This window comes from Mirounga angustirostris, unplaced genomic scaffold, assembly GCF_029215605.1.
Source record: "Mirounga angustirostris isolate CCGP_5_RB_7025 unplaced genomic scaffold, mMirAng1.0.hap1 SCAF_3, whole genome shotgun sequence".
NCBI classification, from domain to species: domain Eukaryota; kingdom Metazoa; phylum Chordata; class Mammalia; order Carnivora; family Phocidae; genus Mirounga; species Mirounga angustirostris.
The window spans coordinates 76,965,176-77,109,354 of record NW_026991711.1 but is presented as its reverse complement, the minus strand read 5'-3'; positions in this window follow the sequence as shown (position 1 = coordinate 77,109,354).

Here is a 144,179-nt window from a genome sequence, read left to right as displayed (position 1 = left end):
AAGTGAATTTTCTAATCTTTACTTGTACTTGAAGGCAGAGAAAGAACAAGGGAAATTATAAATCATGAATATTTACAAGGTAGTCCTCTGAGTGTTGGGAGGCATCCTCCCAAGGAGCCACCATCAGGTAAAGAAGTTCAGGTCCTTCAGCAGGTGTAACTGTGATCGTCAGAGATAGCGTCTTCTTGTCTGCGTTCACCTAAGAAGCAGCATGTGGCTGGGTTTGAAGGTGCACAGCCAATGCCCCAGCTTGGCATTCCCTGTAATGGGCATCTCCGGGGCCAGCAGCCTAGGAAGTGAGGACATAGAAGCAGTGAGTTACTGTTTCTGGAGTGAGCTGACATGTCCTGAGGACACAGGCACAGTGCAGACTCAGACACAGGCGTCCCCAGCCACGACAGATTTGAGGGACTGGCAGTCGTCCTGGGGTTCTGTTCTTACCCTTCTCCCATCTGCAGTACAAAAGAACACCCGGATGCTTTTCTTCTGTTGAGCTGTGTGCTCAAAAATCTGTGCTCCTCCCAAGCTGCGCTGCATGGACCAGCCCACTGAAACACGCCACCAGCCTAACTTACTATTCTCTCACCTCCTGAATGAGCACATCTTAAACCTTGCACGAGGGGTTCAAGATGTGAGCTTGAGACAAGAGGCACCCTGCATTCATCACCCCCTGGTTACCAGTGACTGAGGTTTGATAGGCTGTTGGGTGGTTGTCACTCTTCTACCTCGTGCCCTACGTTAACCATGTGGAGCTGGCTTCCTAACTGCAGCCTCAGCAACTCGTGTGGCCCGGGCATGCAGTCTCTGTAAATCCTTCTTTAATGCAGCAGGGCCAAATTGGGAGTCTCGGGGAATAGGCCAAGATGGTTTATCTGAGCGCCTCCCTCTGTTATTCCGGGTCTATTTGCATGGCAGTATGTTTGTCCCAGACATGAAACTATCTTCATTTATAGGGGAACAAAACAAAAGAGGAAAACAACACAAAACTTTGAAAATACGTAAAAGCCAGGCACCTGGGTGGCTCAGTTGGTTAAGCAGCTTCCTTTGGCTCAGGTCATGATCCCAGGGTCCTGGGATGGAGCCCCACATCAGGCTCCCTGCTCAGTGGGGAGTCTGCTTCTCCCTCTGCCTCTGCCTGCTGCTCTGCCTACTTGTGCTTTCTCTGTCTCTCTGTCAAATAAATAAATAAAATCTTAAAAAAAAAGAAAATACGTAAAAGCCCAACTGAGCACGAAATTGTTGGGAAACACCTCAATAATTGTGATAAATATTCCAAGTGATCCAGAATTGACACGTGGATTAACCCAAACAAAATCAGTTTTCATTGTGAAATAGCATCATTCCATTTAAGACTTCATTCAAATGATCCTTAAGCAGGAAAACCTGCAGCTTGAGCTCGCCTGAAATCTACACCACAGGCCTGCAGGCGGTGGGAGGATTCCTGGCGTGCTGGCCCTCTGCACTTGGGTTTCAGAGCAGGAATGCATACACCCCGCATCCCTGCAGGAAGCAGGGGATCTGCAGGAACAGGAATCAAAAGACAACTACCTGGCACCAGGCTGGTACAATCTGTTCAAGGGACTTGTCTGCCGGCATGGGGTCAGCATGAGAGAGAAGGACCTGGTAACAGATCTCTCCTCCAGCCATGGAGTTTCCCAGAAATGATGAGTGATTCGTGCCAGGTCTTATGGCCAGAAGGAAAGCGGAGGGCTGCATCTTTCAATCTTTATTATCTATGCAGAAGATTTTTTATGTCCCAGAAATTGAGGTCCTAGCATGTTTGGGGGATGTTTACAATAGGACTTTCCCTCTTTGCCTTCTCTCTGATAAGTTATATCAGACAAGTAATTATTGGATTGGCCAGAGTCAAGGCAAGAGAGAAGAAAGAGCAAAACATACCAAAACAAGGTATCAGTTAAAGAGCAAATAAAAGCCTAGGTAGGTAGCAATGTAGTTAGATTTTGTTTTGGAAATTCAACTACTTCTACATCTATTTTGGAAATCCAACTAACCTTTTAAAAAAGGACATATGTGATTCTTAGTGTAGTTTTACTTTGTTATTTTGGCTAAAAACTCAGAAAATACCTTAAAACCATGACTCTAGAAATGATAACAAGGGATGTACTGGGCAATCACGGAATCTTCCAGCCCTGCTGCCTTAGGTGTTTCTGAAATGATACTGAGACTAGGGCTTTACTCAGCTTGTGTCTCCTGTAGAAATAAAGCCTCTTGACCTCTCTTTGGGAAAAGAGCTGGTATGTAATTTTACAACAAATATACAATTTCTACATACATTTATTTACACATAGCTGGACAAATGGAAGACAAAGATGCAATGACTCAAAGACTGGTTTCTATAGATCCTTTTCATGGAAAACAAGCTGTACCTACTTTGTGCAAAATGTATTATGATCCCATAAACAAGCAATAGCATATATTGAAACAAGTAATGGCTATTACATCTGGATTTTACTATTTTCCCCCATAATAATAATGAACGTACTTATGAGTTTGAGAGCTTACTATATACTAGGTATAATGCACTCAGCAATTATGTATCTTAAAAGAAAATTTAGAGAGCTTTACCTGATATGAATGCTTTATGGAGTGAGAAATAAGACTGTTTGTGAACAGGGAGACTTCTAAGGGGAAAGTGGTATGAAAGTCAGAGTCATGACATTACGGGAAGGCTTAGAAAGTGAAAATGAGGAAGTGGTTTCACTTCTTACTCATTGGTTAATCCAGTAGGAGTTTCCAGGAAGCAGAGGATTGATTAAAAGTGATTATCTTATATCATTTTACGAAAATGACTTAGGTTTTATTTATGATTTTCAGAGGCATTTCCAAGAAATAAGTTGTTTCGCATATGTTTATGAAATAAGCTTGGTGACTTAACTGGTATTGTCTGTTTGGGGGATTTGCAAACCTGGGTTCCAGTTTATTTCATTTCATCCAACAATAGATAAAGTTCCCATTTTCTAGATGAGCAAGTTGAAGCTTTATATTCATTTAACCTAAATAATCCTACCTGGAAAGATGTCAAAGATGTCAACTTGGTAAAAAAAAAAAAAAAAAAAAAAGTAGATATAGTATGGTCTTGTTCTATAAAATAGATGGCATGTTAGCACACGTATTAAAAATGTGACCTTTTACTTGGGTGGTTTATATGCACACTTGGAAACAAGGTGAAAGAGACTTTTTTAATCTTTTGAATTATATTTTTCTCTCTCATTTATTTACTATAGCATTATCAAAAATAAAGGTAGGGCGCCTGGGTGGCTCAGTTGGTTAAGCGACTGCCTTCGGCTCAGGTCATGATCCTGGAGTCCCTGGATCGGGTCCCGCATCGGGCTCCCTGCTCGGCGGGGAGTCTGCTTCTCCCTCTGACCCTCCTCCCTCTCATGCTCTCTGTCTCTCATTCTCTCTGTCTCAAATAAATAAAAAAATAAAAAAATAAAAATAAAAATAAATAAAAATAAAGGTAGATTAAAAACAAATATAACAAGCCTAAAGGACAGTGTTCACCAAGAGGTTACTATTATAAACAATGAACAGATGCTGAATGAAAGAGGTAGGTGACCACTAAATTTTAGAGAAAAATGAGACTTTTTGTACTGCTGAAGTCAAACCAAATAGGACCATAGGGAAATGCTTCCATACTTTCCTTGTTGTTGTTTGTGTTCATCTTTTGTTTTGTTTTTTAAAGCTTTATCAAAGTTGAGCCTTTAATCTCTGATAGTTCTGGAACAAGAAAGAGAATTGAGGACACCTGGGTCGCTCAGTCAGTTAAGCGTCTGCCTTCAGCTCAGGTCGTGATCTCCAGGTCCTGGGATTGAGCCCCACGTCGGGCTCCCTGCTCAGCAGGAAGTCTGATTCTCCTTCTCCCTCTGCTTGCTGCTCCCCCTGCTTGTGCTCTCTCTCTTTCTCTCTCTCTCTCAAATAAATAAATAAATAAATAAATAATAAATAAATAAATAAAATCTTTTATAAAAGAGAGAATTGAAACTTTTGACTTTTTAAAAAAATGTTTAAAGATTTCACTTATTTATTTGACAGAGAGAGACACAGCGGGAGAGGGAACACAAGCAGGGGGAGTGGGAGAGGGAGAAGCAGGCTTCCTGCAGAGTAGGAAGCCACCCAGGTGCCCCAAAACTTTTGACATCTAAGTGAAAGTGATCGGTTTTAGACACTGTCTGGTGAACTTGAGTTCATGAGGAGTGGCCAGTCCAGACCAGGTCATGAGCAGGTACAAATAACAACATGTCTGCACATCTGTCTGCCAGACAGGTTTTAGAGTTTTAAAGGCCATGATCCTTCTGAAGTATCTCCAGGATGACAGCTTTTATCAGAGTACTGAATTCGTCATGATCACTTTCAGAGTGAAAGAACTGCTCTCCAACACAAAGTTTGGACAGTAAATAATCTCCTAGTTTCCCCCTTGATGTTTTGCGAGATTGTGACTGGTATAAGTACATTCCAAGTTACCAAAGCAAAGGGCAAAAATAGACGAGATGTTTTCAAGGATTCCAAAATTGGGGATGGAAATTCTTACTGCAAATGCCTTTGAAGATAACAGTAGATAGAAGCCAAAATTCCTGACAACTCAGAGTCAAAATACTTTTGGAGATACCCCTGAAAGTTTGGACAACTTCAACCACGGCCACGGCCACAGCTGCAGAGAATCCAAAGCTGTCTGAAGAGTAAATGTCAACCTTCCGAGAGAGAATTCACCTTTCCTTGATCTCTTTACATTGATTTCACACTGTTCAACTTTTGCTCTTATCCTTTTATTACTTTTTTTTAGTATAGTTGACACCCAACATTACATTACTTTCAGGTGTTCAACATAGTGACTCAATAAGTTTATGTCCTTTGATTTTAATCCATCAGTACATAGATCCAGCCCACTAACAAGAGTTTAAAAAATAAGACAAACTTCCTATGAAGCATCAAGAAAAGATCACTCCCTATGTCAAGGAACTCAAGCTCTGTTTTTCCAAGTAAAATACTGAGTGTATAGAAATTTGAATTAATGGTGCCTTGAACCAACCTTGTCCACAATGTGCACTTAATGTAAAAGGCATTGGGAGAATGTGCTCTCTCTCCATCCTGGATTAAGGATGTTGGTGAGCTAGAGCAGATCAGAGTTTACTTTTGGCTCAAGAGCTAACTGGGTAACCCTCATCTCTCCAACACTGTTTTCTGACTGTGAAATCAAGGGGATAGACTGGATCGGCAATAGACAAACTTCTTTTTTTTTTCAGTTTAGGAAATGCCTTACAGAAGAAAATTGTATTTTTTAGAAAAGCAAAAGGGATTTGGGGGAAAGCAACCTGCAAGGGCTTAGTAGAAAGGCTAGAATGAAAACCGGAAGGTTCTTCCAAAGCTCATGATGTGTGCTCCTCAAGCCCATTGTGTTCCATTCAAACTTGGCTCATATTTAAAATAGTTTAGAGGTTTTTTTACTTAATAACTGAAAAAGTTTTTTTTTTTTAATTTTAAGATTTGCTCTACATATTCAATGTATTTTTCTAGCATTTTATCCATTATATACTCAACTTGATACAAGTATCTAGTAGAATGCCCAAATACATTAATTCCAATGAATAATACACATGGAAAAAAATATATGGTTTGAGAATTTTGGTTTCAGACATAAGAGAGAAATAAAGTCATATTCATCAGTAAATCATCTGGGCAGCAACTCTTCATTCTAAACCCCACCTGAATTGTGGAACTGATTACTGGTGAGAAGCTTAGCAGCCCATGATGCCAAGAGTTCACCGTCATAATTGGCAGAAATTCAAGCTGTTTGAGACTTATATAAGATCTCATATTTATTTGACACCTTAAAGACTGTATTGCAAGGTTTAACATTTCTTTCATTTGCTGGAGCAGATAATATAGTACTCACTTCATGGATAAAAAAATTTACAAGAACTAGCAGGAAGGGAAGAATGAAGGGGGGGATCTCGGAGGGGGAGACGAACCATGAAAGACGATGGACTCTGAGAAACAAACTGAGGGTTCTAGAGGGGAGGGGGGTGGGGGGATGGGTTAGCCTGGTGATGGGTATTAAAGAGGGCACGTTCTGCATGGAGCACTGGGTGTTATACGCAAGCAGTGAATCATGGAACACTACATCAAAAACTAATGATGTAATGTATCGGTGATTAACATAACATAATAATAATAAAAAATTTTACAAGAACAAAAGATTAATTGATCTGCCTCCATTCTTTCACTCAGTTTGTTATTGGTACTAATGATGAAAATTAGGAGTCTTTTGAAAATAGGTTTTGTTGTGCTTTTTTCTAGACCAGTGTTTTCCAAATAATTTGACTGGGATCTATATTAAAAAGTACTTCCCATTCATGACCCAATAAAGGTATACACCGACCAAAACTAAGAAAGAAAAGAACTTCATGAAACAAAAATAATCCTTTCTTTTTTCTTTTTCTTTTTTCTTCTCTCTCTCTCTCTTTCACGGTTGCCATTCTAGTCACTTAGTCTATTTCTTTTCTTTAAAACCAAACATGCTGCTTTTCCAACTCTTTAATGGGTCCAGATATGCAGATTGAAATACACTGCTTTAAGTTTTACATCCTCACATGTTTTTTCTGTTGTACTTTTTTCTATTATTAAGTTTTAGAAAAATAAAGCAATAAGAAAGGCACTGTCAATATGAGTTTTCCAGCAGACCTTTCCAGAGAAGAACCACCCTTTTGCTGACTACTAATTCTTACCACTATTTGGGACTACAATCCCATCCCACTTGTACCCCATCACCCTTTGCTTTTTAAAATAATGATGATATTGTGCGCCTGGGTGGCTCAGATGGTTAAGCTTCTGCCTTCGGCTCAGGTCACGATCCCAGGGTCCTGGGATCGAGTCCTGCATCGGGCTGCCTACTCAGTGGGGAGCCTGCTTCTCCCTCTGCCTCTCTCTCTCTCTAAAATAACAGAATGATGATATTATCTCAACAATTATCTTTGTTTTTAACATCTTGGAAATAATTAAATAGTTGTCAATTTGTTATAAGTCCTCTAAATTATATTTGTTGTTGTTAAAAGTTTTGGTTAGTGTTGAAATGTTTATGTCTGTTAATATTTTTAGGAACTTGATATCAAATGTCTGAGAGCTATGAAAATTGACCCTATTATCTGTCTACTGCTGGCTCTGGGGCCTTATGTATTGCTATATATGTAAGTATTCTCTAAAAAGCTGACTTTGCCAAAAGAATATAGCTGTTCTTTCAATAAGAAACAATTATTTCACAATTTGGAAAAGCAAACTTGTCTGAGAAATATTCAGTATGATGAGGCTTACGTTGTGCAGTGTATTTTTTGGAGGGAAGGTGTTACCCATCTCTTTAAATCTGTTGAAAGCGACCGAAGTGCACTCTCCAAAAAGGTAGCTAGTAGCCACATGTGCCCACAGAGCACTGAAATGTAGATAGCATGGCTGAGGAACTAAATTTTTAATTCATTTAATAACAATTAATTTACATTTAATGTAAAAAATAATACTTAACTAGTTAGTGAAAAAAATTTTAACTCTGGAATAACTGGAGTATGTGAATCCATTTTTCATAAAATCTAATTATAGGCCAAGTATTTCCAGTGAAGATATAGCACAACTGAGATATGCTGTAAGTATAGAATATACTCCAGATTTCAAAGACTTAAACAAAGAAAAAAAAAAGAATGTAAAATCTGTTGGGGCACCTATGTGGTTCAGTTGGTTAAGGGTCTGTCTTCAGCTCAGGTTATGATCTCAGGGTCCTGGAATCGAGCCCTGCGTTGGGCTCCCTGCTAAGCGGGGAGTCTGCTTCTCCCTCTCCTCCCCGCTCATACTTTCTCTCACTATCTCTGTCTCTCTCTCTCTCAAATAAATAAAATCTTTAAAAAATAAATAAAAATAAGAATATAAAATCTGTAGTTAATAATTATGTCAATTTCATGTTGAAAAAATCATATTTTTGATATATTGAGTTAAATAAAGTATATATAAAGTAAATGTTACAGTTTCTCTTTACTTTTCCAGATCTACAAGCAAAAAATTGCATATGTGGCTATATCTATTGATATATCTATTGGATAGCACTCCTATAGACCTTTCCCCTTCCCCATTTTACACACATGCCCAAACATCAAAATACTACATATAATTCAGGATTAATAGACTCTTTGAAGCCTAGTCATAAGCTCCTGTCCAGGTAGCCCAGTCATAAGCTCCTGTCCAGGTAGCCCAAAGAAAAAGCCATGTTTCATCACTATCTGCATTGTGCAGAAATGGAAACTGGATCTGCAGGAAGTTTAGTGACTAGATGTGGGTCAGCTAGTAAATGCCAAAGCTGGAGTAAAACCAGGTTTGATTGCTTTCATTATTTTCTTAGTTTGTACTTAAGTATATAAATTCTAATCTCACTTGCATGGACTCATTATTAATTTTTGAAATGATTTTTGTATGAGAAAGATAAACACATATCAGACCCAATAAAACTTTAAAATGTTCTAGAGGGGAGGGGGGTGGGAGGATGGGTTAGCCTGGTGATGGGTATTAAAGAGGACACGTTCTTCATGGAGCACTGGGTGTTATACACAAACAATGAATCATGGAACACTACATCTAAAACTAATGATGTAATGTATGGTGATTAACATGAAAATAAAAAATAAATAAAAATAAATAAACTAAACAATGTGAGGACTTTGAAAACAATGATCCGTGTTTGGAACATACCATCACAAAGACCGCAACTAGAAAACTGAAAATATATAGAAGTAAATCAAGCACATACTTTATTTATCAAAGGATAGCATGTTTCCTACCTGTAATCTTAATTTATTTATAAAAATGCTAGTACTAATAGTACTAAGTACCATATAATTGGTACTGAATCTGTGTTAGGAATTTTTCTTGATGCTTTAAATATATTATCTCATTTAATCTTCAGAATAATCACTCAGTAATAATTCTATCTAATGACTCAATAATATCATTTGTCAGGTCATTCAGAATTTTACAAATGACACATAAGATGGAAAACCTCATGGCACTTAGGAACCTTCCAGATCACAGAACCAGGGAGGGAAGAGACAAGTTTTAACCCAGGCTTGTCCAACCCCAAGCCCAGAGCACTATGTTATCTTGTTAAAAATCTCTTGACAATTGGGCTCTGTTTCTGTGCCCATATTATTTGTCCTAAAACCAGTGGGAGAGAGGGGATGTAGAAAAGAAACTAAATGGGATGTTTTTTAACCTATCATGCATGACAGAAAGCTTATAATAAAAGACATAAACAAACTTAATCAAAAGGAAATTGGTTTGTCTCCTGTGGAGAAAGAAAGGGCTGGCCATAATCAATTCAGAACATTTATTTATTTCACGAAGTTGTGTTTTAATTTTAAGAAGGTGAAGGAAAATAATTATTATGTAAGTTTCTGGTTCCTGGTCTGCATGATGGAAAAAGCAAGGTAATTAGCAGTACACTCAAGAAGATGGCAGGTTAGAGAGAAAAACAATGCAATTAAAAAAAAAAGTTATGGTAAGATTTAAAAAGAATCAAAATACCAGCATGAGACTCTGGATAGTCACTGAGCATATGTGATTGTCAGTTTTCTACTTTGTGTAATGGGTATTTAATATATCAGGCCCATGCCCACTCTACTCAATATCAGCTTTTAGCTGACACTGTAGTACTCACATGGCCATGTGCCCATGTGGCCTAGTGGGGGGGGAGGGGACTCTAGCTCAACAGGGACATAGGTGATAAACTATGCATTTGGCCTGACTCCATCCAGAATTTTGTTCAGAGGGTATGGTGAGGATTTGCCAATCAGAAAAGAGATAGGAAGCTGGAGGAGAAATACGGAGGGAAGTGACTGTGAGCCTTGGAAAGACGGCTTGTGTCGAGAGTAGCCTTTGCTTCTGGCAGATGTCTGGTTCCCCTGAAAATCCAAATATGTCCAAGAAGTAACCATCTCATGTCACTCTGTAAACAGACTTCCTGGATATGAAAGCTAGCTTTCCATTTATTAGCTGCGTAACCTTAAGCAAGTTACAAACCCCTCCAGGCCTTGGTGTTCTCATCTGTGAATGGGATCAATAATGAGGCAGTGGCATTGAGCCTACCCCTAAGGATGGTGGGCACTAGACAGATGGGTGGGCAGTACATGGCATGGTCCAAGGAGAGGGAACAGCATGTATGAAGTCATGAGGTGGACAAAGTGGGAAGCATCCAAGGCACTGAAAGGCCAGTGTGGCTGGAGTATAGGGTACAGTGGAGGGATAACACCTGCTGAGGCTGGAGAGGTAGACAAAGTCAAATCATATGTGGGCTGTCATAGGAATTTTGTCCCAAACCCAAGAAAAAGCCAAGAAACACACTTCTGGGTTAAGACCCCCTTAGTTCTCGCAAGAAAAATGCAGTGGCCCCCAGACTAGCCCCCAAGCCTTTAAACTTGCCCTGTACTCATTTTAGAGATTACTGCAAGATTAATCTTCCCAGAGCAGTGGTCTGACTAAAACCTTTCTCTGCTTAGTGCTGCCTACAGAATGTAATCCCAATGCCTTAGGCAGACATTCAGTGTCCAGTTGACTCCACCAAACATTTCCTGATTGATTTCTCAGCATTTTTCATCAACCTCACTGCATTCTACTACTCACTATTATGGACGCATGTGCCATGCTTTTTGTGCGCTTCTGTCTTTACTTACACTGTTGTGTCCACCTGGAATGCCTGCCCTTCTATGTCTGTATACCCTAAATGCTATCTTTTGAGGGCTTATGCCACTTCTCATGGAGACCTCTGACCTCACAGATGGCAATAATTGTGTCATTTTCTGATTTCATAGAAAGTTTTGCCTTTACTTCTCTTATAATGCTTATCATATTCTCACTTGGACCAATGTTTTCAAGTTGTGAATAGTAACCCATTCATAACTCACATAAACCTTGTGTAGTGGGACATTAAAAAATGTAGCAGAATAGAATAGAATGCAATGAAATTTAAAATATCAGAGTGCATTTTTATAATGGTTTATGTATATTATTTTATGAAAGTACAGTATTTTATACAGTGTTCCATTTGAAAAAAATTAAGAAACACTTAACTAGAATGCATTTTTCTTGAGGACATGTGCTGGATCCTATTCATCTATCTGTACAAAATGTTGAGCACAGTACTAAGCATTGAAAGATGTTTGTTCAACATATGCATCATAGTTTTCCATGTTCCTATTATCTCCCTTATTAGACTGAATTAAGTCTAAATGCATTAATCATCACCAAAAAATGTGAATGTGGTAAATCACTTATTAAAAAAGTAGAAACAGGGGTGCCTGGGTGTCTCAGTCATTTAAGCATCTGACTCTTGATTTTGGCTCAGGTCATAATCTCAGGGTCGTGAGACTAAGATCCACATCAGTCTCGGGCTCAGTGCACAGTCTATTTGTCCCTCTCCCTCTGCTCATTCTCTTTCTCTTAAATAAATAAATAAATAAATAAATAAATAAATAAATAAATAAATAAATAAAATCTTTAAAAAAATAGAAACAAATGAATAACAAACATTTCTGTGCATTTCTAAAGAGGAACCAACATTTATCGACTACTATTGACTAGATATTATTCTAACTTCAATTATCTATTATGTAATTGTGTTCTAATTAAATATCTGCCTAATTCTGATTGTCCCCACTTTACAAATGAAGAAATAGACCATGCCAAATATCTTAGGTTGGTCTCCCCAGGAAATAGATTCTTGTCTTAATGCAGGCTCCTATAGCAAAATATCGTAGACTGTGTAGCTTCTAAGCAGCAACAATATATTCCTCACAGTTCTGGAGAATGAGAAGTCCAAGATCAACTGATTCTACTGCTCTGTGCCTGGCAAGGGGCTACTGATTCTGTGTCTGGCAGGGGCCTGCTTCCTTGTTGGTGGTCATCTGTCTTCTCCCTGACTCCTCACATGCTGAAAGGAGGGAGCACTCTGGGATCTCTTTTATAAGGGCACTAATCCTATTTATGGGGGCTCCACCCTCATTCTCTAATCACTTCCCAAAGGTCCACCACCAAATACCATCACATTGGGGTTTAGGCTTCAACACATGGATTTAGTGAGGGGGAATACAAACATTCAGTCTGTAGAACTCTGAGGCAGTGATTGGCATCTAGGAGGTTTATTGGCCAAGATCCTGTGGGCAGAAAGAGAAAATCCACACCTATGGTATGTTTTGATTTGGGGCAGGGTGAATCACTTCCCATCACAGTGGGAGGTATTCAACGTAACCAAATTGCACAACTGGTTTTTAGTTTCCTTAAAGGATGGTGCTATACTGGGTGCTTCGTTTTTGTTTCTGTTGTTAGCAGGTTGGCCATTTGGTAACAATAATAATAGATCAGCCTTGGAGAGTGGGAACCAATGCTTGGTTTTAGGCATGACCTCCATTCCTGAAAACATGACTAATTATCTCCTAAATTCATTGTGCCAACACTGGAGTGGGCAATGGTAAATGCTAACAACACTGGCTGAGTCATTTTGTCTACTTCCTTGTTTAGTGCTTCTTCCATGGTGGGTGCTCACTAATTGGTGCTGACATATGATGCAAAAATCTTTACACTTCCAGCCTACTTCCATAGGTCTGTATACATGCTGCTTCTCCAGAACACCTTGTGCTCTAGCTTTTAGGTCCCTGGCTGAAAAGCCAAGACATGGAGCATTTCCCATGAGTCCATGTATATTCTTACCTCAAACCAATTTCTCTTTCCACACAAAGCAGTGTGACCAAGTGTAGTGTCCAAAAGTTTGTCCATTTGAGGATTTCCCCTGAGCACTGTCTTTCAGCTTACACTTACATACTTAGCTAGCCCATTCATGAATAAATCTTGATCTTTTCCCTCTTTGTCAAGCAAGTCAAAAGAGACCACTCATATAGCTAGTGGTGCTAGCCAAAGCAGTGGTGGATACATGGGGAACTGGTTTCTTTGTTCATGCAGTTTATTTGTTATCCCTGCTTGTATACAATCTTGCATGTACTATGCCATCTTGTTGCTGTTGGGCCTCATGACCCAACTCATTTTGAACATCCATCACTGGCTGCATGATCACTTGATGTTCTAAGGTAAGATGCTTCATTTCTACCAGTGTAATAGGATGCCAGGAACTGTTTTTCAAAGGATATTTAATTCTCTGTGTTATTTGGCATTATCTTGTCTTGCTCCAAACCCCCAAAGATCTACATTATAAATCTCTTATTGCTGTTTGCCATAAACTCCACATGGCATCTTCTCCTACCATAATACCTCTAGCACTGTAGAGTCTGCTAAGTCATATGGGCCAAGGAGTGGGGCTGTTTCACTGCAACCAGAACCTACTACAGAGCTCTTTACTCTTCTAAGCTTCTTTCAAAAATGGCAATCTTTCGTTATTCTTGGTATGTGTTGGGACAGTATTCCCACTACACCTAGCTAATATAACCATTAATTACAAAAATGAAGATTTGGAGTCAGCTAGTGTGGTTCAACATCCCACAGTTTTTTTTCTTGTTTTTTTTTTTATTTTATTCTTATGTTAATCCCCATACATTACATCATTAGTTTTAGATGTAGTGTTCCATGATTCATTGTTTGTGCATAACACCCAGTGCTCCATGCAGAATGTGCCCTCCTCAATACCCACCACCAGGCTAACCCATCCTCCCACCCCCCTCCCCTCTAGAACCCTCAGTTTGTTTTTCAGAGTCCATCGTGTCTCATGGTTCATCTACCCCTCCGATTTCCCCCGCTTCATTCTTCCCCTCCTGCTACCTTCTTCTTCTTCTTCTTGATTTTTTTTTTAACATATATTGCATTATTTGTTTCAGAGGTACCGATCTGAGATTCAACAGTCTTGCACAATTCACAGCGCTTACCAGAGCACATTCCCTCCCCAGTGTCTATCACCCAGTCACCCCATCCCTCCTACCCCACCCCCCACTCCAGCAACCCTCAGTTTGTTTCCTGCGATTAAGAATTCCTCATATCAGTGAGATCATATGATACATGTCTTTCTCTGTTTGACTTATTTTGCTCAGCATAATACCCTCCAGTTCCATCCACGTTGCTGCAAATGGAAAGATCTCATTCCTTTTGATGGCTGCATAATATTCCATTGTATATATATACCACCTCTTCTTTATCCATTCATCTGTCAATGGACATCTTGGCTCTCTCCACAGTTTGGCTATTGTGGACATTGCTGCTATAAATATCGAGGTGCATGTACCCTTTCGGATCCCTACTTTTGTATCTTTGGGGTAAATACCCAGTAGTGCAATTGCTGGATCATATGGTAGCTCTATTTTTAACTTTTTGAGGAACCTCCATACTGTTTTCCAGAGTGGCTGCACCAGCTTGCATTCCCACCAACAGTGTACGAGAGTTCCGCTTTCTCCGCATCCCCGCCAACATCTGTCGTTTCCTGACTTGTTAATTTTAGCCATTCTGACTGGTGGGAGGTGGTATCTCATTGAGGTTTTGATCTGGATTTCCCTGATGCCGAGCGATATTGAGCACTTTTTCATGTGTCTGTTGGCCATTTGGATGTCTTTGGAAAAATGTCTGTTCATGTCTTCTGCCCATTTCTTGATTGGATTCTTTGTTCTTTGGGTGTTGAGTTTGATGAGTTCTTTATAGATTTTGGATACTAGCCCTTTATCTGATGTCATTTGCAAATATCTTCTCCCATTCTGTCGCTTGTCTTTTGGTTTTGTTGACTGTTTCCTTTGCTTTGCAAAAGCTTTTTATCTTGATGAAGTCCCAATAGTTCATTTTTGCCCTTGCTTTCCTTGCCTTTGGCAATGTTTCTAGGAAGAAGTTGCTTCGGTTGAGGTCGAAGAGGTTGCTGCCTGTGTTCTCCTTTAGGATTTTGATGGACGCCTGTCTCACATTGAGGTCTTTCAACCATTTGGAGTCTATTTTTGTGTGTGGTGTAAGGAACTGGTCCAGTTTCATTCTTCTGCATGTGGCTATCCAATTTTCCCAACACCATTTGTTGAAGAGACTGTCTTTGTTCCATTGGACATTCTTTCCTGCTTTGTCAAAGATGAGTTGACCATAGAGTTGAGGGTCCATTTCTGGGCTCTCTATTCTGTTCCATTGATCTATGTATCTGTTTTTGTGCCAGTACCATGCTGTCTTGATGATGACAGCTTTGTAATAGAGCTGGAAGTCCGGGATTGTGATGCCGCCAGCTTTGCTTTTCTTTTTCAACATTCCTCTGGCTATGCGGGGTCTTTTCTGGTTCCATACAAATTTTAGGATGATTTGTTCCATTTCTTTGAAAAAAGTGGATGGTATTTTGATGGGGATTGCATTGAATGTGTAGATTGCTCTAGGTAGCATTGACATCTTCACAATATTTGTTCTTCCAATCCATGAGCATGGAACGTTTTTCCATTTCTTTGTGTCTTCCTCAATTTCTGTCATGAGTATTTTATAGGTTTCTGAGTACAGATCCTTTGTCTCTTTGGTTAGATTTATTCTAGGTATCTTATGGTTTTGGGTGCAATTGTAAATGGGATCGACTCCTTAATTTCCCTTTCCTCTGTCTTGTTGTTGGTGTATAGGAATGCCACTGACTTCTGTGCATTGATTTTATATCCTGCCACTTTACTGAATTCCTGTATGAGTTCTAGCAGTTTTGGGGTGGAGTCTTTGGGGTTTTCCACATAAAGTATCATATCATCTGCAAAGAGTGAGAGTTTGACTTCTTCGTTACCAATTTGGACGCCTTCGATTTCTTTTTGTTTTCTGATTGCTGTGGCTAGGACTTCTAATACTATGTTGAATAGCAGTGGTGATAGTGGACATCCCTGCCGTGTTCCTGACCTTAGGGGGAAAGCTCCCAGTTTTTCCCCATTGAGAATGATATTCGCTGTAGGTTTTTCATAGATGGCTTTTATGATATTGAGGTATGTACCCTCTATGCCTATACTCTGAAGAGTTTTGACCAAGAAAGGATGCTGTGCTTTGTCAAAAGCTTTATCTGCATCTATTGAGAGGATCATATGATTCTTGTTCTTTCTTTTGTTAATGTATTGTATCACATTGATTGATTTGCGGATGTTGAACCAACCTTGCAGCCCAGGGATAAATCCCACTTGGTTGTGGTGAATAATCCTTTTAATGTACTGTTGGATCCTATTGGCTAGTATTTTGGTGAGAATTTTTGCCTCCACGTTCATCAGGGATATTGGTCTGTAATTCTCCTTTTTGATGGGGTCTTTGTCTGGTTTGGGGATCAAGGTAATGCTGGCCTTGTAAAACGAGTTTGGAAGTTTTCCTTCCATTTCTATTTTTTGGAACAGTTTCAGAAGAAGAGGTATTAATTCTTCTTGAAATGTTTGCTAGAATTCCCCTGGAAAGCCATCTGGCCCTGGGCTTTTGTTTGTTGGGAGATTTTGGATGACTGCTTCAATTTCCTTAGTGGTTATAGGTCTGTTCAGGTTTTCTATTTCTTCCTGGTTCAGTTTTGGTAGTTGATACATCTCTAGGAATGCATCCATTTCTTCCAAGTTATCTGATTTGCTGGCATAGAGTTGCTCATAATATGTTCTTATAATTGTTTGTATTTCTTTGGTGTTGGTTGTGATCTCTCCTCTTTTATTCATGATTTTGTTGATTTGGGTCATTTCTCTTCTGTTTTTGATAAGTCTGGCCAGGGGTTTATCAATCTTGTTAATTCTTTCAAAGAACCAGCTCCTAGTTTCGTTGATCTGTTCTACTGTTCTTTTAGTTTCTATTTCATTGATTTCTGCTCTGATCCTTATTATCTCTCTTCTCCTGCTGGGTTTAGGCTTTATTTGCTGTTCTTTCTCCAGCTCTTTTAGGTGTAGGGTTAGGTTGTGTACTTGAGACCTTTCTTGTTTCTTGAGAAAGGCTTGTATTGCTATGTACTTTCCTCTTAGGACTGCCTTTGCTGCATCCCAAAGATTTTGAATAGTTGTGTTTTCATTTTCATTTGTTTCCATGTATTTTTTAAATTCTTCTTTAATTTCCTAGTTGACCCATTCATTCTTCAGTAGGATGCTCTTTAGCTTCCATGTATTTGAGTTCTTTCCGACTTTCCTCTTGTGATTGAGTTCTAGTTTCAAAGCATTGTGGTCTGAAAATAGGCAGGGAATGATCCCAATCTTTTGGTACTGGTTGAGACCTGATTTATGACCTAGGATGTGATTGATTCTGGAGAATGTTCCATGGGCACTAGAGAAGAATGTGTATTCCGCTGCTTTGGGATGGAATGTTCTGAATAGGTCTGTGAAGTCCATTTGGTCCAGTGTGTCATTTAAAGTCTTTATTTCCTTGTTGATCTTTTGCTTAGACGATCTGTCCATTTCAGTGAGGGGGGTGTTAAAGTCCCCCACTATTATTGTATTGTTGTCGATGTGTTTCTTTGCTTTTGTGATTAATTGCCTTATATAATTGGCTGCTCCCATGTTAGGGGCATAGATATTTACAATTGTTAGATCTTCTTGTTGGATAGACCCTTTAAGTAGGATATAATGTCTTTCCTCATCTCTTATTACAGTCTTTGGTTTAACATCTAATTTGTCTGATAGAAGGATTGCCACCCCAGCTTTCTTTTGGTGTCCATTAGCATGGTAAACTGTTTTCCACCCCCTCACTTTCAATCTGGGGGTGTTTTTGGGTCTAAAATGAGTCTCTTGCAGACAGCATATTGATAGGTCTTGTTTTTTAATCCAATCTGATAGCCTGTGTCTTTTGATTGGGTCATTTAGCCCATTTACATTCAGGGTAACTATTGAAAGATAGGAATTTAGTGCCATTGTATTGCCTGTAAGGTGAGTGTTACTGCATATTGTCTGTGTTCCTTTCTGGTCTATGTTGCTTTTAGGCTCTCTCTTTGCTTAGAGGACCCCTTTCAAGATTTCTTGTAGGCCTGGTTTTGTGTTTGCAAATTCCTTTAGTTTTTGTTTGTCCTGGAAGCTTTTGATCTCTCCTTCTATTTTCAATGACAGCCTAGCTGGATATAGTATTCTTGGCTGCATATTTTTCTCGTTTAGTGCTCTGAATATATCCTGCCAGTCCTTTCTGGCCTGCCAGGTCTCTGTGGATAGGTCTGTTGCCAATCTAATGTTTCTACCATTATAGGTTACAGATCTCTTCTCCCGAGCTGCTTTCAGGATTTTCTCTTTGTCTATGAGACTCGTAAGTTTTACTATTAGATGTCGGGGTTTTGACCTATTTTTATTGATTTTGAGAGGGGTTCTCTGTGCTTCCTGGATTTTGATGCCTGTTTCCTTCCCTAAATTAGGGAAGTTCTCTGCTATAATTTGCTCCATTACACCTTCTGCCCCTCTCTCTCTTTCTTCTTCTTCTGGGATCCCAATTATTCTAATGTTGTTTTGTCTTATGGTATCGCTTATCTCTCAAATTCTGCCCTCGTGATCCAGTAGTTGTTTATCTCTCTTTTACTCAGTTTCTTTATTTTCCATCATTTCGTCTTCTATATTACTGATTCTCTCTTCTGCCTCATTTATTCTAGCAGTTAGCGCCCCCATTTTTGATTGCACCTCATTAATAGCCTTTTTGATTTCTACTTGGTTGGATTTTAGTTCTTTTACTTCTCCAGAAAGGGTTTCTCTAATAACTTCCATATTTTTTTCAAGCCCAGCTAGTATCTTTAAAGTGATGATTCTGAACTCTAGATCTGACATCGTACTAATGTCCGTATTGAGTAGGTCCCTGGCAGTCGGTACTACCTCTTGTTCTTTTTGTTCAGGTGATTTTTTCCATCTTGTCATTTTGTGCAGAGGAGAATAGATTAATGAGAGAACAGAATGCTAGCAGAGTAACAACACCCCCAGAAAATATACTCTAAGCCAATCAGAAAAGACCTGAAGCAGTGGAAAAAGAAACGGAAAGAGAGAAAAAAGAAAAAGAAAAAAAAGAAAAAGATAAAGATAAAAACAAACAAAACAAAACAACAACAAAAACCAGAATGTGACCGAATATGATCAGGCTGGTATATAGATCAGTGCCACACACTAGATTTGGGGTGTATTTTGGTCTTTTAGAAGAAAGTGCCTCCCAAAATTTTAAAGAAAGAAAACTTATATATGTACAAAAATAAGGGTTGATATGATGAAGGGATGGAATATGACTATAAAGATGGAAATTATAAAAAATTTTATAAAAGGAATTGATAAGAAGTTGTTTGAAAAAAGAAAGAAGAGGATTTAAAAAAAGAGAAAAAAGAAAAAGAAAAAAAAAAGGGAGAGAATGTGATCAGGCAGGGGAGTAGAAAACACCATATACTAGAGATTTAGGGTTTATTTTAATATGTTAGAATAAACTATCTCAAAATTTTAAAGAGAGAACAACTTATATATATATATATGCCAAAAATACCGGTAACTACTATGAAGGGATGGAATATGACTCTAAAAATGAAAAATAAAAATGTTTTTTAATAAAAGGGATTGATAAGATGTTGGTTGAAAAAGGGAAAAAGAAAAATTCAAAAAAAAGAAAAAAAGACAGTTAAAAAAATTAACTTTGAAAGACTAAAGAATCATGGTAAAAAAGCCTTGAATTCTATGTGCAGTATTCCCCTAGCGCTGGAGTTCTGCCGTTCTCATTGATCGGTAAACTTGGTCTTGGCTGGCTGTTCTCGCTGATCTTCTGGGGAGGGGCCTGTTGCTGTGGTTCCCAAATGCCTCTGCCGGAGGCAGAATCGCCCCGCCCTTGCCACCTCCTGGCTAAGTAATCTGCTTGGGTTTGCTCTCCCGAGCTTTTGTTCCCTGCGAGCTTTCCCTACAGCTTTGGAGGCGGAGTGAAAATGGCGGCCTCCCAATCTCCGCCCCGGAGGAGCTGAGAACTCGGGGCCCTGCTCCCCAGTGAGCCCCCAGAGAAAAGCCGTCAGTCACTCCCGTCTCCCCGGTCTCTGGCCGCACTCCGTGCTCACCCGGCCTGCGACCGCGCGCCTCTATCTCTGGCACCCGACCCCGGGTGGAGTCTCCAAACCCAGCAGATCCCTCCGGTGCGCTTCCGCGTGGCTCCTCCCGGGGGAGGAAGGTGAGTCTCCCCGGATCTGCCGCTTGTTGGGTCCCTGCTGGAGGAGCAGTGGCCCAACTGTGCCACGGATCACAGTTTATGTCAACCCCGAGCTGAGAGCCCGCGCCTCAGCTCTGTCTCTGCAGCCGGCTTCCCTGCTTCATTACCTGGGAGCTCTGCTGCACTCAGGCACCCCTGGGCTTTCTGTGACCCTGAGGGTCCTGAGACCCCACTGTCCTGGAGGGTTCCACCCCCCGCTTAGCCACCAGCGTGACGTCCCTCAGCGGAGCAGACTTTTAAAAGTTCCGATTTTGTGCTCCGTGGTTCTATCACTTGCCAGAATTGGCGGACAGAGGCCCCTCCCCCGCCGTCTATCCTCCTGAATATCACCTCGGATTCATTTCTCCACACGTCCTTCCTTCCAGAAAGTGGTTGCTTTTCTGATGAGAGAGTTGTTCCTATTCTTTTCTTCGATCTCCTGTTGAGTTTGTAGGTGTTCAGAATGGTTTGATCCCTATCCAGCTGAATTCCTGAGAGGAGACGAAATCCAGGTCTCCTACTCCTCTGCCATCTTGCTCCGCCCCCCAACATCCCACAGTTTTAACTTATGCACTCACCACCTCTGTAAGACTGATGAATCACAGACCTGTACCCCTAAAATAAATAATACATTATATGTTAATAAAAAAATTTAAAAAAGAACTAATAAGATGACTTACTAAATAGAAGGATATAAGAAAACAAAATATGAAAATACAGACATAGCACTCTTAATGTTAAGGTAAAATTTAAGACAAAGCATATTAAAAGGGACAAAGAGGGATTAATAATATTGTTAACATGAAACACCCACTAAGATAACAGACAGACATGAGTCTTTAGATGCTAAATAATATAACTTATAAAGCAAATTGGGAGATACTGTGCATCCAGTCTTGGATGTAAGGTGCTTAGAAGCCTCCATTTCATCCTGACAATAAGTAAAAAGTTGAACACACTGAAAACTCAACTCATTTTAGATCCAGAGGAGAAATGAAGTCACAGGGCAAACTGCCCCCATTGTTAGAGAGACAGGTAGACAAAACACAGAGACAGATAGACACAACTTAAATGGAGCAAAAATCCCTAAGCCGAAATCTCTGTAGGAACTAGTACCAAGGTAGGAAAACCTGAATTATAATTGATAAATTGCCAGAGACTCAGTCAGGAAAAATCTGTGCATTAAAAATTCCAGGGATGGGGGCACACTTGTGAGTTTTATCTCCTGGAGCTCTACCAGGTTTGAAGAGTGAAGATAAGGAAGGATCCCTCTTGCTTCCAGTAGGGGAAGGGGAAAAGGAATAATTTGTAAACATCCCTGAGGATTCTGTTCTTCTTAAAGAGGCCTACCCTCCAGGGAAATTATTTAGCTAAAGCCTAATGCCCTAAGGTTTTATCAGGGCCTAACTGACCTGGGGGAAGGAAAGTACTCAACTCCACCTGCATCCAGCCATCCTGTCCCACCTAAGAAGCACTTGTGAATTTCACAGCCAAGAGGCACAGTTTACTAAGAGACTTGAACCTAATCATAGAACTCTAGCACATTTCCCCTCCCCCACACTTACCACCTTATTACTAAAGACATATTTTTTGAAGTTTCTTTCACCCAGGGAGTGGAAGTACCTCATCTCTGGCTTTCATCAAAAAATTACAAGGCATACTACACGGAAAAACACAGTTTGAAGACAGAGTAAGCATCAGAACCAGACTCAGATATGGCATGAATGAAGGATTCAGAACATGATTTAACTATGACTAATATGCTAAGGACTTTAATGGAAAAAATAGCATATAAGAATATATAAATGGAAAGATATTTCATGTTTATGAATAAGAAGATTCAATATTGTCAATATGTCAATTCTTCCTAACTTGAGCTATAAATTCAAACCAATCCCAATCAGAATCCCATTAAGTTTTTATTTTTTGGATATTGATAAACTGATTCCAAAGTTGATATGGAGAGGCACAGTACCTAGAATCTCCAGCTTGTATTGAATAAGAGCAACAATGTTGGAGGACTGACACTACCTGACTTACAGACTTCCTATGACTACAGTAATCAAGAGAGTGTGGAATTGGTGAAAGAAGAGACAAAGTGATTAGTGGAACATAACAGAGAGTCCAGAAATAGATCCACATTCATAGAGTCAACTGATTCTGAACAAAGGAGCAAAGGCAATACAATGGAGCAAAGATAGTCTTTTCAAAAATGGTCCTGGAACAACTGGACATCCATATGTCAAAAAAAAATCTAGACATAGATCTTACATCCTTCACAAGTCTTAACTCATGATAGATCATTGAACTATATATAAAAACAGTCAAAGAAACCTGAAAAATAGCGATACATCCAAGAAAGTAGAAAGATGTTATTAATAAAACATGAAAAAGAGAAGTCAATAACATTGATTTTTAGAAAATAAGTTTTTTTTGGATAACTTCAAAGACATCGAAATTAAACATTTTAAATGGAGCACTGGGTGTTATACACAAACAATGAATCATGGAACACTATATCAAAAACTAATGATGTAATGTATGGTGATTAACATAACATAATAATAAAAAAATCTAAATTAAAAAAACTAAACAGTTTGTGAAAAGGAATTTGTAACATAAAAAGAAAAAAATAATGCTTTATTTCCCACATTATGTATAGAACACCTATAACTCAGTAAGGAAAAATCAAACAACCAAATCAAAGGAGCAACAGTCTGGGAATGCATATTTGGCCATAGAGAAATACAAATAGTTGGTAAGCATTTTAAAGGATTCATGACTGGCAATCATATACCTATATATTTCAGCTTTGTTTATAGTGGAACAAAATAGAAAACAATCTAAATGTCTAATAGAAAAATTGGTAATTAAATTATTATATTGGAAATAGTGCAGTGGCACAATATCTAATGTTTAGAAAAGAATAAGTTAGATCTTTATGTATTGACTTAAACAAATCTCAATCCCTACTTGCATTAGAAAAAAATGGATATTGCAGAGCCAATCTGACATACAATATGCTAATCTTGTCAAAAATAGGTAAGAAAGTTATACAGTACTAAAGTGTGATGGTGGTCACCATTGACAGAACAGGGTGGGTGGTGGCCAAAAGACTGTATTTTATTTGTAATGTGTGGATTTTTTTCTTTTTTGAGAGAGAGGAAGAGAGGAGGTGGGGGGAAGGAGCAGAGAGAGAACCTTAAACTGGCTCCACACCCAAAACAGAGCCTGGCTGGGACTCGATCTCACATCCCTGAGATCATGATCTGAACCAAAATCAAGAGTCTGATGCTTAACTGACTGAGCCACCCAAGCGCCCCTGTAATGTGTGAATTTTTGACATCGAATATCTACTCATAACTTTCCAATATACTTAAAAATAAAATGTAATAAAATTCAAATGAAGGCGAAATGAAAAATAAAACAAATTAAAATTTTAATTTTGTTTATAGTAAAAAGTAAAATTTATAGAGTTTATATATTAACACATTTTTTGAAGTGTTTTTGCTGATATTAGCTTATTTAACAATCCTTAGAACAATTCTGTAGATCAGGTACTATTTTTATCCTCATTTTATAGATTAGGAGAATCACAGGGAATTTAAGTATATTTTGAAGGAAGAAATGAGATAGCAGCTTATGCTTTTAATACATTTAAGAGGAGAAAATTTAAGACGTAGGCAGAGTTAGAGTTATAAGTGGACAGGCTCTTATAAAGAAATATTTATTCAGTGCCATCCGTAAGAGATTTCTATAAACATTATAGGAGAGTATGTGGTACAAATGGAAAACTCTAAAATAGACCTGATGATATAAAACTTAAAGTTTGGCCCAGCTCTGGTGGTAAAGGAAAGAATCTTGTGTACCTGCCATGAACTGCTAGGTCCTCATTTCATTATATAGTCTGTCTTTGTATTTAGCTGCTTTGAAACAATTCAAGAAGCCTCATGAATATTCTCAGTCTTAAACTGCAGTCTTTTCTAAAATTGTTTACTTGCATCTGCCTGCCAAATTAGGAAATCAACTTGTCCCCACAAATCTGGTAATAATGCAGGTAATTAGTCTAGAGAGTTTTCTAGTATTCGGTAAGGAATACCACAAATATATCACATGGCAGGACCAATAGAAATAAGAGGGGGCACACACCCCAAAATCACAGGTACTATTGTCAACCTTCTAGTCTCCTGCTTTTGCTTTGTATTCCTTTCCATTGTCTCTGGGCTTTTTGCCATTTATTTCCTTTCAATTAATTCCCCTTTCCAGATCTGGCTCATCAGCATCCACTCATAGTAAACCTCTTATATAGACTGTCTTCTCCACTCAGCTTCTTTCATGCCCTGACCAGTGTCTCTTGAGTGGACTCTGTGCGATGTATTCTCTATGAAATGCTGGTGGAGTGGAAAAGCACCTCGAAATTTTACAAATTTTCTCCCTGGTCCAGTCTTACCAACAGTGGTTCTTTTGCTAAGTAGTCATTCACGGAAGTTATAATTGTTTGCACTGTCCCTTAGCTTACATACTATGCAACATGTACGACATTCTGTGTGTGCAAAGCACACTGTAGGTGTGTATGAGGAAAAGAAAAAATTTTAGAAGATCCGTTCTATATTTGTTGAATGAATGATGGACAAAATCATTACTATGCAAGGCATAGAAAAATAAGAAATTTAAGTGCATGAATAACATGAAGTATATTCTTCTTAGAATCTGCAAAATGTTCAAATTATGCACCATATTTTTCCATAATGACATGTTACTCTATAATTACATTTTATTACACATGGTTTCTCAGAATTTTATGAATTTGTAGGACAATAAATAAACAAGAAAATAATTCAGCAAGGACAAATAAGACTGCGGTAGATTTTTCCCTGGAATGTACATTTACACCATTTTTCTTTCCAAACCACATTGTGCATTTGATTCTTTTAAAAATGTGTGAAGGAACCAAAATGACAGGTTAGTCTGGATATGATATTGCTCTTGGAGCGATTTACGTGATTTTTTTTTAACTCTTTGATCTTAAATCAAGTTCACCAACCATAAATACCTAGAACAAAACTAACAGGGCAAGAAAGGTTTCGTGGTTGAAATATATATCGATACTTTATAATGTTCTAAAAATCATTTTTTTCTGATAGAAAACAGTTTTAAAGACAAAAATTAAAATCCAAGTATTGTGAGTGGTTTGTGCCAATATATTATTGGTTTGTTTGAAAACTAAATTCAGGGAAAATTATAAAATGGACGAAAATGTTTAACCATCAACCTCGTTTAACATTTTGATCTCAGCTGTTGAAAGACCAAATACACTTTCAAAGTAGATCTGGCTACAGATGAAATAGTGATGGGAGAAAATGTTGTTTTTGGTGTTACCATTCTCCAATCTTGACGGGGAGTTTCTTTCTTTTTTTTTTAATTTTTTATTGTTATGTTAATCACCATGCATTACATCATTAGTTTTTGATGTAGTGTTCCATGATTCATTGTTTGTGTATAACACCCAGTGCTCCATGCAGAACATGCCCTCTTTAATACCCATCACCAGGCTAACCTATCCTCCCACCCCTCCCCTCTAGAACCCTCAGTTTGTTTTTCGGAGTCCATCTTGACGGGGAGTTTCTTTATCCCTTGTTCTTTCAGTCTTTCAGTTAGTACCATTACCTCTCTGAAAAACTTTTCTCTGGAAAGAGATTCATTTATTTCATTACTTCAGTTAATAAATAATTCAGCCAAGTATTACACTCAGCATTGTGGGGAATGCAAGTTTGAACAAGGCTTAACTTCTGTTCTTAAAGAATCTCCACCATCACCTAGAAAAAAAAAAAAAAATCTGTGCCCAGCTGGTATGTGACAAGTGGAACATAAGAGGGTGAATTCAGTGTTACCAAAAGGATGGCTTATGGATAGCATGATTGAGAGAGTGTCAGAAAAGAGGCGTACTTTTGATAGGTCTCAAAGAAGAATCAATTGTACTTTGATAATCAAATGTACCAGGAATAACTAAATAAATATATTCTCAGTGTTAATACTAAATATGAAGCATTATTCCAAGTGGAAAGAAGAGCAGGGTAAGGCAGCATAAGTCTATAGAAGGTTTTAGGAACATAAAACTGAACATAGGAAATTAGGACACAAATGAAGAGGCTCCTGAGTTGTTTGAGCAGAGGTTTCATATTCCTGAGATTGTAAAGTCTGTTTTAGGGAAACACCGAAGGTTTATTAAGAAAAGATTAGCACCATGAATGTTAGGCTTTTGGATTGAAGAAGAGAACATTTTTGGAAGACAGGCCATTTTTTTCAGATTTTATTTAAATTCTACTTAGTTAACATACAGTGCAGTATTGGTTCCTGGAGTAGAATCCAGTGATTCATCACTTACATACAACACCCAGTGGTCAACACAGCAAGTACACTCCTTTATATCCCTTATCCATCTAGCCCATCCCCTACCCACCTCCCTCCATCAACCCTCAGTTTGTTCTCTATTGTTAAGAGTCTCGTATGGTTTGTTTCCCTCTCTCTTTTCCCCCCTCCCATATGTTCATCTGTTTTGTTTCTTAAATTCCACATATGAGTGAAATCATATGGTATTTGTCTTTCTCTGACTAATTTTGGTTAACATAATACCCTCTAGCTCCATCCACGTCATTGCAAATAGCAAGATTTTATTCTTCTTGATGACTGAGTAATAGTCCATTGCATATATATATATATATATATATATATATATATATATATATATATATACCACATCTTCTTTATCCACTCATCAGTCGATGAACATTGGGTTCTTTCCATAATTTGGCTATTGTTGGTATTTTGAATGGCTACTGAAACAACCTATGCAGAAGTGTGATCACAGCAGATGTGTAGCAATGTGAAACTCAGGATGTCTCTAAAAGAATCAGAAAGAAAATTTAACAGATTTACCACTGCTGAAGTTTTCTTCCAATTGCTAATTAATGTCCTGATTTATAAACCTCAATGTTCTCTGCCATCTTTATCATCATACATAATTTTATCAATAGTCTAACGTTTTCATCACATGTCTACTGAGGCTATCACATTTCTTATTTCTCTCTACTCCCAAATAAGAATCCCACTTTAACTAGATTTGATTTTTACCATCCCAGCTAAGTCTCCAGGTCTTTCCCTAATCTGCTCACTTCCTTGCATTCTTCTGCTCCACTAAAATTTGCAGATACGTTTCCTCAAATAACTCCCTCTCCTTCCAATTCAATTGCATTTTTCTCATTCTCATACATGGTTGCAATTGTATTTGCAGGCATTTATTGGTGTTGACTGTATATTTAACCTTTATTCCCTATCCTATTAGTTTGAGAATAGGGTGATTTTTAGTAACTGATGCATGAACAAGCTCCCATGTGCATATCTACTATGTGGGATGAATGTATCTTTAACTGATAAGTGGAAAATTATAGTGGTGAGAGATTGGATAAAAGTATAAAACACCATCGTATTTGTATGTCTTTTAATCTGCGAAATATAGTGTTTGTCAGGTCAGTCAGTGCTGTGCTTTGTTAAATAACATTCCTAGAAATTTATCTCAAACCAGATGTGAGAAATTTGGACTGTAGGTTTGAAAGTTAAAATGGGGGTTCTATTCCTAGGGAACTAAAACGCATTTGAAAAATCCCTACATTAGCCTCTTTCCTTTTGGATATGGTATTCAATAACAGATTTGTAGATTTTCTTGCATAGATTTGAATTTTATTCCCTCAATTGAACACTGAGTCATTGCCTTAATTTCAATAAGTTTCCAACTATGAATGAGTATTTTTGCTTCTGGCACACCTAAAGAAGTCTACATTTGCTTCAGTGATATTGCTGAGGCAATCTGTTTCCCACTAAGATTGGCACTCTTAGTGTTGTGCTACACATATTTTTGTATATAATAGTATTAAAGAAAAATGCAATAAAATTTCTGATTAATTGAAAAATTTCAATTTGATATACAAATATGGAAATTGCACTTTAATTGAACTATTGGCTGCTAGACATCAAGCTGCTTTGGGGGGATAGTTTCAAAATCTATAAAAATTCTAATTTTGTATAATGAAAGTGCTTTAAGTATATAAATATATAATAACAGAAGTTCAAGTTGCTGAAAACTGAATATACAAAAAAAAAAAAAAAAAAGCCTTCCCTCTCTCAAAAAAAGACAATGTGCCTCACATTGTCTGGGAAAAATATGTTATCTATGAATCAAAGAACAATACAGCTATGAGGGGTTATAGAAATTACCTTACACAAAAGCCTGTTTTAAGATGAATAAACTGAGGCCCAGAGAGGTAGAGAGATTGGCACAAAATAATGTACTTAATAGGGTACATAATGAATATGTGTTAAACAGGAAGAAAATAATGTGCTTTTCCTTCTTTATACTAACCAACATTGCACTTTCAGACTTCCAAATTTGATTTTTTAAAAATTGTGCTTAAACACAATAATATAAAATTTGCCATCTTAACCAATTATTTTTTCTAAATTTGATTTAAAGTACTTGTGTCTTGGCTCTCTGCCACAGTGCCTAAGACACAGCTTTGAAATGGGTACCATATCTTGCCATGTGGACCACCGCTAGAGGGGGCACAATAATATTTTGCTCAGTAAATAATAAAGTAGTCTAGTGTCTGGGTGATGGAAAGGAAAAGAAGAATCTAGAAAACAGCTCTGACCTGTGTGATTTCAAATTCTAAGATAAACTCTCACCATAATAAATTATGACTTGGCTCCTCAGTAAAATGGGCCATGTGTGTCTTACTAGTCAATCTCAGGACCTGCTTTTTACCTCTTTAATTAATTTAAGGGGGTTAGTAACAGCAACAGCCATCATTTCCCCAACTCCTACATTCATAGCTGAACAAATAATGCTGAGCTCATGTTCACTATATGTCATTAAGAGCCCTCAATGAACCACAGAAACATATTTTTTCTTTCAAGAAAATGTAACATTACATCTCTCTGCCCACAACCCAAATATGTGCTTAAGAGTTTGTGTTAACTGTATTTAATTGTATTAAAATGCACACATTTTTAAATGTATTTGTAGCTCTTTATAAATAGCAGAATACTTTTTTTCTGAAGCCCTTTAACTAATTTACCAATTCTTTCCCCATTGGTTTCTGGCTCCCAACCATTAGCATGTCATACATCATCCTTTGCATATGCAGGGCAAGTCCTCTCGTGTCACTTAAGTTTTATTGTGGCCAGCTGTGTTCAAGTTGAATACTTTTAGTAGGGAATATTTTAAAAAATAAATACCTATGTATGCTAAAATGTAAGATAATCTTTGGTTTCCTCCTTCAAATAAAACAATCCCACGATAAAGTAATTTATTTTGTTGTTCTCAATATCTTCTATCTTGGAAAAATGACATTCAGAAGAAGTTGGTGTGATGATGTCAAATAAAGTACAAAGTTTCAAAACTCAAAATCCTAAAGGAGAACACCGGCAGCAACCTCTTCGACCTCAGCCACAGCAACTTCTTCCTAGAGACATCGCCAAAGGCAAGGGAAGCAAGGGCAAAAATGAACTATTGGGACTTCATCAAGATAAAAAGCTTTTGCACAGCAAAAGAAACAGTCAACAAACCCAAAAGACAACTGAAAGAATGGGAGAAGATATTTGCAAATGACATATCAGATAAGGGGCTAGTATCCAAAATCTATAAAGAACTTCTTAAACTCAACACCCAAAGAACAAATGATCCAATCAAAAATGGGCAGAAGACATGAACAGACATTTTTCCAAAGAAGACATCCAAATGGCCAACAGACACAAGAAGTGCTCAACATCGCTCAGCACCGAGAAATCCAAATCAAAACCTCGATGAGATACCATCTCATGGCTAAAATTAACAAGTCAGGAAATGACAGAGGTTGGCGAGGATGCGGAGAAAAGAGAACGCTCCTACACTGTTGGTGGGAATGCAAGCTGGTGCAGCCACTCTGGAAAACAGTATGGATGTTCCTCAAGAAGTTGAAAATAGGGGCGCCTGGGTGGCTCAGTCATTAAGTGTCTGCCTTTGGCTCAGGTCATGATCCCAGGGTCCTGGGATTGGGCCCCGCATCAGGCTCCCTGCTCAGTGGGAAGCCTGATTTTCCCTCTCCCACTACCCCTGCTTGTGTTCCCTCTTTCGCTGTCTCTATCTCTGTCAAATAAATAAATAAAATCTTTAAAAAAAAAAAAAGCTGATAATAGAGCTATCATATGACCCAACAATTGCACTACTGGGTATTTACCCCAAAGATACAAATGTAGTGATCCAAAGGGGTACGTGCACCCCAATGTTTATAGCAGCAATGTCCACAATAGCCAAACTATGGAAAGAGTCAAGATGTCCATCAACAGATGAATTGATAAAGAAGATGTGGTATATATATACAATGGAATATTAAAGCAGCCATCAAAAAACAAACAAACAAAAAAAAAAACAAATGAAATCTTGCCATCTGCAACTACGTGGATGGAACTACAGGGTATTATGCTAAATGAAATAAGTCAGTCAGAGAAAGACATGTATCATATGATCTCATTGATATGAGGAATTCTTAATCTCAGGAAACAAACAGAGGGTTGCTGGAGTGGTGGGGGGTGGGAGGGATGGGGTAGCTGGGCAATAGACATTGGGGAGGGTATGTGCTATGGTGAACGCTGTGAATTGTGTAAGACTGATGAATCACAGACTGTACCTCTGAAACAAATAATACATTATATGTTAAAAAAAAGAAGAAGAAGAAGAAGAAGATAGTAGGAAGGGAAAAAATGAAGGGGAGGAAATCGGAGGGGGAGACGAACCATGAAAGACTATGAACTCTGAGAAACAAACTGAGGGTTCTAGAGGGGAGGGGGTTGGGGGGATGGGTTAGCCTGGTGATGGGTATTAAAGAGGGCACATACTAAATGGAGCACTGTTATACGCAAGCAATGAGTCATGGAACACTACATCAAAAACTAATGATGGAATGTATGGTGATTAATATAACATAATAAAATAAAATTAAGACAAACTCACTTTGAAAGTTTGCTTTATTTTTTTAAATTAACATTGTTATTACTTTGAGCACATTTTAAATATTAGATCAATTAAGAATAAAATAAAGATTTTACTTTACCTCATTTCTTCTCCAATGCTTTTCTTCTTCTTTTTTTTTAATTTAGATCCAAGTTTCTGACCTATAACTTTTCCCCTCTGTGTGAAGAACGTCTTTTAACATTTCTTGCAGGGCAAATCTGCTGGTGATGAATTCTCTTAGTTATTTGTCTGAGGAAGTATTTACTTTTCCTTCATTTTTGAAGATTAATTTCTCTTTATATAGAATTCAAGGTTAGCAGATTTTTTCCTTTCAGTACTTCAAATATACCATTCCATTTTCTTGTTTACATGGTTTCTGATGGGAAGTTTATTATATTTATCTTTTTCTGCTATAAATAATGTGTTTTTTCCTCTGCCATCTTTCAAGATTTTCTCTTTGTCTTCTGTTTTCTACAGTTTGAATAAGATGTGAACAGGTGTAGGTATTTTGGTATTTATTCTGCATGGTATTCTCTGAGTTTCCTGAATCTATTCTTTGGTATCTCTCATAATTTTGGAAAATTCTTGGCCATTTTTACTTCAAATATTTCTTCTGCTTCTTCCTTTCTTTCTTCCTTTCCCTTTCTTTCTTTTTTTCTTTCTTTCTTTCTTTCTTTCTTTCTTTCTTTCTTTCTTTCTTTCTTTCTTTCTTTCTTTCTTTCTTTCTTTCTTTCTTTCTTTCTTTTCTTTCCTTCTTTTTTCCTTTCAGTATTCCAGTTATGTGTATGTCACATTTTTTGAAAATATCCCACTTCCTTGGGTATCATTTTCTCATTCTATTTTATTCTTTATTATATTTTAATTCTCTTTTCTATTTGTATTTTGGTTTGGAAAGTTTATAACGACATTACTTCAAGTTCACTAATATTTCCTCAGCCATGTATGGCTTATTGATGAGCCCCTAGGCATTCTCTATCTTTGTTACAATGTTTTTGGTTCATAGCATTTCCTTTTGATTATTTCTTAGAATTTCCATCTCTCCACTTATATTCCAGTCTCTTCCATTTTTTATTCTGGTTCTAATGTTTGCTTTATCTCTGCAGACTTTTTTTTTTTTTTTTTTTTTTTTTTTGCTTTTGAGATGGCTTGTAATTATTTGTTGAAGGCTGAACATGGTGTACTGAGCAGGAGGAACTGTGGTAAATAGGTTTTAGTGGGAGATTGTACACTTATTTGGGTAGGTCTTAAACTGTTTACTGTTTGCTGTAGCTGTATGTGTCAGAGACTAAAATTTCCTCTGATGTCCATGTTTTTGTCTCTCCTATGGGTTTCCATAGAGACTCTTTATTAAACAGAGTCTATACTTTACATAGTTGTTTTGGTAGGAATACACTCTAATTATTCAGGATCCTGTTAATGTGATGGTAAGGAGTTGGATAGTGGAGGCATTCTATAATCTTATGATGAAATTTCAGTCTTTTTGTGTCCCTCAACTGTGTTTTTCACCACCATTTCTTACCTTTTTCCCTCTCCCTTTCTTGGGTGAGACAGGAAGGTTAAAGTTGGCTGGAGTTGGGTAATTGCCCTTCTATCTGTGTGAGACAACACTCTGGTGACTTCTTTCACTGGAGAGTAAGCTCTTCTTATAGAGAAAACATTGGGCATATTTCAAAATAGATAGTGTTCTCCTCATACCAAAGACATGAGATGATTTTTCTTAGTTCCTGGGATTCTTTCAGTTAAAATCCATGAAAATATGGAGGTTCCCCTAGGACTAAAGCCTCCAAGAGTTCCTCACTATCGATCTAGTCCAAACCCAGCCTCAGCAATTCATCAAATCCCATTTAAGTGTGCCTACTAGTTTATGCCTTCAGTGGTTTCTGCTCTGGGTACACTGACCTTGGCTGTGTTTCCCTGATTTTGCCTGTGTCTCCAGATTTGGGGCTGGCAGTTGGCTCTGCAAACTCAATTCTCTGATGGGTTCAAAAAAAGCTTTTGATTTTCAGTTTTTTTCAACTTTCCTCTTGTGAGGATGAGAGTGATGATTTCCAAGCTTTTTACATGTTGGTGCTGAAACCGGAAGTCTTCTGCTATACTTTTTTTTAATGTAGTATTTTTCAAAAACACTGACATTGTGGTTAACATCTGGTTACTAGATTAAAATTTTGTGGTTAGGAAAATATTTTTTTAAAGTTCAAGGCTGAGAGATCTATCCATAAAACTTTGCACACATGAACAAGTGTTCCATGGATAAAGATCCTTTTAGCAATTTGGAAGGGGGTGTCATAAATCCCATTTCTCACAGGTAATAATGTTCGACAGATGAATACACAGCTAAAAAGAAAATATATCATCTGAACAAACCATTTCCCTATTAGTTAACTGAGATGTCACTGTATTTTCTTATAAAGACATTTATCTTTTGAGGAACAAAACTTGGAGAAGTAAGGAACTTACTTGGGGCTCAAAATTTAAGAGAGGTAAAAAAAGTTATGAATCAAAATCAATAATATTTTTTTCTTTTTTTTTAAAGATTTTATTTATTTGAGAGAGAGAATGAGATAGAGAGAGAGCATGAGAGGGGGGAGGATCAGAAGGAGAAGCAGACTCCCTGCTGAGCAGGGAGCCTGATGCAGGACTCGATCCTGGGACTCCAGGATCATGACCTGAGCCGAAGGCAGTCACTTAACCAACTGAGCCACCCAGGCGCCCCAAAATCGATAATATTTTAATGCAATATTTTAAATGACATTAATGGGATAAATAATAAACAAAATACCAAAATGTATTTAAATTAAGAAACAATGCAATACAGAGTCATATTGGAGCCTAAGACCAAAAGGAAAATTTTTATTGCTGACTTTTTCGGTCCTTAAATATTGTGCCCTACATAAGTCTCTCACCTTTTGTCCCAGCCCTGATGAAGAATGTTCAGTCATTAGATGTTGGAAAAAAATACATTTAAATGTGTATATTAGAGTTAGGAAAAATCAAGGTATGCTAGAGACGAAAATTTTCTTTCATACACAGTTTAATACCATTACCATTTGAAATTCAATATAACTAAATGGAAAATTTTTTCTTTTTTTTTTTTAAGTAAAAAACTATTATTTCATACAGCAGTCTTTGCAAATGGAAAATAATATCAATATGATGCTAAATGTTTATGTATTCCTTTCTGCACACATATATACACATTCACATGCATACATACAAGCATTACTAACAGTAATCAGAGATTGAAAAATAGACATCCCCATCAAGAGGAGCTTTCTTGGCTGTCTTCTCTCTGAAGCTTCCAGTCTACCTGTGACATTGTACTCTCCCTTTCCCTCAGGACCTCTCCATACCTATCTCTTCTCAGGTTGTTCCCTGAGAGATTTTCTTTATACAAGGAAAGTTATCTGTTAAGTGTCTTCCTCCCATATGTACATGGTATACATAGAGTAAAATGATTCAACTATATATAAAATTAAATGTCATATGTAATATATGATATATATTATAACATGTAACAAATATGTCTATTTTATATATATAATACTTGTTATACCAAAGGGTATCTGTATTATCACTGAAATTTTCCCTTTTTTTTAATCCCTTTATAGATGTTCAAAATATATTTGAATGTGAAAGTTGTTACTTAATGTGTTGTGGCAGTATGGTAGTAAGAATTGAACAGCTGTCCTCTTACAGAGTTAGTTGGTGGGCCAGAGACACACTGAGCACATCTGACTAAGTACTGAACGCATCGAGTAGTCTTGTGAATCACAGGTGTTGAGAAATAAGTACAACTACAAAGAAGAGTCTCCTCTAAGTGTGCCCAGATCACAATCAGGACAATAGTATTTTTTAGAACTCTTATCCCCTTAAAATGTTCAACAACAATAAAGGGAAGAGGGTGTAATCATCTGAATTTTATGGATAGAGTACAGAGAGTACTTCTAAACTCATACACTCAGTCAGAGATGACATAATTAACTTAAAATATATATGAATTTCAATTATGGTGTTTCAAATCAGATGGTTAACTATGCATCTGAAACCAGTAAAACGCAGGCTGCTTTCGATAATCAAACCTAACAAACACTCTTATGTCTCTTCTTACCATGTTTTGTTAATGTCCTATAAGCAGTATGCTGGTTTTCTATTTTCTTTTTTTTTTTTTTAAGATTTTAATTATTTATTTTGACAGAGAGAGAGAGACAGAGTGAGCACAAGTAGGGGGAGCGGCAGAGGGAGAAGCAGGCTCCTCGCTGAGCAAGGAGCCCAATGCGAGACTTGATCCCAAGACCCCAGGATCATGACCTGAGCCAAAGGCAGACGCTCAACCAACTGAGCCACCCAGGCGTCCCTGGCTTTCTATTTTCAAGTAGTGTTGATCTCAAGTCCAATTTTGCTACTATGCAAACCAATAGAGGAGGACATTAGTCCTACACATAATCATTTATTTAGATACATGAATCACAGAATATGTAAATAAAAATACCATCACCATACATAAAGGCAGGGAACACAGACATAAATTCCAAATATTAAATTCCATCTTGGTTTGTGTTTTTGGTCAAAAGCCTTTATTGATCATAATACCTTTCAGGATTCTCCCTACAATTTCCAAAAATGACCAAGAGACAGTGTGGGAAACTAGGAGAGAAGCAGAAAGAGGCAGGAATGAAGACTAAAATAAAATGAATAAATGCAAGAAGGAATCAAATCCAGAGCAGAGGCTGGGTTTTTCACTTCATAAATTACCATCTTGATGTAAATTCAATACTAGCAAATTCAATACACAAGCAATGCAAAGAATTTTCGTGGGTGGGAAAGGCTGAGAGAAGAGATCAGGCAATAGTGTCGGTAGCTCTGGATAGTCTGATAATGACCCCAGATTTCAAGCAGATACTTAAGTACATTCCTCACATAGCTTAGAGTACCCGGGTGTTATATCTCACAGAAATGGTATACTCATTGTGCTGTTTTTATTTCTAAGTGGAATCTTGAAAGATCTTTCTAAGTAAAATGCTGGCAAAGAAACAACCCCATCACTAAATGTCCCTGTCATTTTGTCTTTTATGTGATTGGTTGCAGATGTTTCTGTGAAAAAAAGTCTTCAGAGTTTGTCACTCCACCTACCATCAATTCACACTCAGGGTCCAGTTGGGAGAAATATTGAACATGCCACTTGGCTATTGTGATTTAGCTTTTAAATGTGCACATTCTTATCTCAACTTACTGGTGCTTATTTTGTGAAAGTAATTTCCAAGTGATTTTAGATTATAAAATCAGGTAATAACAAATATCTTAGATAACTTTATGAAACATGAGATTAAATTTTGACACAGTTTTATTCAAATACAAGAGATACCAAATATACACAAGTGTGAGACAAAGTTTAATTCAAAGTAGTTTTGGATTGGGACAGCATGAATATTAATCATATCTTTAACAGAAATAGTAAACGGAAGGTTGTAACAACTGTATGTTTACTTAAGTGAAGGAAAATCTAAGACTAATTTTTAAAAATGCTAATAGTAGATGTCTAGAAGAGTTACTTTTAAAGTTATTGTATTACTTACATAGCATATTTCAAAGCATAGCAATTTGATATTCTATATAAGATATAACCAACAAACAAGGGTTGTTCTTTTATTGTTACTGTTTATAATTAGAAGTTGCACAAGCAGGGTGGTGTAATCATAATGTACTATGTTAGCAATGTTGCAGTTGTTAGTAACATTTGCATAGTCATATTATTGTATACTCTGATTATTGATTTACCAAAAAAGGTGCTGTCAGTATATTGGGAGAATAGAAGATGATAGCTTATGTGAGTTTATGGGTAGAGAGGATTGTATAAAATAGGTTAATTCTCAACCTTGATAAAAGGAAAGTAATAGGGCGCCTGGGTGGCTCAGATGGTTGAGCGTCTGCCTTCGGCTCAGGTCATGATCCCAGAGTCCTGGGATCGAGTCCCGCATTGGGCTCTCTGCTCCTTGGGAGCCTGCTTCTCCCTCTGCCTCTCTCTCTCTCTCTGTCTCTCATGAATAAATAAATTAAAAAAATTTTAAAAAAAGGAAAGTAATAGATACCATCTAAAAGTTAAAAATCAAGAAATAGCTGTCCATGCATTTTATTTGGGAATGTGGTGGCAAATTATATTAGAAACAGCTGAAAGATATGAATAAATGGAACAAAATTAAGAGGGTGAGCAGAGGACCATCATTTTTCTTGGAAAATTTTGTTTTTGATTATCACTCCAACAGTACCATCTGAATGTATGTATATTACTACTCAGATAAAGCGAAACACTTAAAAAGATTTTTCTAAGAAATAAAGTATTTCTATTAAATTTTTTGTTGTTTTGGTGTGAAGGGATAGACCTCTACATTAATTCCCTTTGTTTAATGTAGAAAAGTGCAAATGTTAATCAGCCAAAACTGTTATTTCTTGCCAAAATACTAAAACACCATCAAGAACAATCAAAATTAAAGAATATAGGTTGTAATCCTGCCTCCCCAATAAATAGAACTATCTTCACATTCTTGTCTAAACTTGTAAAGACCTTTAGCATATTTATCAAGACTGAAAGCTTTGAGTCACACCATCTTGGTTTGAATCCTGATTGGAGTACTCTTATGTTGTTGTTGTTGTTTTTCTTAACATATTGATAATTCTATCTCAATGCCCACATACCTCCTTCGTAAATGTGATTCAATACCTTCTTACTGAAAGCTGACTTTGAAAATCGTCTTTTATGAGTCACTTTTTTACAGAGGTTTTCCTTGGTTATCTAAGCCTACTTTAGGTACCCATCCCCACACCAAGGATCATCAGCAATGTCATTATCATCATCATATAAAAGTGCTGAGTACTTAAGTGCATGGCATTATGGTAAACACTTTACATGTATTATCTTGTTTATTCATGCAAAAACCAACAAATCTCTGATCATTTCCCTATTACAAAAACCAAACCCCTAAACTTGGTACATAAAGCCAAACAAGTTTTTTGGCTTTCACCCACTTTCAGTTTTATTTTATCCAGGAGGTAACATCACCCTCCTTTTAACAGATGTGGAAACTGAGCCTTAGAATGTGGAAATAATTAGTACAGACTCACAGAGAGTGATGGGTCTTCTTGTCTCCAAAGCCTACATTCTAAGCCAGCACACCACCAAGCCTGCATTTTCCACTTCTGTTATGAGAGTTACCATTTGGTACATTTCCGCCATTCAAGTATGAGCTCTGTGAAGCCACATGCTATGCCTTGTTCATTGTTGCATATTTAGCACCTATCACAGAACCAGCAGATAAAAGTCACTCAGTGATACTGATGTTTACTATATAAGTAAAATTTATTTCTGCCGACCATTATGAATGGGTTCAACCTAAGGTCTTTAAAAAAAAAACTCTTGCCCAATACAAATTCTATTTTTCATATTTCTGCCTTTCATTTCCACTTTGCAGATATCATTTAACTAACCTAACTACATTTTGTATTCTGTTTTTAATTAAATTTCCTAGTCTGAATACTAAATATTATGCTTTCTAGGTTCCATTTGAAATATGAAAGAAGTTCCAGTCATTCAGATACAGTTTTTTTTTTTCTTGTTTTCTCTGTCCAGTCATCCTTTTCCATGCTAACCCTAACTCTAAACAGTTCAATGAATATTAGCCATCTGAAGACATAAGGAATGCAAGAGAATGGTGAAACATTCACATTGTAGTTTCCTAGTGGTCTGGATCTAAGAGGAAAAAATGCTTTCTTTAAATTTTTATTGTCGCCACAAAAATAGTCACCTTAACCTTTAAGATGTAGCTGAATCCGGGTCAAAATCCCATGTCATTACTCCTGTGTTCTCCCCAGATTTCTGTGAATTCCTTGTGTTTACGTCCATTTAGTTTCTGACTCCCATTCCTATTATTACTGACATAATGCTGATGTAAGGTAGATTTCACTAGAGAATTGGGTAAAAAGAAGCAAGAGATTACACTGCCATAATATTCAATAAAGAATTTAAATTTGAGCTATAGTTGTTCTGCTCTCCTGACTACTTCTCACAAGCACAAGTGTCAGGTTCCCATCCCCTTGCCTCATCTACCCTCTTCTCTCATCCCCCCTTTCTCTCTTCCTAGGGCCCCACCTCCCCACAGCCTCTTAGACCACTGCTCCTTGGGGGTAGTCCTAGGGGTCTTGACATCTCACTCGCTCCCCTATCACACTAGGGCAAGGATTTATCAAATAGTATTTTCTAAACCAAAGGAGGTTCTTCTATAACTTCTTTTCCTAAATTCCTCTGATTTCCTCTGCAACGCTCTCTACCCACAACCCTGGTTAATACTCAGGCATAATATGTACTCATCTCTTTGCAAGGACAGGTCCGCAGACCTCTCTGCTCAGCACAGAGGTGGGAACTTATGCAACTTTTGTGTTAGGCAGACCAGAATATTAATTTAGATTTCCTCAAATCCCACCTGAATTATCAGTCATTTCTTTTCCATTTTGGTGGAAGCATAGAAACTGAGTATTAGTTTTTCAGTACTGGACTAAAAAATTTTTTTTATCATTACTTTTTTAGAGAACTGTGCATCTAGATGTGAGCTATCAATTAGCTTTGATATACAGGTGACCATAGACATATATTTGTATGGATTATATAAATATGTTGTAATTGCTATATTATTATATATGTGATCTATGAATATTATATATGATCCTCTGTAAAAGCTAATTGATAACAATATATATATAAATGCACTATATATAAAACTAAGGTGTATATACACATGTACATACATATTAACTTATAGGATTAAACTTTATATAAATATATGCACACACATAGATGTACTTAATGTATATCTGCATGGCTCTATTACATAATAAAATATATATGTAATCTGTATCCTAGGTCCAGTTTGTCTCTCCTACAAGGCACATTAAAGGCAGGAACTTCACCTTGTCTATTAGTATCTGCATTCATTCATGATTCAGTAAATGCTGTCATAAAACAAAGATGTATCTAATAACTACTCAGTAAGTGTCAGGTGCCTCTTGTTATTCTTGTTGGCTGCTGGTTTCAAGGTCATGTGAGGAAATGATGGAAAGTTCTGGAGTTTACCAAAATCATACATTTAATGCAGAAATGAGACTTGGATGTGTACTTATATACATGGAAACCCTGTTACTGGTTTGTCACATTGTAGAAAGTTCTTTCCTTCCTTGAATACTCCTAAAGCAATCTTGTCTTCTAGCACCCCTTTGGTGTCCCTTTTCTCAGAAACTGATCTTAAGCAAGCATACATGTATTCAGGTGATTCTTTACTGAAGTAGATTATGTACAGAAAGAACCTAAGATTGCAATTGTTCCTATTTTTCAACCTTTTTAAAGCTTTAATGTTATTGCTATACATGTGATTGTACAAAGCTATAAATTCCTCACTTAATCATTTTTCAATACCCCCGACATGTGGCCAGGAGTTGGAAATATATAAATGTTAAATTTTATGGGTTTTTTGCATGTTACCATAGCCTGTGATTCTATTATAAACTGTCATCTGTTACCCAATCAAAGGAAAATGGTTAAGAAAAGCTTAATGTAGTCGAAAGAACATTCCTTTTTGCATGAATTTACCAACTCTAATAGATTGTAGGCTAATAGAATTAGAGTTCTCAAAAATGATAGGACTAAGTGGGAAAGGAACATACATGCCTCACCTCCCTCTGCTCTGCCTCTCACTAACTCCAGGATAAAAATATCTGATTTACAATATGTGTTTGGGTGCACTCTGTCATCAGAAATATTTCTCTTGTGACTCAAGTATATTCCTTTTGATTATTTTATAATTTCAAACTTAAACTCAATTGTCATGGCTTTTTATCCCAGATGAAGATAGAGCATGTCTTGTTCAAAAATGCACCTTTTTTAATAAAAGAGAGGAGGGACACACTGGTTTCAACAGAACTATTTTACTCTGTTTCTCACTCTAGTTAAACACTGGGTGGCCAGAAAACTGATAACAGGAGTTTCCAATATTTTGTTTTGGTATGTGCAATGTGGGAGGAGTCCGGTTTTACAGCTTGAATGACTTCTGTGACAATTCTATTACAATTTTACTCGTGTAAGATCTTGGGCAACTTCTTGCTTTTCTTCTTAGCCTATTTTCTCATCAGCAAAATGGCAATAATCACATTTACTGCTGGGATTTCTGCTGATGTCTTGAGACTTAAAAGAAATCAGGTCTTTATGTCACATCATAGATAGAGGACTATCAATTATGGATACATAGTATCATCAAGCATTATAATACCTTGGTTTCTGAACTAAGTTTGAATCATTATTTTAATATTTTTCAGGACTCCTTGAAGAAATGGTTGATTCCAGGATGCAGGCAGATTGAAACAAGATGAACTTGGAGTATTTGAGGCACCAGAAATTGAGAAAGTGCTCAAAAGAGGATAGAGCATTATTGAAAGGGCACAGTAGACAATCTGAAAAAGCTCCAAATGGCCAAAACAGCAATAATTTGAGGAACAAAATCAACAGAGTACTGGATTACAGCCCACAGAATAAAATAAACATCCATGAGCCCAACATACTGCTATAAGTAAATAAATGAATAAATTAACAGAGAAGGGATATACCAATTGGTGAATGTAAAAACAATATGGAAAATATAAAATCAACATTAGAACACCACAGTGTTGTAAGCAAGATTCACGAAAAGATATGAGAGAAAATTTGAGGAGAAACAGAACGGTTACATAGTCTCAAAGTATCTTTCCCAAGATATTTATTAACTACAAAGGGAAAATAGTATCTTTATAATGGAAAAAACCACAGACAGAATTTTAACTAAGTAATCAAGGTTAACATCACTGGTAATAAAACGTCTTGGCATCATATACCCTTGACATGTTTCACTGAGAAAGGCCCATCATGTCTGTGATCTTAAAAAACACCTACCTTCAATCCAATAATGAAAAAATACAGGATTAGTCCAACCCTGAGGACATTCTATAAAGTAACTGACCAGTGTACCTTGAGTGCCAAGGTTCTGAAAGACAGGGGAAAATTAAGGAAACAAAGAAGACTGACAACTAAGTTCAGTGTGAGTTCCTGCACCGGACCCTGGAACAGAAATATAGTTGATGGAAACATACCAATGTTAATTTCTTAGTTTTGGTGATTGTGCTATGGTCGATGTAAAATATTAACATTATGGGAGATTTGGTAAAGGATATATGCAACTGTTCAGTAAGTCTAAATTTATTATAAAATAAAAAATATATTTTAAAACCAAATTATCATTTTCTTTGGGAATATATCTAGTATTATCAATGAAAATGGCTTACTTTTTTAAAAGATGTCTTTAGTAAAGTCATGATAGAAACAGAAGTTTAAGATTTTATTTATTTGTTTATTTATTTGAGAGAGAGCAAGAAAGTGGCAGAGGGAGAGGGAAAGTGAGAAGGAGAAGTAGGCTCCCCACTGAGCAGGGATCCCCACGTGGGGCTTGATCCTAGGACCCTGGATCATGACTGGAGCCTAAGACAGGCACCTAACCAACTGAGCCACCCAGGTGCCCTAGGAAATGGTTTACTTCAAATTATATTACCTATACTTCTGAAAATTTTTGAGGTAAATTCTCTGACTCTATCCCTGAGTATTTAAAAACTAAATACTGTTGCTGTTTATCAATACTATTTTTATTTATTCATTTATTTAGTTAGTTAGTTAATTGGGTAGCTGGAATTCAGGGTCACTGAGTGATGTGGAAACAAGCAAACCCAGATAACATCACGAATTAGAATCTGAATCCAAAGACGATATCCAGAAATATTCTGCAAACCTCCAAAAGTCTTCAAGAGAGCAAAGAGATTGAGGATGGAATGAACCACCAAACTTTACCATTCTATTCTTCAGACTCTTCAGGCTTTTTAATCTGTTTGAGGAATGAAAAAACACTGATTTCCCTTTGGAATTAGCATTTTTATAAGAAGCATGGTAGATCAGAGGAAACAGAGTTCCAGAGACAAGACAATTCTTTTAACCATCAGAAATGTAATGGAACTGTCAACAGAACATGAAATAAGGTATGGGTATTGATAATCGGTACATGTACATCTATTGCAAAATGATGCAAAATCACATACATTTTTTATTAAAATTAAACACTTAAAACATTTTTTTTATTTAGATGATCTCATCACAATAGTTATAGAGCTTATAGATTTCATTACTATGAAAACTTCCAAAAGAAAATTTGAGACGTTGCTAGGTACATCAAAAATAGCTAGATTCTGATTCATTAGAATTTAATTAAAATAGTGATGTGTGGTTTTTTATTTTAAGTTTATCCAGTTATTTATTTTTAGTAATCTCTATACCCAAGGTGGGGCTTGAACTCAGGAACAGAGATCAAGAGTCACATACACTTCCAACTGAGCCAGCCAGGGGCCCCAATAGCCATGTTTTTAAAATGTATTGTTTTTGTTTTTTATTATATGAAAATTCGTGGGATTTCCAGTAGAATTTAAAAAGATGTGTGCATGGCTATTGAAGGGCTAATTTCAATGTTAATAATATTTTCTATTGTTGTTCATGGACACACATCTCTTATTCTGACTTCTTAGGAGCAGTCTCATTTAACCTGAAAGTTTTAATAACATCTGGTATATAACTTCATTTTCTGTTGTGGACTCATAACCACAGGGATATTAAAGCTAGAATTGGTGTTTGTTTTTTTTTTTCTTCATTTTACTTATTTATTTACTTGACAGAGAACAAGAGAGCCAGAGAGCACAAGCTGGGGGAACAGCAGAGGGAGCAGGAGAAGCAGGCTCCCTGATGAGCAGGGAGCCAGGATGCAGGGTTCCATCCCAGGACCCTGAGATCATGACCTGAGTCGAAGGCAGATGCCTAACTGACTGAGCCACCCAGGCACTCCTAGAATTGGTGTTTTATATAAGATGTCTCATAAAAGCACTGAAGATAATTTTATTTTATTTTTTATTTTATTTTATTTTTTTTAAAGATTTTATTTATTTATTTGAGACAGAGAGAATGAGAGAGAGAGAGAGCACATGAGAGGGGGGAGGGTCAGAGGGAGAAGCAGACTCCCCACCGAGCAGGGAGCCCGATGCGGGACTCGATCCCGGGACTCCAGGATCATGACCTGAGCTGAAGGCAGTCGCTTAACCAACTGAGCCACCCAGGCGCCCGATAATTTTATTTTTAAATAATGAAATCTAAGAGCAAAATAATATCTTTTATAAAATGTCAACTGTTTGAGATTTGGAAATTATAGGCTAAATTTCACTTCAGTCTTGCATTTCTGAATGATTAAAGGAATCTGCTGGGGCCCAGAGACAGCTCTATTCCCCAACTTTCCCCAAGCATGGAGAGAATCCCATGTGAATGATTTCTCTCTCTTCACTTCCAATTATCTAGCATGTGTTCTTAAGTTTAAATGCAGTGATTCTGAATCTTTTTGGATTTAGATAAGCCCCTCTCAAAATAGGATGAAATTTATTGACCATAGAAAAAGATTGTCTATATACAGATCATACCCAATTTTGCTTACTATTTCTGGAGTTGGGGGGCGGTCCTAGATCTGGGGAAGTTCTCCCATGGGCTTTAGTTTAATACTTCTGAAAAAGCATATTTTATTCCTAAAATTATTTTCTATTAGGCACAGATCTAGCCTAGACAAATAAGCAGAAAATTAGTAGGAACTGTAGCCCTTTCTCTCCAGGCAATTACAGTATAGTTGGGGAGAGTACATGTGCATTTATAAAAACAAGAATTATACACTGTTGAGTATTTTCCACGTGTTTAATATGTGCTCTGTCATTTACTTCTCCAAATAATTCTATGCATAACTGGTTGCATAATTTGCAGACAGGTGCAAAAAGAAAACATGGGACCCCTTGTTTAAAAAAGCAGAAAAACAGTGCCTATAATGGTACTAAAATATAAAGCTCTTTACTTTCTTCCATGGTCTCTGTAGGGTTCATGGTCTTATATTTGGTTGCTACTTAATGTTGCACTCAGTCATGCACAGGGATAATCAATAAGCATGTGCAGATCTTACAGGCACCTGAAGGCATGGCCCCCATGCAGGAACTGGACCCCCTGGGTTCTTCTCCTGCCCAGTGTCAGACCCAGGTGCTGTGGGTTGGCTTCTGCATGGGCTGGAAGAAGGGAGTTCATGCCAAGCATCTCCACTTCCCATGGGCCTGCAATTCCAACCAGTCCCTAGGACTATTGCACCTTCCATGCCAGGGTGTGCTGGGTAACTTTGTTGTCCCTGCCGAGTCACCTAATGGGATGAGCAGCAGCGGGAAGCAGCAGTGGAAAGACCTTGTGTAAGCTGAGACCCCAAGTACCTCCCCCATCTCGTGCTCCATTGTCCCATTGAACTTCACCTAAGAAACACAGATTCAGGGCATTCGAGTAGCTGTTTGAGGCACACAGAACTAGTAGCTGTGGAGCTGGGGTTCAAACCCATGACTTCGGTCCCAAAGCCAACTCTTAAGAACTAAGGCACCTGGGTGGCGCCTGGGTGGTGCCTGGGTGGCTCAGATGGTTAAGCATCTGCCTTCGGCTCAAGTTGTGATCCAGGGTCCTGGGATCCAGCCCGACGTTGGGCTCTCTGATCAATGGGGAGTCTGCTTCTCCCTCTCCCTTTCCCCCCTGCTCATGCTTGCTTTCTCTCTCTCACTGTCTTTCTCAAATGAATAAATAAAATCTTAAAAAAAAAAAAAAAAAAGAACTAAGACACACAGTGAGGTGGTGAAGGCAAATGTAAACCAGCAGGGGGCTCATTCTAACATAGGAGGGGATAGCGTTAGCCCTGGAAAGTATCTTGTAAGGGACAAGTGGTGGCAAGGGCCTGGAAGCAACTAATATGAAGGGGAAAGGCACCCTTAGGTGGAAGTATTTGGGTTCCTAAGAGGAGGGGCAGGGACTGGGTAGGGCTGGTGAAATAAATGTCTGGTGCTTCAGGGACCCGCACCAAGCACATTGGGAAATGGGTACAACAGCAAAATAGTGTGAAAAATGAGGAGAAGGACTGAGCTGGGATGTAAGAGGCCTCAGGAAGGTACTAGGGAATCATGAACTAGAGGTCTCTCTGGGGAATTAACATACAGTTGACCCTTGAACAACTTGGAGTTAAGGGTGCAGACCACCTGAGCAGCTGAAAATCCTTGTACATACTCCCCTAAAGCTTTGTTAATAGCTTACTATTGACCAAAGATTTACCAACAACATAAACAGTGGATTAATACATATTTTGTAAGTTATATGTGTTATATACTGTATTCTTACAATAAAGTAAGCTAGACAAAAAAGTTATTAAGATAATCATAAGGAAGAGAAAATATGTTTATAGTACTGTACTGTATTTATTGAAAAAATTGATATATATAAGTGGATCTGTGCAGTTCAGACCTGTGTTGTTCAAGGGTTAACTGTAAACTGTGGCTTAAGTCACTGGGTCCAGATGTCAGGAGAGGCAGGGGAATGTTCTAGAAGTTTAACAGTGAAACAAAGAATAGAGTGTCAGGAACAGGCACAGGAAACCCTGTAGTGAAAGAACCAGTAAGTCTGGGTAATGGATTAAATTTGGATCAAAGACAAGTCATATTCAGGGTAGGATGGATGAAGTAGTTGAAGGATTTTAGTAATATTCTTCTTCAAGCCACAAAGCTCATCAGGCCTCACTGAACGTCTACACTAACTCTACAGATACCGACCTGATAAAAGCACTTTCCTTTCTTGTATGTCTTACCACAATTCCTCTGTATTGTTAAACTGAGATATTTTCAACAGCTGTATTCTCAATCCTCCAACCAAGATTCCCTTAGAGATTGAGGAAGAGAGTGGAAATGCGGACTCTGGTTTATGATATGAGCTTTCCTGCATGATTTCCAAAGACCTCCAGACATGGGAGTACATTCTTGCTTTTTGCTGGGCTGCATGTTTTTGTCGTTTTTGTAAGGGAGCAATGCATCAGGATGTTACTGGGAACTAAGTGGCCCAATCAGAAGAGTTTGCAGACACACTTCCTCTATACCCAAGTGCATTCACCTGAGTGTGGCGGGATGGTCTCAGAATATAAAAGAGACTAACTGTAGCTGTAATCGGCACTTTTTTGCATAGAATTTATTTGATGGTTCTTTTTCCTCCGTCAAATTTGTGCATTTTCTGGGTGCATAATGTCTCTAACAAAGCTTTCTGGATTATTGCTTATCAGTTCAAAGGGTTCAACATTGTCAAACTAAGTTTACTCATTTCAGTGACTCCACCAAAGTTAGCTCATTCTTAAGAAACTTATGTCTACACTTGGAAGACTAGTTGACTTTAAAATAGAATTCTACAAAGTGAAACTAAAAATAATAAAATGAAATAATAAAATAAAATAAAGTAAAATAAAATAAAATAAAATAAAATAAAACAAAACACTATTTAGCATACTAAATGCTCTCTACACCAGTACAATGTCTTCACAGTTATCCATCATGCTTTGGCCCTCTGCCCTTTGTACAAACGAAGAACATCATTACACTGATCATAGCCAGATCTCCACAGGAAAAGACTGGAGCTCAAAACTTTAACCTTAACTATCTCTCATAAGATGGATAAATGTAGGAGCTGCTCTTTATAAAGTTTAACTTATCATCCATGTGCACAGATACACATATAGATACAAATAAGGGAGCTGAGGAAAAAATAAAGGAAAGAAATGAATGTTGGATTCAAAGTCTTTTTATGCATATTTCAGAAGATGAAATCAAGTGTAATATTAGTTCATTAGTTTCCTAGGGCTGCTGTAGCAAAGTACCACAGACTCGGGTGGTTTAAATAGCAGAAATTCATTTTCTTACAGCTCTGGAGGCTAAAAGTCCACAGTCAAGATGTTGCCAGGACCAGTGTCCTCTCTCCTTGACTTACAGATGGCCAGCTCCTCATCTTCACATGGTCTTCCTTCTGTCTGTATTGGATGAGGCCCACCCTCATGACTTTTGTTCAAACTGAATCCCTTTTTTAAAGGCCCTCTCTCCAAATACAGTCACATTCTGAGGTACTGGGGGCTAGGACTCCAACATATGAATTTGGAAGGGACTTCAACAACCATGACAATTAATAATTTTACTTTGTGAGACGCAAGTTCCCATGTAAGTTTAGGAGTCAATTCAGAGTATCACGTATATAGGTCAAAAGTGTGCTTTAAAAGCCTGCTTGATTTGACTTTGCATAATACTCCACTTCAGAGAAAAGACTCTCACTTATTTTTGTTTTTCATCACTCAAGTAAATCTTAATTTAACATCCATTAGGTATAATGCTGTTAACTGTGCTATGAACAGGGAAGGATTCAAAAGTGTGTAAGGCATGGTCCCCATTGCCAACACAATCTCAAATCTTAACTGATAACAAATCAGCTTCTAGTGTTAGTATATGATGAATGCCAAAATATAAGCTAGCCCTTACAACAGTGACTAGAATATAGTAGATATTCACTAAATGTTTTGAGTAAATATTACATGCATAAAATGATTTTTCAGCATTTATCTTTGGTATCTGGCGGGGATAAAAGTGAAGCTGGTACTCTCTAGTTCAGAAAATTTCTTCATGACATTTTCCCAGTGACAACTGAGCTTTGGGATGAAAGATGGGACCATACCTTAAGTGAATCTAAAGTAAAAAATGAAGGTCAGCTGTCGACCACTTGTGAATAGTCATCCTAGTTCCTTACCTTGGGGATAATTTTTGAGAATTTCTTGTGAAAATAAATTATGGGGAATTGATAAGAAAGCTAAAAGGCAGAAAGTTTCAAAATTGTATCACATTAGAAAAAGTCATATGTAGTTTGACTATATGTTAATTTTTATTAGATTGATACATTTACTTGGTCACAGTTTACAGATCTTCTTCCCCTTAAGACAAGAAATTCTACAATTTTTATAGTATGTCTTTAAAAGGATTTTTTTGGGGGGGTGCCTGGGTGTTTCAGTCAGTTAAGCATCTGCCTTTTGTTCAGGTCACAATCCCAGGGTCCTTGGATCGAGCCCCAAGTCGGGCACCCTGCTCAGCTTGGAGCCTGCTTCTCCCCTCTACTTCTGCCGCTCCCCCCTGCTTGTGTGCTCACTCTCTCTCTCTGTTAAATGAATAAATAAAATCTTAAAAAAATATTTTTTTTTTCTCTGCAGAGAGAATCAAAACAACAATATATTCCTTTTTTCCCTTCAAATGTTATGAAAAATACTCTTTCGAGATTGGTAGCCAACATATCTTGCTTTAATCCTTCTGGACCTTTATTTGTGCCAACTTAGAAACCTTTAGACACAGTTGTTAATAGTGGCCCAGGCGGGCGGACTTTGAACTGTTGTCGCACACTCATTGCTGTGATTTCTACAGACTTGAAGCTAACACTCAGGCTTGTGCAGTGTTGTTAGGATCCTTGGTGTTAGTCATAAAGAAGCCATAAATAATTCCTGTGTGAAGCTCTCTACTTTTCATCAGTCTTTTAGTCTTAATACAAAGGCATTTTAGAAGTGAGTCTTATTGCTGTCTGTGAAACAATGCAGGGCTGTGGTAGGTCTATTTGAGACAAGATTTTACAGCTATGTCATAAAACATATCTGAGTAAAAACACATGGTTGCTTGATCATTAAGATTTTTCCAATCGAATGCGCCAAACTTCACAATATAGCCAAATTTAGTTTTTGCTTCAATACCTGTAATGAATGACCATATAATCCCAGAAGACCGTGAATTTTAACAAAAGATTAACCATTTCCTAAAATCCTGTGCATGTTCACTGGAGTACATGAATAAACCTCTTTCCTGATTTAGCCCAAAATAAAACATGCCCAGGCATATGGGCTCAAATCCATTCAATTTCCTCCCAATAGCTTCTACCTGATGTCAGGGCTGATTTCCTGTCCCAAATCACTTCTGGATGATCAGGAAAATGTTTTCTCCTAAAAGATAGTAATAACTACCTTAAAAAAAGAATCAAACAGTAGAGTGAACCAGAGAAATCTCAGGTCAGGGAAACATGAACTGAAACTATTTTCTGAAATTGCTTCTTTTAACTCATTATAGAGAAAACTTTTTTTTTTTCTTATGACATTGAAAAGAATCTGGCAGTAAGAGGACACACACCTATGTTTCATATTTCAGATTAATGGCCAAAGTTCCATTTTGGTTCAGGGAAACGCAATGCACCTAGCAATTATTCGTTCCTCTTCTAGAGTGGTATTCTTATTGATTTATTTTTAAAAACAGCCACCGAGAGCAACAAGCCAAGCTGAGCTATATAATTTTTCTCCTCAACACACGGAATAGCTGAAATGTCTGAGCTTCACACTCTTGTGACAACCCACTATTCCCCCAACCCAGCATGGGAGTTAGGGTCCCAAAGATCCTGCTACAATTTAGGGAAGGGTGTTATCCATAGGATTTTATCTCTGGCAGGATCCTGGTAGCAAACTCTCCAAACCCACCTTCGCCCATATTCTAGCTTTGGCTGCGGAGTTTCAGATTCAGGGAAGTTCTGGGAATAAACCAAAAGATGGAATCATTCGGTTAGTCCCTTAAACTAAGTGTTTTTAATGCTAGTTGGCTTATTCCAGGGTCTTAAGTTACACTCACCCCTAGTGTGCTTTCTGGCCGTGGGTGGCCTGGATAAGTCACCAGCAGCTCCAGCTCCGTCCCCCACACATGCTGGCCTCTGACAAAGAGCTGCTCTCCACCCTGCTCCCTCCCTGCTCACAGCGAACAAACAGGAGAGTTTGTTCTTTCAGAGCATTAAACACCTCCCTAAATTAGAACGCAGTTTGTATACCATACTCACATTTCACCTAAGAGACCAACCAAAATAGTTTGATAACATTTTACACACACACACACACACACTCACACACACAGCAAAGCAGAATGATTAGAAAATCACCCTGTAGGTGATTTTGAGGAAGGAATACATTATGCCTTTATTATTGATCATCAGTAAATACAGCTGATTTTGGATGCCAGTAGAATATTTTAAATTCTATATATCTATGCGGCCAAAATTTATACCTGGATTGAATGCCTAAGTCATTAATTACCAAATAACGTTTGGTAACAGGTATTGATACAGATTGACCTAGCATTATTTATTAACACTGTCTGAGTGCTTCACTGCATCCATACAACAGCCTCATGAGAGAGACAGGAACATTGAGGCACAGAGAAATTATGTGCTAGTCCCAGTCCTCACAGCACCCAAGGGGCTGACCTTGGATTTCCCCAGAAGTCTGACTCTACAAAGCAAACTGAGACCAAACATCCCTTGCAGAGTGTTTGGGAAAACAGTAACCGCTCAAAACATGCTTGCTACTAGTAATGCTACTAAAATTGCAGGAAAATGGGTTATTGCAGCTACAAAGAACTAATTATTTTGGTCAATGTTGATGTGAAGAAACAGAATATTCAACCTGTCTCAGGTAAGTGAATGTTGGACATGTTTTTTTTTTTAATTTATTTATTTTTGGGGGTGCTTGGGTGGCTCAGATGGTTAAGCATCTGCCTTCAGCTCAGGTCATGATCTCCAGGTCCTGGGATCGAGCCCCAAGTCAGGCTCCCAGCTCAGCAGGGAGTCTGTTTCTCCCTCTCCCTCTGCCTTTCCCCCCTGCTTGTGCTTTCTCTGTCTCTTTCAAAATGAATAAATAAAATCTTTAAAAAAAAGATTTATTTATTTATTGGAGAGAGAGAATGAGAGAAAGAGAGAGTGTGTGGGGCAAGGGGCAAAGGGAGAGAAACTTCAAGCAGAATCCCCACTGAGTGTGGAGCCCGAAGCAGGGCTTGATCTCACAACCCATGAGATCATGACCTGAGCCAAAACCAAAAGTCAGATGCTTAATCGACTGCACCACCCAGGCGTCCCTAGACATGTTTTCTGACATGACCATCTTACCCTCCAAATGTATTAGCTTGCTAATTATGATATTGACCTTCTGAAAGTTTGGACCTCTAGGCTAATAAAAGATTAAAATATTTTAAGTTACAAGGAACCTGGGGAGAAAAACCAAAGTAAATTATTTATGAAAGCTAGTTGGGCAATAAGCTATTCTAAGTAGATACACTCAGAGTTTTTCATGTCTTTAAACCAAGTTTGGCAAAGGAAGTTGTATTAGTACCCGTATTAAACCTTTACTGGTGATATGTGAATCAAAGAAATAGACAGCACTAAATGGCATTTGTAATAATCAGAGAAATGTTTTATACACAACAGGAAGAGAGCCTTTAAAACACCTGCCAGACACCAACGGTGTTGCCTGTTGTAAAAATCTCAAGCTTTGGGCCTGACGGGGCTGGATTTGGATTTCTCATTACGGATGTATCCCCAGGAAGGTTGACTCAAGTGCCTTAAGTTTCCATGATCTCATCTTTGAAAGTGTAACTGTGCGGATTATATGAGATAATGCATTTGAGGCACTAAGCAGAGTCTGGCATATAGTATATGCCCAATACCTGGTACTTTTACATCGTCCTTACGTATTTGGGGGTAAAGACCCTTGCTATGAGCGAATCCCCAGCCCTGACGTGTCTTTCTAGGTTATGTTCATAGCACTTGTTTGTCAGGAGTGTAACTTCTCAGTTGTCTTTATTATCATGGGCAGGGGCGACTGTGGGAAAGGGGCATACACATCGAGCACGGGCTGGTGCGGCCATGAGGAGGGCAGGCGAAGGGCTGGGTGAACAAGGCTGCCGGGGCAGAGGTGGGCTGCCTGAGAGGGCCTCGCCCCCAGGGATCTCCCTGTGCCTCTTCCCGCCTCTCCATCCACCACACACACACACACACACACACACACAGAGTTTTGTGTGTATACATTCTCAGAGCAATCCTGGACTACTTTAAGTCACGGACAGAAAGATAGAACAGAGATGGATATATCAGTCCTTATTAGGACCTCTCGTCACTGTCTTCCTACACCATCTTCGGGCCACTCAGCCTTGGGTTAAGGCCGAGAGTGAGAGGATGGAGTGGAGAAGAGAGGAACGTGGCCTGCGGGGGTTACGAGTAGGTAAAGACAGAAAAGAGCCATTTCTGGAGAAGAAGCTCCAAGAGGCAGAGTCCTGGGGGATGGTTTTGTAAACCATCTCCCTCCACACGGGCTTCCTCCCACTCGTGTTTCACCCCCGCTTTCCAGCTACTTCTCAGCATGAGTCGATTGCTCTCAGAGTTCCCACCAAGAAATCTATCATGCATCCCATCCATGTAGGGAACTTTCTTAGCCACCAACAACTACCTCTTAAATTGTTAGTAGTTTGACTTTTGCTTCTTCAGATAATGTAACAGATATTTATTGTGTTCCCTGTGGCAAGGGAAAATAAAGATTTTCCTGGAAATACAAAGATGGATGAGGCATTGCCCTAATAATCTATGAGCTGGCGGTCCAGTGTGGGAGCCGGAGTCAAATGTAGATGTAGAGCATAGTGGAGACGGGCAGACACTGTTGTGGAAGCAGAGAGGGCCTTCCAGGACCAGTGAGAGCGGTCAGAAGGACGTCCTGGAGGGGAAGCCTCTCTGCTGAATTTTAAATAAAGGAAACTTTTCAGGGGGCAGGAAGGTGCCACCACTTAGATCATATTCTCTCTCTGTCTCTCTTCTCATTTAGTGTGTGGGTATTACAACATATTGGATGGGCTTACCAGGAGGAAGGGAAGTACAGAGAAGACAAACACAGAGAAAGAGAGAATAATTTCCAGCACAGCTTGTCCAAAGCGACACATGGCTGTGTGCTTCACAGACGGAAATCCCAAATCTGGTAGTGACCACAGGGCACTGTCCACAATAAACAGATCCTAAAGAGAGCTTCAAACACTCTCTGTGCACCATTCCTCTGCCCAATTAAAAAGTGGCCTTTACTTGACAGATGCTGCAGTCTGACTACCAGACGCCGTGTGCCCCTGTTGGTGGTGGCTGAGGGGGTGAAGGGCTCCTGAGCTTTCTGCTCCCACTGGCGTTTAAGCCACAGAACACTTTTAAATTTACTTTTAAGCCTAAAACCAGAGTTGTAAATTTTCTCCGTTTCTGTTATTGGTCTAGTTTAAGACATTAAAACATCTAGAACCAGAGCCCACTTTTTATTTTTCTAATAGTTTCAACCACTGTATATCTTAACACAGGCCCTAGAATAATATTCCACACAGGAACACAGAGGTACCACAAGAGGGAAGTTGCTGGAGGCCAATTCCATTTTGTCAATCATTCACTCTCCCCCCAACCCCAAAACTCCTCCCAGACCCTTAACTATATACATATGTGCATGTATATGTTTATGGATGTATATGGATGTGTATACATATATATGTACATATGTGTAATCATAACACGTGGTATATTTGCATTATCTCTAAATGTAACACATTCAACATTATTTAGAGATGCTCTTTCATTAGTGCCTTAACCGTACAACTCCAAAGTTTCTTAGAATAAAAGATGAATCAATTTGACAATCAGGAAATTAAGCCTAAGACTTTGTGTTTACCCAAACTACGCCAAAGTGGACAGGGAGGAGAGAATTCATGATTTCTTACTCTGAATTTCATCTGCTTGTCTCTCTGCACCCTACCACATTATAAAAAGCAGAGGAGAGAGACCACACTCTCTGCTATAGAGGTGTATTTTCTAATTCTTCTCGGTCCGGTCAACCTCCCTTCACAATAATGATCACCCAGATTGAGAGTAAACCCTATTGAAGACACGATGCTATTTCCATAGAGAAATCCATCTTGTGAGGTGCGACATTTTTGTTTCCATTACGCAAACTGCAGCTCGTGGCCATGAAAATGGCAGATGAGGCAGTTTAATAGTGTTGTGTGAGCTCCTGATAATGGTGCCATTAATCTTTGCGTCACTCAGACTTGGGCGACTCTAGCAGGTCATCTGCCGCGTCAAGAGCGGGTTGATTTAATTATTTTTTAGCTGTCCCTGATTAGATGGGAAGCAGTGCAATAGCAAATGTCACCCAAGGTGACCTTCCACCATAAACAACCACTTGCTCCTTTTGTGTACAGCTCTCCGGTTCCTGATCAGCTCCCGGGGTCTCCAGCACATTCGAGCAGGGCTAAACCCTGCTGCGTGTGTGGAAAGCCTTGGCGGGGTCACCAGAAGCGGGGAGGTGGAGGGGTTACAAAGGATATCTAGTTTGGCAATGGGGTACTAAAGAGGGAAGGCTTTTGTACTCTGTTCTCTTTCAGTCCTTGGAATTTTTTCATCAATTTTTCAGTCAACCCGAATCTGCTCTGGAATTCAAGAGACTTAATAATGATGCCATGTAAAGGAATTATTCAGATGTCTGCATGATCCCTTCTAAATAATCCTTTACATTTTCAAAAAATACCTTCCTTTGAAGAAGAGATGCCCATAAGGGCCTATTGGCTCCTACTGACCTACATATTTTTGATTTCCTAATACTTCAAGCTCGCTTTTGGCAATCCACCAGGAGTTTTTGGTAGGAAAGTTTTGAGTTAGATAGCTTCACACAATAAATTTTGTTTGACAACTCCAGCACTCACTTTTATTACATCTCATTTTCCCAGGCACACGCAATTTACAGATCCAGAGGGCACACTGTGCCCCATGCCAAGGTAGTACCTGTGCTCTCTGCAAATCTTTCTTTTAATGAACTGAAATGAGACTGTGTTTCTAGTTACATATCATACAGAAAATAGACCTTTTTCAATAAATGCCTACAAATTTATATGACAAACATCACTAGTAAGATGGTTCATAAGCCCAAATTTATACTATGCAAAATATCAGTAATTGTTAACTGTTTTTTTTTAATAAAATGCTATAACATTTTTTCTTCTTTTAATGTAAATACAGTTGCTGAGGAAGAGGAGAACCTAATGTGCTTTAATTAGTTCAGCAATTTAAAGACTGTCCGCTATTATGTATTTCTAAGTATGATAAGCTTTTGTGTCTTATACTCCAAATGTTGAGAGAAAGGCTGTTAGAGAACACAGTTCACATTGCTGGCTACAATCGCTGTTCACTCTGCAGTATTTAGAGAGAGATGGGAAATGTATATTGTCTGATATCAGGCAATCAGGGATGCACCTGATACAGTATTGAGTTAAAATAGCAAAGTTAAAACCGTGATGCCCGCATTAGACTGAAGCCATAAACTCTTCACCCAGAAATTCCTCGGGTTTTTAGCAACTTCTCCAAACCCTACTTCTTTCTGTTTCTCTGGACTCTTTTTGCTCCAGAATGAGTGTGGAGAGTTAGCATCTATGCACGAATTTTCCTGTATTCATTCATTCATTCATGTAATAAGGAAACACTTCTTGACTTTTTGGCCTGACCCAGACCTTATTTCAAATGCCACACTGAACAGAGCCAAACCTGTGGAAATCCTGGCCTGACCGGCTTACAAATATTGCCATTGGGCAGGTACTTAATCTCTCTGAGCCTCATTTTCCCCTTCTGTCAAACAGAGAACTGCATGGTGCTTACCCCATGTGGTTACAGATGTTGGATGGGGAAAGTAGCTCTACCTTCCAGGATAGCAGAAATGCAATAACCATGCTTTTATATTTTCCTGTACGATGCTTTAAGCTTTTCCTATGAGCTTCTGCATACATGATCTCATCTGATCCTCATGCTAGCTTGGTGAGGTAGTATTTATTATTTCTATTCTCGTCAAGAAGTGAAGAAACTGAAGCCGGGGGTGGGGGTCATAGATTAGCCAAAGATCCCCACTAACTAGTGTCCCCTAGTACACGCTAGTGTTCCTGGATGACACACTGCCTCTCGATGGTTTTCTTGCACAGGATCATGTAGGGACAAAAGTATGTTAAAATCAGCGGCCACGGGTTTGTGGCCTTGGGATTGTATTTTACTGGTTCTGTAGCAGACAATTATCTGTGGGTTCCCTGAATCACCTGGCAAAATACTCTGATACAAACCCACCGATGCCAGAAATCCCAATAATAGCAACCCATTCCTTAAAGGAAAACACTGACCTTTTCCTATAATATTTATCAAAAGTGTACACAGACCTAAATATGGGAGCATATTTAGTCTGTAATACTTCAAAATGCACGATTTCATCAGCTTGTGCTTGAAAGAAAGAAAAAAAAAAAAGCTAGGCAGAAGGAGAGATCTGGAGTCTGGGGAAAGGAGAGACCCCATGAAGAACAAAAAGAACAGAAAGCAGTTGAGGCAGCCTCGCAGCCCATGGCATCTCCTGCACGTCTCAGCCTGGGCGGGAACCCTGGGAGGCCCTCTGCCAGCGAGGGCTGCCCAGAGCCAGGGGGCTACGGCAGAACGCGACCAGCCCATCACACCACACGGAGTCCTCCGGACTTATCATCTGACCCAACTGGCTCTGCTGTGGATCTAATTTACGCTTTTATTAATAAAGGCAAAGCTTCTGCCCCTCCTGGTTGTGTGATAAACCCGTTTGCCTCTTGACTGAGGCTGATCTTTTCGGGATAGCACCTAAGGAGGCATGAATTCTCATTTGTTTTTCTTTAACAAGGTGTTAAATATGCAGTTAAATTATAAGCACTGACATTCCAGTGATGTCAATGACTTCGCTGCTCAGGGCCACCCGAGGCAGAACCACAGGACCCATAGTGAGGATCATTCCACGGGAACGTGTGGGCTCAGCACGCAGGCATGTGAGAGTGGCAGAGGGGAGACTTTTAGGTAATGTCTAGGAATAGCTGGTTTCATCGGGATTGTGTGGAAAGGGCAAAGTGGGGGATAGAAATTTCTGGAAAGGGGAAGAATCGCGGTTCAATAGACACAACATAGGTTATGGCTGCATGTACGCATTCTCTTCTGCTATTTTAAACTAGATTCATGGAAAAGTCCAACTGACAGTTATTAATGGATTCAGTACATTCCAAACTACATATGGAAAATTTTTCTATAAGTATTATTTCATTTTTATATAGAGGTTTTTAAAAAATTGTTTTCCATATTCTAAAATTTAACATGTTTGCTACAGAAAAAAAAGCAAAAAAAAAAAAACCCAAACACTGATAAACGATTAATTTATAGACATTTATAATTTATATCCATATTATATATTTTAAATCAAAAATAAAGAGAGTGTTTTTATTTTATAATAATCTTTATCTTTTTAATTGATTATTAATATATGGATTTATGAGTATACTCTAATTTATTTTTTAAAATATTAATATGGGGCCTTTGGTTTATTAACAAATGTTTATGAAGATGAAACAAAACTATTAATAGTATGTTTAAGTCATAATAATATTTAAACATAAATTTGTAGAAAGAAAATTGCTACATCCAAAAGCCAGTTTCTAATGCTCTGAAAGTATCAGTTGCAATTGCAAAGTAGCCTTCTACAAAGTTTGTCATGATTAATTAATGAGAAATGTTATAAATAAGTGTCCACCTTCCTTTGCACCTTGGTAACCCTTTAAAATATTACATTATGCTATTACAAATTAGGTAGGAAAAACTGATATTTTTTTAAAGATTTTATTTATTTATTTATTTATTTATTTATTTATTTATTTATTTATTTAAAAGCGGAGAGGGACAGAAGAGGAGGGAGAGAATCTCAAGCTGACTCCCCACTGAGCACAGAGCCTGACATGGGGCTGGATCTCGTGACCTTGAGATCATGACCTGAGCCAAAACCAAGAGTTGGATACTTAATCAACTGAGCACTTTATTTTCTTAAATTTTGGAACAATTTAGTCTTATTCTTCAAATTGCTTACTCATTTTTTTTGCTCAGTGTTTTACTAGGTATTCAACATTTTTTAATTTATTGATAAGATCTCTTTGTACATTAAGTTATTAATCCTTTGTTATATATTTTTTTTCATTATTTCTTTTTGAATTTTGTTATGGAAAACTTAGATGCACAGAAGTTTAAAGTATACATAAAAATAACATATAAATATTTTCTAGGGAGTTTTACCTTTGCTAACATGCTTACAAAGATCTTCCCAACTCCAAGAATGTAGAAATAATTTCTTATATTTTCCCAAACATAAAATCATTATGGACTTTTATATAATAATAGACAGAAGCCTTAACTTTGAAAATTTTTGAATAGTCAATTGCCTTAATATCATTTAATAAATATTATATATTTTCCCACTGATTTGCGAATCCTTGTAATACATTAACTCCCTATAGACAGTTTTTTAGCAAATTTATTCCCCCAGATGATCTTTGAAATCAGCCAGTAATTCTAAATCATTTTGAAATTTTGAATGGAATTTTGTTAAATATATAGATTATTTGGGAGAGAAATATGTCTTTGTATTCAAATTTTATGTCTTTTAGTGTGATGTTTTATGCTGGTATTCACTTTTTAAATTTAGCCATAGGCTTTTGCACAATGCATTACTCATTGCCAGAGCAAACTTGATTTGGTCCATGTAGTTTATAAATAAAGTTGTTATATATTATAAAATATATGATGGGGTTATGTTCTGATAAACCCACTGTAAGTTTGAAAATATTGTAAGTCAAAATGCATTTAATACATCTAACCTACTGAACATCAGTACTTATGCTAGGCTACATCATGCTTACATTAGCTTACAGTTGGGAAAAATCATCAAACACAAAACCAAATGCTGTAATGTCTCATGTAATGTACTGAATACTGTACTGAAAGTGACAGAGTGGTTATCAGGGGACAGAATGGTCATTAGTTTGTCAGTTGTTGACCCTTATGATCATGTATCTGACCGGGAGCTGCCGCCACGGCCCAGCATCCTGGGGAGAAGGTCCCAGATACCACTAGCCTGGGAAAAGATCTGAATTCAAAATTCAAAGGACGGTTTCCACTGAAGCACAGCTCTTTCACACCATCGTAAAGTCAACAAATCCCAGGTCAAACCGTCATAAGTTGGGGCCCATCTGTACTTTTATTATAACTAGAACCATTTTTTCTTTTTCAGTTTTTCTTTTTCAAATTTTGCTTTTGTTTTTTTTCTTTTTTAAGTTTTGGTTGATTTTAGTTGTTAATTGTTTTTTAGCCCAAACGGATCATTGAATCCTCTAAAAATAATTACCTATTTGTCCCTATCTTTTTTTTTTTTTTAGCTTTATTAGCTATGATTGTAAGGAACGTTTTTTAAATATTTCACCAGTTAGCCTAAGTTTGACATTTTAGGTGTTATTTATCAGGTAAGCAAGTATATCCTCCTCTTCCTTGCTTAATCAAGTGTTTAATAGGAGTGTACACTCAATTTTGTTAAAGTATCTTTAGGGATTTTGGTAGATTCTAAGCACTTTTTGATAACATCTATTATCTACTTTAAACTTTTGGAAATGGAGTCCCCCATGCTTTAGCCAGGTACACAACTACCTAAAAACAGACTATTTCCCAGCTTTTCTTGAAATTAGACTATATGATTAATTTCAGGGCAATGGGGTATGGGCAGAAGTGAAATGAGCAACATTTGGCTTACATCCTTAAGGGTAACTTCTTCCTATAGAGTTTTTTCTTTTTCCAGTTTCGGAAAATAGCAACAACTAGAATAGCACCTTGGAATAAGAGACAGAAGCTAGTTGTTGAGTTAGACATTGTCCACCTACCTGACTGAAAACCTGGATTATATCAAGAATCAGAGCAGTTTACCAGTCGAGACCACTGTTTTCTTCTAAACTGCTATGTAATGGATATATAATTTTATACATAAATATATAATATGCATGTGTGTGTATACATGCATATGTATATATTTATGTATATATACATATATATATAATTACACAATTAATTTTAAGGAAGTTGTTCAATTAAGGATGTTAACCTCTTTTCATAAATGATTTTCCCTTCTTCCACCGATTTTATTCTAGGGTTGGCTTTTCTTAGAGATTATCTCCTCTAAGTCGTCATCATAAGGCCAACGCTTCTTGAAAGTTCCTACATGCCTAAACAAAAGTTTAAAAGCCCCCAGGTAGTCTGTTAAACAGGTCCGTCTAAGTGCAAGAAACTGCTCTCTGCCACATTCAAGTGAAGCCATGATAATAGTGCAGATTAATTCTTGAAACTGCCTGTGCCTCATCTCCCTTTCCTTTTCTTTGCCAAGGACACATGGTTGGTGAACAAAGGTACCTGTTCTGTGTGTTCACACACACAGTGTGATTATCACAGGACAGGAATGGGCTAGATGGAGGTGGGTAAGCAAAGACAAGTAACACAGAGGTAGTTACCAAGACGTGTGCTCTCCTACGTCTTCCTGTCACCCTCCTCAAAGCTATTGGAAATGTCTCTGTGTTATAAACGTGAGATGAAATATAGTTAGCTAGGGTAATCACTTTCCTGTGAAGAGAACAAAAGTTGAAATGATCAAGATACAGGAAAAAGCAGCTATTGTTACTATAGTAGATGGAAATGTTCACCTGAGGAGATATTAAGTCATAACCCCCCAGTATCTGTAAATATGATCTTACTTGGAAATAAAGCCTTTTAGATGTAATCAAACTGTGATGAGGCCATATTGGGTTAGGGTGGGGCAAAATCCAATGACTGATATCTTTATAAGAGAAAGGAGAAGCACAGAGGGAAGAAGGCTGTGTGAAGACTAGCAGTACTGAATTATGCAGCCAGAAGCTAGGGAATGCCAAAGATTGCTAGCAACCAGGGGAGTCTAGAGGAGTTAAAGAAGCATTCTTCCCTGAAACCTTCAGAAAGAAGGCCCTGCTTCAGAGAATGGCCTACCGACACCTTGATTTCAGACTTCCAGCCTCCAGAAGTATGTGAGAATAAATTTCTGTTGTTTTAAGTCACCCAGCTTGTGGTAATTTGCCATGACAGCCCTAGGATAGTCATAGAGCTGCTAAGAGAAAATCAAAGGGTTATAGTCTTTTTTTTCCTCCCCAATCTGTTTTTCTCTTTTTCTTCTTATTGCATTGAGTATGAATTTGATTTTGATTTGGGGGAAAGGTCTTTAATCATTCTCCATTAAGGGTGATATTAAGCTTTGCCTTTAGGAAGCTACAAAACAAAGAGCAAATTAAGTCCAAACTATGTAGAGGAAAGTAATTAATAAACATAAGGGTAGAAATAATGTACAAAGTCAGAAAATGTAAAATGTCAGCATCAAGTTCTTTAAAAAATTAAAAGAAGTAATAAAATTGATGAGACTAATCATGAAAAAAAAAGGACAAGTTAAGAATATCAGATATACCCAATGTTAAAAGGATATTAAGGTAATATTCAAGAAAACTTTATGTCAATAAGTTTGACCACTTAGAGGAAATGGAAAAACTTATCAAACTGACACAAGGAGATATGAAATTTCTACAGAATCTTTTACTAAATATATTGAGTAAGAAATAAAAAATCTTTCCACAGACAAATACTATAAATATGATTTAATTTAAATATGAAAACTAAAAAACAAAACAAATCAACAAACAAACAAACAAGCATCAAACCAACTCTTAAATACAAAGAACAAACTGGTGATAGCCAGAGGGAAGGTGAGTGGGGGGATGGGGGAAATTGATAAAAGGGATTAAGAGATACAAACTTCCAGTTATAAAATAAATAAGTCATGGAGATTAAAAGTATGGCATGGGAATGTAGTCAATAGTATTGAAATACCATTTTGTGGTGTCAGGTGGTGACTACCTTTATCATGGTAAGTACTGAATGATGTACAGAATTGTCACATCATTATGTTGTACACCTGAAACTAATATAACATTGTGTGTCAACTATACTCCAAAAAAAAAAAAAAAGTCTTTCCAAAATAAAAGGGTTTCAGATCCAAATGACTATACTACTGAATTCTTTTTTTTTTTATGTTATGTTAGTCACCGTACAGTACATCATTAGTTTTTGATGTAGTGTTCCATGATTCATTGTTTGCGTATAACACCCAGTGCTCTGTGCAATACGTGCCCTCCTTAATACCTTTCACCAGGCTAACCCATCCCCCCACCCACCTCCCCTCTAAAACCCTCAGTTTGTTTCCCGGAGTCCATAGTCTTTCATGGTTCATCTCCTGCTCTGATTTCTCCCCCTTCATTTTTCCCTTCCTTCTCCTAATGCCCTCCATGCTATTCCTTATGTTCCACAAATAAGTGAAACCATATGATAATTAACTTTCTCTGCTTGACTTATTTCACTCAGCATAATCTCCTCCAGTCCCATCCATGTTGACGTAAAAGTTGGGTATTCATCCTTTCTGATGGCTGAGTAATATTCCATTGTATATATGGATCACATCTTCTTTATCCATTCATCTGTTGAAGGACATCTCGGCTGTTTCCACAGTTTGTCAATACTACTGAATTCTATAAGACACTTAAGAAGAAAGTCACACCAATCTTTCACAAACATTTATAAAAAATTGATATAGGAAAATTTTTCAAAATTTTATTTAGCAAGCATAATTGTGGTACCGGAATATGATAAAAATATTAGCAGGAAAAGAAATATAGACATATATCTCCCATAAACATAGGACCAAAAATTATTAACAAAATATAACCATATCTAATTCTACAATAGAGAATACATTATTACCAAGAGAGCTTTTTTTTTCCCCAGATGTACACACTGGTTCAACATTTCACAACCAATCATTATAATTCACTTCACTAACAGGATAAAGCAAAAATTAAAAAGGTCATCTCATTTGATGCAGAAAAACCAATTAATGAAATTCCATATCCAAACATGAAATGTTATAAAATCAGCAAATCAGAACAAAATTAAATTTCTTTAATCTAATATAAGGCATGCACAAAAAAAACTGAAGTTAACATTTTAGTTAGGAGTGCATCATTTAATGCTTCACCCCTATGGTTGAGAACAAGAATGTTTGCTCTCACCACTTCTAACTCAGCATTATTTTGGAAGTCCCAGTCAGTGCAGGAAGGCATGAAGCAAGAGGTCATCCAGAGTGGAAATAAAGAAATAAAACAGTGCTCCTTTAAAGATGCTATGATTGTGTACATAGGAAAACTAATGAAAAATATAAAAGAAAAGAAAAAAATAAACTCCTAGAGCCTCCTGGCTGGCTCAGTCAGTGGAGCGTGCGACTTGATCTCGGGGTTATAAGTTAGAGCCTACGTTGACTGTGAAGATTACTTAAAAATAAAATAATATAATTTAAAAAAAACTACTAGAACTAATAAGTGAATTTACCAAGGTCACAGGATTAAAGGGTCTATATACAAACATCAAATATATTTCCATTTAATAGTAAGGAAAAATGTGAATATAAAAATTTTAAAGAAAATATCATTTAAAATGCATTAAAACTCAAAACCTAACATGTAGAGATAAACCTCACAAAATGCACAAAAGAAGATACACAAACACCATCTAAGCAAATGTAAAAGTACCACCATTTCTAGTCATCAGGGACACAGAGGCCAAAGCCACAAAAGATGCCATTTCACAGCCCATAGACGAAATTTTGCACACTGGATTTTGATGTGTCCTTTCTGATCCCTCAGTGGGTGCAAGGACACAAGGGCGGTTGCTTCCAGAAGGCCTCAGTGCTGTAGCTCTCCCTTCCCAAAGTGAACAATGTTTGGCAGAGAATAAATTGGTGCATATGCTTGTGGGTAGCACAGTGTTTACACGAAATGCGTTCCAACCTTTGTTTCCACTCCTTTTAAGGTTTCTTTCAGCTTCTGTGAGGAAATACTATTTTCCAAAATAAAAATAAAAGTTGCCTGCTTTCAGGGCGCCTGGGTGGCTCAGTCAGTTAAGTGTCTGCCTTTGGCTCAGGTCATGATCCCAGGGTCCTTGGATGGAGCCCCGCATCAGGCTCCTTGCTCAGTGGAGAGTCTGCTTCTCCTGCTCCATCTGCCCCTCCTCCCTGCTTGTATTCTCTCTCTCTTAAATAAATTAATTTTACAAAAAGTTTCCTCCTTTCCTACAAAGACATTAGCTCTCCTTCTAACTTATTGCCTTCAGTGCCCTTAACACCTCATGGTAATCACAACAGGAAAACAGAGGGGGAAAAAAACTGAACTATAAGCAAAGTGTATGTAGGGAAATTTGCCTCTTGTATCTGTATCTTTGCGCCTGCTACTAGAAGTCCTGTAGTGGAGGTGGTATGTCAAAGGCGGAGTAAGGGTGACTGTTGCTGGGGCCTCCACTGGAACGATGGCAAAACTTCTAGAAGTTTTCGATAGAAACTTCTAGAAACAATATGCCTAATTGCATTGATGACAGTCCCTCCCAAGCCTCCTCTGGATTTTTAGAAATGTGCCTTTTAATTATGTCTTTCACTATCAATAAAAAATTGTGAATATATCAAGAAAATAGGATGGTTTTATTCTAAGGTACATTATGTGACCAAACTGCCAGCATTCTGAAGCTGGTTAACTGGTTTCCATTGGACAAGCTCCATGGAATAACTGAAGTCTGAATTCATATCTAAAAACACTTTCCACATTAGTATTTCAAGAACTCTTGTTATTCCCAGGGGTTTCTTTGAATTGAGGAAGCAAATTACTAAATCATATTTATATGGATGAGGTGATTTAATTTGTACCTGCGGGTGCTGGAAAACAGATATAAGTATGTGTCTGTAAAGAATGGTATGCATCTTCCGTTTGCTTTCAGTCAGTGCATTCAAAGAAGGCAGCAGACAGACCAGTGCTTTCCAGCATTAGTCCTAGATATCAGTAAAAGTAACCAAACAATGTGCATATTTTTATCGGACATTTGGTTTAGCAAACTGAGAAATATTTTTATTTTTTTTAAAGATTTTTATTTATTTATTTGACAGAAAGAAACACAGCGAGAGAGGGAACACAAGCAGGGGGAGTGGGAGAGCGAGAAGCAGGCTTCCTGCTGAACAGGGAGCCTGATGAGGGGCTTGATCCCAGGACCCTGGGATCACGACCTGAGCCGAAGGCAGACGCTTAATGATTGAGCCACCCAGGTGCCCCAAGAAATATTTTTAAAAGAGAAGTATCATAAAAACATCATAGCCACCTTGTTGCAGATCACCTTGCTGCTAATTTATTATCTAAAGGACATAACTCAGTCCCCATCCTCACAGAAATTCCACAGAAATTTATATGTGTGTGTGTGCATGGGCACTTCAAGTTTATAACCTTCATATTATTTCACAGAAAATGAGCACCAGGTTTTTGAGGTTTTCCAAGTGGGCTAATGATATTCATGTTGAAGTTTATAGGAAGATTCCTGAAAACTTCCAAAGGTTACTCGAGAATTTTTGAGGGGATACACTTGATTCATTCATTAATTCACTTAAATATTGGATGACCTCAATTCCTTCTCAAGGCCAAGGCAATGCGAGTTTTCCATCTTTCAATGAGTTAGAACAAAACCCTGATTTGTGATTTACCTCCAGTGAATTGTTTGGTGGAAAGAATTTGTAGAAACCACATTATAGTAACTGTGTGGAGACTGGCAGAGAGAAGGGGAAAAAATGCAAAATATATTGAGCTTTCTCTACCCTGCCTGTGTTTAAGGATTCATAGTGGAGAAAGGACCAATAGATGGCTGTCCTTGAGAAGGTCCTTTTCTGTTTCAAGTTTTTCTTGAGCTTGGATGATCTGCCTGGCCTCCTGGAGGTAAGGGAGGCCTGAAACATGTCTCTTTTTGTCTCCAGCACAATCTATTATAACTTATTTCATTACAGCTTTATATGTAACAACCTCATTCTTCCCTTCAAATGGAGACCTGCCCTAGGTAACAATGTAAGTGAAAGTTGTAGGTGAAATTCTTGGTTTACAAGCCATTTACTGAGCAGAGTTTGAGTGCAGAGAAAGAGGTAGATGGTATTTGAATATAGAATTCTCATGTTTAGGGGCAATAGTCAGGTTATCTCAGGCTCCTCAGTTACCCTCTCCCTGGGCTTTAAGGCCCTTCCTTCCTTCCTTCCTTCCTTCCTTCCTTCCTTCCTTCCTTCCTTCCTTCCTTCCTTCCTTCCTTCCTCTCTTTCTTTCTTTTCTTTCCTTTTCTTTATCTCTTTCTTTCTCTCATCTTTCAGAGAGACTTCAAACTCACAGTTCTCTTCCTAGAAACCCTTAAGCTGCCAGAGAATAAGCCTTTTGATCAACACTTTTCTATAAAAGTCCATGTGGTACCCAAGGCAAGGAATTCAGTAGCACTTTGTTGACAGATTCACAAACCTTTCTCTTTGAAGAGCAGCAAGATTTTTTTTTCTCTCCTTGTGAGTCAATAGAAATAGTACAGTATGATTTGCTTCTTTCTTAGTTCTTTAATGTCTTCCTCCCAAGGCCTGAACCTCAAAGCTTCCTGACAGGAAATAAGAGGATTGTTGGTGGTTAACCTGCTACCCTTTCACTTAACCCACTCTCAATACTTTAGTGGAGACAGAACAGACCAACTTGAGACTCTGCATGAGCTTCTGTTCCAAACTATTGTAATGACAGAAAATTAAGCTCTACTGTACTTGTTTATTGCAATGAGCCCACCCTATTTGGAAAGAAAAATAAGCAAGGATTGGTATGTTTTCATAAATTGATTTTGCAGGAAAAAGATTAGATATTTAAACTATTATCATTTCCATCATCTTTCAGATAGAATATTTCACCTAAAAAAAGGACCAGCAATCAGATAAAGTGGTCATTTTACATGTTTTTTTTTTTTATTTTTAAAAGGTAAAATATAACTTACAATTACAAAAGCTTAAAGAAATATATCTATATCTATGCATTGACAATCCACTGGATGTACCAACATATGCTTTGCATTTCACAAAATAGAAATTGTTAGAATTTAGATATGTAGAGTTGCCAAGGCTACAAATGTGTCCTTAGACACCTTTTAAACTCTGAAATCTAATTTTACAAAACTTCAATGAAAATCAAAATGGCAATCTGAAAGTTCCAGATGTTAGATAAGATAGGAACAAATAATTATTTATCTTTCCTTTTCAGAGACGTTCATCCTTGTGAATGACTTTGGGCTGCACGGTATGGTCAAAGCACAAACAGATATTTATCCCATTAATTTATAATGTATTACTCATAAAACAATAAAACAAGTCCTACATATTACCATGTGCAGTCAGGAAAATTAATTCATTTTGACTTTTACACATTTAATCCTAAAATCAGTACATTAATATGAAAAATGTCATAATTAAATTACATTCTCATTTTCTTTTCCAGTAGATAGTTAAGTTCTCTCTCTATATATATACCTCTCTATATAAGTTCTCTCTGTATATAAAATATACCTAATTTTCTATGTATATTGATATATATATATGTATATATGTGTGTGTGGATAGATAGATTAGATGAACAAATGGAAACATGAATGGCCCCTCTACTTCCACCTCAGTGCTCCAGAATGAGGACACACCTATCTGATGTCTGCTCTAACACTCTTCTGGAACCAATAGGTATTGGAGACCATATCAATAATTATATGAAAAAGCAGGAAAACTTGAAAATATTCCCTTCTTGCCACCCCATCTACACACCCACGGTAGAATTACCAAGTGCTTTTGTGGTACTAGTGAGCAGGATTGTCCCCAAATGCTGCCCACCATGGGAGGAGGGCAAGCACAGCCACCCTGCTTTGCCTACTCCCATGCCTCAGGAATGCCCTAGGTCCAGGCATCTCTACCACAACACTGGTAGAGACCTCCAGTCCCGTAATTTCAGCCCACCTGCCTCCCTCATTCCCCACAACCTTGTTTTTCAGCCTGGAGTTAGTGCTGTGCCATATTGTCTGCCTGATACCTTCCCCAGTAAAATCACAAATTATTTCCATTTAGTACTGTTATCCTAAAACATGACATTATGCTATGAAATGAAAACCAACCCTAATGTAGTCCATTTAGATGAGAGGAAATGCAAGAGAGGGAGATTTTCCCAATATAAATCTTCTCAGTGACAGAACTACTGAGGATGAACAAGACTGACGTGTCCAACTGTCACTGACAGTGGTAATATAAATCCCACACTGGTTCTGATTTTCTTGTTCCGCATCTATGTCTTTCAGAAAACAACTATTGTCAATTGATTTTTCTCAAATGGGCTTTTTCTGACTATCTAATATACCAGAGAACCATTGTAAAAGTTATGTCTTGTGGCTATAAATATGGTCATATATTTACTCAGAGTTGGCCTTAAAAGTGTAGAAAATGTACCAAAGCAGGGTTGATGCAACCCAAAGTGTTCTTTGAGGCAGGGTAGGGGAAGTTCCAGATCTGCTGTCTTCCTACAGGAGCAATGCCTCGGCAGAGGAGCTTCAGGAATTTTTCTTGGAATATGCATTTTATCCTTTCTGATTGTTCACCTTCATCACCTTGTGAATCCTCTGCACACAGTAGCCAGTTCTCTGAACCGACTGCCTGATTTATTTCATTCCTTGCTTTAGCCCTGTTCTAAACTGATCTGGGAAAAATGTGGATTCTCTCTAGACAACTAGGAATCAGCAGAAAAAGAAGAGAAAGTAGGAAATAAAACAGCCTCAAGGGGCATTTCTCCTCCAGAAGGCTGCTCAAGGTCAGTGTGCCTTCTATTTGTCTGTCTCACATTCCAGATGCTCCCATCTTCATAGACATCTGGAGACCCTGTCCCACCATGATCTCAAAATCCTGTCCATAACTTCCCAGGTGGAAATTTCAAAAGGATCGTCCTTCCCAAAGAAGCTACTTGAGGAAGAGAATGAGTTTTCTCTCGATCTCTAGTCAAAGGTCACAGAAACACACCAACAGCTACTAAGCTGGCTTTATTGTTGTTTGCTGTGGAGAAGGCACACTGTGGGGAGATGTTAGAGAAGATTTCTTAGAGGATTTGGACTTGTCTTAGAAGATTTGAGAAGAGTTGAAGGAAGCAAGTCAGCTTTAAATGGATGTTGTCAAGAATTGAAGGTGACTCTATGATCGGATATCTTAAATCCTATGTAGTAGGGATAATTGAATTGAAGTTTAAGCTGCAATTATTAAAGCACCAGCAGCTAGTCATATTGGCTAGAATAGGAGCTATTTGGTCATTTCTGTGGTTTGGACAATATTTGTGTCTGTGTCCAGACATGATTGGAGTTTTCTTGTCTCTGTCTTGATCCTTCATTGTCACCATTATGGCCTTGTCTGATGTTGAAATGGTTTTTATATTTAACAGAAAAACACTAAGGCCTGGTTCTGAGTGCCAGGCCAGTTTATAGCCACACAAAGTTCTAGATTAATGCTACTTGGCCAACTCCTGGACATCAGGGGCTGCTTTTCTCTTTCTTAGTCTTCTGATTTGGCCAAAGGCAGACAAAGTAAGCCATGAGACACTATTCCATGCTCTTCATGTTTTCACTGTGGCTGATACAGCACTTTGTTAGGAGATTATTTAGAGGACACAGTCTGTGTTCCGACTAAGGTTAATCTCTCCTATACCAGGAGATTTGTTGGATCCTTTGATGTGACAATAGCTGCCCAGTAAAATTTAAAATTCTTTACAGGATACATCAGCCAACTAGAAAAGGCAATTATCAGAAAGAAAAAAAAATATTTCTCAAAATGAATCTTGAAACCAGGAGCCTAGATTAGAAAACCCACAGGATGAATCCAGTTAGGTCTGTTTTGGAGAGCCAGGTGATGTTTTTCCTTAGTTTAGTCATGAGCTTATTTATCTCATGGTATGTAGATGGTGCAGCAAAATGTGTTTGCTATAGCTTGCTTTCCCCATGGCTAATTAAAGGGAAGTCAAAAACTCTGATTCTCTGTAACAATCCTGGTTAATAGTTGGGCTTTTAAACTTCTCCTGGTGTCAAAGACAAGTTTTGTACAAACCTTCCAGTTGCAGTAACCCTAAAATGAGAATCACAGTTGACATGGTATTCATGAAGACATATCTCAGTTGTCCCTTCTGAAAGTTTTATAAATAAGCTTGTGTGCACCTCATTTGGGGAATTTGGGGGTAATTTTTCCAATGGAAACACAATCCACTGGAGTTGAGATAGCCCTGAATAATTTTAAATCCCTAGCAATCCTGAGCACACAGGATAAATGTGTGTTTGGCAGGCATGTATAAATCTGATGTCCATATGGCAAAGAATGATCTGGTAGTGCACAGACCATAGAGGAAATGTAAGGATTATTTATCGCAACAGGAAGAGGTGGATTTTGCATCTCTTTATGAGAACATATTTTTTAAATCAATTTGAAACAGACTTAAAGTGTCTCTGAAGGAAACAAATTAACCATTATGGTCAGGATAGCTCCAATATTAGTGTTTGTGGGATTGGCTAGCTCTCGTTAATAGGTCATAATGATCTCAGCAGAAATGTTTTGATAACACGAGACTAATGTTCACTTTTTAGAAGACTGGAGGTTGGTATTAATAACATGAGGGAGACTGAAGACCTAAAGGGACCAGGTGAAGAAGCAATCTATTCTCTAAAGTGTTTGAAAGGACATCTATCAGGTGGGTGTGCCAGATCCAGCAAACAGCTATTCAGAACAGTACTTATGGTTTGGGGAAAATGTTCAGCAGAGTTTTGTTTTTCATTAAATGGAAAAAGAAGACCATAAAGGATAAAAACAATAGAATGAAGATAAGAAAGCTCATAGTAGTGTTCTAAAGGTTGTCAAACTGTAATAATAGGTGGGGTTAGTAGTACGGCAAAGGGGCAGAAAAAATGTGTGGATGAATCAGAAATTCATCTTGTTCCATTGTCTTGGGTAGAACGTGTCTGCTTCTGTAGTCAGTGGCTTCTGGAGGATTCCAAAGAATCTTCAATTTGTGTTTCAAAGGATTGGATGTCTAGTGGTAAGGAGAAGCGCTGTATGTCATTTAAATGAATCTAAGGATCAACACCTTACATTTGACTTACATGTCAGCTATTTACAGTACTTCTTCCATTGGAGTTCACTGATAGCTTTCTCTGATGCTTTTACAGACTTGCCAAAATTGTGCCATGAGCAGGTGCGGTGTGCACTGGAAACTTCATCAACACTACTTCTTACAAGCAGCTCACCAATGTCGGGCCAATCTATCTCTGAACAGAGATGTTCTTGTAGATAATATTGTGAAATAGCTTTTCTTAATTCCATTTCATTAATGCTATCTTATTAGATCATAAAGCACATCAAGGTTTTGAATTTGCCATTTATTTTATAGGAGTTCTTGAAAAGGTCGGGATAGCTCATTTTCTAAAGCATGTCAAAATAATTGACACATCTAAAATCATATACCTATTATCAATAAAAATGTATTTTATCTTTTGTCAGGGCAATTAGCCATCTAAATTTGTTTAATTTCTGTGAGAAGTTTTTATTTTAGGGATAAATTTAAGTCTGTGATTGATATCTTGTTTGGCCATTTTTGGTTTTACTTTTTATGTATGATTTGTTGACAAACAATTAAATCACAATTATCCAAGAGAGTCTCTGGACAGTCTGTGTAGAGTCTGGATAGTTTCCAAATAAAAATACACAAACATGCAGTTTTTTATTTCATGTAAAGGAAGGAGATGGATGGGTTTGGACAGTGATGTGTGAAGAAAAAAGAAAGATATTTTATAGAAGGTCTGAAAAGTGGTGGGCATTTTGCGTTGTTATTGTCAATCGACAAGATTTGTGTAAAAGTCCTACTTCAGCGTTTAGGTGGGCTCATTGACCTCATTATCACCTGTATATGTTTACCTTTAGCCATAAGATTTAAGTAAAGGATGAGACTCCAGAAGGATTTCTTGGCATATACAGTAAAGAAAGACTTGGGATGACCAAGCTGGAATTCTAAGAGGATACAGAATGGTTAGGTTATCATCTTAAGAGCAAAGGTACAGAAGTGAATATAGTAGAGGCAAAAAAATAACACTGGCTTCATTATCATAGTAATAAATACCATGGATATGAGTTTATGTCACAGCTGTAAGACATCTAAACATGGTAACTAATCTCTGGTTTGCTTGTTTTTTATTGTGTTTTAAAATCTCTTGGTAGATTTCCTATTCTCCCTAAATACAACACTTCAGCATATATTGAGAGACCTGGTGAATTACTTCTCTGAATGACATGAAGATAGAAAAGAACTGTGGGTATTAAGAAGAGAAAAGCTTTGGTCAGAAGCTGTAGGAGTGGGCAAATTTGTGCAATCACAGAAGAAAAAGAAGTTTCTCTGAAGAGTTGCCATGCTTACTTTGTTTCTCACTATTCCTCTGTAGCTCATTGCCAAATTTTCAACAATCATACAATCCTAATTTTTAGGTAAAAGATGCAACCACCATTGGTTTAGGCTTTTGTGAGAGCCTGATTTTTTTAATTGAAGTATAGTTGACACACAATGTTACATTAGTTTCAATGTTACAACATATAATTGGACAAGTCTATATGTTATGCTGTGCTCACTCACCATGAGGGTACCTACCATCTGTCACCATACAACACTAGCACAATACCATTGATTATAGTTCCTATGTTTGAAACCTTTTAACAGTGCTTCAGTGAGAAAATAATTTGGAGTTCCAAATATCTGACTTCTTTAGAGCTTGTGGAAATGAACCACAGGAACTTCTAATTTTCTTCAGCATGGCTTCTGCTTATTTCAACTAGTGGCAAGGAGGAAGTAACCACCCCCATAACAACTAACTTACAATGTTGAAGAATTTTCCATATTAGTTACAATTATCTTATGATTTCTAGAGCTGATATTTTGTTGCAGGAGAAAGATTTTCAAACTAGAGTTTGTGGAGGCATCCTGGTTTATTGTAGATCTACGAGTTTTAGAGTGCCGGGAGACTCTATGTCTCATAAGCAGTGTGTAAACTGTTGCATTTCAAAAGAAGTTGACAAGAAACATTCAAATTTTCCCTGCCTGTTTTTAAAACATCATTATGTGCCATTGTGATTTATGGCTTCACTTGTCATACTGGCACCTGCAATGGATAAGATCATTAAAAACTTTTTTTTCAAGTTTTTATTTATCAGAGCCATGGAAAAATTACATTTCTATTAGTTTTAGTTGGAAAAGTTGGAAAAGCATGTTGTAACTCATTCCAGGTAATATCTTTTTTGTATAGCTATTACTCAGACCTATCTAAAGAAATAGTTGAGTGTGAATTATTTCACAATCAAAATAGTGTTTTTAAAATTTGAAATGCATTATGCACCTGAGGTGCTGACAGCAAAGTCCATGCCAAGCATTTGATCCACGAATACCCATTTTCCAAGTACTCCAGATTCTTAGATCTGCATCTCTTCCATTTTTGCTGTGGCCAATTTTTAAATAAGGAATCGGGAAATGGTTTAGTGATCATAAATCACACTGATGGTTGGGAAATAAAAAGGGTTCCTTTGCTTCTTCAGATGTGGTTCCACACATTTTTACACATCTCCAAGCTAAATCAGAAATCCAGATGCAACACTATGGTGTTTACACATATCATGTCTATTTGTGATCTTCCATGGAAGAATATAGGACCAGAAGACGTGACCGAACTATCCTCTGGCATAATAAAGTGCAGGTCAATACTGTAACAAACAATGGAAAAGAATCTGTTTAAAAGTTAATGTGGTTTCCACTGATGTGTATACATTGCACTAAGTGATTAGTTCCACCACCATATAGCATTCACTGCCCTTGGTCATATTAAGGAAATATTTGTGACTTACTCATTAAATGGATTTAACAATAGTTTCATTTTTACTTTTAAAAATGTCAAACTTGGGACACATGCGTAACTCAGTCAAGGCATCTGTCTTCAGCTCAGGTCATGATCCCAGTGTCCTGAGATTGAGTTCCACATTGGGCTCCTTGCTCAGTGGGGAGCCTGCTTCTCCCCACCTGCTAGTCCTGCTGTTTGTGCTCTCTCTCTCTGTCTCTGACAAATAAATAAATAAAATCTTTTTAAAAGTGTCAACCTTAAAAAAAAGAGAGAAGTAAACCTAGGAACAGACTCTTAACTATAGAGAACAAACTGATGGTTACCAGAGAGGAGGTGGGTGAGGGGATGGGTGAAATAGGTGATGGGAGATAGGAGGGCACTTGTGATGAGCACAGAGAGATGTATGGAAGTTTTGAATCTCTATATTGTACACCTGAAACTAATATCACGCTATATGTTAACTAATTGGAATTTAAATATAAACTTAACAAGTAATAAATAAAATGTCAACCCTCTGATAAGACTGACTATTTTCCTCTTATGTTTACTTATCTTGATTCTCCCAATGGTATTTAAGTAATACAAATGGGTTCTTTTCTAATCATAAAATATATTAAAAATCCCCAGCCTGTCTTTAGATCTCACTGCCCCCTTTTCTGGCTGTTTTGTTCATGAAGATGTCTTCTTCCTTCACTCTCCTCCGACATTTTTGTTTCAGGACTGTGTACCTTTCATTTGACATTCATATGTTAATTATCCTCTTGAGCTTAAGTAATTTTTCTTCCCAAAATGACTGCAGGAAGCTTGACTATTGGGATAATTTGTGAGAGGGCCAGTGCTTCTCAAAGTAGTAATATAATGCTAGCACCAAATAGATAATGGTGCCCACTAAGTTTTCTGTTTTCAAATTTCTTCTCCCTGCTTCCTATGACCCCCATTCTATTCCTTCTCAAGGAAGCAAAACATGTGCCAAATCTCAAACCTTTGAATTATGGCTAAGAACATTTTCCCCAAGCTTGGTATCTTTGTATTCCTACCACCCACTCCGAATGCTGCCATGCACCTTTCTTTCTTATAGAACGGTGTCTCTGGTCATTGCCTCCATGCTCCGGATTCCTGTCCCCACCCCAACCCCAATTTGGGAAGAAAGGTAGACCTTGTTTTAGCTATTTGTTGGATGATGACAGAAACTGGTTATTTTAATAGCTGAAATATCCTAGTTACTTTGGGTCTTATCTTTATTTTATCAAGCATATTTTCCTTATTTATACTTCTTTTCTAATTAATTATGCATCTTTTGTTAATGTTTTATTTTTATTTGTAATTTATAATTCATCTGTTAATAACAAAAAATAATAATTAATAGTTTTGTTTAAATAAAACAGATCATATATCTTGAACTTTGTTAATCTTGGCTAATGAGAGGTTATATACCCAGTTTCATATCTAATCTTTCAGGCAATCAGATTGGCTCTACTTTTCAAATACTGACCATTTATCCCCATCTCCACTGCTAGTATCATTTCTCTCTTGCGTAAGTTCGATGACCTCCTCACAGACCCCACTGCTCTTCCTGATTCTTTTACCCCCTTCATTTTATGCTCGACATAGCGACCAACAGGATCCTTTTAAAAACATAAACCCCAGGAGTGGTGTCCTCTGCTTGAAGCCAGTCAATGGATTTCAGAATAAAATCCAAAGTCCTTGCAATCACCTCTGAGGCCCTATATATCATGGCCTCTCTTCCTCATACCTTTTCACTCTGACCTCATCTCTTTCTACTTTTTCATTCGTCACTTCCTTCCAGCCACGTTGGCCTCTTTGCTGTTCCTGAAATATTCACCCACCCTGTCCCATTTCAATCTTTGCAGTGGCTGTTCCTGCCACCAGGAATAATCTTCCCTTCAATGTCAGGATTACAGAGTCCCATGGTTCATTTAAGTCTGATGAAATGTCATTTTCTCAATGTGCCTACCCTATCTACTCTATTTTAAATTTCAACTCCAACCCTTATTTACTGCTAAGCTTCTTTTCCTTAAAACGCGTTGTTTTCTTTTCTATGACAGATCACCATTGAACATATTATATTTTACATATTTTTGTGTTCATTATTAACTTCTGGCTCCCAATGTGAAATATAAGCCCCAGAAGGGTTGGGTCACTTTTCTGTTTATATACAGATGTATCTCAAACACATAGAACAACAAATGGCATATAGGAAATTTTCAGTATTTTTTTTTAAGATTGAATAAATACCAATAAAATCCCAATGTCACTGAAACACCTCCTATTTCAACATGTGGCTCTCATGCTTTCTTCACAACATGTCTAATCTTAAATCTGAATTTGTCTAGCCTGTCCCAAACCTTAAGCTATCTTTAGTACAGACACTGGCTTCAGCATCAACACTTTTAACACATATTTGGTGAGTGTCTTATTAGATATAGAAAGACATTCTAGGCATTGGGATTCAAATGGTATAAGACAAATTCTTGACCATCACAGCTTTATAATCTAAGTGAAAAGGACTATAGATGGTGGTGGGGTATGGGTGAGTGGAAAAAAGAAAACCCTCCTTCTTAGTTTAAAACACACATCATGGGGCGTCTGGGTGGTTCAGTCGTTAAGCGTCTGCCTTTGGCTCAGGTCATGATCCCAGGGTCCTGGGATGGAGCCCTGCATAGGGCTCCCTGATCCACGGGAAGTCTGCTTCTCCCTCTCCCACTCCCCCTGCTTGTGTACCCTCTCTCACTGTCACTCTCTCTGTCAAATAAATAAATAAAATCTTTAAAAAAATAAATAAAACACACATCATATGCCACCATGACCATCCTGATCACCACCACCACCATCACCACCAGCAACAACCAAATGCATTCATGCACACTCATTCCAACACTCAATTTCTAAGAAAGAATTAAAACTACCATCATGTGATAAATAAGAAACATTAATCCATGAATCCATTAACATACATGATACAATTCATAGTTATGTTTGCACTGGCTCAAAGAACACATTTTAAGTATTTCATTAAGACAATTACTAAAAAGCTAATGATGAGCAACAATTTGTATTGTACATCTCCCATTGAAGTCAGATTATGCCTTTGCCCAGGATGCCTTTGCTTGTAATGTTACCAGAGGACATGGAGAAGGGAAGGTGCAATATAGCCTGTGATAATAAACTACTGTAGGGGCTATTAAATAGAATTATTTTTTAAAATAAAATATTAGATATGTACCACAAGGTTGGTACAGATAATAGATGCTACAGTGGTTCACAGGAAAAAATAAACTCTAAAGTTTCATAAAGACTTAAACCAGGCTTTGAAGAAAGAATTGAATTTAAATAAGCTGAGAGGAGACATTATTATGGAGGAAATATATCTTTCAAAACAAGTTGGGTCCTAATATTTGTGGAGTCCAAGATAAGAGTTTAAATGGAAGCCCATAGGCTAAGTGCCAAAATATTAAAAAGTTATAAATCAAGACTACAAACTATTTAAGAACATATTATTTATTTTTCTACTCTGATAAATAGCTTTATAACAACAACCTGAAAGGCTGCATTTAAGTTCAGCATTACCAGGCCCCTCAAAGGCCTGAGCTAGAATGTGACAACATTTATCAGCTCTCTCTACCATCCTCTTGCATCATTCCACCCTGTAAGAGAACTCATGCATGCACCTTTGGACACCCAGCCTAGACATCTCTAAGCTCAATCTATATTTTACCCCAACCAAGTCTACCTTTTGGTCATCTCTCAGGCCCTAGGGCTTATATGCCTGCTGTACAGTCTACCTTTGAGGGAATGGTTATAGAAAGAAGACACACAGGTGCTAGATACTCTGGTATACCAGCTAACCTTGGTTTAAAAGGAGCATGCAAACTCCAGTGGACATGTTCTTTGGCCAAATGACATCTTGACCTGTGGAGAGGTGCTTGGTCAGAGGAAAGCCAGAGCAGGGAGCTCTCTAAAATTTGGGGCCTCTCCTGAACAACCAATGGATCAAAGAAAACCTTAAAGGGGAAATAATTTTCTTGAGACAAATGAAAATGAAAACACAACATACCAGAACTTAGGAATTGCAGAAAAAATAGTTCTAATAGAGAAATTCACAGCAATAAATGCCTACTTTAAGAAGCAAGAAAGATCCCAAATACACAACCTAAATTTATGCCTTGAGGAGCTAGGGGGAAAAAAAAAAGTGAACAGAGTCCAAAGTGAGCAGAAAGAAGGAAATAATAATTACTAGAGCAGAAATAAATGAAATAGAGAACAGAAAAAGCAGTCTAAAATATTAAACAAACTGAGCTGGTTTTTAAAAAGATAGATAAAATTGACAAACTCTTAGCTAGACTAACCAAGGAAAAAAGAGGATCCAAATCAGCAAAGCTCTAAATGAAAAAGGAGACATCATAACTTATACCACAAAAATACAAAAGATAATAAGAGACTACTATGAAAATTATATGCCAACTAAACAACTTAGCAATAATGGAAAAAATCTTAGAAACATACAGTCTACCAAAACTGAATCAGGAAGAAATAGAAAATTCAAATAGACTAATGACTCATAAGGAGATTGAATTAACAATCAAAATACCCCAACAAAGAAAATCCCAGGACCAGATGGTTTCACTGGTGAATTTTACCAACACTTAAAGAATTAACACCAGTCCTCAAAATCTTCCAAAAAATCAAAGAGGTGGAAACACTCGCAACTCACTTTACAAGTTCAACATTATTCTGATACCAAAGCCAAATGAGGACTGTAGCAGAAAAGAAAACTACAGGTCAATATCTCTGATTAATATAAATGCAAAAATTCTCAATAAAACACTAACTGATTTCAGCAGCACATTAAGAAGATCATTCACCATGATCAACTGGGATTTATCCCTGTGATGCAAATGTGGTTCAACATATGCAAATCAATCCGTGTGATACATCATATAGTAGAAGAGCAAAAAAGAACCATATGATCATCTGAATAGATGCAGAGAAAGCAGCTGACAAAATTCAACATCTCTTCATGATAAAAACACTTAACAACTTAGGCATAGGGGGAAAGTACCTCCACATAATAAAGGCCATATATGACAAGCCCATAGTTCACATCATACTCAATGTCAAAAGGATGAAAGCTTTTCCTCTAAGATCAGGAAGAAGACAAAGGTGCCCACTCTCACCACTCCTAATCAAGAACAGCAAGCCTTAACTAGAACAATCAGGCAAGACAAAAAAAAAAAAAAAGGCATCAAAATTGTAAAGGAAAAGTAAAATTGTCTCTATGTTCAGATGACATAGTTTTATACAGAGAAAATCCTAAAGATTCAACAAAACAAAAACAAAAACTTTTAGGACTAATTAACAAGTTCAGCAAAGTCGGAAGATGCAAAGTTAACATACAAAAATCAGTAGCATTTTTATACATTAACAAAGAATTTTCTGAAAAAAAGATATAAAGAAATTCATCCCATATACAATAGCATGAAGAAAAAAAAAAAAACTTGGGAATAAATTTAATCAAGGAGGTGAAAAATCCTCAGAAAACTACAAGGCAATGATGAAAGAAATCAAAGAAGACACAAATAAGAAAAGGCATCCATGCTCATGGATGGAAAGTATCAATATTGTTAAAATGTCAATAATACTATTCTGTGGGTTGCCTCTTTTTTTTGTTGTTGTTGACTGTTTCCTTTGCTGTGCAGAAACTTTTTATCTTGATGAAGTCCCAAAAGTTCATTTTTGCTTTTGTTTCACTAGCCTTTGGGGAGGTATCTTGAAAGAAGTTGCTATGGCTGATGTCAAAGAAGTTGCTGCCTATGTTCTTCTCTAGGATTTTGATGGATTCCTGTCTCACATTGAGGTCTTTCATCCATTTTGAATTTATCTTTGTGTATGTTATTAGAGAATGGTCGAGTTTCATTCTTCTACTGTGGCTGTCCAATTTTCCCAGCACCATTTATTGAAGACTGTCTTTTTTTCATTGCATATTTTTTCTTCTTTGTCAAAGATTATTTGACCATAGAGTTGAGGTCCATATCTGGGCTCTCTATTCTGTTCCATTGGTCTATATGTCTGTTTTTATGCCAGTACCATGCTGTCTTGGTGATCACTGCTTTGTAATATAGCTTGAAGTTGGGCAATGTGACACCCCCGGCTTTGTTTTTCTTTTTCAACATTTCCTTGGTGATTCGGGATCTTTTCTGATTGCATACAAATTTTAGGATTGTTTGTTCAAGCACTTTGCAACCCACAGAATGGGAGAAGATATTTGCAAATGACACTACAGACAAAGGGCTAGTATCCAAGATCTCTAAGGAACTTCTCAAACTCAACACCCAAAAAACAAATAATCAAGTCAAAAAATGGCAGAAGACATGAACAGACACTTCTCCAAAGAAGACATACAAATGGCTAACAGACACATGAAAAAATGTTCATCATCATTACCCATCAGGGAAATTCAAATCAAAACCACATTGAGATACCACCTTATACCAGTTAGAATGGCAAGAATTGACAAGGCAAGAAACAACAAATGTTGGAGAGGTTGTGGAGAAAGGGGAACCTTCTTACACTGTTGGTGGGAATGCAAGTTGGTACAGCCACTTTGGAAAACAGTGTGGAGGTGCCTCAAAAAATTAAAAATAGAGCTACCCTATGACCCAGCAATTGCACTACTGGGTATTTACCCCAAAGACACAGATGTAGTGAAAAGAAGGGCCATATGCACCCCAATGTTCATAGCAGCAATGTCTGCAATAGCCAAATTGTGGAAAGAGCTGAGATACCCTTCAACAGATGAATGGATAAAAAAGATGTGGTCCATAAACACAACAGAATATTACTCAGCCATCAGAAAGGATGAATACCCAACTTTTACATCAACATGGATGGGACTGGAGGAGATTATGCTAAGTGAAATAAGTCAAGCAGAGAAAGTCAATTATCATATGGTTTCACTTATTTGTGGAACATAAGGAATAGCATGGAGGACATTAGGAGAAGGAAGAGAAAAATGAAGGGGGGAAATCGGAGGGAGAGATGAACCATGAGAGACTATTGACTCCGAGAAAAAAACTGAGGGTTTTAGAGGGGAGGGGGATGAGGGGATGGGTTAGCCCGGTAATGGATAATGGAACACTGGGTGTTATATGAGAACAATGAATCGTGGATCACTACATCAAAAACTAATGATGTATTGTATGGTGACTAATATAACATAATAAAATAAAATTTAAAAAAATGTCAACACTAAAAGCCATTGATAGATTCAATGCAATCCCTATCAAGATTCAAATGGCATTTTTTATAGAAATAAAAACACTCCTAAAAATTTATATGAAACCACAAAAGCTCCCAAATGGTCACAGAAATTGATAAAAATAAACAAGCCTTGAGGCATCCTACTTCTTGATTTCAACCTCTACTGTAAAGCTATAATAATTAAAACAGTATGATACTGGCATAGAAACAGACACATGGACCAATGGAACAGAATCTAGAGCCCAGGAATAAACCCAGCCATAAATAGTCAACTAATCTTTGACAAGGGAGCCAAAAACACTCAATGAAGAAAAAGATAAGTCTATTCATAAATGGTGCCAAGAAAACTAGATATTCACATATAGAAGAATGAAACTGGACCCTTATCTTACACCACTCACAAAAATTAACATAAAATTGATTAAAGACTTAATGTAAGATCTGAAGCCTGAAACTCCCGGAATAAAACAAAAGGAAAAAGCTGCTAGACATGGGTCTTGGTAATGATTTGGAAATCATGACTAAAACACAAACAACTAAATCAAAAATAAATAAGTGAAACTACATCAAACTGAAAAGTTTGTACACAAGAAAAACAAAGTGAAAAGGCAACCTATGGAATGGAAAAAAAATTGCAAATCACATATCTGATAATATATATAAAGAACTCATATAACTCAAGAGCAATATATATATATTATATATAAATCCAGTATGAAATATATATATATATATTATCCAATTTTAAAATGGGCAAAGGACCTGAATAAACATTTTTCTAAAAAAGATGTACAAATGGCCAACAGGTACATGAAAAGATACTTAACATTAGTCATTAGAGAAATGGAAATTAAAACCACAAAGAGATATCATCTCACACCTGTTAGAATGGCCATCCCTAAGAAGACAAGAGTTAATAAATGCTGGTGAGGATGTGGAAAAATGAGACCCTTGTGCACCCTTGTGGTGGGATTGTAAATTGGTACTGCTTATGAAAATCTACAGATAAAAAATTAATAGGAAAAAGATGACATTAACAAGACTGTGGAGTAGGAGATCCCAGCCCTTATCATCCCACAAAAAGCAACTAGACAATTGTCCATAAACAAAAATGGTTTGGGAGAAGCTCAGGAGCCCAGGAAGAAGCTGTAGCCACAGCAGAGCACTAAACAAGAATAAATGCACAGAAAGGGTAGGAAGACTGGTTTCAGTTCACCTGCATTATCGCATCTTCCAGGCTGACACAACACAGTGCGGAGGAGGATATCCTCAGCTCTCCAAGTTCCCCTCACAGGGGAAAGGACAGCAAGGTCAGCAACCACCTTCTCCAACATTTTAGGACATTACCTGAAAAACCCACTTTGCTTTCACCCCACCTAGATCACAGGGGTAGATCAGCATAGCTGAGACATCTAGTCAGCTAGGAAGAAAGTAAAATGACTCACACTACCAGTATGAGCCATGCAGTGGGTATCATCACGGTTCCTAGTGGCCTCTACAAAGGATGTTAGCAGTCTTTGCAACTGAGAACCTCAATAGCCCTTGTTTCTCCAATGAACCCCGATGGCTTTCACCACTGAGGACCCCACAGTATTCACCCCCAGTGGCCTACTTTGCAGAAGACCTCATCAGCTAAGTTGCTAAGCTGCTGAGAAGACAAATGCTCACTACAGCCACAATAGAAGCCCCTTACACTTTCACTCCAGCAGGGCCCTCCCAGCCAACACCACCACAGGCACCCAGACCCTAGGTCCCAGTACAAACATGGCATGTGTACCTGCAGCCAATCCAGCCCCTGCTGCATTTACAACTATAGTCAGCTCGTGACTATATGCATCCATACCACCAGCCCCAGGGAAAAATCACACCACCAACATAACACAATAAACTTTTAATAACCTATCTCAAAGAAAGGATATTCACAAATTGCCTGACAAAGAATTCAAAATAATTGTTCTAAATAAGCTCTGTGAGCTACAAGAGAATACAGATAATCACTTCAATAAAATAAGAAAAAATAATAAAATGAGAAGCTCAACAAAGATATAGAAACAATTTAAAAAATAAAACAGAAATTCTGAAGCTAAAGAATGCAATGACTACTAAAAAAATGTAATACAGAGCTTCAACTGAAGACTCTACCAAGCAGAAGAAAGAATCAGCAAACTTGAAGACAAGTCATTTGAAATTATCTAGTTGAAAGAAGAAAAAGAAAAAAAAAAAACATGAAAAAGAATGAGAAAGCCTCCAAGATTTATATGACACCATAAAAATAATTAATATACTCAATATAACAATCCCAGAAGGAGAAGGGGGAAGGGGCAAAAAACTTGTTTAAAGAAATAATAACAGAAAAATTCCCAAATCTGGGAAGGGAGGACTCATGGTCATATGACCCCAAATAGATTGAACATAAAGTGGTCTATACTAAAACATACTATAATCAAACTGTCAAAAGTCAAAAACAAAGAGAATTTTGAAAGCAGCAAAGAAAGGTGACTCATCACATATAAGGGCATCCCCCATAAGACTATGAGCATATTTCCAACAGAAACCCTACAGTCAAGAAAGAGTGGGTTGATTATTAAAGTACAGGGAAAAAAAAATTGCCAATCAAAAATACTATACCCTGCAAAGCTATTCTTTCTTTTAAGATTTTATTTATTTACTTGGGAGACAGAGAGAGAGAGAGAGAAGGTGCCCGATGAGGGACTTGATCCCAGGACCTTGGGATCATGACCTGAACCGAAGGCAGATGCTTAACAAATTGAACCACCTAGGCAACCCCTGCAAAGCTATTCTTTAAAGAATGTAGGGTAATAAAGTCTTTTCCAGGTAAACAAAACTTAGAGTTTGTCACTAGTAGACCTACCTTGCAAGAAATGCTTAAGAGAGTTCAAATGGAACTAAAAACATAATAAATAGCAACATGAAAGCATAGAAAATATAAATCTCATCAGTAAAGATAAATATATAGTCAAATACAGATTGATATAATATCGCAGTGGTAATGTGCAATTTACTCATAGCCCTAATATAAAAGTTTAAAGACAAAGAGTTGAGAATAACAATAACTACAATAATGTGGTTATGAATTAACAATATAAAAGGAAGAAAACTCTGACTTAGGAACACAAAGTAGGGAGGTAAATGTGTAGAGTGTTTGTATGCAAATTAACTTAAGTTGTTATCAAATTAAGATAGATGGTTATAACTATAAGAAGATTTAGGGCGCCTGGGTGGCTCAGTTGGTTAAGCGACTGCCTTCGGCTCAGGTCATGATCCTGGAGTCCCAGGATCGAGTCCCACATCAGGCTCCCTGCTCGGCAGGGAGTCTGCTTCTCCCTCTGACCCTCCTCCCTCTCATGTTCTCTGTCTCTCATTCTCTCTCTCGCAAATAAATAAAATCTTAAAAAAAAAAAAATTTAAAAAAGAAGATTTATACAAGCCTCATCGTAACCACCAAGGAAAAATCTATAGTAAATATACAAAAGACAAAGAGAAAGGAATTAACCAAACCACTATAAAAACTATCAAATAACAAGAGAAGAGAGCAAGAGAGAAAAAGAGGAAGAAAAAACTGCAAAACAGATAGAAAACAATTAACAAAATGGCAATAGTGAGAACCTACCTATCAATAATCACTTTAAATGTAAGTGGATTAAATACTCCAATCAAAGTTCATAGAATGACTGAATGGATTAAAAAAAAAGTTCCAGCAATATACTGTCTACAAGAGATTCATTTTATTGTATTTTTTAAAGAATTATTTATTTATTTGAGAGAAAGGGGGGGAGAGAGAGAAAATCTCAAACAGACTCCCCACTGAGCACAGATCCCCAACACAGGACTAAATCTCACAACCCTGAGATCATGATCTGAGCCAAAATCAAGTCAGGTGTTTAATGGACTGAGCCACCTAGGCACCCCAAAAGACTCATTTTAAATTGTAGGGACACACATAGATTGAAAATAAAGGGCAGGAAAAAAGTATTCTGTGAAATGGTTACCAAAAGCAACAGGAATGGCTATATTTATATCAGACAAAATAGACTTTAAGTCAAAAATTGTTATTAGCGACAAAGAAGGTAATTATGTAATGATATAAGGGTCAATTGAACAGGAATATATTTTTCCAAGAAGACATCCAAATGGCCAACAGACACATGAAAAAGTGCTCAACATCGCTCGGCACCAGGGAAATCCAAATCAAAACCTCAGTGAGATACCACCTCACACCAGTCAGAATGGCTAAAATTAACAAGTCAGGAAACGACAGAGGTTGGCGAGGATGAAGAGAAAGGGGAACCCTTCTACACTGTTGGTGGGAATGCAAGCTGGTGCAGCCACTCTGGGAAACAGTATGGAGGTTCCTCAAAAAGTTGAAAATAGAGCTACCCTACGACCCAGCAACTGCACTACTGGATATTTACCCCAAAGATACAAATGTAGTGATCAGAAGGGGTACGTGCACCCCAATGTTTATAGCACCAATGTCCACAATAGTCAAACTATGGAAAGAGCCAGGATGTCCATCGACAGATGAATGGATAAAGAAGATGTAGTATATATATACAATGGGATATTATGAAGCCATCAAAAAAAAAATCTTGCCATTTGCAACGTGGATGGAACTAGAGGGTACTATGCTAAGCGAAATAAGTCAATCAGAGAAAGACATGTATCATATGACCTCACTAATATGAGGAATTCTTAATCTCAGGAAACAAACTGAGGGTTGCTGGAGTGGTGGGGGGTGGGAGGGATGGGGTGATTGGGTGACGGACACTGGGGAGGGTATGTGCTATGGTGAGTGCTGTGAATTGTGTAAGGCTGATAAATCACAGACCTGTACCTCTGAAACAAATAATACATTATATGTTAAAAAAAAAAAAAGAAGAAGAAGAAGAAGATAGCAGGAAGGGAAGAATGAAGGGGGAAAATCGGAGGGGGAGACAAAGCATGACAGACTATGGACTCTGAGAAACAAACTGAGGGTTCTAGAGGGGAGGGGGTGGGGGGATGGGTTAGCCTGGTGATGGGTATTAAAGAGGGCACATACTGCATGGAGCACTGGGTATTATACGCAAACAATGAAACATGGAACACTACATCAAAAACTAATGATGTAATGTATGGTGATTAACATAACATAAAAAAAAGAAACTAAAAAAAAAAAAGAATGCTACATCTAAAAATGCTAACATTATAATTCAAAAAACTAAAAAAAAAAAAAATTAATCCCAAAGTTAACAGAAGGAAAGTAATAATAAATATTGGAGCAGACATAAAATAGAGAATAGAAAAACAATAGGACAAATCAACAAAACCAAGAATTGTGGGGTGTTTTTTGTCTTTTTTAAAATTTATTTATTTATTTGGGGGGGTCGGGGTAGAAGGAGAGGGTAAGGGAAAGAGAATCTCTAGCAGACTCCCTGCTGAGTAGGGAGCCTGATGCCAGGCTCAATCTCAGGACCCTGAGATCACGACCTGAACTGAAACTAAGAGTCGGATGCTTAACTGGTTGACTGAGCCACCCAGGTGCTCCCCAAGAATTGTGTTTAAGAAAATATAAACAAGGGGCATCTGGGTGGCTCAGTGGTTAAGCTTCTGCCTTCGGCTCAGGTCATGACCCCAGAGTCCTGGGATTGAGCCTGCCATCAGGCTCCTGCTCAGTGGGGAGCCTGCTTCTCCCTCTCCCACTCCCCTTGTTTATGTTCCTTCTCTCACTGTGTCTCTGTCAAATAAATAAATAAAATCTTAAAAAAAAGAAAATATAAACAAAATTGACAAATACTTAGCTACACCAAGAAAAAAGTAGAACACACAAATAAAATCAGAAATGAAAGAGCAGATATTACAATAAATGGTAAAGAAATAAGAATTATAAAGGACTATCATGAACCATTATAAACCAACATATTGGACAGCCTACAACAAAGGGATAAATTTCTAGAAATATACAACCTACCAAGACTGAATCAAGAATCGACAACAGAATGGACAAATTGTGGTATTTTTTTTCCATGTACCTTTGTTTTGGTTTTATTGTTAGAATAGGTTTATATTTACAGAAAAAAAAATTTAGAAGTAGTAAAGAGAATTCTCATATACCCAGCACCCAGTTTCCACAGCGTGGTACATTTGTTACAGTTAAAGAACCAATATAGTATTGTATATTTTTAAAAGTTCATAGTTTATTAAATCATCTTAGTTTTTATCCAACATTCTTTTTCTGTTCAGGATCCCATCTAGGATACCACATTACATTTAATCATCACAGCTCCTTAGGTTCCTCTTAGTTGTGACAGTTTTTCAGTCTTTCCTTGTTTTTGATGCCTTTGACTGTTTTAAGTTCAAGTATTTTGTAGGATGTCCTTCTACTGGAATTCATTTGATGTTTTTCTCAATATGAGACTGGAGTTCTAGGTTTTGGCAAGATTTTATAACATAAGATGCCATTTTATCACATCATACCAACATACATAATTTAATGTTGCTCATATTGACCTTGATCACCTGACTGAGGCTGTGTTTGTCAGGTTTCTCCACTGCAAAACTTATTCTTTTATTTCCCTTTTTCCATACTTTACTCTTTGGAAGGTAGTCACTATACAGAGCTCCACTTTAGAGGTGAGGATTTATATCTCCTTTCCTTGAGTATGAGGTAACTTCTGATACTTTTATATAATAGAATATTCATCAACAAAGAGGAGGAAAAGCACACTCTGATAAAAGGAACAGCACAGTTAAATTTCAAAATTATTATGATGCATGAAAGAAGCCAGCACAAAAGTGTACATGCTGTAGGATTTGTTTATATGAAATTCAAGGATAGACAAAATTAGTCTCTGGCTATTTAAGACAGAGCACTGAATCCTTCCCTCCAGGGAGGTAGATTGACAAAAAGGGGCACCAAAATTCTCTGAGGTGATGAAATATCGTTTCTTGATTGGGATGTATTCATTTGTAAAAATTTAGTTAATAGTAAACTTAAGATCTTGATTTCACTTATGCAAATCATATTTTAATTGAAATGTTACATTTAAAAAGAGCCTTTTGCTGGGTGCCTGGGTGGCTTAGTTGGTTAAGCACCCAACTCTTGATTTTGGCTCAGGTCATGATCTCAGGGTCCTAATACCAAGCCTCACATCAGGTTCCACACTCAGCGGGAAGTCAGCTTGAGATTCTCTCTCTCCCTCTCCCTGTGCTCCTCTCCCCACTTGCTCTCTCTCTCTCTCTAAAAATAAATAAATAAATCTCTAAAAAATAGCCTTTTTGCATGTGTTGCTGAATAAGTCATTAGTGATCCTGGTGAAATCAATTTCAGTACAACTGAAAACTGTAGAAAATGTCTTCGATCTTAAATTTTCCTAAAAGACCCACAAATATTGAATGCAGTGAGTGAAAGAACATTACTTATTAAAGCAGATTATTAATTAAACTCAAAAAATTAGAAGATGAGAGGACTAAAGATCTACAAAGAATAAAAATCAAACTGTGTGAACACACAATAAAATGCTGTTCTCATAAAGAACTAAAAATAGAGTTTACAGAGCATCCAAATGCTACAGCAATTTAATTGAGGGGAAAAATGCAAGGAGATGACTAATGTTCTTGCGACAGGCTTACCTCTAGACCTCAGTCTAGCAATTTTAGTGTATCTTACATCGTTTTATGGTGACCTCTGGAGGTTTGCTAAGCCCTTGAAACACTCTAGTAAGAAATAATCCCTTAAATTTTATGGCTTTTCAGGACACACACAGGTACTATGGAACTATAATTTTAAAAGCATGTGTAAAAGCACATATAAAATAATATACTATATAACCTACAAGAATCAGCACAATTCTCACGTGATTGTCTAATGAGTTGGTGGCTGCATTTCATTTTGTCTTGTGTAATTTGAGAAAATCTCAAAAAATTAATGAGGGAACAGAGAAGATCATTAAGAATGGGGAGGGGAAATTAGGAAAATTATCCAGCATGCTGAAGAGAAAGAAATCATAAAAGCTGCTTTCTTTTGGAATACAAAAAGAAAATCTGCCCTGTATAAGAAATAAGAACTTGCTGATAATCTATTTAACCTATCATGGAGCTCTAGGTAGAAACTAAGAGAAGACACTAAAAACACTGACCATAAAGGGAAAAATACAAAGAAATAGGACCTTTACTTTGTATATTTCTCAATGGGTGGGACAGGGAATCAAGATCCTTATACAAATATTTTTCCAAAATCTTTATATTAAATCTAGAACTATAAAAAATAAGTCAGAACTGGGAGATTGAAGCTCAGATACTTTTAAACCTACATCAAATAAAAAACATTTGGTGGGACTAAGTATTTCATTAGTAAAGTAAAAATCAGCCTATGAAAGTCTAAATTAAATGGAAAGGATTGTTAAGATATAAATGCAGACAATCATATATTCCAGTGAAAAACAAAGAGAATATGGATTTTAATTACATCAACTTTAATTAAATCCTCCTTCCAGCACATACTTTTTCCCCTGGTTTTTTGGCAATCACTCACTCTACAAACATTTATTGAAGACAGATACTGTTCTGGGCACTTGGTTTTCAGAGATGAACAAACAAAATTCCTGCTGTCAAATAATTCATTGTTTGCATTTTTTCTGGATTTTTTTTTTTTTTGTTTTGTCCTGTTTTTGGAATAGTATTGCAAGACTGGGAGACGGATAAGCTCTCCTCTTAGAATTCCTTCTAATCACATAATTTTATTAAACATCTTATTGCCAACTCAGGAGATCAGCATCACTAACTCATCTACATTGGTAAGAGCTTAAATAAATATATAGTTATTGTTGGACTTTGAGAAAGGATATTAGATTACATACCACGGGAGCTAAAGCCAACATAAAGGAACATTTATGTCTCTGTTTTCCTATGGCATGGGGTTTTGATTCCAAAGAACTCCCGAGCTTAAGTTATTTATTTAAGCATTTCTTCAATATCACAATATCAGCTGGTTATTGCATTCTATGTACCTGTGATTCTTTCACTATTTAACGCATAAGTATTTTAAGTTGTTTCAAGATAAACCTGGTGTATTTAGATAACTGAACAGTTACTCAGACAACTGAGGGCTAGCTCTCTCTGTATCTCTTTTCATCTTTTCTATCACTATAGGTGGAGAAAGAGACAGATATTGTCTCCAACCAAGGAAGGGTAGTGAAGTCTCATTAGTCTATGAAGTCAGGGAATAATTTTTGTTGTAAATATTGACTTTAACATATTGATTTAACTATAGAAAATATTTCTAATATATGAAGTAGAAGTCTAAATGGGGAATATGGAAATTGCTGAGTCAAATCTTTCCATGAGAACCAAGCATTGAATTTTGTCTTGATTCTTTCTGAATCTACCAGTCTTATTTTAGCTAAAATTGTTTTGCCTTGAGTGGAGCTGAGCTGCGGAAGTTTAACACATTTTCTGGCACTATAATTTGGGATTCATTGAGATTTTTTATTTTGTTTTTTTAAATTATTTCCAAAAATAACATCAGAGACCACAAAGAAATAATAGCCAGTGTTAAAAGCCCAAATTCTTATGGTGGGGGGGGGTGGATTTTATACACACACACACACACACACACACACGCCCCACATATTTGAAAATGCTTCAGTGATTGGTCATTGCTATCAAATAACAGAAAACAGCTGCATTTAGTAAAGTAACAACTGGACTGCAGTTGTAACTTTAGCTTTTCATTTGATACTTGGGGTTGTGGGGGGAGCAGAGAGAAGACCTTCCTCTACATATGATACCAAAATATATCCAGCTCCATCATTAGTAAACCAGTGAAGCAGAATAATCAAATAAGTACTGATTAACTTATCTTCACACAATCTCTTCTCTCTGCCCCTTTCAGTCATATGTAGTTCTTTCAAGTAACATTTTCTATCTCCACTGGGCAAATTGCCTATCACATAGTAGGCACTTATAATTGTTCAAGAAAACACATAAATGATCTTTAACATGCCTGTTATTAACACCTCTAAGAAGCTTAACAATTTTAAGCTTAAACTTAAGGTTGTTACCCAGAAACTGTTATTGGCAGAACTACACTAGTTGACTTTTTTCCTTAAATGTACAGTTGATCTTTGGACAACAAGAATTTGAACTGCACGGGTCCACTTATACACAATTCTTTTTCTTTTCTTCAAAAAGCTTGTTTCTGGGCACCTGGGTGGCTCAGTTGGTTAAGCGACTGCCTTCGGCTCAGGTCATGATCCTGGAGTCCCGGGATCGAGTCCCGCATCGGGCTCCCTGCTTGGCAGAGAGTCTGCTTCTCCCGCTGACCCTCCCCCCTCTCATGCTCTCTCTATCTCATTCTCTCTCAAATAAATAAATAAAATCTTAAAAAAAAAAAAAGCTTGTTTCTATTTAGTCCATGGCTTCGGAGAGGGCTCTGGGGTGGTTAAAAAAGCTGCCTAGTGGCTACAGGGAGTAGCTCAGGCAGAAGTCCTGACACTAGTATGCGAGGGCCGCCTCCAGGGCTATTGGGTCTCTGTAGCTCCCAGTTGTGCTTGAGGGAGAGCCTTTCAAAGAGACAGTCTCCCAGCCCAGCCCATGGAAGTTAGTCAAGGGGTCACCCATCTTCTTGACCTTCACTTCCTTCTCTCCAAGAAGTCACAGAGATGGGGACCCACCCCCAGGGCATGCAAATCCAAAAGGTCCTGGTTCAGGTTCTTCTCTAGGACCATGACAGCTTCCACGGTGTGCAAAGTTTTACCTCAGCCATCTTGGGATGAATTCCGTGCAGAAGATGCAGCCGACACTGGTTCTGCATCTTTGAGAGATGCTGGACACCCTCGCTCTTCTCTTGGGCCAACTTGCAGAAGAGGTGACCCACATCCTCCAAAACCACATTGTCATGATCAAAATAGAAACCCAGAGAAGGGTAGGTGTAAGAGGCCCGATGACAAGGTGGTTGAAGACCCCCACCTTTGTGGAATAATTTTCATGAATCTGGGAGCTCACGGTTGACCTACAATAAGGAGCTAAGCTCAAAAAAAAGTGTTGCTTGGTCCCAGAGGCAGAGAATTTCTGAGATGGTTCTGAAGGGCCCGACTAGAAAGATGTTGCATAGTGGTCAGAGACTGGAAGAGGGGTAGTACCTGGTTCTGTTCCATATGAACACTGTTGAAACAAGGGACAGATCCACAGGACCACCAGGCATACTGCCTGTAGGCAGATTTTTTTTTTTTTTACAGTATAGTGCCATAAATGCATTTTTTCTTTATTATAATTTTAAATAATTTTTTTCTAGCTTACTTTATTGTAAGAATACAATATGTAATGCATATAACACAAAATAGGTATTAATTGACTATGCTATGGGTAAGACTTCTGGGCAACAGTAGACTATTAGTAGTTAAGTTTTTAGGGAGCCAAAAGTTATATGCAGATTTGCAACTGCACCCCTATCCCCCATGTTTTCAGGGGTCAGCTGTATTTATATTCTGGGGTTGACTCAGTTGGCTGAGTCTAGGTGCTCAAATGATAGTTTCAGAGCTATACATATCTCTCCCTGCCTATTGCTCAACTTCTATTCTCTGGCTGTGCTTTAGCCAGCTTTCTATGTATCTTTTATCTAGAAAACACAGCACTTATCCCAATGGCTTGAACAAAATTTCCAGTGATGATTCTGGAATGATGATTCTAATATACCAGTCCCTGGACTGAGCAAGCTTGCTCTGGAATGGGCAGAGCAAAAGTTCACTGTGATGTTGTTATCCCCATCAATTGTTGCACTACCTAAGATTTGTTCATTTGCAAGTGACAGAAAACTATCTTAAAGCAATTTAGGCAAATATGATAATTGATTGGATAAAAAATTCTAAAAAATTATTGAACACCTAAGCTTCAAGAAAAGTAGGAGTGCATCTGAGCTAAGAGCCCTAGAACCAAGGACGTACAAGTTGCCAAGATACTCCTCCCATCTTTTGCCACATTTCTGTTTCCATAACAGCTTAATTCTGTGTTCTGGCAAACTGTCCTTTTCTTTGTAGTGGAAATCATGAAAACATGGGAGATCTCCCCAGTTACTACATCCTTCCACAGGGATAATGGCTATGGTAACTTCTAACACAACCCACAAGGGTAAACACTGTTGAGACTTTTAGCACCATAGCCTAATTTTGCTCATTTTTAAACTTCATAAACATGGAAATCATATAGAACATACTTTTTTGTGCCTGTCTTCTTGAAGTGAATAGTGTGCTTTTAGAATTCATCTGTGTTACTTGTTAGTTGTGGTCTGTTACCATCACCATATGATATTCTACAGTATGAATATAACAGTATTCATTCCTTGATTCCATTGTTGATGAAAATCTGGGGTTGTGTCCCATTTAAAACAAGTAACACTTTGATGAATTTCTGTGTGTGTGTGTGTGTGTGTGTGTACAAGTAAATATTTCACTGGGTAGTTCCTAGGAGTGGAATTCTGGGTGATAGAGTATGTGAATATTTAGCTCTAGTGAATATTGCCAACTAGTTTTCTAAAGTGATTATATCAATTTATGCTCTTACCAACAGTGAATATGAGAACTTCAGTTCCTCCACTTCTTTGCCTACTTTTGGTATATCCAGATTTTGTTTTGTTTTGCTTGTTTTTTAATTCTGGTAGGTATGTAGTGTTATCCCATTGAAGTTGATTTACATCTGGCTAATGATGAATGAAGAGATCATCTTTTTATTGTTTATTGGCTGATAAACTTTTTTTTCCCTAAATGCCTGCTAAATTTCTTGGTCCTCACATCACTACTTCTGATTGTCTTTTTCATTTTTCTTTTTGATCTTTAAGAATTATTTATATATCCTGGGTACAAGCCTTTATTCCATTATATGTGTTGCTAAATCTCTTCCTGTATGACTTGCAATTTTACTCAACTAATTATTTTAATGAATAAATTTTTATTTTAATGAAACTGAATTTATTTTATTTTTCCATTATGCTAATACTTTTCTGTTTAAGAATTTGCTGCTTACTCAGTGGTTACAAAAAAAATATTTTCCTATGTTATCATCTCAGTTTTTATTGTTTTACTTTCCTCCTGTGGAGTTAAAATCTACCTCAAATTGACTTTTCTACATGGTTGTGGTTTATAATATATTGATTTTATATATATTATGGTAGGGGTCAAGAATATTTTTTTTTCTCTAGGGATATATAATCACAACCTATAGTTCTTGAAACTACCATTCTTTCTCTATTGCATAGCATATAATGAATCAACTGACTTTATATATGTGGGTCCATATCTGAACAATATATTGTTCCATTAGTCATTTATCTATTCTTGCATCTTCACAATACTGTCTTAAGTGAGTGAGAGTAAGTTTTTGTATTTGGCAGCATAAGCCTTCCAATTTTCTATTTCTTCAAAATTTTTCTCAGCTATTTGGGTCCCTTCTACAGTACTCTACACGTTTTTGAAAGCTCATGTTATATTTTACAAAAAATTAAGGAAAACTGCTAGAATTTAGATTGAGATCCTACTGACTCTACAGATAAATTTAAGAGATAATTGATATCTTTACATTATTGAAACTTAATCCATGAACATGGCATAGCACACCATTTATTAAATGAAATACCATAAATCAAATTTCTTTTTTACTATTATGTTCAGTTAGCCAACACATAGTACTACATTAGTTTTTGATGTAGTGTTCAACGATTCATTAGTTGCATATGACACCCAGTGCTCATCACATTAAATCTCTTAATTAAATTTAGTCTTCAGAATTTGATTGTATGCTATTATAAATCATACTTTTAACAATTCATTTCCACTTATTTTCTACTGGTAGAAAAATACAACTCACGTTTATATTGACCCTGTATAAAGAGACCTTACTAAATTTAATTTTTAATTCTAATAATTTACAGATTATTGTGAATTTTCTATTTTAATGAAGGATTAAATTTATTTGACAGGTACAGATTATTGAGAAATTCTATTTTTTTCTGAATCCGCTCTGAAGTACAAAAATTTTTTCTCATCGCATCACCTGCATTTAATGGATATTATTTAACTATACTCATTTTTAAAATAACATTGATTATGTCTTTTTCCATTCCCTTATTTTTCTTTATCATTATATATAGGAAATCTATCTTTCAATTTAAGTATTTAAGTTTATATAAGCAGTGTTTAGTTGTTTTTTTGCATCCAGACAGACTATGTTTTAATTATAGGATTTAGGCCATTTTCATTTTCTGATACATTTGCATTTATATTGACATTTTACTATTTGATTCACATTTTTCTCAGGTGTTCTCTGTTTTCTTTCTTCTTACCCTCTTTTGGATTAATTATTATCTTTAAATTGTTCAATTGTTCAATTTTTTTCCAGTATTCACTTGCATTATTTTTTACTATTTTTAGTGATTAACAGAGAAATTAAAACATGATTTTTATTATGATAGACCAATGAATGCAGTCATCTTACTAACTAAATGCATATTTAGCTATAATTTGTTACAATAAATGATGCATATTAGTCCTAATATACTAATGTATGGTAGTTACTTTGCTTTGCACACAACTTTTTATTCCTCAGAACTGTTGTTTACTACATTTAGCTTCTCTTTTTTGGTGTTAGTGTTATTGTACATTTTAGCTTTTAATATACTTTTAATCATCACACTAGATAATATTTTTATTGTTTTATAGTCAATATGGGTTTATATTTTCTCATATGTTTACACTTTTTGTGACTCACTCCTTTTGGCACTTGCATGTTTCCATATAGAGAAACTTTCAATCTTTGTGAATGACTCCCATTTCAGTTACATTTAAAGCAGCTCTGGATGAGAAGAATTTTATCTTCTTCATTTTTCTGCATGGTTCTGCTTTTATGGTGTGATTGTTAATTTTTTTTTTTTTAATTGTTAGGTGCTGCAGGTGAAGGATTGTTATCCTCCTTCAGGAAGTTTACAGTATTCCCTCGATCGATGAGATTCCGTCAAGGCAAATCATTGCAATCTCACCTAGAATCAGTATGACTGAAAGCTGTATTGAAACATATTGAAGGTCTTATCTTCATAGTTTTCACGCATTCCTAGAATGCCACCCTCCAGTTGGTCCACCTGAAAGCCTGGGGTATCTAACAGAACTGAACCCTTTCTCCCTCATGATGCTTGAATACTTTTTTTTTTTTTTTGGCTCCAAACATTTCCAGGAAACTCCATTATATATTTCATGACTTTCTGCTGAGTTCCTTATCTTCTTAAGAATTCAGCAAATGTCTCTGACGGTGGCAGTGGGGGGGCTTAAATGTAATACATCCCTATATCTCTCTTCTCACAAGGAATTTAGCTTCTCACATCCCAGCTGTTTGCAGTCCCAAACTTCAGTTTCTTTGTCTCCCGTCCCGTGAAATTGCCAAATGTTCTGATGGTTTCTGTTCCCCTTAGGAGAATTTCTCTTCCTGAAACCTGGGCTTCACCCCTTGTGGACAAACTGAAAAATGCCCAGAAAAGAGTGGCTCTTAGAATGGCTTCATATATCTCTGAGGTCTTTGGCTCTCCAGGACCTCAATGCTTCAATTTCTGGTCATCCTGGCAGCTCTCCAATGTATTCAAATGGTTTAATCCAATCTTTCTATTTGTTTCCAAGCTTACTTATTGGTATGTGGCAAGCTACTCTCTAACAAATGGAAGCAGAAGTGTCAAGGCATATTTGATCAATAAAAATGGTGTGTACTTCTTGCATCCATTACTGTTGTTAATAAGTTATTGCTATTTTTAATTCCAGAGAACTAGAGTTTCTACACCATTTCATTAGACAATCATAAGTGGCAAGCAGCTACTCTCTAAATCACTCCAAGTGCTGATTAGAGTTTCAACCAGAGGCAAAAAAAAAAAAAAAAAAATCCTCATCTTTTACAGATGTCATTATGTTTGAGATTAGACACTAACTTTTGGTGGGGCGTGCAGTGTATCTCAAAGGCAATAGCCTCCTGGGATTACCTCATTCCCAGATACCAGAATTGCTATGAAAACTCAAGGAGCTCACTTGTTTATTTGTTTTTTCTTGTGGTAAATATTGGACCATCTATATAAGTTGGATGTGCAATCCTTGCACATCTCAAATACATTTTATGCCATTTTTACCAATATGAAATATGCAGTTTTCAATTGAAATAGACTAACCTCATACTTATCTTCAATTTATCTATATTTAAAACTTTATATTTTTTACAGACATTTGGAAGAAACTTTTTTCCCTCTATTCCAAGTTCCAAAAGATTTTTGAGTATAAAAATAGTTCTATTGCTTCAGTGATTAACACATAAAATATATAAATAGGAAAATATTTTCCATGTTATATTTGACCTAGCGTGTGTTCATATAATATTAAATACTTTTCATTGGTACAACTGGTTTTATCATTTTGAGAATTTATATAAATATCATTGAATGAATTCAGGTGATTGCAACTCTAATACGATGCAACTGTGTGATGGCTGGTTTAGTAGAGCCTTTTAGTATGAATAAATGGAAGTAGAATGGTAGAACAAGAGAAGCACCAGTCCTATTTTGTTCTGTGTGATCAGGGCTCACTTTGATTCCAACATTCTGTTTAGACCTCATCCATAAAGGGGAACATCAATTACAAACAACATAGTATATAAAATCACTAGGACAGTGAAAGACTCTCAAGTCACGTTTGTGTGGAATAGCTCACAGGACTGAAAATAAGACAACACTTGTCAAGGGACAAGGGGATATATAAATACATCCTATTGGGCATAATCTAGGTGATTGCTAAGATTTCTTCCAAACCTAAAACTCTAAGACCCAGAAATGTGATATAAAGTCGGATCTTTGTTTTCCTTTCTCATCTAGTAACATTTATTTATATGGAACATCAAACATGGATTTTCTATATCTTGTAATTTGGGAAAAGGATTGAAAACTTGAAAAAGAATAAACTGTCTGTATATAATTTTATCATGTTATAGTATCGAGCTCAAATTTTCCACCATACAGTCGTGCCTATAATTGGCACTCATAAAGGAGATAGGATCTATGGTTAAAGATTTTAAATCAAGCCAAGTATTCTGTCACCTTATAAAAAGGATAGCCTTTCCTCTATTTCCTTCATGTTTTCCTTCTGAGGCCTTAGCAGGAGCACATTTAACATTCAAATTCCTCCCAACATCTCTTTGTGACGATCTGTACATTATCTAAGATGCTGGAAACTTTCTGTCCTATGCTCCACACTCTTTCTGAGTCCTCTAGCATCCATATTTCCACCAGGTCAAAGTCATCTAGGTTTTTCTCTAGCATGAACTCTCAAACACTCCCAGCCTCTACCCATTATCTGATCTCTAAACCACTTCCACATATTTCGTGTTTGTTACAGCAGCACCCCACTCCTTGGTACCAAAATCTCTATTAGATTTTTGAAGCTTTCATAAGTAAGAGCCACAAACTGGGTGGCTTCGAACAACAGAAATGTATTCTCTCATAGTTCTGGAGGCCAGAAGTCTGAAATCAGTGTTGGAAGGGTCATTGTCCCTCTGGAGATTCCAGGAGAGAAACTGTTCCTTGTTCCTGGGTCACAAATGTATCTGTTCCATGACATTCCTTGGCTGGCAGCTGCCTCCCTGCAATGTCTGCCATCATCACGTGGCTTTCCTCCCGACATATCTTTGTCTCTGTGTTTCTCTTACATAAGGACACCACTCATTGAACTTAGGGACCACCTAATCCAGTATGACCTCATCTTAACTAATTGTATCTGCAAATATCCTATTTCTAAATAAGGTCACATTCTGAGGTGCCAGGTAGACGTGAATACCCAATCCACCAAATGGGTATTTGTTTTCTGGGGGCTGTACTGTGTCCAATGATCTTAGTTCCAGAAGTTACCACAGTATCTGGCACTTAGGTTGAATGAATGAAGAAGTGAATGTCTTCAATTACTAACTCTGTCAAATGGGACCAGTGTGAGTAGCAAAGTTTAGATAAATAATTAAATAATGCCCACATCACTTGAGCACAATTTAAGATCCAGCTGTGGTCTTCAAGCCTGTTCAACCACATGTTTCCCATTATTACATCACGGTCTCCTTTTCATCTCACTTCTTTGATCGTCTCCAAAAAAGCATGCTTGAGGACACCCTCCACTTCACTCACTAAAGTGCCATCAGCAGTTGAGCTTGTACTATTCCAGGAGGATTCTTACCACATCCTTTACCTGGTTCCTCTCACAAGAGAGGATCCAATGAGACCACCAACATTTCTGTATATTCAGCATGTAACCTGGGTAAGTCACTTAAACTTTCTGTGCCTCTGTTTCTTTATTGGTAAAACAGGATTAATCATGGTACCTACCTCATAGGATTGCTAAAAGCACTAAATAAGTTATTATTTATAAAGTGCCTAAAACTGTGCCTGGGGCAGAATAAATGCTATATATATGTTTGTTAAATAAATAGAATTTAATGTCAATAAAATCAATGAAGTGTCTCTGTAAGTGAATTATTAAACAGCTATCAAGTGCCCAAAAGGTAATGGGTGTTTCTCATAATTTTCTTAGAGACGTAGCAACTTAGAAGTGGTTTCATCAAGGTGGTTACTAAATTCAGAAACATGAAGGAAAATTTTCTGAGAAGCATTTTCCTGGCTAAGCTTAAAGGTCTGCCTCTCAAACACTTCTGTTTTGGAGATATGACATTTTATAGCATGAATGGAAAAAATTGCCTGGAAGCTATAGTGGTTTTCTTTTCTTTTTTACATAACACCCACTATTTGTACCTTACATTTTATAGTTTACAAAATGTTTGTTTTAAATAGTCAGTAGGGTTGCAAAAAGCCTGCCCGATGTGCATCCTAATCTGTGAACCGCATAATCTGAGAATGTTGAAGATCTGTTGATGTCCTTTTCTTGGCCCATGCTTTGCATACTCACTTGAAGGGCTGTCAAAGTTGGCATGACTTAAATGTCATTTTTTAAATAACTGAGGATACAAAGTCAGGCTGAGATTTTGTGTGTGCACGTGTGTGTGTGTGTGTGTTTATGTGTTGAAGATGAAAGAGTTTAGGCAATACCATAATTTTATTGAATATGAAAATTAACCCAGACTTCACTTAAAATAAGTCACTTTTCTTACCCTCCTGTAGGACTGGTTCCATTGAGTTCAATCAAGGTGACACTAATGAATTGAGAATCTGCCAGCTAAGAGTGACATAGACATCAGGAACATTCTTTGGGCTTTAGCCCCGCCCCTCTTTCATCCAACCCCAGCCGCACCTTTTGTCCTTTGCTAGAACCTGTAATCTATTCTTATTCCTCTTGGGAGGTCCGTTTACGTTGAAGGCACATCTGGCTTAATTAGGTTGACAGCTGCTACCGGTCCCGTTGGACAAGGTCCAGGCATCACAGTGCATTACCATTCACTTAACAGTTTAAACTTTCATAATCTCATCTTCAGATTGCAAATGAACTTGAGAGATGTGCTTTTATTATTTGTTAATACATGTTCATTTTCTACCCTGCTACCAAAATCATCATTCACAGAGACCACGCTAAAAGCCAAAGGGCATTTCCCTAATGCCAGTTGGTGAACTGCAAAGACCAAACTATCAGAACCTGTGAAAACCAGGCTGCAAAGCATAATAAGAAGTGGTCCAGGGTGGTTGGAGAAAAGGCTGAGAAAACAATTCCACTTTCAAGGCTTATGGCTTGAGTTTGCTTATATAAAATCTTTAGGCAGTAAAAAGTGATTATAGTTATTGCTGCTTCAGCCACAGCCAACAAAGAAGGTGGTCTTCAGATTCCCCACACGCACTGATGTTTTTCATCTACATTGTTGTTCTTCTAGCAACAGGGTAACCAAAACCTCTGCACATGCATATGGGACAAATCAGTTTGTTGCAAAGCCGCGCAGTGTATGTTTTAAACCACCTGCATTAAATGCCCTTGCAGTTGTTTTAATTAATTTGTGCATAGTTTTATTCCATAGAGCTCCATGTAGAAAAGCATGGAGAGTCACAACTGCTTTTAGCTGCTTCAACCCAAGCCTGAGCCCAGATTATTAAAAGCAAAGTCAACTCCAAAAGGCCCTTCCAAGGAAAGGTGGTTAGCTTTTCCCTACCATATTCACTTAGAGCACAAAAGTGTTTTATTTAACAAATTGCCGTTGGCCTTCCTGGAGGTTCAACTAATAGAGTATTTGGTTCTCTATGGGGTTTTGTTTTTCCAACAGGCAATACCTTTGGGAGGCCCGGGGACAAAGGGAATCTTTCGAAACTGAAGGCTATTCAGTTTGCCAGGAACATGATCTTCCTTTTGCTATTATTTTCAATCATTACAGTTAAATTGTTTTTTTCTCCCTTATAATTCATCTTTACTTTGATTGGTCCCTGGACATGCATAATACACCAAGTTTATTACACCATACTTCCTCTGAGAATTTCATGTTGAAATGCATTCTGTCTTACAAAATAGGCCCAACCATACACTTTTCACATGCACATTTTTGTTAACTTTGCCTTACCTTTAGATTTCTAATGTCTCATCTTACTGAGAGCCCTTTTTGTGAGACTGATGGAATTCATAATCTATAGCATGACATAGCCAAATGCAATCTCAAGTGTAGATTACTGGGAATCTAGTAAAACATAAGGATTTGTTAACAAATAAGTCTGTCAGAAAAGAATGATGGCCAAGTGAAACACAGAAGCTGTGATGGGCTCCATCCCAAAACACTTAATCTAACAGTACCCTGCAATGGAAAGCACTAAAATGTTTTGTATTTGGAGGGGCATACAAACCTCTTCTTCCACACCTCTTCCTACATACAAGAAAACAGGCTTCCCACACCCTTGGGCTTAGGAACCTCTATCAGCTACCTTCTCGGCCTACAGAGGGAGAACCACCAGCACCAGGATCCTTCTCCTTGAACCCTGACTTGTCAGGCAAAAAGGAACCACTTGAGGGGCAGGAAGGCTAGGGCTGTTTTTCCTCAAAGCAGCAAGAGTTGCCAGATCTAAGTAGGCATGGGACTGGTGTATCTCAGTAAACAGATGGTATGTTATGAATATGAGTTGATGGTGTGAAGTAAGAAGAGAGGGAGGCACAGTCAGGTTCTCCTGGTTGTCCCCATGTATTTGGCAGCACTTCAGACCTTAGGGTGGCAGCTTGAGGTCAAGTCAGAATGGGTTCCAGGATAGATTTTTCCTTTCAGGAACAAATAGGACACCCTCAGGCCCATGAGGGGCTAAGCTCTCTCCCTCGTTGCTCCCAAGTGGCTGGTGAGAATGGTTTGGGGCCATCATGCACTGGAAATGCTGGAGGAGTTCCAAGCCCCTGCTTGCCCCCTTTGTACCCCACACCCTGTGTGCCCATCACTGGCCTGGACTGGCCTCTCAAAGTAGCTCACCTGGGGAAGAGAGGGGTTAGGACTTCTGGGCTGCCAATAAAATCCCAAAGACAAAATATTCAGGTGTTTCACTTGGGTTCATAGCATATATAAGTAATCATATTTCTTAGACATACATATCTACAATTTGAAAAAAAATCTTCTTTACAAAAGTATGTCACGTACAACTATAATGTTGCTCATAGTGTTTTGGTGGATGTAAAACAGTAAATTAGCAAAATTAGAAAAAGTTTTATCACAGCTTTACTGCTGCCCACCAATCAATTAAGCAAATAGGAGCATTTAATATATTTAAAAGGTGTATTAGCAATTAGCTAACATGTATGCTTTGATGCCTTTCCTAAAACAAACAAAAGTAAAATATATAACTGAGCAAGCAAAATACCAATTTGTGCTTCTTCAAATTTTAATTTGATGACAATAAAATCTATGCTTCTTGATCAAACACTACCAGAATAAGTGATTCCCTTCTTTTATTTTTATTTTTATTTTTTTACTTTTTAAGATCTCTATACAAGTCAGGTCAAATGTCTGTTTTAGTTTATATAAATATTAATAACCATACAATAAAATTTTATGATCTAATCAAACACCATGCCCTGAATATTAGTCATGGGCCATGTACAGTACACTTCTATCTACTGTGAATCACTCAGCACAGCTGCTGGCTTGTTTGTAATAAACCGTTTAGACAAATGCAGTGCTGCCTTTTCCTTCTGTATTAATTAATACATGTGACAAAGGATAACGCCATCCCTGGGACAACAAAAACCTTTTGTTCCTCTGAACCTCCAGGCATCCACTAAGGCTGCTTTTGTAGGTGCTTTTTTCTTGTTAGTTAAATGAGATAAATTTAAGCTATTCTGTGAGTTCTAATCAATGAACCAGGAAGAGTAATCCTGCACCTGTCAGGGGCTTGTGAATCTGGGGAGTATGCCTCTCAGAGCTCCCCAGCATACTCCGTTTTCCCAGCCTGGAAGGCTGGCAGTGAGCTTCTCAAAACTGGACCAGCATCTCTCTAAGCTGTCCTCGTGTCACTCAAAACCATGCTTGCTGGATTTCAGAGCTCCATCTTCATTTTTCAGATATTCATTTTTTCAAAGGCTCTGACAGTCAGATCTAACAAGTAAGGATAAAGGATGCAATTGAAGTCTGAAAAATATAGCAAAAAAAGAAAAAGGCTACTTGAGGTATTTTTTAGACTAAACATTTAGCTATTTGGAAATATCTGTTTTCGATGGAATATTTATGCTCATCCAGATGTTTGGCATTTTGTAGATGTGGAGTATGTGCTCGCATTAGTATATAAAGTGCCACATCCCTGTAAATTTGGGCAAGCAAAGAGACTGCCTTCTTTCTTAGCACAATCAAAACAATTTTTTCTCCCCTCACTTATGACCTCATATCCCAAAGAGGAAGAGTTTGTCCCTGACATAGCTGTTTTCATCCAGTTGCTAATTGTTTAGATTGAGGATGAGGATTACTAGCTCACAAAACCACAAGCGAACTGAGCAGTCAGGGCATGGGGCGGGCTTGAAGGGATCCGAAGGCTGCTGGGGTCCTGCTCACACAAGAGCCATGACACAGGCTCACTCCCTCAGCTGGCAGCATCCAGGCCTGGTCCCAGGGGAAGCCCCTCTCCCCCCACCTGCCAACGTAGAAGATACAGATGCAATCATGACACTCAGAAGTTTCTCACTTTAGGGCTGAGGGTGTTAGAGGACAAAGCTTGGACCCCCTTGGCAACGTGCAGGGGTGTTAGAGGACAAAGCTTGGACCCCCTTGGCAACGTGCAGAGGTCAACAGGTAGTGAAGCGGCCTAGCTGAGTCTCCTGGGGCTTGCAGGTGCACAAGGGGTCAGGGATGGAAGCTCCCATGCCGTGTCACTAAATGCTCCATTGCAGCTATCCTAAACATTGGAAGAGAAACCATTTCAAACCCTGGAAGTCAACAGTTGTGAGACTCAACAGCAGTTGCTTGCTCTCTGTTTTGGTTTTGTAGAAGTTTATGGACACAGGGCAACTCTGAGCAGACCTGCTACAGGTGCTGGCTGGTAGTTGCTCTAGTAAATTCCTCCAGTGAGGTGGATAGGATCATGGTGCAGATGCTGACAAAAGGGTAGAAGAGAAGCTATTGACAGATACGCACAGAGACAGCCGGCTATTTTGTAAACAAAGAAACATTTCTGTAGCCAGTAATTGATGCCAAGTCTCTTCCCGAGCCTAAGTGCCTGTGTGGATGTTGCGACTGACTCCCAATGGAAACAGAGAGAAGCCGAAGTCTTTTTTCATGAGATCATAATATTGGAGGTGAATGTGGGCAAGCCAGATTGGTTTTCAGTGTTCTAATATGTATGAAATAAACATACTGTTTCCAAGTGTTTGAAACGATATTCTTATCAAAACTTAAATCAATATTAGTACTGTTATTGTTTTTAAGGTCAAGAGTTTGTACAATGTTTTATTTGTATTTCATTGAACACTGTGGCATAATAGAAGGAGCTCTGGCTGGAAGTTTAAGTACCCAGATTTTATCCAATAGATCATAGATCTATGGATAAAGATCATATCCAAATATTACCAACTTTTTGATTTGGGGAAAATCACTTAACCTTTCTGAGTCATTCTTTAGTTCTGGTATAGTGATGTTACAATAACACCCACAATCAGAAGTTGTTAGAAGGGTTCCATGAGAACGTAGATCTTTTGAGTTTTGTAAACTCTCAAGGGTAGGGTATGAGGCTAGAGAGATGGGCACTTTTGTCTTGTAAACTATAGTAAAGCATTGATAATGTCAGCTGAATGTGCGGAAAAGCCTTTGGGAGGTTGTGTGCAGGAAGGTGATTTAATTTGATTAACATTTTAAAATGTCATTCAGATTGGCGTGTAGAAACTTGGATCTAAGGGGACAGGGAGGTCTTTCAGAGGCTGGTATGGTATTTCATGGAAGACAGGGTGGTCAGAATGAGGGCAGCTCTGATGGCCATGGCAACAACTGGCCCATTGGAGACGCTAGCAGGTCAAAGACTCAAGTGTGATTTCCAGGTTGTTTGGCCTGAACAGTAGTGTAAATGCTGTGAACTTGGGAAGACAGTGAGAAACGACTTTGAGAGTAAAACACACACGCAAAAAAGCAAGAGTCAATTTGGCACCTGTTTAAGTTACCTGCAGACACCTGCTAGAGAATGTGAACAGATGAAAATCTGAGTCTACATATCAAGGGCGACAGCAGGGCAGAGAGATGAGTTTGGCATATCGATAGAATTTAAAATGGTAACTCCTGCAGACCACTCAAGCCTAGGTTGTTAGGGTAATAGAAAGGGGAAAATGGCCAAAGACTGGGTTTCAGGGTCCTCCAACATTTCAAAGTCAAGAAGAAGAGCAGGAACCAGTACAAAGCCTGAGTCACACAAGACCTTCTCAGGGTGGTCTTCCTTATACCATCATTTCCCAATACTGAGTTAGGTCGTGATTCTGTAGAAAGTGGTGCTTGTCTATGGTAGCATTTATCCAAATGTAACTCCTTTTTTTTTTTTTTAAGATTTTATTTATTTATGAGAGAGAGAGAGCACAAGTGAGAGAGTGAGAGAGAACATGAGCAGGGGAGGGGGCAGAGGGAGAAGCAAACTTCCCGCTGAGCAGGGAGCCCGAATCAGGGCTGGATCCCAGGACCCCAAGACCATGACCTGAGCTGAAGTCAGACACTTAACCAACTGAGCCACTCAGGCGCCCCCACTTGTAACTCTTTTACACAAGATGATATATTCTGTGACGGCAGGGATTGTGTCTTGTGCACTGCACTATATCCTGAAACGGACCCAGGCAAATGGCAGACTTTGAAACCAGTATTTGTTGAATGAAGGAAGAAACTTTTGACATGAAAAGCTACATGAATACCCTAGAATTTTATCCCATTTCCTAAGTAACTTGTGTCGGTAGCCACTTCAATTCCATAATAGATGGGGTTTGAGTAAATGCTAGTCTACCAATAATACGTGGCCCTGGGTATATTTGGGATGTGATATTTTGCCCACAAAGTTATGAGAAATACATGGCACAAGAAGAAGGAAAGAAAAAAAGAATCTCTCTCCCTCTCTATCTCCCTTTCTCCTCCCTCTTTTCAATTTTAGAGAGCTGGGGCTGGAAAGAAATCTTCTAAGATGAAGACTACTACTTCTGAAATTTCACATTTGGGGTAATTTTGCTTTATTTCTAATATCATCACCATAGCCCACTCCCCCACTCCCAGCCTTATTTTTAACCAAGTGTACTACCAGCACGCCTTATGCAAAATGTCCACGTCAAAAGATGATATACACATACACACACGCACATACATATTCATCATCTGTCCCCTATACCATGTGGTGATTTATCTCTCGCATCGCACATCTCCTTATTGGATTTATAAGTTACGTGATAATTCATTTTCTGTGTCAGTTTCCTGCTTCTCATTTTGCAAATTCAATGCCACATATGCACTTCTATTAACTGGGCACCTGGAACTGATAGATTTACTGTGTGCTATTACATCTCTAGTTAAATCAGATTAAAAGAGCAGACCGGTAGCTGTTTCCAGGGCCAATATTTTATTGTCGTTCTTGTTGTTTTGTATTAAGCTAAGCCATGTCTTTTAATAATCTGCCTCAGTTTTCCTGATCAGTCAAATGGGGATAATATCTGCAGTGTTGTAAATATTCCTGAAGTAAAAATCATTTCCTTTGACCTCTGTGATTAAAGAAATTATTTTCCTTACCAAACACCATGTTAGCCTGAGTGATGAGGCAAGCCTGTTCATCCACAGCCAATGTCTGTTTGCCACAAAGACCTGGCGAGAGGTTTCAGCAGTGGCCAGCCAAGCTTTGTTGATGGTATTTACATTTGTAGATGAAATCTATGAAAACAGTTACCTCTGTAAAATTTGAAGAGGATTAGATGCCTGTGCATTAGAATAACATCTGCCTTTATACCAGGGAGGATAAAATTACCAGGGTGATCAATCCTTATCCTTCAGGATGTAAGCTGAATAACAGCTGGGTTTGAGAAGAAAAGTTCTACCCCTGTGATCAAATTTCATCGATGATCAGACACAAGATGAGTTGCCGACCACTGTTGAAACCCATGGCCCAGACCTTTGTTGTGAACAGAATATAGATGAATAGATCCTCTTTGTCACTCAGGCAAACTCTGTGATTTATAAGGCAATTTTCAGGACTTGCAATCAAGAAACCCATTTAAGCTTCAAGTATCCATGAAGGGTTCCAAGAGAAGTGTGTCACCGGTTCAAATGTAAACCAGGCCAATGGATGCTGGGAAAATGCCCCAAAGCACCCACTGCCAAGGTGACTATGTTGGAAGTTAAGTTAGGGTAAGAGTTTGTCCCTAGTACCAGGTTTTAAAAAGAGTTGGACATTTTTGAGCATAGTAACTCTCTTCCTCCTTTATTCTCACTTCTTTTTCCACCCTTAAGTCTGTACTGGGAAAGAATCATCTTTGGTAATTTCAGCTCTTCTCTTAAGAAAAGTTCAAAGGAGGTGTGGAGTAAATGTTGTGAGAAGGAAACCTGAACCCGAAGTTAGTGTAACAAGTCCAAGTCGCAGACATATCAAGAAAGTTAGCAATGCCAGAAATAAACACAGCCGAGCGTAAATCAACAGAGAATGTGGATGGAAATTTTGCTGTGGGTATCATGGGGAATAGGAATAAAACAAGCAGATGGTAATATTGGAGGCAAAGAGGAAGCAGAAAAAGAAAATATAAAAAGAGGAACGAGCGATGTGACAGCTTTTCATAGGATAAAAGAAATTTTGAATTGTTTTCTACTTAGCAAGAGTTAAGATAAGAATCATGATGAAAATAACCCACTCATGAAAGGATTATATAAATGCACAGAAGAACTTTAGGGTTAAAAATGGGACTCAGACAAATTCTAGAAAGCGAGTACATATATACTTGCCTAGCTCAAACCACTGCTGCCTTAAATTAGTGGCAAAACTGAATATATCAAAATCTAACTTAGATTTGAGGAGATACAAAAGTCTACACCAGATTTAGTTTAAACACATCCAGCAAATCGGAAACAAGATGCAAAACAAAGTTCAAAAGTATAATTTTTCAAAACAGATTATTTAATGAGTTTTTCCAGTCCTTATTAGCTAACATTAAGGTTCTTTATCAATATCTCATATTCAGTTTTAGCCATTTTTTTAATAATTGGAAATATGCATCATCTAAATGGGCATGTTTTGCAAAAGCACTAAAATGGGTATTGTTTTTGTTTATGTATGAATTAGTTTGGCAGTATGCACTGTGTATGCACCGTGCTCTTGGCACAAAGCTGAGTGCTGTTGAGGTCAAGGCAGTGGAGAGCACATGGCCATGCCCTCAAGTGGCTTGGGCTAGTCAAACCACTGAAATTACTCTGTGTGCATAAATGTCTTCAGATTTACTCCAAGACACATATTTCACATGAAAATCTATAAATGCTTCCATTTCAAATGGTAAGCAATCCCATTCATTTGTATTTAAGAATCATTTCCTCTGAGACCTCCCTCCCTGACCCTCTAAATTGGGTTAATCCCATTCTCTCAGTTCTTATGGAAGTCTTTCACTCGAAAAACACCCAACACTCTGTTAGTTCTGCTTCCTCTCCACCATCTAACTGTCTTGTTCATTAGTATCCCCCAAAGGATTCAGTAAGTGCCTCATGAATGAATGATTACATGACTGAAATGTAATAAATGAATAAATGAAGTAATAATTAAACTGGACTCTCCCAGAATAATAATGAGATCTGGACAAAATAAATAAATAAATTAGGCTATTTGCTTGTGCCCAATTTTTTTCTATTTTCTTAGAAACTAAACACTGTTAATTTGGATTAAAAATTCATTTTAATTGGAATGACATGTTTGAATTCCTCTATATTACACTTTCTGGATAATCCAAGGGTCATAAATTCTTCTGTCCTCTTTTAAGAAAATGAAGAGTACAACTTTAACATTAAAAACTACTGCTTTAAAATTGTTTACAATAGATATAATTAGATAGGTCAATATGGCCTAAGCACAATGAATATATTTTATTTTACTTTTTATTGAAATTCAACTGGCCAACGTATAGTACATCATTAGTTTTTGATATAATGTTCAAATGTGTAATAGTGTTACCCACAACGACAGAGAAAAGATAACTTTGCTGTGGGATATATGAACAAGTTTATACATCTTGAATACTGCTTGCAGGTTTTATTATGAAAATATTTTCTATCTTGAACAATGGATTAGTTGTCAGAAATCTGATATGTTCAGCAACAGAAAGAATCTTGATTTTCTGATGGAGGTGGATTTTCTGCACAAGATTAGTCACAACTTGTTCTTATAAAAACACACAAGAAAGGGATAAGACACATTCTTCCATAATATTGCAGGGAAGCAGGTTGAGAATTTAAAGATTAATTACCTCATTGTTTTACAAATATACCATAATTAACTGAGCTTCTCAGTTTAAATTACTAATTGGGGGATTCCTATCACAGATTTGAGCTCCTCTTTCTCTCGAAAATGTTCTTTTCTAAACCCTGTTGTTAGACGTTGGTCTCATTAAGTTACCACTTCATTCACTACAGCTGCTACTTCAAAATCTTTCTTCATAAAGAATCTCATCTAGCACAGGCATTTTCTATGTTTTGTAATCATTGACTCCTACAAGGAAGACCAAAGAAGTTGGCAATAGCACAACGCTATGACTGCCCATACTTGGAAATGATGAGGTACATTCAGTAATATGTAGACATACATGGGATTATTCATGGAGTGGCTTGTATTTCAGAAGTAGAAAACCCTTGCAACACCTATTACAGTTTCTTTCTTAAAGCTAACTGTATTAAAAAATCTTTCTGAATTCTTGTAAGGTCACTTTGAATGTATCCATTCTTCTGGGTTTTCATCTTAGTTAATCTTACACTAAATTGGGTGGCTTTATCTCTAGTTTTGAGGTTTATTTTTCGAGAAGTCATTCTACTTTCAAGGAAGAGAAAAGTCTGTTGAAAAATAAAAATAAAACACACAAACAAATCTTCTCTTTACTCAATGAGAATTTAACAATGAGTTCATTGGTCCATGACGCTAAGATTTATTTATCTGTTAGCAATTGACTTAATAAGAACTGAAGCAGAATATTAAGCTGAGTAGCAGGTCTTTGTTAGAAGAACAAGAAAAGTGCTTGAGAGATCCATTTATGAGGGCTTCACACTGGTAAGCAGTGCAATGTATTGGTGGGATTAATGGATATCTTCCCCCTCAGGGGATTTGGGAGCTATGCTAAATTTTGAGAAGTCTTGGTTTTAGACAGTCATGCTTTTTTTCCATAGGGCTGCCAAATATTTTTTTTTCTAACCTTTAAAGAATAATCAAGAAGATATGAGAAAAAAATTGAAGCTAAACAAAGAACAGTACCATTCTTAATTTTATGTTTATAAAAGCTCAGGCCTCCAGTGACTGAGAATGCTCATGCATCTCACCTTATAATGTGATGGTAACAATTATAAGCTACAATGTGTTGTTCACCATTGCACACCAGGCAAGAGAGAAATAGAGGCCAAATGAGATGTGCTTCTTGTGGAGTTAGTGGCCCCTCGGTGGTCTACCGAGTTCTCTTGGGCTTGGTTAACTTCTGGCATTTCCTGGAAGAGCTGAGAGTCCTAAAGGCAGGACAAAGGTAGGGTTTTCTTGCGCCCTCAGCTCAGCACCTGTGCTAATTTAGCAGTTGTTCTGCTCACACTGGGGATCTCACTATCCTTCTAGAATTTTCCTCCAAAGCAATTCCTTCCTAAAGGCATGCAGATTATAAAATTTACAATAGATTAATGGGTGGTTGAAAAAGATCCTTCTGTCTGTCCTTCGTTCTGAGCTATGGTGAGCAATACCACACTTTTGGCTCTTCGAAAACTTCTGTCTGTCTCAGAAATCCAAAATCCAAAGTAAGAGCCTTAAAACGACAGCAATCATGAGAAGAAAACAAACTGCCTTTCTTTGATGCAGGAAATGGAAAACATTCTACACTCCTTCAAATTTAGCCACATCCAGACTTAGTCCATGAGGAAGTCTAATTCCTTTCTGTCAAATAAGTCCTCAGTCATGCTCTTGAGGGTTAAATTCTTTATTTTTTTATTTTTTTTATTCTTATGTTAATCACCATACATTACATCACTAATTTTTGATGTAGTGTTCCATGATTCATTGTCTGTGCATAACACCCAGTGCTCCATGCAGTACGTGCCCTCTTTAATACCCATCACCAGGCTAACCCATCCTCCCACCCCCCTCCCCTCTAGGACCCTCAGTTTGTTTTTCAGAGTCCATCGTCTCTCATATCTCTCATTTCTATAATAGGCCATGGTGAGGACTTTCTGTGTGTCTATAGAAGATCCTGTATGTAATGAGCACAAGGTCTTATAGGCTTTATGTTCCAGTTCTTTAAGGTCAAGACTTTTTTTAAACTGAACTTTGTATTCGGAGATAAGTATAGATCCACATGAGTTGTAACAGATTCTGGGTACCTTTCATCCAGTTTCCTGCAATGGTAACATCTGATAAAACTATAGTACAATATCAAAGCCCGGATATCAGCGTTGGTGCAGTCAAGACACAGAACATTCTGTCACAAGGATCCCTCCCTTTTATCCTTCCTTCCCCCACTCCTCCTTAACTCTGGCAACCACTAATATATTCTACTTCTCTATGATTTTGTCATTTAAGAATGTTACATGAACAGAATCATATGTATATGTTACATATGTGATATGTATATAATATAACATATAAAAGGTTACATATCGCATATATAATCTGTAATATATATATCTAATACACATATGTAACACGTAACCTTTTAGGACTGGCTTTTTTCCCTTAGCATAATACTTTGGAGATTCAACCAGGTTGATGAGTGTATCAATGGTGCCTTCTTTTTTAATGCTGAGTAATATTCTGTCGTCTATACCACAAACACTGCACTGCAGTTTGTTTACCCACTCATCCATTGAAGGACATCTGGGTTGTTTCCAGGTTTGGGCTATTACGAATAAAACTGCTATAAATATTCGTGTATAAGATTTTATGTGAACAGAAGTCTTCATTGCTCTGGGACAAATGCCCAGGAGAGCAAATGCTGGTTCATATGGTAGTTATAGGCTTAGTATTTTAAGAAACCGCCACACTGTTTTCCAGAGTGGCTGTGCCATTTTATATTCCCACCAGCAATGTCTCAGCGACCCAGTTTCTCTGCATTCTCATCAACATTTGGTGATGTCATTATTTTATTTTAGCCATACTAATAGGTGTGTAGATATCACATGGCTGTAATTTGCATTTCCCTAATAACTAATAACGTTGAACATCTTTTCATGTTTTTTTTTTGCCATCTGTAAATCCTCTTCAGTGAAATGTCTGTTCGTGCCTTTTAACTATTTTCTTTCTAATTGGATCATTTGTTTTCATACTGTTGAGTTTTGAGATTTCTTTATGTATTATAGACACCTGTCATTTGTCAGATATTTGGTTTGCAAAATTTTTCTCCCAATGTATTGCTTGTCTTTTTATTCTCTTAATGAGTATTTTGCAAAGCAAAACTTTTTAATTTTGATGCAGTCCAATTTATAGATGTTTTTCTTTTATTGATTGTGCTTTTTGTGTCAAGTCTAAGAATTCCTTGCTTAGCCGTGGGTCCCAAGACTTTCTCCTCTTTTTTTTTTTTCTAAAAGTTTTAAATAGAATGATCTATTTTGAGTTAATTTTTGTATAAGGTGTGAAGTTGGGTCACAGTTCCTTTTTTTGCCTGTGGATGTCCAATGCTCCAGCACCATTTGATGGAAAGGTCAACCTTCACCTCCACTGAATCACTTTTGAACCTCTGTAGAAAAATCAGTTGGGATATTCGTGTAGGTCTATGTCTGAGTTCTCTATCCTGTCCCATTTATCCATGCGTCTAACCTCTCCCGATATCACACAAGTGTTGATTATTTTAGCTATGTGGTAAGTCTTGAAACCAAATTCCAGAAAGGTATTATATAGAATAATATCAAAGCCATTGTAGATATCAAATACTCATTTGAAAAAAATATATATTTATGTTGGCTTATCTCAAGGGCAGGCATCATTTATATTCCTGAGGATACTTTACATTTTTGTTTGGATTAAGCCTATCAGAGAAGCTGGGATCATCCCTCATGTTATTCTTCAGCATGGTATGTCTTGTCCTCATGGTGGCAAGTGCATCACTTCCTTGGTTGGTGCTCTGCTCATGGTAACACCACTACTCCTGTGGTTCTCTCTCATGAAGCCTCTCCACTCTGCCACTCTGCACTCATTTCGGGGTTGAGAAGGCATTATTAGCATTTGTTTCCAAGTGTTTGTTCCTCTACTCTCTTGTGCACAGGTTTCTCCTTTGATGCTTATATTACCCAAACATATTATCATCTCACCTTGTTTTTGTGATTGGCCAATTTCCTGGTTGCTTCCCTCAGTCATTAAAGATGTGAACGCTTCCTTTTTCTCCTCCCATGGAGATGCTTATTATTTGTCACTGATCTGCAAATCCCTTAAATATTGGTGGTCCTCAAGTTTTCTGAGGCTCTCCATTCTTCTTCTATTGCGGAGATATATTGGCATGACAATTCCTCTATTTTCCAAGAGGTCTGATGCAGAGCAAGGTTCTTTACTATCATCATCCCTTCTGTCTCATGCACTCAGGGTTAGCTTCACGAGCAAAGAAAGAAAATGGCTCCCTTTGCAGTCAAGCAGGCCCTTGTGCTTGCTTAGAAGGTCCACGTGCTTGGTTTCACTCTCTGCTATTGCCATTTTGAAATTCTTCATTTTTGAACAAAATTTTCATTTTGCACTAAACCCTGCAAATTACATAGCCAGGCTTGCCTATGCTCTGTACATTCAGTCTTACTGATTGAACCTGCTAAATGTTCCTTGAATGACCATTTTCCCAGCTCCACTGCTCCTCTGATTGGCTATCTTCATCCTTTGCCAAGATGGCTACAACAGTTGTGCCCGGACCCTCTTTCTAATCTTATTCATCTTTAATTTAATTCTAGGAAATAAAACAGGAGCAGAAAAATGTGAAACTTCGGGTAGTACCTAAAAGGCAAATCACAGACTCTTTTAACACTTAGTTCAGCTAAGCCAGCTTTTGGCTATGAGCTTTCTTGTAGCTGATGCAGAATCAGTAACTCTACTTCACATTTTTTGCTGTTCTATAGTATCACATCATATAAACATACTAAAATGTATTATCTTAATGATGGACACTAAGGTGTTTCCAGTATTTGGATAGTTCCCAGTTTTCTGGTATTTGTAGATAATGTTGTACTAAACATCTTAACACATGTCTCTCTGTGTACTACATATAAGAGTTTCTTCAAGAGAATTTCTGAGTAAACAGTCCAACAGTTTCAACTTTGCTACAGCATAAAATTCCTTTCATAATAGTTAGAGCAATTTACATTCCCACCAGCAGTGTAGGAGAAATACTGTGGCTCATTCTTTGCCAAGCTTGATATTGGCAGGATCAACCAAGTAGACATGCTTGCTCTACCATTTTGCTTCATTTTACATTCCTCTAATGACTAGAAAGGATGGCCAACTTTCATATATCTATCAGAATACTAGGTTTCTTTTTTTTTGATGCCCATTTTTTCTACTTTTTGCTACTTATAGATTTGTAGTTCTGCACATTATAGATACTAATGGGCTTTTTCAATTATTTATATGAAAAATACTTTCTTCCAGTTACTTGTCTCTGCACTTTGTTATGTTGCCTTTGGTTGCACATAGTTTTAAAAACTTATTCTTGTTCAATTAATCTTTTTCTTCTTCGTGTTCCCTTTTTATATCTTATTAAAACAATAAAATAAATAAATAATGAAAAAAATGATCTTCCCTAATCCAAAGTCATAGACATATCCTTCTATATTATCATCTACATATTGAAAGGACTGCCTGTCATGTATGGATTTTAGCCATATAGAATTCATTTTTATAAGGTTGTAATATAAAGATCTTATTTATTTAATAGTATTATTTCTCCACTGATTAAGAATGACATTAGTGTCATATAACATGCTCACATATTTACATCAATTCTGATTTCTCCTTATCAAATTTCTATCTGCTAGAGAGTGACTCCTTAATTACTCTCTATGTTTTTAGCTTTATAGGAATTATTTTGTAAACATGACTCCTTCTTCTATTCCTCCACCTTCTCTTTCTTCTTTTGATTTTCTCTTTTGCCCCTTTTGTCTTTGTTATAATCATCTTGGACATTGCTTACTTTTCCTCATGAACTAAGGGTAAGTGGTCAAGTTTCATTAAAAAATACCCTCTTTGGTAATTTGATTAAAATCTGTAAATTAGTCTGAGTGCAACTGACTTCTTTAAAATATTTACTGCCCTGCCCCCACTGCTGCCACAATATAGCAAAATGATATCTATTTCTATTTATTTTGGGTCTTTATGTCCAATAACTTTTTATAGTTTTATCTACAGAGGTCTTGAACAACTTTTGTTAAATGTGTTCCTAAATGCCATATAATTTTTGTTGATAATGCAAATTACATCTTATTCTACTCTATTATTTTTTCTCTTCTCATAAAAACTCTCTACTATTTCCAAATAAGAAATATTTTGCATATTTCTTTCCAATTTCAAAACAGTAGCTTTAGTTAAAACCTCTAGAACAATATTAAATAATAAGAATAATCCCTGACTTGAATATGAATGTATCTAAAATTTTACCAGGAAATAGCTACTTTAAATAGATTTTTTTTAAGTTTAAAAGACCCTCCTATCTAGTTTGTTAAGAATTCTTGTCATGAGTGTCACTAAATTTTTTACTGCTTTTTTTCTGCATTTATGGTGTTGAACATACTGTTCCCTTCACTTACCTTATAATATGAGCAATTGCAATATAAATTTTCTATCATACCAACTTTGCATTCCTGTGATGAATTCCATTTGTTCATGCAGTATTTTCTCTAAATACCTGCTACATTCACTATTCTTTATTTTCTTGGTGAAATTGTTGAAAATGCATTGATGAGTAAAATTGCTCTAGATTTTTACTATATTTTCCTTGTCTGGATTTACTAGGAAGGTTAAATTTATCTCATAGAATAAACTACATAATTATCTTTTGCTATATTCTCTGAGCAGTTTGCCTGGATATTTTATTAGAAATCATCTACAGAAAATTCTAGTCTTGTCATTTGAAGGGAGGATCAGGAGAGACTAGAATGGAAATTTATTTTCTTTAAAAATTATTGGCTTAAGTTTTTTTAAAAAATTATTGGGACAATTTTGGTAAGGTCTATTTTTCTAGATAATAGTTTATTTCATCTCTATTTTCAAAATTTTGGAATGTTGCATATAGTGTTTTTCTCATTTAAAATCTCTCTGTTCAATGAATTATTAGTTGCATATAGTACCCAGTGCTCATCACATGTGCCCTCCTTAATACCCATCAACTGAGTATTGTTGATTTGTTCATTCCCTGACTGATCCTGAATTTCTTTTGCTCATTCTGTTCAGATTATCATCTATTTTTAATCCTCTCAGAGAAAAGTTTAAACATATATATTAACTATATATTTTTCTAACAAAGTAGAACAGTATTTAGTGCCTCTAACCTTCTCCCTGAACTACAGGGAACTTCGCCTATTTAACACTTCTCCTCTTCTTATTTCTTCTTCTTATTATATGCAACTTTAATATTTTTATGATCAATAAATAATTAAATTTGGTAAGATATTTTTAAATCATTATTCTCTGTTCACTATTGTCTCTGGCATTGCATGCACCTTCGATTCTTTTTGCCAGTTTGCTTCTTGCTGAAATATACCTTTTGCAGCACTTCTAGTTAGTATATGTCATTTTTAAAGTCTTACATGTCTATATATATCTTTATTCTGTGCTGATTGTCAAATGATAATATAGCTGGGTATATAATTGAAGTTGATATTGTTTGTCTCTGTAATTTGAAAGCTATGACTCCACTTCTTTCTGGCCTATATTGTTGATGTTGAGAAGTCATTGGAATAATTGTCATTCTTGTATAGGTAATTAGTTTTACTTTAACTTTTTCCCCTTCTATTTAGGTGAGGATTTTGTTTTTAAGTCTTGCATGGAACTTAGAATAGACAATTAATCTTATAGTTCTGTACCTTTCTTCATTCTGAAAAACTCTCAGCTCTTAGCCACTGTCTATAAACATGGTTTTGGGCCCACTTTGTGTTCTTTGTGTTCCTCTGTTCTCAACTAGAATTTGATTTATCCTGGAGCTTTATAATCTGTCTTCCACTTTACTTAACTGCTCTTTCATATGTTCAAAAAATCTCTGTCTTTTTGGAACACATTCTGAGTAAATGTCATAGTACTGTCTTTCAATTCCCTACTTCTTGAAATTGTAATGGTTTGGAAGTTGGACTTGTAGGCACATCTTATCTAGGAGGATCTTTGCTTTCTCTCTCTGTCTCTCTCTCTCTTTCTATACACACACACACACACACACACACATTCTTTACTTACCTTTCTGGAAATTGCAGTTGTACACATCTCCCTCAGGAATCCCACTCCTGAGTCTTATCTTATGAAGGTGCAGAGCCCCTACACTGAAATAACAGTGGGGATATAACTGATCCTGTCACTGTGGCATCAAGCCTCTTGTTTCAGTTCCTAGAAAACAGACTGAGGCAGTGTTTTCATGCCTTCCTGGACATACAGTTTAGTATAAACCATAAGTTAGCATGCATCATAGCCCCAGCTAACATAAGCTAAGCTAAATTAGGATACTTTGATCAGTTACTCCTTTTTTCATTCATTTAACCAAAGTGAATCACAGTGTAATTGTGCCAGGAGGACCCTCCAACCTTGACCATGCAGAACCTGCCACCATATTTCTGCTGGCCTTTTACCAAAAACCTCAGCATGACTTCTGTATTTTTGGTGTTTTTTGTTTGTTTGTTTTTTAAGGAAGTTGCATTTTACTGTGGGAGAAAAGCAACAAATAGACAATTATGGAAATACAAATGTAGAAATGCAATGTTACAGTTATACACTAGAGAATAGACATTGAATCCAACTTGGAGGTAGGTTTGAGGAGTGCTTAATGAAATGGCTCAAGATAGTAATAATTCAACACTGAAATTTCACTTCTTTATTAAAGTTGGTTATTTTCTCACATGAGTCCTTCAAACATGGAAAGCTAAATTAAAGCTAAAAGTAAATTAAAGCTAAAAGTGAAAAGCTTAAAGCAAAAATACTCCCTATTCTGGCCATGCACAGAAAAGCATTGCCCCCTCCTGCTGTAGGGTAATAGTTGTACCTCCTGGAAGCCGTCCTCTCAAGTGAAAATGTGTTCCAAGAATCTGAAGGTATGCTTGCACAGGTTTGTGCATGCCCCCATGTGAAACAAGAGACATCAAGAGAGGCACAGGACACTTTTGCACTTATCTTCAATCTGATTTCACACAACCTGCACATGGACTATTGGACTTAAAAGGGACCTTTAAGGCTGCCTTCATTCTCCAAGAGCCAAAAGGTAGAATATACCCAGGTTAGTGGAAAAGCCAATACTTTTAAAACTTTGACTCCGTAGTGTAAGTGAAACGAATTCTAGAATAATCCAAAGCTGACATTAGGGACATTATTTTGGATTAAACAAAATATTCATTCAAAGGATTAAGCACGGAGCCTGGAAATAGCCAGTTTTCACATGAGTATGTGGGTAAATGCTCACTCAGAATCACTGTGCTTTGCATCTTATTTAAAGAGCAAACTGCTGTGGCTGGTGTGTCTGGTGTGCAGCCTGCTTGGGGCATGTGTATTAGAAAGATTATGAGGCAGTAGGATTTTACCTGTAGATCACCAGGGCTAGTATACAGCTTTGTTGAACCAACCAACAGGTAATCAAATCTTTACCTCAGGTAAATTTTGCAATGTTGTGGCAATAGTTTCAAAAGGCATATGTGAAAGAAATATCTGGGTTTTTTTTTCCTTCTCGATTTTTAATAGGCGATATTAAATTAGATGAATATAAGAAAACATTTACCATAAAATATGTCTCTTGGGTTCATGCAGATTATTCGAAGTGACACAAAAAAGATGATCACCAGGGAACATGAGTTACCAATTACAAAACTAGACTTGCCTCTTCCATTAGCAAAGCATGGGTCTGTTCTTCTCACTGTATGGGCTGTGAGGGAAAAAAAAAAATCCCTGAACCCACAGGACAATGAACCTCAAATTTATTTTATAGAAACTTTGTCACATTTTGTTTTGAACTCATGTTCCTTCAGGGCCAAGTTCACTACCAAGATATTGTCACCTTACATTTCTATCGCTAAAATTTCACTTAGGCATCATATTATGCTTTACATTGGTTAAATTAATATTCTGTCTTCTTAGATTAATTGTAAGTCATTCTAAGATCTGTCTTATCATCTTAGTTCCTACTTTTGATCAAAGTGGCTCATCCCAGATAAGTTCAGCTGTTTGCTCAATAAAAGTCTTTTAAGGTTATATATAAAAATTCAACACACCAAGCTCCCTTAAATATCTATAATGAGCAAAAATATATAACACTTTAGTTAATGATTGTGTTAACTTTATCCCTTTTTAAAAGCTAAGAAAGAGTGTTGTACATATACACCATGAACTTACCTTAACATAAAGAGAATGTTGTGGTTTGCATTTTCTGCTATATCACACACAAATCTGCAGACTCTGAGGAGAGGAGGTGTCATGGCAGAAAATGGAAATGGCAGTCCCCAGCGGCATTTTCTTTTCCTTTGTAGACACAGTGGGCAGGTGTCATGATTAGACTTGACAGCTCGAGTTTGGAACTCCAAAGGGAAAGCCAAAAGACAAGGAGTCAGTGAAGTGGAAAGGAGAAATGGAGCTGAGGGAATATGGGAAGGGGTAGGGCCTGTGTGATATAACTTGGACCCAGGCCAGGAACTACTGTCAGGGCTTGGGTCCAAGCAAAGCTGGCGATGTCCTCTCTCCCGTGTCTGAACTCCTAAGAATTGAAAGGAGACACGAATGATAGTGCGCATACTGTTGTATTGATATTTGAGGAGTTTGTCTGTTTCTTTTTTTAATGACAATGATCAGGACTACCTAGAGTGTGAGTTCTAGAACACAAGATTTATACCAAGGAGGGACTGAAATTCAGAAGCTACAAGTCACATTTTCATTTGCCTCTTATATGATGTGTATATAATAGTTCCTGATGGAATACAGATACAGTGGAAAAAAAATATTTCATCCAAAATATGTAAGGCCTGATATTTTCTGAATTTAAAATATTTCTAACACTGGACTACAGTAAGCCTCAAAAGCATACAAAAATTAAAATTACCTGGTAAGGTATGCTACAAACCATGCCTTTTAAGTTTCATAAAAAAAATAAACACTTTTTAAAATGCATGGTTAGAAGATCTTTTATTCAACATAAATATATCATAAAATCAGGTATATGTATTAAGTATCCATCCTCTTCAATCATTTGAAAACAAATGGGCTTATCTAATAAGAGAAAATAATGCAATAAATCAGTTTATACAAACCAATGTGTCCTTTTTTTAAAAATTATTTAGAACATGTCAGTACTGATATTTTATTTTTTTAAGTGTATTTATTTTATTATTTTTTAATAATCTCTAAACCAATCAGGGAGGTTCGAACTCACAACCCCGAGATCAAGAGTCACATGCTCTTCCAACTGAGCCAGCCAGGCATCCCACAAACTAATATGTTCTAATTGCCTATTACTGCACTGGAAATTAGAATTTGTGTTGGACACTCATTTTTGTTAAAAAAAAAATCATGCAATAATTTTAAAAATAGGCATTTATTTATTCACAGTGAATAGTTTTTGATATACAGGTGGGCTGTGGCAAAATCATATCATCAGGATTGGAATCTGCAGGAACCAAAGGAAGAGAAAAAAGAGCTCTTTAGAAAAGATTCATCTATGGCATCAGCTTCCTATTGCTATGCCTTTCTCCTCCTGACTTCCATTTTCACCTATACATGCAGAGAATCATCTTCTTAATAGCAAATATCTACATACCATGAAACTGATTAGCTGTTTTTAAGATGAAGTCATTTTTGACCCATTCGTTATTGCCCTCATAATGCTGAATGTTACATACAAGGTCACTAACCAGTCATTTATAGCTTGGTCATTCACAGCATCACCATGCATGAATTCATCATTACACCAGCACGGCATCACCAATCACCAGACCGTCCTCATACCATCAGAACATAACCACTCCATCAAAATTTGGTTTTCAATTAATTCAGTGACAGTATTTCAAGAATAGAGTATAAAAAGAGATATTTATGGAACACTTGTGCATGTTTCCTGAAAATTTAGACTGAGATAGATAAATGATCTACTGTTCTCCGAGAATTAGTAACACAAATTGTGGTCTGATACTTGAGATTCAGTTAATACTTTAACAAGAATTAGTAAGAATGGTATATGTGAGGGGAGTAGCAAGAGAGGATGTCAGATAATTAGAAAATATCACTGAAAGAAGAAAATTGACTCTCAGGGAACCTGGAATCACACCAACAATAAAATGTTGCCAATTTCCTAACATTATCAGTCCAGGCACCCTAACATGCCTCTACATATAATTTAGACATCTTACTGCTAAATCCAATCTCAAAGGCCACTTGTTTGCATGTGTTTTGTGAGTGGCCCCGGAAGTCTACATCCTGTCACTGCTCAAGGTCACCTTCCTTTAATTACTTTAGTACCTGCTAAGGTTTCTCCCCAGATTTGATCCAGTTGTTGAACCCTAACAGATCCAAAGATCAAGTCTATTGGTGATACCACAAGCGCTCTGGCACTAAAGTCCCCATCTAGACATTACAGGCTAGCTTTCAGATTCAACAGGTGAATTTTCCAGAATCTAGTCATTTTAAATATTATTCTGCCTCAGAAATTAGGTGTCTAGTTTTTATGGGTTGTATTTGTCATCAGGAATTTGAGCAAGAAATCAACTAATCTGCAGTTAAAACTATAAAAATCATTTTAATCGCTAATTAAGGTATATATTAAAAAACAATCATCAAATTAAGAATGCCTTTGAAATGTATATATATTGCATACAACTTGCTAGAAAAATCTAATAATAATCAAACCATTGTTATATTAAACATACTCTTTATATTCTTTTCTTTGAAATGTTGATTTCACTAGAAAAAAAAATACTTGATTTGCATGAAAACAAAAAACCATTTCATCCTAACTTGGAGTTTGTATGAGCTGGAATGTTTCAGTGAGTAGGAAGTGAAAAGTCTTAGAAAAATATCATCAACATGATTCCCTGAGTTTCTTTCTTTGCCTGCTTCAAACATTTCCCCACGCCCTTCTGTTCTATCATCTGATGTAATATATAAACCTCCAGCATATGTGTAAACATGCCTCCAAAGAATGTTGAGGTAATTATTTTTCCTGGGCTGAACCTGAGTTGTTTACTGGCCGGTGTTTATACACAGCCTGAACTGTGTCCTGACCCCTAATGGCAGGCTCTGTTCCCAGTTCCCAAATCAGCCAGTGTTGAAAGTGCCCACTGAGAACACAGTTGCTACATCATACGTTCCCTCCTGTCTACACCACTTCGGTTTTAACATCACTAGTTACTTTAAGTCTTATCATTTCCCTTCTATCTGCCTGCACATGCATCAATTCACCTGGCTCCCTCCTGGACTGTGTCACCCCCAGGCACAAACCTGAGTCCTCACAAGTGCAGTACTTGCCACATAGTTAATATTTGTTCAGTAGTCAGTGACTCACTGAATGCATGAGCAGATACACAGAATGGCCTGTATCCATTTCCCCATTCGATGTATTCACTCATCATAAAACTTCCATGACAACCCATAGTTGCTTGTGCACTTTGAGAATAGCAAACCCCTAAAAGCCATGATTCTACATGGCTTAAATATGAGGTAATGTTGAGAATCAACCTTCCTAGAGTGAAATTAAGGGACTGTTCAAATGTTATCGTTTATGCAGTATTGCTTATAAATCTGTAACTACATACAGAAAGGAATCTAACTCAGTAAACAGCCAAATTGACTTGGTGCTCCTAGGACTAAAAGCAAAATTATAAATAAAAATGAGGAGCTGTTTAATCTTTAGTCCTCAATTGTACTTCCTTATTAGAATATTACATGTCTTGAATATTTGACATACCTATACTCTTTCTTAGTTGAAAAATGAGATTTAAATATATAGACAGAGATTTTTTAATCATTTCAAACAACTAAAATGTTACAAATGAATGACACAACTATAAACAGAAATAAAATAAAACAAACCACTTTAATTAAGGCCATTTCCCTAACAGTTCCTACTTGAGAAGATAAGATCCTTTGGCATTGCTTGGGAATAACACCTCTGTTAAGTAAAAGGAATGATACTAGTTTAGATGGCTCAGAATTGCCTTGGGCACTTAAATAAATGCCTTTGGGGATATACATGTGCTTGGTACATTTGTTTATCTAATATCTAAAACTTCTCTGTTTAAATAGAAAATGGTCACACACTTTCTTTTTATCTTGTAAGGCAGAAAAATGACATGTGAGGCACGGCCTTGAAAAAAAGTCAATGCATAAGTGAATAAACACTCTTATCTTCAACACTGCAATGGAGAGTCAAATCAGCATGGAGGTGCAAGGTGATATTCTCTTTGACACTGGAAATTATTCGTCAAGTGTACTCTTAAATTTATAATTGTTTTCTGTGTTTAAAAGATTTTTTCTGTAAAGGTGTTAGCTAATCTATCTGACTGACTTGATAATGGAAGTAAATTAATATCCTCTTCCCATCTTTGGCCCCAAGCAACTCTACTTCTGCAAACAAAAGTACCTAAATGTACGCTAGTTCATGAAAACAAAATGGAGAAGCTAGGATTCAAGACCACGTTCTCAAGTCTGAGAAATCGTCTTCGTCTACAGGAGCCTAATGGATACGATGACTGAATGTAAGTGGAATCCTGGACAGGATTCTGGAACACAACATTTGGTAAAAACTAGGGAAATATGAATAAACTGTGGGCATCAGTTAATAATGCATCAATATTGGTTCATTAACTGTGACAAATGTCCCATGGAGATATAAAATGTTAATAACAGGGGAAAATGAGCAGGTGTATGTGGGAATGCAGTATGACCTGGACAACTTGTTTATAAATATAAACCAAAATCTATTCTAAAATGGGAATTATTTAAAAATGCTTTCTATAGGGCGCCTGGGTGGCTCAGTTGGTTAAGCGACTGCCTTCGGCTCAGGTCATGATCCTGGAGTCCCTGGATGGAGTCCCGCATTGGGCTCCCTGCTCGGCAGGGAGTCTGCTTCTCCCTCTCCCACTCCCTGTTTGTGTTCCCTCTCTCGCTGTGTCTTTCTCTGTCAAATAAATAAATAAAATCTTTAAAAAAAAATAAAAATGCTTTCTATAAAATCAAAATCTCTTCTAAAATAGGAATTATTTTAAAAAATGCTTGCTCTTTTTTTTTAAACAACTTTTTTTTTTAATTTTTTTTTTTTTTTATTTATTTGCGAGAGAGAGAATGAGAGACAGAGAGCATGAGAGGGAGGAGGGTCAGAGGGAGAAGCAGACTCCCTGCTGAGCAGGGAGCCTGATGTGGGACGTGATCCCGGGACTCCAGGATCATGACCTGAGCCGAAGGCAGTCGCTTAACCAACTGAGCCACCCAGGTGCCCAAAAAATACTTGCTCTTAATGACTGAATTATCTGACCCAGATGGAGTATTTTTAGGATCCTACTTATCCTATAGTCTGTAGATATGCTACAGTCAAAAGTAGTCTGAAGATTTGTATGCAATCTCAAGTAAGAGATAGAGCTGAACCTATGACAAAATGTCTCCCACCTTTGATTTTATAAAGTAGTGTATTTTTCTATGCTTATTTTCATGTGATTAATAAAGCATCTAGGTGATGTTGGCGGGGATGTGGAGAAAGGGGAACCCTCCTACACTGTTGGTGGGAATGCAAGCTGGTGCAGCCACTCTGGAAAACTGTATGGAGGTTCCTCAAAAAGTTGAAAATAGAGCTACCCTATGATCCAGCAATTGCACTACTGGGTATTTACCCCAAAGATACAAAAGTAGGGATCCGAAGGGGTACGTGCACCCCGATGTTTATAGCAGCAATGTCCACAATAGCCAAACTGTGGAAAGAGCCAAGATGTCCATCGACAGATGACTGGATAAAGAAGATGTGGTATATATATACAATGGAATATTATGCAGCCATCAAAAGGAATGAGATCTTGCCATTTGCAACGACGTGGATGGAACTGGAGGGTATTATGTTGAGTGAAATAAGTCAAAAAGAGAAAGACATGTATCATATGATCTCACTGATATGAGGAATTCTTAATCGCAGGAATCAAACTGAGGGTTGTTGGAGTGGGGGGTGGGGTGGGAGGGATGGGGTGACTGGGTGATAGACACTGGGGAGGGTATGTGCTCTGGTAAGTGCTGTGAATTGTGCAAGATTGTTGAATCTCAGATCTGTACCTCTGAAACAAATAATGCAATATATGTTGAGAAAAAAAAAAAGAAGAAGAAGAAGAAGAAGGTAGCGGGAGGGGAAGAATGAAGCGGGGGAAATTGGAGGGGTAGACGAACCACGAGAGACGATGGACTCTGAAAAACAAACAGGGTTCTAGAGGGGAGGGGGGTGGGAGGATGGGTTAGCCTGGTGGTGGGTATTGAGGAGGGCACATTCTGCATGGAGCACTGGGTGTTGTGCACAAATAATGAATCATGGAACACTTCATCTAAAACTAATGATGTAATGTATGGGGATTAACATAAGAATAAAAAAAAATAAAAATAAAAATAAAGCATCTAGGTGAAACTGAGTTGATAAAATACACCAAAATTGTAAAGCACTATGAGTTGTTAAACATAAAATAATTGATAATCAAATTTAGGAATTAGACAAAATATCTCTTCCAAAGGCACTTGGGCTGGCTCAGTCGATGGAGCATGTTATTCTTGATCTCAGGGCTGTGAGTTTGAACCCCTCATTGGGTGGACAGATTACTTAAAAATAAAATCTTAAAAAAAAAATAGTTTCTTCCAGGGAACTTAACAGCATTCTATCCTATTCTATAGGAGGGACAATGGGAGGGAATTACAATATTAAAGGAAAGGGGGAGTCCATGGCAATGAAAAGTATATGGCTTAGCAAGGTCATACATGGGCCAAGACTGCTTTTTAGGACACAGTGTCTTAAAAGCTGAACAATTTTGGAATCAAAAATGACAAGAGCACTCTGAGTCTTTTATCAAATGATTCTACAAAATGATTCATTTCTAAAATGTTTCTCTCACTAATAAATATTTACCAAAGCTATGGTTGATAAAGATGAAAACAGAATGTGTGTGTGTGCGTGTGTGTGTAATGTATGAAATTTTTAACATTTTAATCTCATAAAATTCATAGAAGTGAGGAGTCTATATTTTTTATTCACAACGTATGCTTTCCATAGAATCTAATGGAATTATGTATGCCGTGTCCGCGTGTGTGCGCATACGTAAAAGCCGGTCACGAGTAATGTAGCCTCATGAGCTGCATAGTATAGAAAAGCTTTCAACTAAATGAATAAATCAGAGCCCCTAAGTGTTTATGCCCTTACCCTGCAGAGCTAGGTTATCATTTATGGGCTGTTTGGATTTCTTGTACCCTGCAATAGGGAGTAGAATTGTGTTAAATCTTCCATGTGCTTAGATTTGTGAAAAGTAGCTCTAAAGCTTCCTTAAGAAAGTAAAATTTTTACTTAATTCGCTACATTGACACATAATTTTGACGTGGATTTTTTTTCCCTTTGTGATAAATCTTTGTGTGGGTAGCTCCTTGAAAAGGTTTATAACAAACAGGGGTCCGTGAAAGGGTTACTTTTAAAAATCCAGCCGGGATAAATACAAGCTTCCCTAGACCAACTCCACCTGACCGCCTGTTTTCAAAAGGAGAGAATCCTGACATCAACTTCATGGCACGCCTTGATTCCCAGAGCACAGACTGATCGGAATGTTTGGGGCGCAAGTGAATAAAGGTGAAGTTTTCCCTGGAGGGCTTATTTACAGAATGGAAAGAGGAACTAAATATTCTGAACGGGCTCCATATATGGAGTTCCCACTGATGGAAAGGGGAATTTTGAACATAAAGGAATGTTCATTGTTCAGTAAAGTTCCGGCAGGGGGATGTGGGTCCAAGATTCTGGCATTTCACGAACAGCCCAAAACACAGTCCCAAATCGGAAAATGAAGCCCATTCGGGAGGGAGTGCTTTTTTTTTTTTTTTTTTGGTACCTTCGATTTTTTTATGATGTTTCTTCATTTTAATGTATTTATGGTAAACTATGGCATCCACACATCTATTTATAGCATTTGCACATCAGTCTGAAGACTGGGATAGGATCTCTTTCTGAAACGTGGAGACTGTCTTCAGATGATGGGTGACGTGTCTCGAATCCACGCCAATTTGTGACACAAAGTGCTCCTGGAAAGGCCAAAATGTTAAAAGACTATTGGAAAGCACACATATGGTTTTTGAAAGAAAAGGAGAGAGAAACAGAACATTTCCAGGCCCCAGCAGAGAAAGTCTCCGGCAGAAAGTACTTCAATAAAACTTCTCTGGCCAGCCTGAACCCCGAGTTGGGGTTATTCGCTAGTGATGCCAGTGATCGCTATGCAGTGGGAGTGATTACTGGGGTTACTTGTCCCCCCACTATATGGTGTGGATCTTAAATGGCTCCTGGGGCAAATAAACCTCACTTTACTTCACCGTCAAGGGAGAAGAAGAGGCGTCCAGCTTTGTGCTTTCATTGCTGCCCTGCCCACGCCTTCCCCACGGCGCTTTCTTCAGACCCTGGGCTTGTATCTTTAAGTCATAATGGGACATAACCAATGAACTGAACCCCCTGAGGCCATGTAGCTCCTGCTCACACTCGTAATGATTTTAAAATGTGTGGCTGCATCTTGAGAAAGAACAGACCTTGACATAATATCCGTTATCAAACGCCGGTAATTGACACAGAGACAGGCTGCGCTTTACACTGGGTTATAATGAATCTGCTCCAGTGACCTCAAAGCCTGCACTTCTGAGCAATTCACGACTCAAGTCTTGATGCTTTGTCAACTACTTCAGGAGAAATGAATTACGAATGAGGTACTAATGACGTATTTCATCACCTGTTTACCTTCAGTGATCAGTTGCCCTCCTTTAATTTACCAGAAAGACATTTTTTTGAAGCTACTGTCAGTTGGAATGGCCTCTTGTTTGAAGTGGTTATAAAGTAACACATACCTGAGGAAACTCGGTTCTTTGGGCAGCCTACTGGCTCTGGAACTAAAGTTCTACACAGCACGAGCAAGGGAGAGAGGGAGAGAGAATCAGGGTTTCCTAAAGAGAAGGAAAAAAGCTTGAATGCTCAGGATTTCTTCTATTAGTATGTTTTACGCCTCAAATAGGGATTGTCAGTAAAATTAATCCAGCAGAGATAAATTCTCCCAATTTAGAATCAACACCAAAGCAGAAATACCGTATCATCTGTGATGCCTTTCATTTCAGAATCCATACCTATGTGTGCGGTAGGATCACAGAGACATCATTATATCAAAGAAAGATCAAAAGAATGGAGTTCAGATCCCAGCCCCATATGACATCAGTGACCACTTACCCTACCTCATTTTTAATTTCCTTATCTCTAAAGTGGATAAGCAAATGTCTTTCCCATTGGACAGTAGTACAAATAATAAGACAAAATTAGAAAATGGTTTTACCCAGTCTGGTACTGAATAAGCAATCGTAAATGTCATTTTCCTTTCTCTTCCATTTCCATAGCTATTTATATTCAGCCTAATTTATTTCGAATCAATAGTTACATGTGCTGCAGGGAATAGAAAAACATCATTAAATAACCATAATAACCAAACAGCTATTAAATAAGGTAGAATAAAGCAAGCAATCTCTTTAAGAACTTTATTTGCTATTTATTTAAACTTTAGATTTATTTTCTTTTTCCATTCTTCATTCATTGTCATATAAAAATATTATATTAAATCTCATAAAATCTAGTTTAATATATCTCAGTTTCTAATCCTAATGTAATTCACCCCTGAGAAAATTGCCACGGCTTACAATTACCTACCACACAGAATCCAAGCTCTACCTGGTTGGCTGTGCATTGACTAACTATACAGGAAGACACGAAAGTCACATGTGACAGAAACTCAACTCCAATCAGCTTTGACTGGTAGGGAATATGTTGGCCCCCTCACCTAAGAAGGGAGCAGATCTGCCTCAGGCATGGTGGGATTCAGGAATGCAGATGATTTCCTCAGGAATCTTTCTCTTCTTTAGCTCTAGGCTCTGTTTTCCATTTTCTCAGCTTCCTTTTTCTGGAGGCCCTCTCCACAGGGTGGCCAAGTTGACCACCAGCAATTCCAGGCTTACCATATCCCTCACAGCTAGAGAATCTGGTGAGAAGAATAATTTTTTTCCATGAAATTCTAGCAAAAACCTTGAGAAGGTTTCGACTGGTCTGGTTGGATTATGTGCTCACCCTTGAACCAACAGCTGTGGCCAGGTTGGTATAGGACTCTGAGAAGCCAAGCTAAGATTCTGTGACCACTTCTATTGTTACAAGGGAAGGAAGTCAAGTACATCGAACACAAAAAGTGGGGTTTTTACTAAAAGGGTGCATTCAGTTGCAAGGAAACTGAATGAGCAACTATACTGTTCCTCCTGCCAACTTGTCAAGCTGGCCTGGTCCATACATCCATTCTTACTTGGACATAGCTTCCCAGGGGTAGGGCATGATGGCCTTTGGCTACCTTCATCCAGTGGGCCACACTGCCTCCCTGAATCTCTCCAGCTTTACAGGCTGCCCTGGTCTCTATCCTGGTTTCTAAATCCTCATGCCTCTTTACACTGTAGACTCTGCCTCTCTCTGATCAATGATGTCTTTGAACTCTTCAATTGATTCCTGTACATGGCTGACCTTATTAGGCTACTTGATCCTTGTCACCCTAGTCACCTTAACTTACCTGTCAGGCCTGATTTCTAAGGAACCCACATACCTACATACACTTCCCCAAAACTACCTTCCACCTTATTTCTTACTGCTATCCAGGGTCTAGAGGTATATGTGTCTGAAGAGACTACGTTCTAAAATAGTCTAACATTCTTTTCTACCTAACTTATTGAGTTCATTTTCTGTGACTTTTAATAGAGTCTAAACTAATATATTCTTTAATTTCTAGTTCTACTAGTTTGTTCATATTTTTCCAACCCCCCACGCCCACACACACTCTAATCCCTGACTATCGGGCTTTTCTATTACTTAATGAGCCACAGAACGATGGCAAAGTGGGAAATAATATGAATTCAGATTTAGAAGACATGGTTTCAAGAACTAACTCTAATACTTTCAATTAGATGACTTCTTGCAAGTCACTTCACATTAGAATACCAAAGCACCCACAAAATAGGACGTCATCCTCAGGGGGCTGGTGTGACACTCAGATAAGGTATTGCATTTCTGCCAACTGCAAATATTTTTCAAAGTATGTTTCAGTGTTATATACCATCTATTGTTTATATCACATACTTGCTTTCATGATGGTTTAGTTGTGCTTATTCAACCAACATAAACATATTTGAGAGAAAAGTCCATGATTTATGAACTATATACTGCTAGCATAGCTTTAGAAACAAAGTAGATGCTCAATAAATATTTATTCCATGCTTGGCTCTGGAGTATAATATAATGAGAAGTATTTGGCAGGTTTGATCCTTTAAATTTGAATATCAATCCTATTATCAGTATAATCTAACTCCAAAGTCAAACCTTATCATACAGGCAAAATGGAACAGATGAACAGAATTCCATTTACATAAGACTGGCCAAAGAGGGTTCTTAATTCATTTTAGCTTAAAGAAAATGGAGAAGGAAAGGCAATTTCAATACAAAAATAACTACCCAGTATGTCATTAAAAAGCTGGGAATATGTGAGGAACCTGTAACTCATTTTGGATTCAATGAATAGATTATATTCACCCAATCTTCTGTCCTTCTGCTCTGTCAAGCAGAGAAAACCAATGTGACAGACAAACAGAAGGCAGACACATTAACAAGATCTGAAAACATCATTCTCATAAATGAGAGTTTTGTTCTAGTTGTCCCTGAATTAAAACTGCTTTCCTATCTTGTGTTTCACAAGACACCACAACATCCTTGTAATAAACTCCCATATTTACTTAAGATAACTTGAATTGGATAAAAATAAGACCTGATAAGTAGTTTAATGATGCCATTTCCAATATATGAAACAAATAGAAACCCCATCAATATTCACCTCAGGAAGGAAAACAAAATATTAGGTTTATGGTATTTGGGGAAATATTAGGAAGAAAAAGGTGAGAGAGAATTCACCTCTGTGTAGAGTGGGCATTTACCAGAGGAGACAATAGAACTTTCCACGCACTAGGAAACTAGTATCTTTTCTAATAGATTGTCATGGTTGAGTTCAGATTCCCAAACTGGACCCTCAGATTTGAATTGAATCCCAGCACCACGACATAATCACCATGTCACCATTCACAAACTACATAATCTCTCTGTGCCCCCTTTTCCTCTTGGTAAATGCAAATAATAATAGAATCTATCACATAGAGTTGCTGTGACAGTTAAATGCCAAAATGGACCTACCATTCTTACAACAGTGCCCTGCATATAGTAATATCCAATAGCTATAATTGTTATTACTGTGGAAGTAGGGATTTTTGCAGAGTTGAGGTTATGATGACAGATTGATAAGTAAACACTTGGTCACCATTTGGTTAGCTCCCATATCAGCTCAGCTCAGCCTGAACATTTCTTCTTCTAGTGACCCAACCTTAGCAATGTATATCCCATCCCTGGCATGCAGCGGAAACTGCACTTGACCCCATTTCATCCATAGCATCCACTCAGTTTTGTCACTGCTGCTTATTTTCCTACCACTTCTACATCCTTAGCCCTGGACAACAGCCACTGACTTTCCAATCTCAGGTGCTGTACCATCAAGAACCGCTAAAGAAAATTAAAATATTTTTTTGCTAAACTTGACTCACTACAAGAGAAATATACACTGATATATAATAGGAAGGTTTTCATCGAAGCCAAGTCAAATGACACAAAGTAAAACAACCTGTCTTAGTTATTCACTTATGACCCAAGTTTCAATTAATGGAAATCCTCATTCTATAAACAGTCCAAATAGTGACTGTTTACTTATCAATCCATCATCATAACCACTTATAAGCGTATCAGTTAAATCACTTCCTATGATTGTTAGTCCCTATATGCTGTATCCATTCCTATCTTTAAAGCATCATCTATTGTGTACTAATGAAGCCCCAAATCATTGCTACCCAGATGTAGACTATTTCTACTGCTTGTCAGGACTAACCAAAGTTGGGGAGGATTGTAAAGAAGATTTAATTAAATCATTCCATTTTACTAGTCGCCAGCATTTCTTTTTTTTTTTTTTTCTTAAGATTTTATTTATTTGAGAGAGAGAGAGCACAAGTGGGGCAGGGAGAGGCAGAGAGAGAGGGAGAGAGAAAAGAAGACTCTCCACCAAGCAGGGAGCTCAACACGGGCTCAATTCCAGGACCCCAAGATCATGACCTGAGCTGAAGGCAGACACTTAACTGACTGAGCCACCCAGGCGCCCCTAGTTTCTGGTAAAGAAGTTGGGTGTGGTAGAATAGTGCAGTTAGGGCTAAAATAAAATCTAGAGCCTGTCTGTAGATTTCATTTAATTATATTATTCCTTTCATTATGAGCATGGAAAATTAGGTGTTAACTGGAGAATCTGAATCACAAAGAATGACCTCTAAATAAAAGAGCTTTTAAAAACTCTAACTTGATGTCTTGGGTTGAAAGATGCTAAAAATAAAATAAAAACTAGGCTCCTTCAGGGGAAATATTAAAATATCATCTAGCCAGCAAAAGTACTCTTTAAAATAGCATGCCAATAACACACTAATAAATTTACTTTTTTAATATTTGTTTCTTCTACAAATAAACAGTTAATGCAATCTTTTAAAAGTAATTCTTATTATCAAATGGCCTTGGAGCTCCTTTTCTATATACTTATCCACGTTGACATATAGAGACCTCGCTCTGGCAACCATTTTTAACTTATATTAGACTCAACAATGAAAGGCTTCCTAAAGAAAGAAGTATAGACTGTGGTCTGAAAATGACACGATGGCATATTAACTTAGCTTTTCAAAAAAATTTACTCCTTTTTGTCTTACTTGAACATAGTAACATGCTAATATATTTCCCGTAAGTTATGTGAAGCAAAAACATTAATTTGGTGTTTTGTATGTATTTCTTATGTATATATGTAGGGCTGTCACTTGCTAAAGAGAGAAAATAATTTTTTTCCTTTCTAAACCTGTGTTCAATATTCTATATTGTGGGACAGACCTAAATTCTTGAACCTTTCAAAACTCATTAAAACCTATTATCTGCTAATAGAGAAAATGACTTTCATTTCTTTGTAGTCATTTATACAATAAATCCAACTGCCTTCTTTTTTTTTCTTTTTTTAAATTTTATTTTATTATGTTATGTTAATCACCATACATGACATCATTAGTTTTTGATGTAGTGTTCCATGATTCATTGTTTGCACATAACACCCAGTGCTCCATTCAATACGTGCCTTCTTTAATACCCATCACCAGGCTAACCCATTCCCCGAACCCCCTCCCCTCTAGAACCCTCCGTCTGTTTCTCACAGTCCATAGTTTCTCATGGTTCATCTCCCCTTCTGATTTCCCCCTCTTCATTTTTTCCAACTGCCTTCTTGAGAACTACATCCAGCACTGAGTCCAAACTTCTACCATTATCAGCTACAGTAGAGGTTCTCTGGAAGGTGATAGGAACCAAACACATTTGCCAAACAGAATTCCATGCTGATTCATGGTCATCACTTAGAAGAAATCAAGTGAAATGGAAAGACTGAATTTGTCTTCTTAATCGGCCATCTCCTGCAATTCCTCACTTCAGTCTTTTATAGAGATCTACCCTCAATACCTGACCACTGCCTCAATACATCAGTGATATTTTCCCCAGCAACCATTTCTGTGAACTTTTTAAAATTATTAACTTCTTTACAGAATAAGGAAAATTGTGAAAAACAAAGGTCATAATTCATAGCCAAGAAATAGTTTAATATGAATTATACTTTAAACTCATAGATGAATACTTTAAACTCATAGATGAAAGCTTATTCCTGATGACTTTCTTTTCCCTAACTTTTAACAAAACTTAACCAATTCTGAGATTGAAATGGATACCAAATATACCTTTCTCATCTTTACTAGGTAGTTGTCTCAATCCTAAAGTCTATAGAGAAATAAATTGTAAAAGCAAAGGATTTGCACTTATGAGATGTGAATTCTGCCAATTTCACCTCTGTGCCCTAAAAAATTACTTGTTTGTGTTCCAGATTTCTTATCACCACCCTTGCCTCATCTAAGCAAGCCTGGATGAGACGCATGATTGATAACTTTTTTAGCACCTACCACTCTTCACATTGTCTTTTCTTCCCTTATAGCAGCTATATATTTAAGTGCTTTTGTGCTTAAAGACTTGTAGTGAGTTATTAATAATAAATATCTATCTTTTTATTGATCAATAACAGATACAAATCTAGCTACCTAATTAATCAGGGTTTCCTAGGAAAATGAAATAATCAGTTACCATCAATAATCTTTATAATTTTATTCAAAAGCAAAAAGTCTTGATATTTTAAGTAGTCTGAACTGCATTAGCATGATGGAGCTGAGAAACCTTCTTTCAACTCTGTTGGGAACTATTTCAGCAAATGACCTCTTCCATTCTAACTCAACTGTTCAGTCATTCACAACCAACTTGAAAACGTGTCATTATGGCTACAAAGTATAATCCTTCCATGTCAACTTTAAAAGCAAAACATATTAGGGTATCTCATCAATTACATCAATTACAAGGATCACATACAGACTTTTAACTATTTCTTCCTTTTCATGGGTTCACTGTAGCATCGTTCTATTGAATTTCAAAAGGAGGAACCTGTAATCCACACTAAAGGAGAATGTACCATTCTACTTGGCACACGTATCCAGAATCAATCACATTTATGGAACACGTTTAGGAACACATAGAGTTATAAGAGAGCAACATTTGTCCTCATACAAACTATTTGGGCAAAAAAGATGTATCTATGTTTTTAAAAATCTAATAATAGAGGGAAACAAATTGTCACGTCCATTAACTAAAATAGTGATTACTTTGGGTTAAGAAGAGTCAGAGCTTGCTTGGGCCATCAGGGAAGTTTTCATGCACAAGGCAGAATTAAATCACCAAAGACTGACTGTTAGAATTCTTACAATTCAGATGGGCTGAGAGAAGAAGCCTGCCGATCCAGACTGGGCATCTGTTTTTAGAGGGCAATCTTTTTTCAGATGGCAGAATCAAAGCATAGTGGCAGGGACAGAAAACATTTTTTTCTTGATTGAACTAACATATTCAGGAAGACTCAAAAGGTGACAATCTTTGTAACTCAAATCATATACAAAAGTCCACTGAAGAGAGGAAAATGTTTGCACAGATTATTAGTTTGAAAAAAGATGATTTGTTCCCTTTTTTCATTTATTAGGAAGGTAGCAGAAAGAAGGAACTAATAGGCACATAAAGAAAATAGTTTGTGAGTCCAACTATTTTTATCACAGAGACCAGCAATAGAACGGTTTCCTGAGAGTGTCTTAGAAGAAGCATAGAAGGGAATTTATATGAAAATACTGGTGTATTTCCCAGATGTTTCCCATGTCTAGACAGTTAGTGAACAGAGATGAATATCTTTAGTCTTACTTCATGTACCAAAAATCTCCTCCTTTTAAAATGTCTGCCTAGAAGTCCAGAGCGGGTGTGCCTTAAGAGTGATATTCAAAGTATGACTCAAACAATAGGAAGCTAAAATGAATTAATCTATTTTTTGTGTTTTGTTTTTTAAGGACTGCTGATAATTTCCTTCATATCAAGACTTCTCAAAAAGGGGGAAAAAAAGAAAAAAGAAAGAAAGTGAAAAGAAAAACAGTTGATTTGATTCTGTTGCCTGAGCAGAAAGCTTATTGTTAAATGCTGTTTTTAAAATCCAACTTTGTCTGAATTTTTCTGTTGCATTAGAATAGCAATATTTCCCATTTCCTAGCTCTCATCAATAGCTCAGTTGAATTCCAAGGTGGGAAGTGACCAAGAATTCAGCTTGTCAACTGCAGAGGCTATGATAGAGCCTATTGAGTGTTTTTCAGGGAACAAATAACCTCATCCTATAGCCAATAAGCACTCTGTAGTTATTTTGAAAATATTGAGACTGTCACAACCCAGTCAAAGAAGAATGTGTTAAGTACAGAGGTACAGACCTATGTCCACTAGTGAAAAATCAGTGTTGCCTTTTCAGAGTGGAATAGGATGTCCATGGTCATTTGTGAGTGTAAGCACTTCAGTTTATTGTAGCAAAAAAAACAAAATAAAAAAAAAGAATTTGAAGAAAAAAGTATTTCTGAGGAAGGGCAGGGCTGAATTAGTTTGCAGGAAATTTAAGCCTAAGGAAAGAATAGAATCACAACAATGAATCATGGAACACTACATCAAAAACTAATGATGTAATGTATGGTGATTAACATAATAATAATTAAAAAAAAAGAATAGACTCACTATTACATACTCATCGACCTAGCAGATAATTCTGGTTACCTTTGCATCTCGCATCTAGATTTTCATTCAGAAAATCTTTTATTTTCTTGTAGATTTTGTTTGTGGAGGTATCACACATCTAATGACACATGCTCGGAGGTGTTCACATCTTGAAAACATTTCCTTCATACATTAAAGCCTATGACTCTATACTTAAAAATATCTGCATTGAAGGTAGGCATGTTAATTAAAGTTAGTGCTCGGGGCGCCTGGGTGGCTCAGTCGTTAAGCGTCTGCCTTCGGCTCAGGTCATGATCTCAGGGTCCTGGGATTGAGCCCCACATCGGGCTCTCTGCTCGGCGGGAGGCCTGCTTCTCTCTCTCTCTCTCACTCCCCCTGCTTGTGTTCCCTCTCTCGCTGTGCCTCTCTCTGTCAAATAAATAAATAAAATCTTAAAAAAAAAAAAAATTAAAGTTAGGGCTCTACAAAATGGCTTCCTAGTTTCTAAGATGTTAAGTGGAGCCTGATTCTAAGCTCCGAACTTCAAGTAAAAACTCTTGGATGAAGCTAGGTCAAGTGAATATTAAAGAATGGTTGCCCATTTATTTAGTTGAGCTGCATTTTAAAAAAATTTTAAATTTGGTGTTTCCATGGAAGTGGTCGACATGAATAAATATACACAAATAGTATCAATATAATAATTCTAAACTTAAAAATACTGTCTTATAAGACTATTATATGGGAATTTTTATGGTAGATTAGGACAGACATTTTTTTCTCCAAATTCCCTTCTTAATCTAAGAGGCCATGAATCTGTGACCTCTGGACTAGAGCAGTATTTCTCAACTTCAGCACTATGGACATTGTGCCCGATGATTTTTTGTTTAGCACATCTCTGGTATTTACCCACTGGATACCAGGAACACTAGCCACCACCCCACTCAGGGGGTCAACCAAAAATGTCTCCAGATATTGCCAAATATCCCCTGGAGGGCAAAAATCACCCACTAGTTGAGAAACACTGAACTAGAGAAAGGATTTTGAAATCTATTTCTTAAATGATAACTTCTACCCCCTCCCAGTTACCATTCAGTAAAGATTGTAAGAATGTCATATCAATTTGGAACCAAAATGTGCTTGGCTTCTAGAAGATGTCTAATAAAACTTCAATAGAATTAAAAACAATTAAGCTTTCTTTTTCATTTATTCATTTCCATTCTGAATATTTGGTAATATTGTAATGCTTTCTAATGTTTCATTGGATATTTGCTATTTTTGTTAACTTTTTCAAACACGGCCTTTTAAAGACTGAAAACCATATAAACCCATCAGGTTTGATCAGTTCGTTCTGAATCACATTTACGTTTTCACTGTGAAAGACTGCTGTAGGACTTGAGAATTATATTTTGTTTTATGAACAAGTATATATGTTTTTCATTATCTGTTTTAAGATAGGTAATTAAGTTGTCAAAATTATGTAACATCATTACCTCCATGTCCAGCAACAATCAAAAATCACCAAGGAATAACGGAGCAATAGTTTGCTCTGTTTCCAGTGGGGCCAGCCACCATCCTTTGTAACCATCTTCTGACATTGTGAAGCTGACCACAATCTAAAACCCTAGAACTGAGCTAGTGTTGTACTTTGGCAATTAATAAAAAGGTCTGTGTGTGGTCAAGACAGCGATGACTCTTGTTGAAATTAATGCTGACTTGAGTCATCAGCATGGACTGGAGGTAGGGATTAAACCATCTGGCTTCCTATTGTTTATACAGGAGAGAAGGGAAAAGCAGAGCTAGGAGTGAGGCCTGAGGCTTGCTGGGAACCTGAGCATCATGATGCGTCCCACTGACTTCCAGCCTCACGGTCCCAAGAGGCGGTTCTGTGGGGTTGAGACTACCCGCTCCTGACATCCCTCCTGCCACTTCTCAGCTAAAAATCTCCCTCAAGATACTTCTTATCATAGAATTATTTTTTAAATACAGGAGAACACAAGGAAGGTTTCAGGTGATATTTACTGAAACTACACATAAACATGAATATGGCTTTATTCCTAAACTTATGCTTAGTAATTATATGACTTCATTTTCTGATTATATGATATTAAGAAATTCTTAAGTACAAATGTCATGTAAAAATACAACCAAAGGGGCACCTGGGTGGCTCAGTTGGTTAAGCATCTGCCTTCAGCTCAGGTCATGATCTCAGTGTCCCGGGACTGAGCCCTACTTGGGGCTCCCTGCTCAGGGGGGAGTTGCTTCTCCCTCTGCCCCTCTTCCTGCTCGTGTTCTCTTTCTCACTCACTCACTCTCTTTCTCTAATAAAGAAATAAAATCTTTGAAAAAAAATACAACCACAGTTATCTTAATTGCTAGCATGTTAAAATTTTGTGAGGGCACAGAAGAAAACATATATAAAACTAGGGTAAGAACATCACTCTAAAAATTCTTTAAACAATTAAAAATGTGGTATTATGTATAAATATTTTATCCCCAGCACGTGGATGAAATTAAACCCTGGTATTTGCTGAATGGTACATTCGCTGGCTTGTTGTTATTGGGGTTTTTTTCCCTAATTCTGCCACGGTGGCCCCAAGACTTCTTTTTCAACTTCACCAAGAGAATTCCCTTTACTTCTGTTCTGATTTGGATTCTGTTTCCTTGATCCTGTGACTTTCTCTCTCTAGGATTACTTTTCAGGTTAAAAGAAAACATTTTCCAGAGTTCCCTGAGAAATGGTACTTGGCAGGTCAATTTTTTGAGAACTTGCATGTCTGAAAATGTCTTTATTATACTCATTCTTGATTTATGGTTGGCTAGGTATAAAATTCTAATTCCCTCAGCATTTTAAAGGTTTTGTTTCATTGTCTTCTAGCTCACTGTACCACTGTTGAGAAATCCAATGCCATTCTGATAGTTCATTCCTTTTACATGATCTGTTTTTTTACCTGTGGAAACTTTTAGATTTTTTAGACTTACTTTTAGCTCATTCTTAAAGTGTTCCCCGTTTTTACTAACCATTGGTCATATGCAAACTAACAAACAATTTCTGATTCTTATTTGTTAAATATATAATACAACATAAAGAAATTTGCTTTTAAATAGTATGTTGTAAAACTTTGTGCCATGATGAGAGTCATTTCTTCTTATTTGGATAAAAGTGTTTTGTGACCTTATGTCCATCAACTAAAGGAAATTCTAGTGAGCTTCTCATCCAAAATCTAATAGTCTTCTCTTAGCTCCTGTCCCCTTTGACCTTTCTTTAGCTTTAGATTCACCCCTCTAGCAGTCCCAGAATTTTCTGTTTTGTTCCCAGAGTATGCTGTTTCTCCCCTTCTCTTGCTAGGTTTTCTTGCTCTTCTCTTCTTAACACTAGTTCCTAAATGTGGATATGCCTTTGGATTCCTTACTGGATGTTTTCCTATATTTTGTGATATTCATATTCTAAGAGGCCCCATTTAATTTTAAGATATTAAATGTCACCATTAGGATTGCTATTTTCAAAATACATAGTTGGGCATAACCTATTTTACATATAGTGTCTTATATCCACCAGCATCATCTTCAGTATGGTATGTGGAAGAGAAAGCAGAACCAAAATCTTAGGGTAGGTGTTGACATGCTTTTTCTGTAATGGGACAGAGAGTAAATACTTCAGACTTTTCAGGATACATGATCTCTGTCGCAAATACTCACTTCTGCTGTTGTAGCATGACTGCAGCCATAACCACTACCTAACAAGACAAGGTGGCTATGTTCGAAGCACACCTAATTTACAAAACAAACAGTGAGGCTTTTTTCACCCCTGAGCTGTGGTTTGCCAATGCCCGGTCTAGAGATTTGAGCTGTGTCAGAATGTTGCACTAGGGGCTGTTTGACCTTAGGAGAATCATTCAATGTCTTTGGGCCCCAGTAGCACGCAACTACTGCACTAGAATTTATTTCCTTCAACTAGAATTTTCTTCCTCTCACCCATTACCTTAATGGTCTACAGAACTTGTATTCATTTTTTTAGACCCAGCTCAAATGTTACCTTTTCCATGAAACCTTCCTTCATTCCTGTGTACAAGATTATGTATTAAGTACCAGGTACTTGATATCTATCCCTAGTCAGAACTGGCTACACCTTCTTTTATTCGCAAAGAATATGCTTTTATGAGTCAATTAAAACACTCCTAGTGTTGTACTATAATTGTGTTTTGCATGTCTCTCTTCATCCCTTAGTTTTAAACTCACCCTTTGAAGCCTCAATGTCTACCGAAATGCCTGCTATGTAATTTATGCTCATGAGCTGCCTGTTAAACATTTGTGCAACATAATGGTCTACCTGTTCCTTAAGTTCTTTCAGCCAAAAAAATAATTATACATGTTTTAAACCAAACTCATTCTCTTTCTTCCCAAATCTGCTTCTCTTCTTGTTAATGACATCCTCAGTCTTAGTTACCCAGGGTTCAAAATTAGATCTTTCTGCATTGTGGTTAAGAGATTAGAATTTGAGTTAGCTGTGACTCGAAGGCCAGCTCTGCCACTGACTCAGTTGTGTGATCTTGGGTACATTATTAATCTCTCCAGGCCTCGGTTTCCTCATTTGCAAAAGGGGGACTCAAATAGTATGTGCAGCCCAAGGTTATTGTGGGCATTCAATACACCTTATATTTGGAATAAGTAGCTGATGCTCTACAAATGGTTCCTTCAACTTCTTGTTGCATTCACTCTCACATTTCTGATAGCACAGTCTTTAACCGATTTTGTTAGTAGAACCAACTTTCCCATTTAACTGTTGGTTTGTGGCTTGAGCTACCTGATGCCTTTTAACCAACATATGGCATGCCTGGAACATTCAGTGACAGGTAATTCCTTTGGAGACATATAGTCTCTATCTAGTGCTCAAGTAATATATGTCGCATTACACCTTACAGCCTAGAATTAGTTTATAATTATGTGATAATATTTAATTGGATATGACACTTTTTCAAACCTTGTTTCTGTCCATAGGAGGAAAATATTTACCTTGTTTATATTTTTAGGTATGTTGAAAACAACCTAATAAATAAAATCTTAAAAAAATAAAGGGTGGGGAGCACCTGGGTGGCTCAGTAGTTAAGCGTCTGCCTTCAGCTCAGGTCATGGTCCCAGGGTCCTGGGTTCAAGCCCCGCATTGGGCTTCCTGTTTGGCGGGTGGTCTGCTTCTCCCTCTCCTACTCCCCCTGCTTGTGTTCCCTCTCTCTCTATCTCTCTCTCTGTCAAATAAATAAATACAATCTTTAAAAAAAAAAAAAAACGAATACAACCCAATATCTTCTAGCCTACTGTATCTTAGATGCATCTAAACTTTTTATGGAGCCTTTGGCTTTCAATAGCTCAGTGAATGATATTATTCAATTAAGCATTTTTTTAAAAAGTGAGGATTCTTTTCATTTATAGTTAGAAATACACAGATAGCGGTTAAGTTAGTGTCTGGGCGTTCTCAATCTTCCTACATGACACACATTCTTATTTATACTACAAGTTGTGCTTCTAAAATTTATTTGTGTCCTAGATAGATATTTTCCTATGAAATCTCCTCAATTCTATTCTGGAATAATATTTTAACTGTCAGCATTATTTAACTGTTTTATGAACTTGTGTTATTTTTTAAAAAGAGATGATTAGCTCTATGTATGAAATAAGATTATTTTATTAATGTTTATATTTTCACACAACCTGGTATAGTTCTGCCCATTACACATACATTTTATTCTTTTTTTCATTACTCAGAATTAATGTAATATAAATTATAATTAACAAAGCTGAATGAGTCTACATGAAGCCTGTTCCATAGACTAACTGAATAAATGTCTCTTGATTTCAAATTGTAAACATTCTGGGTTTAGAGTAA